General features: G+C 44.0%; 6 protein-coding genes across 6 annotated transcripts; 2 read left to right on the top strand and 4 right to left on the bottom strand.

The window, feature by feature from the left end:
* Positions 1–3,463: 3,463 nt before the first annotated feature.
* LOC128719562 (uncharacterized) lies at positions 3,464–10,225 on the bottom strand. Its single transcript, XM_053813191.1, has 3 exons — positions 6,119–10,225; positions 5,823–6,025; positions 3,464–5,351 (listed from the first exon to the last, which is right to left on the bottom strand). The coding sequence occupies exons 1-3, from the start codon at positions 10,223–10,225 to the stop codon at positions 3,464–3,466; spliced, it is 6,198 nt and encodes a 2,065-aa protein (XP_053669166.1).
* A 2,766-nt stretch (positions 10,226–12,991) lies between these two features.
* On the top strand, positions 12,992–18,486 carry LOC128716305 (WD repeat-containing protein 44). The gene is made up of 9 exons (XM_053811262.1): positions 12,992–13,113; positions 13,240–13,480; positions 14,045–14,134; positions 14,657–14,804; positions 14,874–14,957; positions 15,392–17,707; positions 17,777–17,991; positions 18,143–18,271; positions 18,334–18,486. The coding sequence occupies exons 1-9, from the start codon at positions 12,992–12,994 to the stop codon at positions 18,484–18,486; spliced, it is 3,498 nt and encodes a 1,165-aa protein (XP_053667237.1).
* A 2,243-nt stretch (positions 18,487–20,729) lies between these two features.
* On the bottom strand, positions 20,730–24,162 carry LOC128718226 (beta-mannosidase). The gene is made up of 7 exons (XM_053811894.1): positions 24,027–24,162; positions 23,815–23,964; positions 23,600–23,736; positions 23,141–23,508; positions 22,667–23,058; positions 22,103–22,576; positions 20,730–21,850 (listed from the first exon to the last, which is right to left on the bottom strand). The coding sequence occupies exons 1-7, from the start codon at positions 24,160–24,162 to the stop codon at positions 20,730–20,732; spliced, it is 2,778 nt and encodes a 925-aa protein (XP_053667869.1).
* A 6,461-nt stretch (positions 24,163–30,623) lies between these two features.
* Positions 30,624–43,754, bottom strand: LOC128709975 (progestin and adipoQ receptor family member 3). The gene is made up of 5 exons (XM_053805017.1): positions 43,581–43,754; positions 32,008–32,502; positions 31,740–31,928; positions 31,279–31,450; positions 30,624–30,712 (listed from the first exon to the last, which is right to left on the bottom strand). The coding sequence occupies exons 1-5, from the start codon at positions 43,752–43,754 to the stop codon at positions 30,624–30,626; spliced, it is 1,119 nt and encodes a 372-aa protein (XP_053660992.1).
* Positions 43,755–53,456: 9,702 nt separating this feature from the next.
* LOC128708967 (ubiquitin-conjugating enzyme E2-17 kDa) lies at positions 53,457–61,057 on the bottom strand. The gene is made up of 5 exons (XM_053803952.1): positions 61,034–61,057; positions 56,663–56,726; positions 54,846–54,877; positions 53,904–54,087; positions 53,457–53,750 (listed from the first exon to the last, which is right to left on the bottom strand). The coding sequence occupies exons 1-5, from the start codon at positions 61,055–61,057 to the stop codon at positions 53,611–53,613; spliced, it is 444 nt and encodes a 147-aa protein (XP_053659927.1). The 3' UTR covers positions 53,457–53,610.
* A 7,942-nt stretch (positions 61,058–68,999) lies between these two features.
* On the top strand, positions 69,000–142,813 carry LOC128716575 (uncharacterized). Its single transcript, XM_053811406.1, has 10 exons — positions 69,000–69,374; positions 100,187–100,234; positions 126,179–126,292; positions 129,234–129,376; positions 129,489–129,924; positions 130,010–130,734; positions 130,818–131,166; positions 134,910–135,008; positions 135,083–136,369; positions 141,557–142,813. Exons 1-10 carry the CDS (start codon positions 69,000–69,002, stop codon positions 142,811–142,813), a joined length of 4,833 nt encoding a protein of 1,610 aa, XP_053667381.1.
* Positions 142,814–144,179: the final 1,366 nt, after the last annotated feature.

Below are 144,179 nucleotides of genomic sequence, written 5' to 3'. Positions count from 1 at the left end.
ATTTAAAAAAGGAGGTAAAAGATGGGAATGATAAAATTCACCTAGCACAAGCGATTGTAACAGAGATGGAAACGAATCGTAAATTTCAAAAGGTGCAACTCGACCAACTGGAGCGTTATTTTCGAGAAACGGAAGAAAGGGTTTACAGCGCCTGTCGGGATAATGCTTACGAGCAAGTGTTGGCCCAGCTGAACGAAAAAATAGTCAAAAACAGTTAGGAACGTGGAGAATCGCGGTGATGCTGCCCAGAACTACCGCACAAGTTTGCACGAGACGATAGTGCTGCAGAAAGTAATGAACGATCGCAAAAAATACAGGAATTGCACATGGAGAAGATGCAAGCGGTCAATCGTGCGACTTTATTGTTGTGGCGCAACATCTATCGCGGAAACGATATTGATTACAACCGCATCGAAACCATGGACGAAAGCGTGGAACCGACGGAGCGGCGGCGTTTATACACGTACGGCAGGCAAAGAACGGCGAAGACATCGAAATGCGTGGTCGCTGCAGTGCCGACCAGAGGATATTGGCTTCGCTTATCATACGCTTGGCGCTAGTTCAAACATTTAGCGACCAATGCAGCGTCCTGGACGAACCAATAAAATTTCACGTAACATCGCAGGCAAGCCGGTGTCAACATTACGACATCTTTTCTATATATTTGCCTTCTGTTGTGGACACGCTGACCGTCACGCAGCTTCGTTGTCTGGGTCGCTCGTGGCAAACTGTTTCCGGTTTGGAGTATTTCTTTGGATAATGCGCGTGCATACGTACATCCGCGGATCACAAGGACAAGGGAGTAGGGCTGGGTGTTGATGCGAAGATGCTGTGAGTAGGAAAAAGCAGGACGGACAACAATGATGGGCAAAAACGTGATAGATAAATAAAGGATAGCAGTTTTTTAAAGATATTTCATTTCTTTACCATACTTTTTTTTCGTTAAACCATCTTTTTAAGTGAGTTTTCCACCAAAAATGTTCACACCACACCGACAGATCTCCATTGGCATACGCACAAACGCACGGCTTGCTTTTCTTTTCCAATAATTGTTTTACTGATCTACTAGCAGTTCGCACCCAGGCCAAGGAACAAAACCATTTATGTACATACGATTGATCTGCTAATTGCATTAACACCTCACCCAGTGAATCGAATTGAATGAACGTGGAAAGTTTCTCGTTTTTCGCTTAATCAAAAAAATAGCAGACTTATATTAATAATAATAATCGATAGATATTTCACAATTATCTGTGCACTAGGCTTAGTAGTGCTGGTCCTTCTTTGCTTCCTTTTGTGCAAAAGTGGACCTTTTCAACTTTCATAAAAAAACAAAACAAAAGACATATTCTCAGCAAACAGGTCACACACACACATCAAACTATTTATCACACAGTTATCTGCTGCTATTTGCTGCGTTCAAAATCCTGGTCAGGCGCGACTATCTGTGGTTTGAATAAGGATAATTGTTTTTTTCCTATTTATTTGATTAACCTGTCAGCAGGAACGGAAACCGCGATTCACTGTCCGTTTGCATATCTATCATTTAATTCATTCCTATCATACAATATTCGATCTATCTTATTTGCCACACTTACTTGGATGTTTGCTGAAACTTTCACTTTCTCTCTATATATATCTCTCTCCCTCTCTCATGCGGTGAGCATCGCGTCGAGTGATCTTGTTTCGATCGGTGGCCAATTAAGGTTACACATATTTCTTACGACTAACTCTTTCACAAACATTACTGGAGTGGGTTACAATCTAGCGTGGTGTAGGTTTATTTCGATTAGTCTAGATGCGCACGGTGTCGCAAAGTTCTTCAAATATTCATCTAGCTTTTTTGTTACTTAAGAATAGTTTTGAGGAGTAAATTAATTCACCTGTGTATGTGTGTGTTTGTTTTTTTAGCAATGATATGGCATACTGTATCGTTTATGTGTTATCCTCCTTTTTTTTTGTTTTATGTTTAAATTTTTGTTACATTTTATGTGTTTTATAACGACCATTTCAATGTAATTCGTTTTTCTCTCTTAACGAAGTGACATTTATGCAAAGTGGTTAGATTTTAAAAATGCAAAAAGAAAAAAATCATTAAAGTAACCTAGAACGGCAATCAATGTTCTAAAGTAAAAGTCGCCGCGTGGGAAGCGATTAGTCGGGTGGAGAAGATTAGCCACCGGGATAATTTTCGTCTAATGTGCAGCTAGGCACTCGCTTGGCTAATCCAAGGCACCAACCTAGCAGGACGCCTATTGCTTGCGGCAGAAAAACATACATCAAGATAAATTCTCTTCCAAATTTTGCGTTACATACAGAAGGTGCACCGCATACGGTTAGGCTGTAATATTAGCATTAGAAGACCCCAAAAAATGCACGTTGAATCGATGTTACATCCACATTGCAAATGCAACAAAGCAATGCAGAATGGAAAATATAATTAACCGATTCGAAACATTTCTATCCGCAATCGCAATACGATATGAACGGATTTGCCTAAGCTATTACACTAAGAGCAGAACGCAAACATCAAGAAACGCGACGCAATAAACTTAACTTTCTTTTCCCTGTTTTGCCTGTACAGTCATTTCCCCGGGATACGCGCATAATGCAGAGAAATTTCTGAAAACGTTCGAAACCATCTACAAAATTATTCGAACTTTAGTGTGTCGCAAAACTCGCGAAAAAGACTGTGACTGTAACCATTCGTCTGCGAGCAGAATAAATTAAACGACCCCCATGTGATAGGGCTTCAAACGGCTCTGCCTGTGTCACATGTATTTTTTATCCTTACGCTCTAATGGTGATGTGTTGTTGCACACACGTTAACGATTTTTTAAGGTCTCTTTGGATGGAAAACAATAAAAGAACCACCCAAGAATGGCCCCGGTCTTCTCACGACAGGACCGGTCCAAAATCCCATCCGGATCAATCCCCCGGCACATCCGGCTACGTGGTAAAACAATTCCAGTAAAAATTGGCAGACAAAAGTGGCTCAGTATCTCACGCGATCAACTCGGCTGTCTTCGATTGAGAAGGAAAGTAAAGCAAACAGAAACGCAATTATTTTACAATGACAACGCAATTAACACATTGACTGCCATGGCTCATCATTTTTAGATAGCCACAAGTTCCAGATTTGAATGCTATCCTACCACGTGCATCCAAGAATAGGCGCGACAGTCATGTTAACGTGTTAATCTGGTGCTTCGTTTCAGGAAATTTATTCTATTACCGTTAAGGAAACGCAAAAACGTTATGTAAAATCTAAGTAGACTAAAAGGTGACACATGTTCGAAAAGCTGTGTAAGTTTTATGTCTGGTCGTTTTGGGGTAAAATATATGTATATATGTATGTATAAATATATAAACTTAACCCACACGCCGACGGGTTGTACATAAATCTTAAACCCTAATCACGATTTTACACGCTTAAAACAAACAAATACCAAGCAAACACACCTTATCCTTCCGCCGTGAGCGGATCGCGCGCATGATGTATCCGCACGTGCTTGTTATGGTTCGTTTTGGTGGCGGACGTTTTGCCACAGATGTTGCACGCAAACGGTCGCTCACCGGTGTGGATGCGCTTGTGCTCCGTCAGGTAGTACTTCCGATGGAACTGACGGCCGCACACATCGCACCGGTGGCCCTTGTCGCTCTCGTGCTCGCGCGTATGCCTTATCCAGTTGTACTTTCGTATGAATTGACTCCCGCAATGGTTGCACGTGTACGGCCGTATCGAACGGTGTGCGTTCACATGCGTCACAAAGTCGGACTCGCGCACGAACGCGCTCGGACAGTGCGTGCACTGGAACGGTTTCATCGTCGGGTTCGCGTGCGTCCATTTGTGCTGCTTCAGGTTCCAGTTCGTGGTGAAGCGCTTGTTGCAGATGCCGCACGCATACGCCATCCGCTCCTTCGTGTGCGTTTCCATGTGCCGGCGCATACTCGTCTTCGTGTACGGCTGCTGGCAGATGCTGCACGGTTCGGTTTTGTTCTCCAGCTTCGCATACTTGTCCGTGTGCGATAGCCGTATGTGACGCGTCAGACTGTTGCGGTGTATGAACTTTTCGCGACAGTACGGGCAGGATTTGGGCTTCTTCTCGTGTGTCTCCTTGTGCCACTCCATCTTGGCCTGCGTGTGAAACACCTCCCCGCACAGCTGACACACATAGTCCTCCTTCGTTACCGTTCGGTTCAGGTGGTAGCGTTTCCGGTGCTGGGCCAGGTTGGAGAACCGCTTAAACGTACGATTGCACAACTTGCACTTGATCGGTGCGTGCCCGGTATGGACCCGCATATGCTCGATCAGCTTCTGCTTGACGACGAACTGCTTGCCACAGCTCCGACACTGGTGCTCCTTGATGCCTAGATGGCGCTTGATGTGGAGCGAAAAGTTACGCCACTGCTTAAAGTGTCGCCCGCACGCAAAACATTCCACCGGATGCTCGAGCAGATGTTCGTTGAATAGATTAAACCGATCGAACTTCTGGTGGCATGTGCTGCACACGTACGAACGGTTCCGGGCCGTGACGGAACACGCGGTTTGCACCAGGCCCATCGATCCGTCCGCCACCGTCCCGTCGGCCTGCAGCTGGGCCACTAATAGCTGTTGCTGCATATCCTCACCACTCGTGCCGGGTATGGCGGTAGTGCTGGTGCTGCAACCACCCGACATCAGCATGCGACTACTCTTCAGTGTAGCTTCACTTTTACGCTGAATCTCCTGCTTCATCCAGTCGTAATTCATTACAACCGGTATCGGTTGCTTCTTGTACACCTGCTGTTGATGATGCGGCCGTCCTTCACCGCTCCGTTCATCGCCGTTCTCTTGCTGGGTGTGGGACGCCAGCGACAACAGCTCGTTCGGATGTTCGCGTTGCTGATGCAGCCTCCGTTGCTTGATCGTGTCGAACACTTTCGGGCAGAGCGTGCAGCGGAAGGTGCGTGGTACACCGCTACCGGACGGTTTTGGATGGTTCGCCAACACCGGTTCCATTTCCGCCGACATGGAACAGGTGGCAGCAGCCACGCCGAAGTACGATGTCGTACCGACCGCATCGTCGTACTTCGCTTCGCACGATTGTTGTTGTTGCTGGTGATGGTGTGTGACCACCTCATCGTACGCACCCGGTGGCTCATGCATCCGAGCTACCATCATGTCAGCGAACGGCATTTTCGGTATCGCATTTTTCAATCGGTGTCCCTCCGCTTGCTCATCCACATCGTCACTATCGTTATCGTCGTCCTGTTGCGGCTCCACTTTCCCCGCCATAATACCACCACCGAACGGCAGTTCCGCCGGTCCATGCTGCTGCAGATGCTGGTGTGATGTGGACGAAAATTGGCTGCATGTGTGCATTGAAGAGGGAAGAAAACAATGATAAAGTAATATAAATAATAATAATACCACATTTAAGACAACCGGATAACTATTCTTTTAACTAATGTTTCTACCAACAATTGTACAACTATATGAATTTGTTATGAATTACTTGCATTCAATAGAAATTGTATAGCGTGTCTTTTTGTAATAGAAACTTTTAGGAAAACAAAACTCTATGAACCAAATAAACGGTTGATACTAGAAGTCAAAATTGAACTGTTTTGTAAAATAAAAGTGGCTTTGATGGCATCAAAACCTCAAGCGGGTTAATGCCTGCTATTTCTGACTCGCTTTGACATTATTTATCCGAAGCTATGATGGGATTTCGTGGCTGTCCTAACGTTTGGAACCGGCTACCAAATACACCGTCGGGCCAAACAAATAACAAAATATTAATGTAATAACTTATTGAAAAAAAACATAATATACATACAATGCAACGCGCGAAGTCATGTATTGGTTGCTGACTGTGGTGGTATGTGTATTGTTACCACCACTGTGTTGCTGCTGGTGGTAGAAGTGATCCGTTACGGGAAACATGCCCTGATTTCGGCTGCTCAGATTCCAACACTCTTGTGCCGTCGATAAATCGTATGAGCTCGGATATATAGGCACATTCTCACCGACTGCGTACATCTGCCGAAAGAAATGAGTGGGGATTGAGTACCAAATTTGTTAAAACATCGTATTGGAACAGAAACGACTAGCCAAGCGGCAGGTATACGTTACCCGATGGTTCCAGGAAGTTACGTCCATATCGCCGTTGCTTTCCTGTTCAGATATTTCACCCTTCGCCGGCATCTTCTCGTCGGTGCGTATGTTGAGGCTTTCGGTCGACGGTGCCCGCTCCATACTGGTGGACGCAATTGATGAGCCGGACGGTAGCAGGGATCGTGTTCCACCGCTTAGTGCGCTCCCTTCACCACTGTCCTTGCCAAGACCAGCACTGCTGTGGCTGCTGCTATGGCTGGTGATGCTTGCCGTATCGTTCGTCATACCGTCGAGACTGTTTTTCGGTATCGTGCTCAGATCAAGGAACGATGAGGTGGTAGTATCCTGCTCATCTTCAACGTACGGTTCCGTTTTGGCCTTTTTTAACCCGCAGTCACCCGATTCCGGAGATATCTGTTCGTCGGCGATGGTAGTGGCAGTGATGGGATTGTTAAAACTATTGTGCCCCAAACAGTCACCCTCCTCCTCGTACACGGAACCAGATGCAAAGCGATGGGATGATGAGGACGACGAAGATGAAGGGCCCGCCTCGAGGAAATCCTTACCGCACCTTCGTTTTGCGGATCCAGATTTTCTTCGTTCGTCCTTTTCAGCCTTTCTAGCGCCCGCACGGCTAGAAGCATGGAATCCGTCAGCGTTCGTGACACGTATCTTAGGCCGTGGCACCCCAACCTGAACAATGGTACGCGATGACGGTCCCGCCTCGAGAAGATCTTTTTCATCAACCGTCGCCAGTATCCCCGAATGGAACCGTTTCATTACGTGACCGTCGGACAAATTGATCGATTTATCCGATTTACTGTACGATAAACCTTGCTCCCCGGAAATGCATTCACTTTCGCTAACATGCTGCATGCGTTCCTTCGTATCCACATCGGGTTCTGTTTCCACTGTTTCAGTTGCGTTCGTTGGGTCTGTATTCTGCTCAGCTGTATCGGGTGGTGTATTGTTGTTCACCTTAGTTAGCAACATTAGCAACCGTTGACGTTTGGAAGGTTGCTGTTCAGGCGACAGTGGTGACGTGGAAGGGTTCTGTTGGTGAGCTATTGGTTCCACTTCGAACACATCATCGTACTCATCTTCATCGCTGTCTAATCGCTCCTCGTACACCACATCCGCTTCCTGTTCTATTTCGTCGGTTGGTTCTCTCTCGTCTTCATCCGCCTCGATCATCTCATCATCATCTAATTCCTTTACATCCTCATCTTCATCGTCATCGTCCTCTTCGTCTCCCTGTAATGTTGCACTCTCTTTCACATCCTCCACTATAAGCTCATCCCTTTCCATCACACGACTATCGGTGTACTCCGTGCCCATAGTTTCCCCATTCGGCCTCACGATTGCACACTCGCTCTCGCTCCTGGGCGTACCGATCGTTCTGTTCCCTTTCTTTGGCAGCGGATGGTAGATCGTTTCCCCCGTTTCGCTGACGTAGGAAATGTTGTACGCACCGACGTCGATCTCGTCCTTCGGTTGGGATGGTTTGTGGCCACCCGGTGGGGCAGCACCACCGGTGCCCGGTGTTACGTATGTGTACGGCGCACGGACATCAAACATTTGGTTCGGCTTGCTCGACGGTTTGGACGAAACGTCAGATGCCGAATGGGGATTATCTGCCATGCGTGCATGCTCTTGCTTGATAGGAGTCATCAGCAGTTGCTGGGTGCGTAACACATTTTCCACACACACATAACCTTTCGGTGTGCTTGATGCTTGAGGATTATCTATCGTATTGCGTTCCACGCACTGGTACGGTTGGCTACTGTTGGTAATTCCGCTGCTAGTGTCAGTCTTTTGTATTACGGCAGTAATGCCATTGAACGACGTGGAAGAAAACGATTCCGTGGTCGGCTGTTGGGTCGCATTCGTGCACACGACTTCCGCCAGTGTGGTAAGCGCGGTTGCCAACGCTATCGTCGTCGAGGGTGTACCGGTCCACGTGTCCGAATGCGTCCCCGTCATCTCATCATCGTCACGCTGCACATCACCGTCAACCGAACGTTGGGTCGGGAATTTGAATCCACCCTCCGTATGTGTACGCTTTGGCTTAATTGCTAACTTTTTTGGTGGCCGAAAGCGTTGCTTCTGCTTAGCGGCATAATCACGCCCAGCTAAGGCAGACGATGCGCAAGACATTGGTTTGCCCATGTCTTCTTCGGCCGGTATCGTTACAGAGGTGGTGGTAGTGTTACTGGTTATGCTCGAACCGTCCGGTGAGCATTCCACCTTAATACCCTGCCAGGCGCGTACGATTTTCGGCGAAGCTGACGGTCCGGCTGGCGAAATCGTAACGGTGGTCGGTGTAGAATTACCTGCCACCCTGAATACGAGCCGTTTTATTTGCGACTTTGCTTCCTGATGTATGGGCGATAGTGCACACGGCAGTGGTTGTGGCGTCTTCCTTATAACACTTGTTACCATTGCGTTACTGCTACCCGTACTGTTCGTACAAACGCTGCTGGAAGCAATTGAAACGGATGCTGGTTTTTCCTCTGTAACGGACTGTGCCGGAAGCAGTTCACCTTGTTCGTCACTGGTAGAAAAACGCTTCGCTCCCGTATCGTCTTCCCATTGCTCCCGAATTTCATCGTCCACATAATTATCGTCATCCTGCCAAGCGTCACTGTATTCCTCTTCGTGATCGTAATCGGCTGCCATGTGTTCTACAACACCCTCATCCTGCTCCTCGGACACCTCCATCATGCTGCTGCCGGACATACGAATCTGCTGTTGCTCGCCGGAGGAACATTCCGCCTTGGCTGGCGATATCGCCAGCAACGATCGGCCGGAAGCGCTCGAGGCAAATGCTGAAGCACGGCGTTCGGTTGTGGGTGGTATTAGCGTCGTCTTATCACCGACGATCGACATTTGTCCGGCATTCAACTGCAGTATAATTTCCTGAATATCCTTCAGTTTACTCTGCACCTTTACATTGCTTATCACTTTTACTACGTTTGCCTTCGATGGGTTCGGCACAGTGGATTTGGGTGAGGGCGTTGTAGCCGACGTCGTCGTAGCTTGTGATGCGCTCGTTGGCGATGGCTGTTCGGGGGAAGTATTCAAGGAACTAGCGCTGCTGGTAGTGGTGACAGCTGTCGTCGCGACTACTCTCGTAGCGATTGTTGTTGCGGTCGCACTGTAGGAGGGTTTCGGTACTGATGATGCGGGTGGTGAGTTTGCCGTCACAGCCGACTCATCTAGGCCTCGTTCGGATGCTGCCTGCCCGGAAGGATACTGTTTGAACGCGGAATTCGATGTTTCTGTGTGCAACTTGGGCAGGAGTTGAATTTGCTGCCCAATAACACCGTTAACATTGCTTTTGGGTAGATTCAATTGCACCGTTTGCTGTTGCATTGGTGTGATGTGTGTATTGGTAGCTACTGTTGACGATATGGCTCGACTATACGGTGGCGGTGGCCCGGAATACAGCTCATTTGTGTATCGGGGATATACGGTGGTAGAGGCAACGGTTTGTCCTACCACACGAGATGAAGAACCTGCCTCACCCGTTCCGTTTCCACCCGACTCTAGATAATCTTCACCCATCGGACCGACGCCGGACAGATCGGCTTGCACTGTTCCGATAGTAGCCGGTTGTGTTGCTGCTGTTGCTGCTACTGTGGTTATCGTCGACAATCCTGACACCGCCGCGACCGGCTGTACCATTTCCCGCTTAATAAGCGTTACATTGTTTAGCTGAAAGCTGGGAATACCGTGCGCATCGATCGCTTTTACCACCGTAAACTGTGACGGTTGGCTGACTGTGGCTTGTACAGCGTTACTGGTCGCAGCCAGTATCGCATTGTCCATGTACATCGGTTGCGTCTCGTAAATGCCTAGTGAGGTTGTCCGTTCGTTCGTCCGGATGGTGAGCGCATTGCTAGCAGTGGCGGCAGTACCAATGCTGGACGTGTTGCCATCGACTGGCATGATTTCCTCCCGGCCCAGCTCTTCCAACGCACCGGGATAGTAGCCCAGAGCATCGTGCTTTACTCTGTTAACCAACGCCTTTATCACGTTCTCCTTCGGATGGGTGTCTAAATGCTCGGCCAGCGTCATGCCGGACCGTAGGAACAGCGTGCAGACGGGACATTCGATAGCCATGTTGGCAGGCCGAATTTGGTCTTCTTTCCCGTTTCAATGCTGCTCACAGCTCAATTGTTTCGTCGCCGGGTGCGGTTATGCAGCTAAAACGATTTAAAAACAAACAACTAGATATTAACTTTTAATTTCTACTTACAACTTTGACCATGAATACCATGAATACTTTCGAGATTCGCTTTATGTTTGGAAATCTATTTCGTAGAGCGTATTCTATCTTGTTGTACACTCTCAATAATGTTCACTAATCAATACATAATGTATTCTTGACCTTGATATAAAAAAATAATCGAAAATTAGAAAAAACTTGTATGAGAAGTTGCCGAAGGTGTGTACTATCTTGATAGTATGAACAATTTATATTTTTATAAAAAGTCCTGGGGATATTTTCTTTGAGCGTTTTCTTCGCGAAGTTTCTCTACTTAAATCTCTTACTGTTGTTAGCTTCGTCGGTTGATCGTTAACAGTTTATAATGATGGTTCACAAACCATGTCTAATCGCTTTACACTGACCATATGTAGTTTTTGGTGGAATTTGTTTAGGGACTTTAGAAATAAATACTTGCAATGTACTGTGTTTTTGCTATTTCGTTAGCAGCTTAATAGTTAACAATATACGGACCCTGTACCGTTTATCTAAAATCATACATATAAACGCATCTCAATCTCCTTTACTCTCTGGACTCAGTTGCTGGTTCCAGGGAAACAGTAACGGTCCCGTTGTGGATCAATATTCATCAATAGAATTTGAGCGGTGTGCCTGCACACATACAACTTCGGCACCCAACCGAGCAGGTTCACATATTTTTTACACTCACTGTGTGCAAGAACAATGTATAGAGAGACACCACCTTTGGGGGTTTGAAAATGGAACGATTTGTGTGACGTTTTTTTTCGTGTTGTGTGTCTCGCGCGGCTGATTTAATTTTTCTTCGATGTACAACTTACCCGTGACCATGTAGCAACGCACACATAGATTCACAGTCGGGACTTGAACTCTCGTTTGAGCATTCTTTCGATTAACGCGAAGATGCGTTTGCGTGGATGCTTCGCCCTATTGGCCACTGCTGGGAAAGAAAGGGATTTGGGCAAGTGTTTGACAGTTGCCTACTAGGGAGGGAATGGGTGGTTGATACCGGTGGTTGCGTTGTACGGAATTGATTGCTGTTCTGCTTTTCGGAGTTTCTTTTTTCATTTAAAACTCAGTCACCAACCGCAACCAATCATTCACGAGCTGATTTCATACATGGAAAGGAAGTTTTGTTATTGGGACAAAAGGTTCACAAGGCAGCCATCTTTTGACGGTGCAAATACAGGAAAAACCTTTTACACTGAGGAACAAGTATTCTTTCGAGAGTACATTTCTAAAGGTTCTTACTCTACCGAAGCAATCACATACTTTACTAGCGAAAATAGCAAAATATGTAGAGTTACACCAACGATATGGCCTCCGACCGAGTCGACCAAAAAAAAAAAGATAACTATCATGGCCGTATGTATTGACTTTTTTAACAATCTCACACACACCTGCTCTTAGTCTCTTTCTCCCTTTCTCACGTTCGTAGACACCACACTTTTATCGCACTCACACAAATATTCTTCATTTTCTTCTCTGTCATACACATTACGCCATACCATCCCACATACGCACTCCCTTGCGCTCGTACTCATTCGGCTTGGGTCTCAATCTCTTTCGCTCTCACGCAAAACTACGTATACGCCATTAGCAGCAAAAAGGGCAAAAGCTTAAACAAAATCGATTCGAAAATCATTCTGACGTAGAATCGACAAAGGAAATTTTCACCCACACACCCTATCAATGCAGGGCTGTGTTGAAGCCCATTATTATAATTTGTTTTAAAAAACGAGTAAACGCTATTCACCTGCAGCACCACACCACGGACGAGACCAAAATTAACTACTAAACTATTCGTTTTCACTGTAAAACTCTCACTGACGGTCTTGGCACAAGCAGGCTAAACTCACTATCGTTCCACACCATGTAGAGAAGACACACGCATACACCCAAGGTGAGCTTGCATACACAAATGCTTTCCGTTTTCACACCGTTTACGGCTCCGGCTCGAAGAGTTTACAATCAGGGATCGGTAAAATTGAGCTGAATGGGGGTAAACTCGATGTGCAGCAAGTTTACAAAACTGTTTCATATTTAATATATCTTAAATACTTTACACCCAAATTGAGACCAAAATCAGATTTTGGAAGAAAAAATAACTGTTTACATCTTATTGCAATTATCAATATTTTACAATAACATCATATCTTTTTGTTCTAAAAATTTTACAATAACATCATATCTTTTTGTTCTAAATCACATTTTGGCTTAAATTCTTGTCATGAATTAACTAGTTAACCAATTTAGTTGGAATTAGAAGAAACGTAAACTTAAAAAAAGATACGAGATTAATTTCTAATTTTATTCTATCTGAAATTCTTAAGAAGCTTGCCGATACCTGACCGAAATTATGTCATTGATTGTGGCGAAAAGCCGGAGCGAAAAATTGCTATTTTTTGTGATGATCGGGCGAAACACACAGCTGTCAAAAGAGTAATGCAAAAAAAATTTTCGACTACAGCCTGATGGCAGGCGTTTCGTGCAAAGCAATCGCAGTAAAAAAGCAACAATTCGGAACGGTGAGCTGGTGAAAATCGGCACGACAGTGAGGTCGGTTTCGGAACGTTTTGCACTGACATTCACATCCCATTTGGCCACGATTTTGTTGCGCTCTTCGTGTAGATCTTTCCAGTATGGCCAGCGGAAGTGAGAGCTCGGACGAGTTTTACGATGCACTGGACGAGAGTATAGTGGCTAGATCTTCACTCGAAGGCGAAGGTGGAAGGGCCCCAAGCGGTGGTGGCAGTGCCAGCAAGTATGAAAACAACTTCACCCCTTCGTTTGAGAAGGGTTTTTTTTTTCTTATTGCTTTATTCCTACTTCGTTCTTACCGTTTTGATTGGCTCATAATAAACCACCACCTTTATCTATAATGACTCAGAAGACGTTCCGCGAATCGTACCGAAACGACTCATACTACGGAGCACGTAACGAACAGAGAGCATTATGCAGCACCGTACACGGAAATTTTGCCATCCGTACAGCAGGACCGGATCGGGCAGCTTGAACCAATCGCGGACAGCACCACGAAAAGGAGTCCCCTCAAACCGGTCGCAAAAGGGCTCGCGGGAAGTGTGGCCTCCTCTGCCTTTGGTGACAAACCATTCAAGGAACCGAAATCGGTAAGTAACCGTAGTGGCCGTCTCTGATATGCCATCGCTTTGTACCGTCTGTTTTCTTCTTTTTTGGTTCTGTATCTTGTTTCTTTTTTCTTGTGGAGAAGCATGAACATCAGTTTTGCATTGTTGTGTTTCTGCGTTTTTGTTTTTTTTTGTGAAAGTAATCCTTCCGTTAGCGTGTTAGTGATTGGGGCTACCTCCAACATATATTTGCAAGGCTCTTCCTTCCTGTGCGTGCCGTTCACAACGCGGTTGTCTGTCCGGTAGTGAAAGAGCATTTTTGTAACTTAAAGTTTTAGCAATTTTAACGACATCCGAAAAGTCAAACCTGCGATGGAATCAACCAGGCTAAATATCGCAATGGAACCATCAACTACATCAATACATCGATCAACAACTGCAGCAAGCAATCTGTAATCGTAACTGCAAATAAGGGCATAACATACTCGCTTGTATATATCTTTGTATATTTAGTACATTTTAGACTCTAATCTGCTCGCATTCTCTTACTACATCTTTGTTATCCGTCACCGTTTCTATTTGTTTTTCCGTTTTTCTTTACCGTAGCTTCGTAGTCAGCGATTTCACGAGTTGCGCCAAAGCATGCAAAACGACGAAGACGAGAATCCTGGCAATATTCTGACGCCTGACTCACAGGTACTTTAAGCACACACTGTTTCTGGCACCCCAAAATGAAGCAAGAGACAGCGTGTGTCCCTACAACTTCCCTTTTTTGTCCTCCCACGGAGCAGATCAAACGATAGTAAAGCTTACGTCCTACGATGCACACCTGTGGAGAGTTTTGTTTTCCAATAATGTTCAACGCTCCTGAAATCTGATCTAGTTTTGTATTTAATTTTGTTATATTTTTGTAAATTATCCGTACCGTAGCGTAAGGGTGTTGTAAATTAGTTTCCAATATATGTTTCTGTTTATGTCTGCCCATTCTCTTCCAGTTCTAATTTATTAGTTTGTATTTGATTAAAGTTATGATTCGTTAGAGCCTTAGAACCGTAGTGTATTAGTGCTTTAGTTTTGTATATTTGTGCGATACTTCACATCATTCTATACGCGTTTAGTTTTCCGACCGGTTGCACGAACGCTGCACACGACGATGTTATGTCATTCGCCATTTATTTCAAGTGAACTAACAATCTTTCACCTTTTTCGTACTTGCAGAATAGTTCGGTAGAGGGTGTGTACGTGACTAGTAGCCGATCGAACTATCCATTTCGCGTGATTGAAAGTGATGTTGCCAGCATCCATAGCATTTCCTCGCTCGGTATTGTCGGACGCATAATGGCGGGTGGTAGCATAGATGCGAGCGGTAAGGTGACAGCGCGTGCATAATCTGCGATGATGTGGTTGTTAATGTTCACCTTCTCGTTCCCAACAGCACACAGCGCAGGTTCATCCAGTATGAAGCAGATGCAAGCAACAGGCAAACAACAAACCAGTAAAAAAGGCAGCAGTGGATCAGGTACGTGTGTTGGGAGCGAAATCTAGGTTATTCGTTTTTCATATTCACAATCAGGAATGTTTGCTAATATGTGTCTTAATTTCATTTTGGAAAATTATTTCTTTCTTTGAATGGTTTTGTCTTAGTTGTCGTTGATATCCCTTTGATTAACAAATTTGAGAAAATTTGAATAACATTGTGATGTAAATGTACAGTCCCAAAAATATCAGTTCTTTGCATTTGTGAAAGGGTTAAATGCATTTCAAAAAGCTAAAACTAACGTTTCAGATAGATAAAACCGTTAGAGCTTAATTTTAAGTTTATCTAGTTCGACTTATCGGGAGCAACTAAAAACGTATAGAGATTTTTTTGTCCATACAATTTTGACTCTGTCTATACAATTGAAATCGATTGAGTGCTGCGTTGTTAATCGTTTTTTCGTTCTTCCTTTCCAGCTAATACAGAGGTTACCAACAGCACAAAGCACCTAGCTAACACGAAAACCACCGATGCAGCGGTATTCGCGGTCCCTACCACTACCACCACTAGTAACACCTCTTCCGTACCAGAGCGCCCTGTGGCACCGCCCCGTCGAAAGAAGAAAACGCGCAAACTGTCGAGCAGCTCGTCCGAACAGTGTAATATGAACGAAGGCCTTAAACTACCACCGGCAGACAGCTCATCGAGCGAGTTACTCGTGGTGAAGCTACCACCGTCTGCTGGTGATACTGGCAGCCGGGGCGTTGGTATTGAACCGGCCAACATCATCACTACCAAGCACAGCAGCAGCACCGGCAGCAACGGGGTGAGCAGTGCGAGCGGGTCCGATGTTACCACCACCGGCGGTGACAGCAATAGTGGCCAAACGCTTCCATCTCCTGCCACGCTCGAATCAATCACGCGGGAAATTGAAAACTCGTTCGAAGAGGCGGCAAGTGCGGTGGTAGCATCGGTCGGAACTGTTGGCGCATCCACTGCCGGTCTATCCTCCCTCACAAACGGTGGCAGCGGTGGTGCTGGTGGTGGTGAGGGATCGTTGAAGCGCATTGCGCACCAATCGTCCACAGCAATGGCGCTCGGCGGAAGTCAATCCAAGTGTAGCCATATCAGCCCAACGGGCAGCATCAAGAGCATTTCCGGCCCTTCGTCCCACGTCAGCTGGACGGATAATGCGCAGGGACTGAACATTTACAAGGCGACCAAGGGCCAGTACGTGGTGAAGCCGACCGATGGTGCATTCAACAAGGCGGAAGGACCGTCCCGGGACGAGATTGCAAGGGTTGAGCGTATCCGGCGGGAATTCTTTCGTAATGTGGGTAGCATCGGTGCGGCTGGTAGTGGTACTGGTGGTAGCGTTGGTGGTGTCCCCGGTCTCGGTGTGGGTGGAATGAGTAATCATCGTAAGAACTACTCCTTTACCGGGACGAACAGTCTCGAAGGTGGCATGCGGCATGGTAGCCAAACCGGCAAGCAGTTGCATTTGCGCGAACGCCGAAAATCTGCCGGCGACGAGGAACAGTTTAAGCAGATGAACATGTATGTGCGAACGCGCACCAACTCCGGCAAGCAGCTGACGGACATGGAGATACTCGAGCAGGTGCCGGTGAAGAACCTGGATACGGGTGAAAATTTCCCGCTGTCGGCGGTAGAGGAAAAATTGCCACACTGCATCAATCCACTTTCGTTACACATCATGCGGCTGACGAGCCACATCCCGGAAACGGACGAAGAGTCGGTCGGACCGCAACCAGACTCGGACTCTATACAGCCCGGTTACGAGGAGGAGCTGGAGTCGGAAGGACTCGAAGGTGGCCGACTGAAACGACGAACGGCCAGGTTGAAACGATTCTTCCGCTCGACCGCAAAGAAAACGGTCAACAAGGCGAAATCAATCGCGTCGGAAGTGTCGCACGCCCGGCACAAGGAGGACGTTGCCGACATCCAGGACGTGGGCAATCCGGAACAGAACATCAAAATCAAGGCATCCAGCACCAACAAGGGACCGTACGATTTTGCCAAGTTGCAGCACGTGCAGGATCTGTCCGGTGAGCACACCGTGGCGGTATGGTGCATGAAGTTTAGCAGCTGCGGCCGTCTGCTGGCAACGGCAGGGCAGGACCGTGTCCTCTGCATCTGGGTGCTGAAGGATGCATACCCATTCTTCCAAACGATGCGCACGAAGTACAATGCGTACCAGAAGTCATCGCCCTCACCGTCGGAGGAGGCACTAAACACGACGTTCGTTACGTGTGAATCGTTCACTGCGGAACCGTCCGACGACCCATCGCCCGGACCGTTTATGTCGCGTGCGTTCTGCACGTACACCGGCCATACGTCCGACCTGCTCGATGTATCCTGGTCGAAGAATTACTTCATCCTGTCCAGCTCGATGGACAAAACGGTTCGGCTGTGGCATATCTCCCGGCGCGAATGTCTCTGCTGCTTCCAGCACATTGACTTCGTGACGGCGATCGCGTTCCATCCGCGGGACGATCGTTACTTTCTCAGCGGCAGCCTGGACGGTAAGCTGCGGCTGTGGAACATACCGGAAAAGAAGGTCGCGCTGTGGAACGAGGTGGACGGCCAGACGAAACTCATCACGGCGGCAAACTTTTGTGCGAACGGTAAATTTGCGGTGGTCGGTACGTACGATGGGCGGTGCATCTTCTACAACACGGATCAGCTGAAGTACCACACACAGATCCATGTACGGTCCACGCGGGGTCGCAATGCTATCGGGCGCAAAATCAGCGGCATCGAACCGATGCCAGGTAGGGAGTGATGTGGTTTTCTACGCATTTTCTACGAGCATTACAACAAGTCATCTCAATTTCTTCCAGGTGAGGACAAAATTCTGGTCACATCAAACGATAGCCGCATCCGGTTGTACGATTTGCGGGATTTAAACCTTAGCTGCAAGTACAAGGGTTACCTAAACTCATCGTCCCAAATCAAGGCGTCTTTCAGCCATGACGGCAAGTACATCATATCCGGGTCGGAAAACCAGTGCATCTACATCTGGAAGACGCACCACGAATACACCAAGCTAAGCTCGGTAAGGTAGCGGAACGCGCAAACCTGATTTATTGCTTTAACTGCATAAATTGTGCGTCAAACAAAAATGTGTTCTTTCGTTCATATTTCGCGTTGGTGATAGTACTCTCGTTGTCCTTTTTCCCTACTGATCCAACTTCATTCAATTGTAGGTGAGGCGTGATCGGAGCGATTTCTGGGAAGGTATTAAGGCGCACAATGCCACCGTAACGTGTGCAATATTCGCACCCAAACCGGAGGCAATTATCATGCCCGATTTGGATGAGTTCAACCGCAACGACGTAAGTCGGACGCGTTAATCGTCTGTTGCGATTTTGCTAATCACTGCCTATTTTACAAACAGATCACCCTCAACCAATCGCTCGTGGAGCAAAGCGTCAAAGCGTGCGGTGGGTATGTGATGGTGAGCGCTGACTTTAGCGGTTGCATCAAGGTGTTCATCAACAAAACGAAACCGAAGCACAGCAGCCTTCCGTACACGGCAATAGCGGATTAAGCGGCGAAGCAGCAGCAAAATTATTGTTCATTTGTTATTTTTTTAGTTCGTTTTATCATTTAAACATTTTGGCTGGTGCGGTATGGATGTTGGAATGCCGTTAGTGATGAGATTAGAAGAAAGTGAGAGAGAGAAGGAAAAAACGGACAATAGAAGGTAGGAGTTTGGTGCACAGCGCAAGGGTATGCAACGTATAGAGAGAGGTGGGAGGAAATTACAGAAAAAAAACATGTAAAGAAATGTAAAAGAAAAGAATTGTTCAAACAAAGCAAGTGGCTTAACGACAATACATCCGTTGCATACTGCCCACTATATGTTTGCGAATGCTTTTCGTCTTTTGTGAACGATATCAGCCTTACATTCTTTAATTTTCTCTTATTTTCCTCCCTCGCTGGTCCAAACAGCTTCATTTTGTTTTTGCAACAAAACACACACACACACCGTAGTGAGGTGGAAAGGCTTTAGAACTAAAAAGGAGAGAAGAAGCGGAAATATAGCAAGCAGTTAACTTATTGTAATCATTAAATGTTGCGCTCGCAATACTTTGACGGCCACACACAGATACACGCGCGCGCTTCAGCTGTTTGGGTGGTTGAGGTTTTTTTTGGCAAAAATTGTTGGCAGTGCAGCGCCTGCAGAATAACACCAAATATTTGATATAGGATTAATATGTGTAGCTTTTAGTAGCAGAAGCCGCGAAACAGTAGGAAGATGCAGGAAAACAGCAACTTTCTGGATGTTCGCGAATGGGGAATGGTGTGGGTTTTGTGCGTGAGATACAGATAGGGAAATTTGGCAAAACCAAAACATACGTGATCTAGCGTTACACAAAGGATGTGTGAATGTGAGTTAGAGATTTGTTGTTATCCCTATCTTACAAGAAACAAAAAAACACACATACACAGCGTTTATCATAAACTTTACACCCACCCAATCACACACACCCACACTTATGGTATCACGATGGGTGTTTAAGATATTTTTTAAACTCCTTGACAAACAAAAACACACACACACTCGAATGCTTGCGTTTGCACAAAACGAATGTTAGGTACCTTTTTGGCGGAAGGATTATCATTTTTAGGAATAACACGACTGTTGTGCGTTAAAGGACTATTTTATGTTTGCTTGTTTCGCTTATTGGTGTGCTTTTGTTTATTGCTTCACCATACGCAATGATACGGTATTAATCTAACACTCGAGCGCATTTGCAACTACCACACCGCCAGGAAGTTGAGTAGAGTGCGTGAGACAGAGTAAAGTTGGAACGGGAGAAGTCAGAACACACTGCATATCCGTGTATTGGTTGAAATGCAAAATTACAGTCAGTCGGCAACATAAGAAGAGTTCATGTTAAAACGAAGGGCAGCTAGCTAGGAACCGCTATCAGTGATGTCAGGTTTAGCTGTTGCGTTAGCAAGCGGAGTTAAATAAGCAAATCAGTACTGCACACCAGGTAACAGATGTAGAGTATTTCAGGTCCGCGATAGTAGGGCAATAACTTATGTTCCATTTAGTATCTTAGCGAAAACAAAAAATAGCAAAACCCCCACTAGTCTCGTTGATCGATTTATACATTTATTTTGTTTCGTTTTATGCTCTTATTCCACGTTTGCACACACCAGCGATGTTGCTTATGTTAGTAGATACCATTACCATGTACGTGTAGATGCGAAAGTACCTAGTGCTTCTTACACCAGGCGTGTGTTGCAAACACCATTGGTTAAACCGTACCGGAGGGCATGGCAGACAAAAGGGGGGGGGGGGGGGGGGGAAAGGGGGCACATATGTGTATATTTATATGTTTTGTTTCTTTTAACATGAATGCCTCCGCGATCGTACACCGTTCGCGGGATGTATTAAGGGATTGCAAAAGGAATATATCTTCAGAGCAAAAAACACACACTCCTGCAGGAAGCAAACGGTTCAATAGATATGCAATCGGGAAGGTGGTTAAGTTTTGCTTGCATGAAGTACAGCAATGAATGGGGATCGACGCGTGCAATGCAAAAGAAGTTGTAAATTAACGGAAACGAACACGCATAATTAACTATAAACTTTGTTGGTTTAGATGTAGCTAATATATAGAAATATAAATATAATAATTCGTTTCTTTTTTTAAAAATGGCCACGTTGTGTGTAAATCGTACTGCCCGCTTCCGGGTCCGTGGGTGCGGTTTTGTAGTGTAGCAGCAGGCACCGAAAATGTAAAACCTACGCTCGCAAATATGACGGTAAGCGTTTCAGCGCACCAGCAGCTCATTCACCGTTCGGACTGTTATGTCCCGCGACTGGATCTTATTGCGGCAGCCCGGGTCGACACACGTCAACTTCACCGTGCGTATTGGCTGAAACTGTAAGAAACCATTGTGCGAAAACTGACACTGCTTGAGCGTGCTGTTTTCCGGCGTCAGCTGCAGGTAGACGAACAGTGCCGGCACACTGACCGACACCTCCAGGCTAACGCTCGTCCGATTGTTCCCTTCGTTGCACACTGACGACACGACCGTCACCGCGATCGTCGGCCGCACCCGCTGCTCCTTCCGCATGTTCTTCAGCTTATCGAGCAGGGCAAAGTTTTCCGCGATCGGTTTCGGTATCGTCGGCTGCTGGTGGCTGCCCGGCTGGCCCGTTACGTTACGGTACGCGTACAGCAGCACGAGATGGTCGGCGGGATGTAGACCGCGCTTGGCAAGATACCCGTACACGTCCCACCGGGTAACGAGCGCGACCGAGTTTGCCGGTACACGGACACTCTCGTAATGGCGGTCGACTGGCCGGAAGCTGCCGTACCGATGGATGCGCATCTCCACATCCCACTGCTCGGCGGCGGGCGCTAGTGTATCCCGGACGGCGACCACCTCCAGCAAGCGGCGCTCGTTCACGAACGCGATCAGATGCACCGGTGCGAAGATGTCCCGGAGCCACACGTGCAGCAGCTTAAACGTGCCGCCGTACTCGATCGACGACCAGGACGGTGCAATCCAGACGTCGTTCAGCTGCCAGTAGAGCGCACCCATCGTGCCGTGTTCGAGCCGGCGCGCACGGTACACCTCCGTTTCCGTCTTCACGATCATCGCCTGGGACAGCTGGCTGAGGTAGATCAGTTCCGGCCAGTACTCTCCGGTGGACGTATCGGTTGGCAGCGGTAAATTGTACCGGATCATCTCGAGAATTGGCAGGTTACCGTTCGGGCTATGCTGGCGATGGTTGATCAGCTTTGACAGCTCGGCAGGGCCGTAACTGCGCGCTTCTGGCCAGCTGGTGAAGGCGGGAAACGATTGAAAGCCGTACTCCGATACGAACCGTCCGCCCCGATACTGTGCCGCATTCCAACCATCCAGGAAGTAATTGTAGTAATGCACTGTAAGAACGTGTTTACGTAAAGTTGAAATTGGTGCTTAAAACAAAATAGGAATTTGCTCCAAATACACTGAAGAAGAAGAAGACTCCTAAATGGAGTCCATTACATTACATTACATTACATGAATGTTTCTTACATTGATGTGGCATTTAGACGAAAAATAGCTGCCAAAAGCTTCAGACTGAGGCTAGGACGTTACTCTATAATTCTCGGTAGGAATTCCTTGGAATTGCGTAAAAAGACATCACTCACCATCGCCATACAGTGGGTCCTGTGGGTTTTCGGCGATGTATGGCTCCTTCATCGACTGTTTACCGTTCGACGGTGAAGAAAGCAGCACCGTGCGCCATCGATCGTTCTGCTCTACCGTCGGCAAAACCGTACGCACGTACAGCTCGACGTACTGGTCTAAGTAGGCGGAGTAGTTGGCTTTCGTTTTGTACCAGTCCTGCCGCAGCGCGACCTCGTTCTCGTTGTTCGTTGCCCACACCGCAACGCTCGGATGGTGCTGGATGCGGCGCACGTTCTGCCGCACCTCGTCCTTGACCGTGCGCAGAAAGTCTGCATCGGTCGGGTACATCGAGCAGGCGAACATGAGATCGTGCCAGATGAGTATACCAAGCTCGTCCGCCATCCGGTAGAAGTGGTCACTCTCGTACAGTCCACCGCCCCATACGCGCAGCATATTCATGTGTGCGTCCCGAGCGGCGTACAGCAGGAACTTCACTGTGTACCAGACCAAACAAATGTAATTGGATTACGACACCATCCATTTATTCCGCTTCAACATTCCCTTAGTTTTCGCGCGTAACTCACCATAGTTGACGTCGTACGAACGCTCCGGTAGCACCGAGGAGGGAATCCAGTTCGAACCCTTGGCAAAGATCGGCACATTGTTAACCTTGAAGTAGAACATCAATCCGTCGGATTTTATATCCTGCATTAGCTCCACCGTCCGGAACCCGATACGGATCACCTTTTCCGAGATCATTGTGTCCGGGTTCAGTGCCTTCACACCATTCACGGTCTTATCCTCCCAGCGCACGTACAGGCTGTACAGTGCCTGTTTGCCGAACCCGTTCGGCCACCAACGTTCCACCGCATCCTTGCGCACGGTTAACTGATGCAACACCAGCAGCTCTCCATGTTCGTCGGTTTGCTGTATAACCGCCAACGTTTCCTCACCTTCATTTACCAGCGGTACACCACTACGAATAGAGAGTGAGAGTGTGTGTATAAGTATTGCACAGCACCGTCCATTAGTTCACTCTGGCAACGATACCCCGGTACATGATCTTGAACGACAGCAGACCGTTGAGTTGAACGCTGCTGAGTCCCGTCTCGATATGCACACCTACTTCCACCGTCCAATCCGTATTCGGATGTTCGCTGATGTTCACCGTTAAATCGCGGATCAGTGCCGAGCTGTAGTACTCCAGACGGACCGGCTTCCAAATACCCATCGATGGTGCCGCCAGACCCCAGTCCCAAGCGAAACTGGCTTGCATCTTGCGGATCAGATTCACGTGACATTGGCCATGGTACATGCTCGGTGGACAGGTCGGTAGAATCGGCAGTGCACGACCCTTGGCACGTTCACGCGCTTCAACGACCGGCGACCGGAACTGAAGCCGTAGTTCCTTCGTTTCTCCGTCACACTATAAGCAGTCGACGCGCAGGAAAGCATGGACAAAAAGAAAAGAGAGTATTAACATCCTCACAGAGTTTAGATTTGCTGGTGGTACCTACTAGATCCTTCACGTCGTACCGGTACCGGACGAACATGTTCTCGGTAGTGCCGAGAAGTCTTTCACCAAGGTACACACTAGCGAATGTGTCCACGCCGTGAAACGTTAGCAAAACGTACTGATACTCCTCTGCGAGACCTGCCGAGTACGCGAATGCCACGGTGGACGGTTAAACGAATGAACGATATTGGTGATCTTTGCGCAAAAAACACTCACACGATAGGTTTGTCCGGTAGATCCAATCCTCCTCGCCTACCCAGCTCGTGTTGACATCGTTGTACTCCTCCAACAGTGAACCTATCACCATGCTCTGCTCCAGCGCCGTATACACGCCGGACGGCAACGTTTGATTCGGTACGACGTACACTAACGGAAAATGTTTAATACTCTCGCCGAGCTCGTCTACCTGCCAGATGTGCCGTACTTACATGCCTTCGTATCCTGTATCTGCCACAGCAGCTCGAGATCAAGCTCGGCGGAACGTTTGGACGTGACGTGTTGATTGAGCATGATTGTCACCAGCAGTAGGATGACGAACAGGAAGAACTTGAGTGCATCGAGCATGGTGATTGTGTTTGTTCGCCTGTTGAGTGTTGGTGGGTCTGTTCGCTTTCTCCCGCAGCTACTGCATGCGCACACGGGATAAATCGTTTTTGTGCGAGGTAAAAGCAGGTCAACGAGTAACACAAATGCACTTTATCGTGCTACGTACACGTACACAGTGGAGTATGATCACAACCGATTCTCTCGCAAGCGTCACAATGGAAAAAGGTGACCTTTCCTTTCAGCACCAAACTATTGCACTCTTTGGTTCGCTTATCATTTACACGTTTAATACCCGCCGGGTAGTTCGGTTTGGTTGACCACTCGACGGAATTACTGGCTACTGATAGTGAAGAACACAACCGACAGTGCGAGGATCAACGCGTTTGATTATCTGCTTCCAGAAGTGTGTTTACCATTGTTCTGTGTGTAACTCTCTATCTATCTCTCTCTCCTCTCTTACTCTCGTTTATTCCTTCAACCGTTTGTTAACGATGTACTTTAGTTGTTCATATCACACTGTCTCGATTGAGTCCAATCATAGTGTTCGCCGTACTTAACCTCACTTTCAGTATGAACCGGCGTAGTTGAACGATCCCCATTAGGTGATGGCAGATTCCCGGTGCATACTTACAGCCAGAGATGATCACCGACAATTCCGATACGCGAAGTACGCACCGCGTTCGCAAAACAGAACCACTGACGAGCACAAACAGCCGTCGACTGGCAACGGTCGGACCGGTTCATACCTACGGTAGTTGGATGATTCGCGCATACGTTGCACATTTACCGGTCTGTCGCATTGTCTGTAACACGTTGCCCACCGGCGGAGGTACCCTTATCGACCCTCCGCGTCTAATCATGATCCTACGGATTTAACCTCTCTTAAAAGAACAGTGATCGTAATTGTGGTAAACATTTGTACATTGTCATCACATTTCTTAATAAATTAATTTTAATTTAAGATATAATTAACAAAATTTTCATTAAACTTAGTTAGTTAAAAAAAGTTAGACACCCCTGTGCCGAAGTGATATTTTTATTTCGCGTTCTTAGGTATTTTGAACAATATTACTACACCTGCAACAACAGTTGCACTGGGTGGATATAAAATAAAGTTGTACTTATTGTAATTGCGCGCACTGTTTGCTGAAATCCCAACCACTTGAATCGGCCGAGGGATTAAGCTTAACAGCGTCGGAACGTTCGGTTCCGACCTTTCCACCGAATGGGCAGATTAATTGGGGATCCTATGCGTGCAGTTGCTCTGAAATACGGTACGGTTTGCAGCCATCCAGGCGCAAAAAGGTAAAACATCTCCCCCGTCACAAGCGCAACGTCATTTGAATGGCTTCACTGGCCCGTGTGTATGGGTGCCTTTCTGCAAAAAATGTGTGTCGGTAGGCCCTTTTGGTATATTGACACTTACAACCCCTGTGCGTATGCTATTCTACCGCCACGGTAGCAATCGATAATGTGCAAAGAATCCTGCAGTAACGAAGCGGGCAAACTAATTATCGCCACTCACTGTTTCCCACAACCGTGGGCTAGATTTGCGTGTAGTAAAAGCAAGTGGAAACGCACACCTACCAACGTTCTCCCTATGACCAACCGGACGGACACACTACGATACGATAGGCGCTCAATATGTCGAAGGTAAATATGCCGTTAAATGTTTCATTATCCGCACTAAAACCGACACCGGCAATCCGTAGAGAAAATGTCTTTCGGATATTTGGAATTCAAAATGGTGGTTAAGAGTAGGAAGCAGGGCTTCATCAAATAAATAACCAATGAGTTACCATTGCAAACATCAATGTGCAGCTAATCGAGGGCTGTCTTAAGGCAGTGTCTTTAACAATATCTTGTTGTGAATATGGCACCACATTACATTAAGACAACAAGACAAAATGTATCTACCATTTCTTACAGTTCTAATTTCTCTGTCGACTGCCACTGAGATATTCTTAAACCGTCTCAGGCTTTGCAAATGTCACACAAATGCACCTAAGCTCCTTTGAATGATTCAGTGCTGTATCAAACTTCAACAGTCTAGACAGGTTTGTATTTGTGCGCTTATGCGGTAACATAACCTGCGCTCTTTTGTAGTACTCTTCGAAGAATTGCCCTCACGTTTAACCCACAATCTAAAGGATGTCGGAGGTTTTAGTAATCCCCCCAAGAAATTCTTTGCAGTGCGGATTGCCACTGAAGCTAGAAGTATAGATTTCCTTTGATCTTCGAGCATTACTGACATCCAGTACACCACGGGCTAGCTAGGGAGTGAGCTAGTATTAAACAGTAACAAATGATACAGTTGTCTCTTTTTCGCATATTATAATTTTTGTTCATTATTGCCAATCAGGGAATCAGAAAGGAAAGGGAAAGGTCAACAGTCACATGAGTGAAGAAGGAAGTATCTTTCATCTTCTACCAACCGTTGAATTAGTACAGTGTGTAACTTAACTATAGCAACGCTTGTTTACTTGGCCAACAGTAATCATCGCTCTCCAAAAAACAGTCTGTCCTCTAGGTGTCCTCCATTTGTAACTTTCACCTAGTCCCAGCACATTCCATTCAAGCGAAAATCCATTTAAAACACTCTGTTCCTGCTGTTTTTGGGGAGGAAATTCGGCGTTAAGTAATTTGAGCAGTACACACTGCTCTCTACGTGCCTAAAGTGGCTATAACTACCAACCCCCAAAGGCATTTTAAGCTAGTACGTACCATTGCATTGCCACTGTTACGTGGCAGTTCCCGCTCATCGGGACGGATCAGGTGTAGTGTGTTCATTCTCGAAGACCATTACATATCGGTTCCGGTTCCAATTATACGCCACACTGGTTGACGGTTCGGGGCCAGGTGTTTCCAGGAACGTAAGCGATCAGACTATTCGGTGGTGCACGGTACTTCAGCACAATTTGTCACAGGTTATGTAGCTGGCGAGTGGAAATCGTTGCTGTCATCGATATCGCGGTAAGAAGATACCATTTTGCTATGGTTTGATGCTTTGATAGGTTTATAGAGCAAGTGAGCTTCTTATATAATGACAGGCTTTTTTGGGGTTTTTGTGTCTGAAATTGATTGACCTATAGAGATGAGTTCTTGCTATACATACCCCGTCAGATATTCAACGTTGCAGATGACCAACAGCTTTCGGCAGAGTCCATCCATCCCAAAAACGTATCAGAGTACTACAATAGCACCATGAACAGTAAAAAAGTCAACAAGATAATTGCCCAACAACAGAAAACTTGTCTAAATTTCGGATCAATGCGAAATACCTACTCCCAAGGTTTCGTCACAACATTTTTAAACTTTTAATTTCTCATTCTAGCTTTTGTTTTGCAGTATAAAAGCTATAACACTGTGTACATATTGTTAAGAACGAGACTAAAAACAGAATCCAGAATGGTGGTCACTTATTCCCTCAGAACATACACCCATTTCCGCTGCTTTCTAATTCTTGCTCATAGCCTCACGTGTGTATATACTTGACATTTCTCGTCTCCTGGAACCTTGCGTCATACTAAGATAATTGAGCAATCCTGTTAAGCCACCTGACTTTGGCATACTTGTGTGCGCGTTTGTGTGTTCTTTGTGAATCATTAAAAAAAAAAAAAGATCGTTAGTTTTTGCATGTACAGTTGTGTTTGCCGTTGCTCTTACATACTAACCTACTAAGACTCTAAAAATGTACAATTAAAAACTACCCCCTTGCGCACCTCCGAACTGATTTCGGCAGTATGCCCTCCCACGCTTATTTCCACTGTAATTAGTTATTAAATTTCGTTCCGTTTGGTTTACATGCTCTTTACTGCGTTCATATCACGATGTTGCTTTTCTGTCTCACTTTCGCTTTTTTGTACACCCATCTTCAATGTCTCCACGGTGATACGTTCCGCACAATGGAATGCAGATGGTTGTTGCGTGCTTAGCCTTTCGCAGAAAGGCAACGATCCTTCTGTGTTTGCTTATTGTCCTCTGCTCAGTCTCTACTAATGTGCGTTAGAAGGGTTGGTCTACAACAACTAAACATCCTAGAGTCTCCGCAGAGCCTGTGCGTAGTACATACCTTTACCATCGTCAAGACACTTTACCGAGACACTTTACCGGCCATCGTCAAGACACTTCACTATTCAATACGGCTTCCACCACGAATTCACATTCAGACGCATTGTTGGGAAAAAGGTTCTCCATGGAGCATTAGCTTCATTCACACCCTGCCGGTAATCCGTTTCACACCTGTTTTGTCCCTCTTTGTTGCTTCCCTTCCAGCGGTGCTTCGGAGGAGGTTGAACAGCTACACGAAGCCCCGGTGAGGTGATGCAACCCGTTCGATGCTAGGAATTAGAGGATCGTTGGGACGTAGCGCAACTGCTAGTAGTGCTGCAAGCCATGGTGTGGTGCGGCGACCGTGGAGAAGGGGCAGGATAGCCTCGGTTAGCTCGTTGAACTAGATGCGATCACTCTAGAGCGTCCTCTAGAGCAGCCTAGTCGATTAAAAACATATCGGTCTGCGCCTTCTCCTCTGCGAACTGTTGGAATACCGTCTGACTGCGATGGTTGCTAGATGTTAGCTGCTCACTACCGCAGAGCATCTTCTACATTGCCGTACTGCTTGCCCCATTCTAGATCGGTACTGTATGGTGTGCGCCTTCAGTACACTCTCGCAGTCCGCGAAGCGCATCAAGACACGGATATCGACCAGCTGCACTCCACTACGCGTACTGGACGCCGGCAGAGCATCCATGTGTCATCCGGAACTCTACATACTTCATGCCTGCGGTTCGATGCGGCAATCGCGGCCAGTTGTCGGTGCGGCGAGATGGAATGGGGCGGAGGATCGAAAGGGGAGTGTGCGTGTGTGTGGGTGGAAGGTTCCGGAGGTTTTTAACGGCGGAAAGACATGGTAAAGGAAATAACAAAACGGATGCGTTGTAGTGGCAAACGAATTTTTCACAAATTACAAGATTGAACAGCTCCACGGGGACAGGGGTTAGAAGGTATAGGGAAGATGGACAGGAGGGAGGAAGAGGGACGCGAGGTGGCGGAAGAGTTGGGAGAGGGAGTTGGTTACAATGGTTGTTGTTCCGCAAAGCTCACCCAAATCATTCCCATTTCCGCTGTTCCCGTCTATCCCCGTTAGGAGGCATACATGCGCATTTTGTATGGTTAGTAAAATCACAATACAACTAATGTACAAATGCTTGGGTTTGTTTTTAGGTTTAAAATTTTGGGTTTGTTTTTTTTTGTTGGAAAAATAAAACGTAACATGCAAATGTGTGTGATGCAATTACTTTTGTCTCGAGATGGATCGTGTGATGATCGCTTGCGCAACAATAGAAAACGATGCAGAACGCACAAAAAATAACACAAAAGAATGAATCTGTTTTTGCAAACTAATATTTTCGACAGAATCTTAGCATTCATCTTATCCCATATAGATACTTCTTCTTCAGGCAGATTATAAACAGATTTTAGTTATTTTTCCTAAGAACGCCTAAAAGTATGCAGTTGCCCATTTATTATATGTTAAAAAGGAATAAAAGAGAAGAAATAATATAGAAAAGCCTTGACAACTGTATCGACTGTGAATTCCCGAGCATCCTCACCACTGTTTCTACGCAAGTAGACATTACTAATCCTCATTTTAGCCCTTGAAGTAGCAGCACTTTTTTTTCGCAAGTAATGTTCAAAACGCTCATGCTGTTATCAGCGATTAGTATTAAATGCTATCAAAGAGAGTAAATTATCGCGAGAAAAAAAAGATGAGTGAATGTAAAGTTATGCTACGCACTGTACTGACCGAACGGGTGTATGAGATGAAGGATATTTCAGATCTACACACCAACAAACGTGTTGGTGTTATCGATCACTCTTTAATGTGTGTGTGTGTCTCTTCTGCTTGGCGTAACGATTTACTAATACATAATCGGTGGTAGACTGAAAGTCGAATAGATAGTTAATGCTACGAGGGGAACACTTTGAATGGGATGCTGTACCGGGCACCCATGTTAGATACAAAAAAATCAGTAGTGACAGATCTTCATAAACGATCATGTGTGAAAAAGAGAAAAATGTATATAGCGATAGCGAGTCATCATCTTGCCACAAAGTTCACTTAATGTCGGAAATGATAAAATTATAAATTATTTCATATCTCCAGGCGCAACTAATATCTGTCGGAGTGCCGTCAGGTAAAGTGATAAAGCCTTCCTTTTTTCCTGTTAATAACGCAGAACAGCGGAAAAAAAAACAAAATAAAACAAAAGCAATCTTTGGGACGGTACGGATCACAAACATGGGCCATTGCAACGTAATGCTTTCCTTTCCCAAGTTCAGAGGGGTTTTTGATGGGAGGATTATAGGGGTAGTTTTTTTTTTTTCGTGTGTAATAGGAAAAATTGGACAGCCATTCCGCGTTCCGACAAATGAATCGGCACGATTCACCCATTGTCAGAGCTGCCGTATCCGGTTCACTAGTGCCCATCGCTTACGGTCAGTGCGTAACATTTGGCTCTATCATTAACGCAACCATTTTCGATGAGGAAGTTAGCAAAATCAAGACCTGTTGAAAATGTACGGTGATGGAAGGAGAGTGTTCTGATTTGCTTTTAAAACACGAACGTATTTACCGTCTATGAGAGCTACTGATCATATGCGCAGGTACACAACACTTTACGGGAGCAGGGTTACTTAATGCTGGGGTGTTGGAGGTGTTAGTATCTAAACATTGCTTTCAAACCATACTTCGGGGAGGATGGGAAACACGATAAACCATCACAGTGTGTTAGAAATCTAAAGCGGGAAATATCGAAACATCTTTTTCACAACGGAAAGGTAACAGGCTATAAGCGAATCAAGCGAAAACCATGCTGCATGAGATGATAGCAAGACAACAAGCAACTTAAACAAACAAAAATCAACCGCATGCATGAGCTTGATGTAAAACAAAATTAATCTGTCATACTAGATCTTCGCTTGGTTAAGGAAAACAAAACGAAACACTGCTTGTGATGGGTTATTATTGGTTTGGGTTGAGAAAACACACTAGCACACACCGAAACAGTACGCTCGAAAAGATGTAAGCGGGAGGAGGCAATGACGTGCAGATATAGCGAAGAAATGACTTACCGCTGTTGTGCCAGTAGCACAGTGCCGCCAGCACGATTAAATGCCACAAGTTGTGCGAGTGTCCAATGCAGTCAAACCAACCGATGCACCAACGTTCCGGAATTTTGGCCACGTATATCAAAAAGGCGAATCCAGACAACGCGTACATCACGGCAACACGCGGGATAAAGATCTAAAACAAAGTGGAAAGCAATGACGTATAATTGATCGTCTAATGTGCATCTGATTGCATACTGTTAGGCGCTGTATGTGGCTTGGCTAATAAAGTGTGGCAACGTGCCACCTAACGTAGTAGTTTGCTAAACATGACATTGATCGTTGCGCACCAAGTGTCTGCACGAATTTGACTGTCTGTTTGCCACTAGCTCAAGGTATTTGTTTTACTATGCATCGACCAAGCACTGCACGTGTTCGCGGACGGGCACGTACTGCTCACATTGCCGAATATTGAATACACTCACCTTCACCATCGTACTCTCGGTCCCACCCATGACGAAGTACCAGTGCAGCGTGGGCACGACACCGTACGCGGCCCAGGCAACAAAGGCCAACATTTTCACGTTCGAGTGCACGTTCAGCTGGGGGATCTGCAGGGCCATGGCCGCGGCAAAGATGACCCCGATCGTGATCATGTAGAAGTCGCGCAAAGGCTGCAATACAAGATGGGAAAGAGAACAGGGTAGTCGATTTTTTGACAGTTCTTAGGCTGTTGTGTTCGTCTTGCTATACCTGATTGCACCAGAAGGCGTAGTAGATGCCGCTCATGAAGATGGCCAGCAGTGAGAGGGCGATGCCGAAGAGGTCGAACGCGAGCAACCGGTCGTAGCTGTCCGCCGAGTGGCACGAGAACGTGTGATAGATCGACGAGAAGATCATGCAGAGCTGGAAGCTGAGCAGCAGCATACCGACGATCACCTTATCAACCGTGGTTGCCTGTATCTGCAGCATGGCGGTATCATAGTACGCGAGTATCAGGAACACGCACAGCCCGAGTATGTGACTCCAGATGTTGACCGTCTCGTTCGTCCACCAGAACATACTCTCCAGACATAGGCGCGCGGACAGATAGGTACGGTAGCCGGTACGGATGAATGGGTTGAACCGCAAATGCTCCGGTGCGTCATCGTAGGCGACTACCTTCTCCCGCCATCCGACTGGTGTCAGTTCCGAGGAGGAACCGTGCTTTTCCGTGGCATCCTCCAGTACCGGTGGGTTGGCAATGCCCTGTAAGGGAAACAAGGGCATAGAATGGTTGTAGATGTAAGTTTTTAAGCGATATCTGGTAGAACTCTTGCACTGGAACTACTGTGGTGTCTAATGCATCTTTTCAAAAGTATCTTTCATGTACATCTGCAAGGCAACTTTAAAAATGCTCATAAATTCTTCATGAGATTCAAGAATCCTCGAAGAGTCCGCAAGAGTCCTCAAATATTCAGAAATCCTGAAATAATCTGTTGTTTGTAAGTCGTAGATTAACGTAGATAGGGAATCATGGATCTTTGAGAATTCTTCAGAATAGAGATTCATAGAGTTCGGAGTACAAAGACTCATTTAGATCCTTGAATCTGAATGACGTCCATGCTAGCTAGAGTTACTGAATTATGTATTAGACCAGTCACTGTCTGATTCCTTCGAATCAGACTAATTTTTGAGGTTAAGTAATTCTACTATAGTTGTTGCATGACTTTTACACGTCTATTCTGTAACACGCTATATCTATTCTATAACACGAACCAAATATAAAACAAAGTCCCGTTCTTGAAAACAGAATATTTTGAAGGCAAACGAAAGGAGTTACGAATCAAAGGATCAGATAAAGAACGAGTAGGAACGAACCTGTTCCATTATTTAAAAAAAAAACCTGTTCTGTTCCGTTTGGATCTGTCCAAACTCTTTCCCCACCATCAATTCCCGATGTCATTGTACTCGAACGATGTAAACAAAGGGCCCAGAAGAAAGGCCCCAAACACTGAGAACCTATAACGAAATTATTCATTCCGGTTTGCTGAATCATCAGTACTGAACACCCTAGGTACGCGTTGCACTTATGCCACATATGCCACCGGTTCGCTCGGTAAGTGTCGCCCGGCACCTCAGCTTTCCACAGGTGGTGCAAAATTCAGCGACACCGTAGCTACGCGGAAGCATTACCGTCTACTGCTTATGGAAGCAGGTTTCGGCAGGCTGTCCATTAGAGTGCTAGGGGTGTGAAATGTGAAGCTATTTAAACACCCAGTTATTGCTTTAATGTCCGGTCAACACTTGTTGTTGATGTTGCGGTCGTGCGAGTTATCTCTTTTTTCACTTAAGGGGTTTTTTTTGCCGCAACAGGTCATGTTGATAGTTTTCATTCCCATCGCTCAATCAACTCCAACTACAAAACACCGCCCGGGCAGTGTGCTCCACATTAACCAAAGCATTCCCAGAGATGGGATTTCATCATACGAGACTCGCGGCTGTTGCTAATGCTGGTTGCGCTACTGGATGTTGCTGGTCGCGGTCAATCTGCATGGCGGACGGCACTGATCGGATGATGTCGCACGTGTAGCAACCATTGCACGTGATGTGTTTGGTTGGTTATTGTGAAATAATTGGGATTCTTTTGATGGTAGTGGAGTTGCCGTTTCGTTTCATCTGCATCTCCAGCAGCAGACTATGGCAGAATGAGGCAAGATGAAGATATCCATCTGAGTAGGATGACACACATGCCAGTGTATTCTTTCAGCCAGTTCTTTCTTCATGTTGTTGTGCTGTAAGATTAAGGAGTTCCAGGATCTCAGGGATCTCTTTCAACTCTCTTTCTTCATGTGACGCTTTATCAGGACACTTTACATCTTCGCAAGCACGTTTCGCACTCATTAACGCATCACTACTTCTGCAACACCTTGGAATGAAACATTCCGGTGAAAGGATGGAAAGAAAAAGCCAACTTACACTAAAGAACTTCTCCATGGACGGCATCGAATCCAATTTCTTCACATGCAAACACCGAAATCCACAGCACAAACACAATTCGTAACTAGCGATTTTTTGGCAAAGTTAACCTCAATACAAAAAAACAACAAGACAAGGCGAATCTGCAAGGCACAGCTTCTTGTTGCACACGCACGGTACGCCACCAAACCGAAGCAGCAGACGGAACCGTAGACCGACACGCAGACCCGACGTTACCTGACCAGCACGCCAACAGCAAATGGCTGGGAAATGGTGATGAAAACCGCCATCACACACAAAAACCAGCCGAACGGCAGACGCATGCAAACAGCGGCCGAAGCAACGACTAAAGTGCTGTGAGAGGGGGTACGCAGAGCCCGCAAAATCTACCCCGGGAACGGTGGGGGAGGCGGGGGGGGGGGGGGGTCAGTTGGCAAGCTTTTGTAAGGAAGGGATATTGACCGCAAGCGTCGTTGGTTCGGCGAGAAGTGGTCCGAGATACTTTATCGGGGATTCACTGATCGGGCGATGGAGTTGTTTAGTTCCAAAACTTGGTCCAACAAATGTCACTTTTTGTACTGAAATTATTAAATGTAATGTGAGTTTTTTTGCGTATCTTTACGTATTGTTGTATGTTAAACGTAAGGAAATTGTTGTCAACAGTGGAGTACAGATATTACCTCCAAATAAAGCAAAAAAAAAAATGTTTTGGTAAGCTTTGCTCACTTTGTGTATTAATATCTTGTTGTTATTGTTATGGCTTAGTTGTTACACTAAGTAAGAATTAAATCATTCTTAACGGCTCCGGTACGCATGCTGCATACAACAAACACCCTGCGGAGCTAAAATATGCCAACCAACCCTGCACACACCGTTTCCCATCCGGCAATATAACAGGTAACGCATGTTTGATTGCGTATCGTCGCCATTGATTACGACACCCACCAATACACGCCTGTGCGGGGCCCTACGCGAAGAAAGGCGTCGAACGTTCGGGCGGCAAGGTCACGCGCTCACTTTCAACGACTTGCGCCGTGTCTCGGTCCTGCTCCTCGGATGACGCGGAAACGACCAGCACGCTTTCCAAAAAAAAAACCGGGTGAAGGCCAATGAATGTTTAAACCGAAAACAGTTTCAGGTCAAGCAGTAACGCATAACGGCTGGTGGAGGAGCGGTCGCTTGATTACAGAGGATCGCAACAATTTGGCGATACTAAAGATCGTTCCGCGCTCGGGTTTTTTGCACAACCTCATCAGCTTACTCGACGCAAACAGTTGTTGTTTATAAGTTTTATGTTTAATTTTCAGCAGCGCATGTTGTCGATAGTAAATGAAACTATGACGGCGTCTTTCGAAGCGAAAGACCCGGCGGCTGTGGGTTGATAACCATAGGACTTGTTCAGCCTGATGCAATAGAAGTTATTACAGAGACATAGTTTTAAACCAATTTTGATAATTTTATTTGTTAATGTACACAACAGTTGGTATATCGAGGATCAACAATCTAAATGATGGTCTTGGACTCCCATGCTAGGTAGTATATGTCAAGCATTGGAGCTATACCCTTAGCCAGTTAGTCAGTCTGGAGTATTTGTCCTGGAAAGTCGAGATTACTATGTGATCATGAGCCTCCTATTTAAAGGATAACATTCGCAGTACCCCAACAAACAGAGCAGATAGAAAGAAATTCGGAATAGCTTTTCAAGTAAATTTTCGTTCTGCTCCAGAAGCTCAGAATGATGTGCCTCCTCTCTTATCAATAATTCATCTCGGCTCCGGCAGCTTGGGCAATCAAACAACCCTTTACAATCACTCACAGCTTAGAGTGGATACGCCTCCTATGTACTTGGCCTTGATTGGGTCGTTGACTAGCCCGCTGCCGTTGATTGCAGCAGGCCCTCGAAGGACGAAAAGCATTGGATCTCATATCTGTCACAAGCGTTGCATCACTTTAGGATACGGTTCACGTCTCAGTACGCTAGAAGTGTTCGTGCACTGTTGGGCGTTATCGACTCTGACTCTGAAAACCGGTTCTCTTTAAGGTTCAATCACCTATCTGTATTAGGTGGGTTTGCCGCTGCGTTTACTGTGCAATATATCTAGACAGACAGATGAATGCCCCGGAGGTTCTTCCGTGTCTCAGTCTATAAACTCAAGAAGTCTCTTTAGCAATAAAATAACATATAGCAAATAAATTACAGCACGTGAATAGATAGATCGCAGTGTAGTACAACTTCAAGAACTCAACGATTGTTATAAATGAATCTGACTATATCAACAGACCCATGTCTAGGTCCTCCAAAGCTGTTTTTTTTTCTGGATCTGTTTTGAATGCTCACATCCAGTAGCCCTGGGTTAATTACTACTGTTGCTGTGTGTGCTAACTTCTTGACGTCAGCACACGATCAGGAACCGGTCTTAAACCTGAAGAATGGAGAGCCTACTCTGGGTAGGGGACGTCTCCGTAAGTCAGTATACTAACATCACTTCACAATAGCGGAAGAATGCTAGCACCGGCCAAACAACAAAAATCACACACATCGAAGCGCCATACAAAATGGTGGTAAACGGTAACACAACATCTACATCAAACCCGCGGTCCATTTGCAATATGTGCAAAGTCTGTATAGGTGCCCATTTGTTCGTGGCGTGTTAGGCACTGTTAGTGCCGGTAGCACATCGTGGCACACGTTATTGCAACCATCCATTGAGCCTGTAAGTACGTTTGGAACAAACAAAAAAAAAAAAACAAGCCTCAGGACGTTGCAGCGCGTGGCAGAGGTGTGTGAATGGAACAGGCGGTAGACGATTGTTGTGTGCGGTGTGCGCCACCACCATTTCCATGGCGCTAATTGCAAAAATCTCCAACCGTCCATTTATGCTTATGATGTTGCAATCGATATACAGCTTCGGTGGGCAAATCGCTTTCTTTGTGCGGTATTGTGTGGCCGTTGGGTTTCTGGCGCTGTCAGTGTGGTCTGTTCCACTCACATTGCGGTGATGCTTTTGCCACACGGTGTTGGAGCTGGAAAAAGAAGCTGCCGCTGACGAGAGATGTCGTCATAGTTGGATGAGTTTGTGTTTGCTTCTTAGCTACTCGCGTCAAACCGTTTCGCCCATCGCAGTTTGGACGGTGGTGTTAGTACGGTTTGCAAAAGATGCTATCAGGTGCGTGAGACGGGCAAAGCGTACTACTCACCGTAGTGAGAGGCGCGATCGGTGCATAGTGAGTGCACGGTGAGAGAGTAAAATGTACTCGTATGAGAGAACGCCGCGATCACGCCAAACTATACGTTTGTATTCGGCTCGGATGCGATTGCGTAACAGCTCGGTCCCACGCACTCCGTCAGTTGTTTTTGGGGGCTCGATCGACCGGTCGTGCGTCCTGCAGTTCTCTCGCACAACCCGACACAGCAGTGTCACAATAGGGGAACGCAATCTATATGCGCCCAATATGTTAGTCCGAGGTATAGGCCTGTTATCTCACTCGCTGATGTGACACAGATGCATTTAAAAGCACCGAAGTCGTGAAGGAAACCTCGGGGCAGGGGCATGTTTTGCAAAAAGAGTTCCACAGACTCCAATTCCCCCTCTTGCAAGCAATCTGACGCTTTTCTGTCATGGCTGGTAGGGTAGCATTTTTTGGATTTGTTTCTTGCTGTGAGTAAGCTGTACAGGAATTGGGTCACACTGTAGTGGTGTAGCACGGTGTTAAAGTAGGCCAGATGCAAAGGTTGGTGACTTCGCAAAGTGTTTCGCCTGTCGCTTCTCTTTCTCTTTAATATCGATCATTTCGTTTCAGGTATATCGAGATCCATCATGATGGCTGCAGCATAAACACAGTAAAAAGGTCAACTTTAATACGCCGCTTCGTTTTGATTGCGCCAGTACATTCAGGAAGGAATGCTTTCGTCAGCTGCAATTAATAACAACAAACCACGATGTAAAACAAGACATTTACAACATTTTCTGCAAACCCAAAACAATGCGCCTAACCGTTGCGAGTAAAGGGAGAAAAGTCAGCCGTCCGTCGTTTTTTTTGCCGATTGGTACAGCACATATCTGCCTGTGTGTGTTGCGGATCGCTGATCAACGATTTCGGCGTTTCCGCCATTTCGCCGGCCGCCGTTTGGATTGAGAAAACATTTTCGGTGGCAAAAACAGCCACCTTACGCACACCAGGAAGGATAGCTGTGTACGTGCATAGAGCAACCTAGTATGTCGTGCTGCGTGCCACTGGATCACGCAACGTTTGCCGCAAACCAATAAGTCCGACCTTGATGGCGATGATTGCGATCGTGACGTGCTGCATATGTGGTGGCCCGTACTCTTTCAACCGTAGGATTGGTTATTGTTTCGGGATAAACACATACACCCGCTGTATTTCTGCAATATCCTGCGTGCGTGCCTGATGTCCTAAAGCCGGCCAAACAAATAGTAGCTGCTGAAATGCTTTCTTCATCGAATAAGTAAATTTACTGTACGTCTGCACAAGGATGCCGTTCAACTGAATTTCGCCACAGTGTATTCTCTACTAAGTGTCTACTGAGACGATAACAACATACACGCCCAGATAACACACATTATGATGAGGGGGGGGGGGAAAACCAAAACAAAACCCTCATTCCAGTTCGTTTCGTTTCATAATCGGCGATAATTATGCAACCGAAATACATCGACGACATAGAAAGGTGACCTCATTCGGGTAGAAAACGAAGGAAGCTGTGAGAATGGAGGGTATATACCGGTTTTTTCACCAAAATCATCACGACCTGTCGCAGCAACGGGAATGGGATAAGGAATGGAACGTACGATTGCTGTGACCCACTTGTGCATTTCTTCATTTCGCATCGCGCAGCTCGTAACCGTCCCGATTGCAATGGTTTTTCGGGCAGTGAAAATAGCTTCCTCTCAAGCAACATAGGCTTAGAACAGAAATGGTCACATACATTTGTTTGACACCTTTATCTTCTTCGTCTTTATCGGCACAACAACCTCAAGAGGTCTAAGGTCTGCCATTTCTGGCTTTCTGTGACTTTATTTACCCGTAGTTGGAATTTGGATGGGAGTCAGTATGGGATTTTGGAGCGGGCCTGTGCGTGTGGAGACCGGCACTGCTACCATCATGCCACCGGCCCGCCCCAACACCTACACCTTAGTATTGATGTATTATTATGCCGCAAAGCTAGTGACTTCATCATGCAAGACAACGAACTTATCGAGGGAACGAAAAAACCTAGAATTGCGACATAAACATTCTAAGTAATGGTAACTATTCTACAAGAATTTGTCCCATGATCTTCTTCGTGACTTGATGTTCCGAGGTTGATGCTTTTTGGAGAATGAAGCGAATCAGATATGAGATACGCTCCACAATTTTCGTGAAGAATTTGGTACTCTAAATATGTTGGAAAGTACTCCGGGTGGGAACTTGGAAAGATGTCTAGAAATGTCCACACGACACGACAATGATCTGCGATTAAAAAACCATCTTCAACAATACCTCTATATGAGAAATCTTAACTCACTTCTAGCATGTTCTTCTGAGGTTCCTGACAAACATGACCAAAGAAGCTAACCAACATTGTGCCAAATGCTACTCAGCAATTATTTCGATACAGGTCGAACACACCTGCTTCTCAATGTCCCCGATTTACCATCGATAAAACCAAACAGTACGCGTTAATTTCGCTTCACACTAGCCAGTTGACGGAAAACATACCCGGCACATCCAATTGGCAAACGTAAGCTCTTTAAAGCGGGTGTCAAACAATCCTCTGCCCAAAAGAAAACTATTGACCGAAATTGGTGACATTAATGTGCAAACTCATGGCATAAAACTGTGCGTTATAGATATATATAAACATACATTTCGTCGAGCGTTCCAAATAGAATGTTTAACATAGCGGCAAAAGACAGTTGCCGGTGCCGCTCTTGTGGTGGCGATAAATAATTCGGACAAACCGACATGCAACACTCTTGCACGAAAAACGGTTAACCAAGTTGCCATTTAATTCTTATTTAATTCAGCTGAATAAATTAACCCTCTCAATCTAGCCTTCCGGCACACTTTGCTGCACATGTGGCCCGTAAGTGCTCCACGCAAAGGAGTGAGGGCAAATTTGCAAACTTATAAAATGGCGCTCAGCGAATGTGCAACGTCATCCAGACACGTTGCCTTAATGAGGGTGGTCAGGGGAGCTGGGATGGTGTAAGTGTACAGCGCATGGCGACAGGAATTGGCAACAGTAAAAACACCCTTAAATTGAGAGTGGGCATGGTCGGGATATTGTCATGTTTAGCGTACTTATCTGTCTAACAACATTTAACGAGTTGGACTGTTGGGTGCCGTTCTCATGACGTGTTCTACCTCCCGTAACTTGGAAAGTCTTATCTAATATTATGCAAAGCATTAACGATTTGATTGAGGATCAATGCGATTAAGACGAAGTATCTGTTTGGCAGCAGCTCTAACCCGTCTGAGGAGCGGTTTCTTAGCATATTCAGAGTATCAAGAGTAGGAAGAGAATATCTCGTGGTAGGTTGAGGAATTCTGCCACCTTTGTACGATCGCATCGTCGATTAACAGCCTAAGCAGCGAAATCTGGGGGCGCATTGTTATGGGGAATCGCATGTACTGTGAACACCACTCCATCAAGACAAGACTCCATCAAGATACAAACTGCTTGAATTAATTGTACTAAATTGTTCTAAAAACATGTTCGTAGTAGCGGTACTAAGGGAGAAAAAAACAGATAAGTAGTCAATTACAGATACAAATTACCTTAATAGGACATCAATTTTCGGAAGGCACCTGACCAAGGTAGTTTCGTTTACATGGACGTTACTATAATCAATGCGCGATCGAAGCACAACAAAGCGACGCTCGACGTTCAAATGAAATCGATACCGGATATAAAAAGTTGACAGTGGAGTTGACACGTGAGTCACGAAACAGACTCATCAGTTCAAATTAGAAATGGTATTTTTGTTGGTTGTGGGGCGATATGTTCTGCGCTGATGTGCATACGCGGTGGCTTAACTAGCTACAAAAGAAGCAAACTTCGCGGCACGTGCCCCACCGGTTTGCAGCCGAAAGAAATGGAGAGAAATTATTTCCACACTTCCTGTCCCATTCTTCTGCCTTACGTTGCGTGCTGTTCACCACACCACGATGTGTGCCCTTCTGTGCATGAGGCAGCAACACGGCGCGAGATGTAGATGGGGAAACGGAGCGTCAAAACGACTCCATCTTGTTTTTTTTTTTTCTGTGCGCAAATCGGTAAGCACAAGGCATGCGATTGATGGCAGATTTCGCAACACGTGAGCGAGCGCACGTTTTTTTGTTGTTGTTGTTTGGCTTTGCTGTTGAAGGAGAGGCTCCAGGTGGATGTACGGTTTCTTTAGCTTTCGCGGGAAGACGAGAGAAATCGCAACAATACACAAAACAAAAACCCGCCCCGTGATGGACATTCCTACTGCGGGCAGGCTCACCCCGGTTCTGCACGAAGGGGTGCAAAAATCCCAGCCGCGGTATGCTATTTTAACGAACGGTTTCTCCACCCTTACGCACGTAAATCAATACCGTAACTCATATACGCAGCTCCACATCGATGAAAAAGAGTGGGAGATGTCCATCTTTTGCAGCTAGCACCACTGCACTTTTCAACTTTTAAAAGACATCCTGCAACATTATTTGCCTTTTGCGCTACATCCGAACAAACAATCGTTCCAACGACCAAAGGTCTTGGAGCGTTGTGCATGCAGCGGGAAGATACGCTGGGCGGTCTCAACCCGATAATGCCATACCAATTGATGCCAATCAGCATGGCGCATCGGTCAGTAAATTACTCAACAATGGATGTTAAGAGGAGGCGCGCACGTCAGGCACCCTTTTGCTCGTGGTGTCTTGCTTTGATTGAGTATGTCGCTTCTTGAGGTTTCTTAAACGTTGCAAAGCACGCCTTCACCTTCATGCTCAGACGGGCTCACCCAAATACATCATTGATTTTTTCTATTAGTAGTAAAGATCAGTAGTCTCTTCCGTCTACTGTCTGTGGCTATATTTCTTAGACTGATTGTTGAAAATATTGGAGAATAGGAAATCTAGTGTTGAGTGAATCTGATTTAAATTTGATGTTCAAATACGCGCTAGAGTGCTGGCTCCCAACCTGTCATACTGCTAGTCTGAGGAAACTTCTCCACTCAAAATACCTGTCGCGACGAACGATGCTGGGATTATATAGAACTTATGTAGTTCCAGTACTCACAAACGCCTTTGAGACGTGGACTCTGTCCATAACTGACAAACGCTCTAAGACGCGTTCGGGAGGAAGATGCTCAGAAGGATTTTTCGTATGTGTAGAAGGACAATGGTGGAGTCACTATAATGACCTCTACGATCTGTACGGCTTACTGTCGTACAGCGGATTAGATTCGCCATGCTCCGATGGGCTGGTCAAGTCATGGGATTGACACCGGACAACCCAGTCCTTTTTTTTAGGTCGTCTACATAGACAGAGGCGTTAGTAGATCCAAATTAAGATGGAGTGATGGCGTTGGTGCAATTGGATGGCGAAGGCGCTCGGATGTGCACGGTTTGGAGGACTCCTACAGCAGCCCAAGATCACGAAACGGTTGTTGCGCCGGATAAGTAAGTGAGTAAGTACTAAATGTATGAGTCTGTAACTCTATTATGAAGATGCATTTGAATTTCTGAAGATGCATAGCCAGAAACACCGTGCATCTTTGGAACTTATAAAGCATCGAGCATTTCTTTCAAGGTTTAAGCATCTTTAAAGATCTATGAAGCTTCAGAGATTCATGAACCTTTCATAATATAAAAATCTTCAGAGCCTTGGCGATTTTCAGAAATTCTTGACTCTTCAGAGATCTTCAGCCTGAAATGATTCTGAAGATTACTAATTAAGTGACTCATCTTAAAAGTTTCATTATACACAACACCAGAGCGCACCGTGTATATCTCCAGTGGACTTCTTTATGGTATTCTATTTAATAGTGACACTTATGATAAGAACCCTGAGCTTCTAATTGAACTTTCTAAGAACAGTGTAGCCATCATAACTTGCAGTCTATCTCTAGACCAATAGAAATGTAATAAATCAGTAAAATTGCGTACAACTCCAATATCTGTCAGCATCTTGCCAGGAAGTGCTGGATGTGTGTCACCAACACGCTTTCGCTGTCCAAAAAATGTCGAACCATTGCCATCCCGATTCATCACGCGACACTGCAATGCGCCACTTAAAAACGTGATCTGCAATTACTTCCCATCAGCAAACAACACCACACCACGTTCGTTAGGCCGTCTAATTCAATCAGAGCGTACGATGCCTGATAGGTGCTTACCTTCTGCGGGTGCCGATGGTAGAGCCCGTGATCGTCCGGTGGCTGTGCGAAGGAGGAAGCAACAGCTGACCGCAGCAGGCCACACTTCATGCTGCCCGGTCCGTCGACATCCGCCCGGTAGCTGCCGGACGGTGGCAACAGTTCCGCCTTCAGCAGCTCGTTCCACTCGTTCATGCTGCTAACCACAAGAAAGGGGTGGCTGGTTGATCACGCAGATGACAATGTTTTTTGTTTTTTTGTTGGTTTTGATTGACGCAGGACGGTGCTTAGGCAGCCGATTATTTGCGCTGTGCGCGGCACTTTACCGTACCGGGTATCTGCAAAAAATCAATACAAAGGGACGTTAATGGGACCCGTACGTACCGAAATTGGGGGGAGAAAACCCCAAGGGAAAACAGAAAAACACTTTCTCCGGCTAGTGCAACCGACTTCTTCGTCTCTGCGAAACAGATCCTCGATTGAAGGGGTCCTGGAGGATGGATGCCGTTGATGGTACTGTGGTCAGCTCGAAGTTTCGGCACAGTCGCAGAAGAGAAAGCGTCGGGCAACCCTCCAAAACCCTGCCCGCACCTGTCAAGAAGGGCTTTGCAAAGCGGAAGTTTTGCACTTGGAGTAGCATTTTACCAACAGTGCACACAACCGACCCCTCCGGTGTACGCTGAAGTTCAGCCGGTCAACACTCCACGGAACTTAACCATTTTAATTGCCGGGGGGCGTTTTTTTGTTGTTGTTGTTGGTGCTTTCACCTACCGAATAAAGCAACAGCCAATGGACGGCAGACACACAAAACGTCCGCAAACAAAAGGGAAATCTTCTGCGCGTGCAAATTTGCTTCCGGCCTTCGATTCAACCCGAGGCGGCGGGCAGCCACAATCGTTGGTGCAATTCAAAACTGCATCATCCGCCGCAGCGGAGAGTGTGAGAGCGCGAGTGACGTTAACGGGCAGCTGGATGCTGAACCGTGATGTTTGATTTTCGAATCATAGCAGAAAGACAACGCGTGATGCCGCCACACAACGGTTGTGTAAGCCCGAGAGGCTAACCCGGACATCGGGTTCGACCGAATCGTCCTTATCACGATCAGTAACTGCAACGTATCGGGTTGATACTTATCAGCGGTTAGCTACTGGGGGTTTACTGGACGATGTGCGGAAGACATCGGCTTTCGGCAGAAGCAAGCCACGACCTTCGTTAACCCTCGCGCACAAGCAGGAAATTAGGGAATTTATGGTAAACCTTTCACGATTCGGTGGATGACAGCTTCATATCTTTAGCGTTCTGCGGGTTTCTTCTGGAGATGTACAAGATCTCAAAGCCTAGCGGATTATACACGCATAGCACCTAACACAGGTGCAATCGTCACTGCTCTACGATGTTCTATTCGCTGCAAGGCTTCAGCATTCCGCTCGTATTGGTGTAGTGTCTCTCTCGTTTGTGTGAGAACTTCTCCGCTACGAAGAACCCAAAGCTCTCTACCGGCAATGTTTATCCGCATTGCATACGAGGTTGTTGTTGGGGGTTTTTTTTATGTTGTGCGTCTGTTTTTATTCCATTAGAATAATAACAACAGCCATTCGGAACTTCCAGCACTATTTTTAGACGAGTTTTCATCTTTGCGGTTTTGTGCCTCACACGAACGAGTTTAATATTTCACTGTTTAGCAAAAGCAGACACCGCACGATTCGTTACACCGCCGCAAAGGAACTCCACAAATCGGTCAGTTGTTACTTTTATATTCAATTGTTTCGCATTGCTTCGGTTCTGAGCTTCCAGTTTCCATGTCGCGTCGTCAACCTGCAGACTTACCTTGGACGTTACACGGTACGCGGACCGTCAATGCTCCCGGACGGGATGAACCGGTCTCGGACGAGAGGTAACACACAACCACTGTAACCACCGACGTGTATGAACAGCACACCGTACGCACCGCACTGCTTCACACGACGCTATAACGCTAAGTGTGTGATGCTCGGTAACCAGTCCCGGTACCAGTTTCGGTGAGCGATGCACCAAAATCCTCTACGCTCGCTGCTCCTATACTCGAATAGGGGGGAGGTTGAGCGAGTTACAGTAGCTTCCAAAACAACCGCAAGGCCGCAGCGGAGTCTCATTTATCTCCAATTTTCTAACGAAACATCGAAGCCATTCGTATGAAGCTGCAGTAGGGGGTCGTGAGCTAAATCATGAGCTAATCTCTCAAAAAATTCATCAAACCGAACCGTACCGAAACCGAGGTTAATCAATCGAACAATTGCTGTTTGCAAGTTATTTCACCTGTATACAATTTTTCGTATTTCAGAAGCAAAACAAGAACACTGATTACTAGAAGATTCATGAATCTTTGAGGACTTGTGAAAGTTAAGGATCAAATATTTTTAAATCTTCAGAAAAGAGTTTCGGAGACATCCAAATAAATCCAAAGGTTCATTCACATTCATACCGAAGTGGAAATAACAGTACGTCTAATGTCAAGTTAAAAACTAGATAAAATAATTTCTGATCAATTTACCAGCAAGGCTAAATATCACTCTTTAAGAACATGGATAGCATGCAATCGTTTCATGCTAATTTGTACTTGTGTTTGTAAAAGTGAGTGAAAATAATTATTAAAAGCATCTTAGCAGTTTGTAGTAATAAATCATTAAAAATAACTGAATGAATTCAAAAATAAAAAAAAATAATTTAGTTTTTGGATAACGCCAACCGCAACGAAACCGCACACTACTGTTGCCCAGAGAGTGGGGCACTGTATCCAAAGCGATCCACTGAGAGCAGCGAGCAAAGAGAGAGAGTTCTGTGTAGAAATTGGCGGTTTCTTGCTGGGGATTTGAAAAAATCACACACAATCTTGCGGTTGGTCAGGTGAAACTAGTTAAAATTTGTTGTAAACATATTGTTGCTGATTTCCACCCCCCTATCGCTGTGTCTTTTAGTGTTTATAGAGCATATTGTGACGCATAACACAACTGCACAGGCACTGTGAGCAATAAATGCAATCGCACAATTTATACACCTCACTTTCGGATTTGCTATACTTTTGAATGCAGAAAAACTGTAAGCTATTTTTAGCGAAGCAAGAATAATAAACAAACATGGTAATATGAATTATAGTTAACTAATCAACAAAGAAACAAAGAGAGTTATACCGCTTCTGGTCGGGTTTCCTTTCTGTTTATTTTAATTTAAATTCAATTTGACTTATAGAAAAAAAAACACGATTCATATCATTTTTCTGATTTTGTTCGAGCCCTTTCTTCCCTTTTCTTTTTCACTCTTTCTCCCTCTCTTTCTCTCTCGCTCTCTCGCTCTATCTATTTCACTTGCTTTCACCTTCCGTTACTCGTTCTCGTTACGCATCTTGTATTTTGCCTGTTTTTTTTTTTGTTTGTTAGTTTTGTTTTGCCTCCTGTTGTTCCTGGCATTAACCCTTACACACGTGCCCTTACACTTATAAGAGACGTACAGCGTACACACCATCCTGCACACCACTATCCCAGCTTATCAATACCGCCGAGCCCTGTTTGACGTATTGTTTTTTTTTTTTATTGTTTGCAGAAGATAATCTAGCGGGAAGGTTGACAGGGGAGAATGGGGGTGATTTGAGGGGATTAGCAGGGGTGCATCACTTTTTTCGACAGCTGGTTGTTGTTCCCTGACGGATGCTCTACCCCGGATCCCTTCAGTACTTTGTGTGTTTTTTTTTGTTTTGCAACTGCCCACATTAAATTATGCAGCATTTTTGTTGCAGATGCCACCACCCCCACCTCCTTCCCACGACCCTCCCACCCATACCCTTCCTCCAGCGTATGGTAGCAGCAGCCCTTAAGGTTTCCTTCGCAGCAGTATCAGTAGTTTGTAGCATAAGTTCATCATCATCCCACCAATCGCGGTTGTTTGCGCTGGGTTGGTTCTATTGCATGCACGCGCCTGAAGGTATGCAATACTCGCTTCAATTCGTCCCAATCACCTCCAACGGACCAATGGGCTGGGTGGGTCTGCCGGGCAGCCGTAAATGGCACGGCCAACAAGTGGGGCAGTGTCTTTTGCAACACTTTCATTCCGGTCGGCAATCAACACACAGGATCGTTGGAAGCTAAGTGATTGCATACTTTCGGGCGTAGCTAACCCTAGCCACATAACAGCGCATTAGTGTCAAGAGGAGTTTGTAATAAATACACTTACATGTCGATTGAGTTTTGTTCTTTTGTTTTTTTTTTGTTTGCTATGAGTTGTTAATTGTATTTATATAGCTTGTTTGATTACTTAACCTTCTTATACTTCCATGGTAGCATCCTCTCCTCTGCTAGACGTCTTCATGTGCAACAATAGAGTGTATCTTTAGTTTTTATCTTCTTCTCTCTTCTTGTTCTCGTTTGCACCATAGCAGCATCATCGTTTGTTCGCAGCACTGTATCACACAATTATGCTTTTTTTTTCGTTTTGTTTTCTTGTTTGCAGCAAATTGGGTTGGAAATCTGGTTTGTTTATCTGGTGGTTTTATCTGGTTTTTTTTTTTTGCTCTGCTTGGCTCTAATGCGATAAGTAAAGCGCACTCAATTTAGTTGTTATCCCGTTAATATGTTTCGATTTTTTGTATTTTTTATTGAAGGAGATTTCCATTCTTCCATCCTAGGCGTCCACAACGACCTTCCACTTTGCAACCACATCCTGTCCGATAGCTAGGTTTATTTGTTTGCTAAAAGATTAAACGTTTAGTATGTGATTTGTATTACTTTTTGTTGTTGTTGTTTTTGCTTGTTTTATGTTTGCCGTATCGTCGTATGTTTGTTGCATGTTTCTTTTTTTATGTTTTTGTATTTGCCATTTTGCTCTACTACTCCAGGTATATATGGTTTATAACGTTACTAGGCGCAAAAGTAGTAGCTCACCAGTGCTCAGCTTAGATAAGGAACGTAAACTACAAATGGGACTAACACAATCAAATATAAAAAAAAAAACAAAAACTTCGAAAGTTGCCTTGCACGTACACATGTTTTACACAAGGAGTTCGATAAACAGTTGTTGATGGTCACAGGTTCAAATTCTTGGTTAAGGAAAACGAGTGTAAATTTGAATCACGGACTTTAAAGGCCATTCAAGTCCAATCAATGTGTAATATTAGTTTATTGTAGGTATAACTTTAAATCAAGTCTCTCGGTCGCTTTGTAAGTCTGTGTTGCTTGTTTCGAACGCCACCACCATCCCCCCAAAACATGTAGAAAAACGGAAAGCATTCGTAGCACGTACTGCTCCAAAGTGCGTTCAGCGTGAATGTAAGGCTCACATTTACTAACAGCAATCGGTCTGTATCGGCAACTTTGGCATTGGAACAAAAAATGTAGCACATCATGTGAACACTGCCCCGACATACACACCGTTTGCAATAGTGAAAACTATTATAAAGTTTATTGGAAAATGCGAATTCCTGGATTACTTCCATTCGGGATGAACGAAACATTGTCGAACGTACTTCGGAATTTTATGAAAAATTCCAGTTATATATAGTCTGCTGGATAATCACCATCCAACTGGATGTTGTGTCCAGCAAAACAAAATTATATTAGTGTCACTACTACAGTTATCGACAATGTTTGATTACCTTAATTTAAGTACAAATTTCGTCTTCAAATTTAAACAAAGTACAAAACGTCTTCCTCAAACGATGCAAAGCAACGTCACGGTAAAGTTTCTTACATTGAATGACAACCAAAGCGTGTTTCAAACACGGAAAAACACAATGCAATTGCATTAAAAGAGTTGCTCTTGTAGATAACCACCCTCAAAAAAAAAACTATATCTTGCTTTCGATCATTTATCAAAGTCGACTGGCAAATGCATTTCATTCTTCTCACTGCTCACACACATACCTCCTTTTCCCCCTGAATCACATCCACGCTCCACAAGTCTTTGCTTAGCAGAGGCTTGCACACGGAGATGACCGACTAAGTGTCGCTTTAGCAGCAGTAGCTTCAGCTGCGAACCGAAATGGTTGGGCCAATCAACCGTCCGAACAGACTTTTAATTTTTGCCGATAAAATGTATTTGCTAGCATAAATATGATTGTTATTGACCTATTTCACGTGCTGTTGTCCATATTATTACTTACTTACATCTAAAGGATTGGGGAACCGGGGGGTTGCTTGATTTTAATTATGTTCGATAATAAAATAAATAATTTTACGCGGAGGGACGGGCGTGTTGGTCTATATGTCATACACTCCAAACACATCATATGTTTACTCAAAGGGGCTTTGTTCTTCGTTTAGAAAACTTTGTTCACCGTGGAGTTCACACGCTTCTAGCTAGTAAAGAATAAACAAAAACAAACAATGTATAAAACACTCAAGAACAATCAATTAATGAAGAACAGCATTCAGCAAAAAAAAACAAACAAACAAAAAGAGCTAACAAGCTTATCCGTCCGTCGATTATCTGAAGATGATGCTGAAGGCAGTGTGAAACGATTCTTTCTTGCGCGCGTAACGCGTAGTAACGTAAGCTTTCGCGGTCGCGTAAAGCATTACACGCGTACGCACGTCCTCCCGCAATGCAACTCGATCGACGTGTTACGCAGGGGTGTAGAAAGGCCTAGAAAAGGGAGGGATTTGGAAAAAAACAAAAGCAAAGTCACATGCTTGTGAAGTAAGACGAGTCACATACACGAAAACATAAAATCGTAGAAATAATAAAAAAAAAACCGGATACGCGCAACTGCTTGCTTGTGGATGTCGATTTGAGTAAACGAAAACGAAAACACACCATTGATTTACGTGTAATATATATGTAATTACTCCTTTCCTTGCATTTGTATTTATCCTGCACTAGTATTTTCTTCTGCGCGTCTCGTGAATCTTTCTAACTGATTTTTGTTTTTCAATTTTTTCTTCATCTTGTTTTTGCGTGCTAACGCCAGTAACGCAGTTTCTTATTATCTCACAATAAAACGTTTCACATTCTGCGCCTTTCGTTTATTTTTTTTTCGTCTCTCTTTCTCTCTCTCTCTCTCTCTCTCTCTCACCCTCTATCCCAGTGATTTCAAACTATTTTTTTGGGGGCCTACGGGACTGCTCACATGTCAAATCATAGCTCGCGGGCCCCCTGTATGGTTGATAGGGTCTGTTCGTATTCCAATCATTCATTAATAATTCTACTTGGCTGTTATTTTACCCCTTATTCTTCTGTGTTATGCGCACACATACATCAGGAGCGGAATATTATACGTTGTGTGGTATTTTTGATGTTGTAGAAGTAGTAGTGGGGCGGCCCGGTGACATGATGGTAGCGGCGCCGGTCTTCATACGAACCAAAATCCCATCCGGACTAATCCCCCGTACGGACTCCAGGACTAATCCAGGACTAAAACTAGTAGTCCAAGGACTATCCAGCTACGGGTAAATAAAGTCACAGAAATGGCAGGCCTAGACTTCTTGAGGTTGTTGTACCGATAAAGAAGAAGAAGTAGTAGTAGTATGTAACAGATCACCTTTCCATCTCTCTCTCTCTCTACCCCCGGTTCATACACGCGCACCCTTCTGTGTTGTCCCGAAAGCGGGTCGGTATCAGTGCGATCTTTGCAATTCGTGCGCACCGGGTGCTCATGAGCACTCAATTTTGTTCGTCTGAAAAGCAATTCACGACCTTCTAAAAGCTGCGGATGCGAGAAAAAAAAATCGTAATGTTTCATATTTTTGCCTGCCGTGTGTATTTTCCCGCCGCCCCAAATTTCCCCGGGCCCGGTAATCAAAACATTGATCCACCATTTGTCGTATATTATTTCCTGACTATCAAACCTCCATTTTAAAACTAGCAAAGCTCTAGCCAAAAGTTATAAACCATGATTTTGGATTTCAAAAAGTTTCTTCTTCGTTCATTTTCATTTGAACATCAAAAGCCCCTCGGAGTTACTAACGAGTTACGTGATCGCACTGAATATCTTGACGGTCTTTTGTCTCACACAGGCGGGCTACTTTACTAGCCAAATTCATTGCTTATTGCTCACCGGAGAATGGAAAGCTAATCGATGCACACAAGATAAAAACACACTAGCGCATCCAGCATCGGTTGCAGTAGGGGTCTTTTTTGCAAATGCTTCTCTTCTCGGCATTTAATGCGTGCATCAAACGCATGCATACATACATACATACATACATACATACATACATACATACACACACACATCCAAGATTGGGGCCAGAAATGGGAGAACGAGAGCAGGGTATCTATCCAAGAGCGATCATCCTGTTTAATGGTAGAGCAGCTCCCCGCTTTACGCTAATGTTTGGGACCGAACACTTTAGCTTATATCGAATTTCTTCAGAAAAATCGTTTATACTTCATGATGAAGAGTTGAAATATAGACGCGACGCAAATTGTTTGCAATAAAATTGCGTGGAAGAGGAATTTGCATGTTTATCATATTTTTTGTAATGTGAACGCATGTAAATTTTCCATTTGCTCTATTTTTTCAGTGCGTATCCATGTTTTTAGAACTGTCGTCTGCAGAATTCCTTTGATTTTCTTTGAGCTGTCCTTTTTTCCAAAACATTGTGTATTGCGAGTATAGCTTACTGCGGGGATTTGATATATTTATTTTTGTTGCTGTAATCATTGCATAGTGGATTTAGATTGCCATCGACCGAAACAAACACAATAGATTTTTCTGTCGCCCCATAAACGAGTTTTCTTTTTGCCGAAAGTGTTTTTAGCGTCTTTTGCGTGAACGAGCCATAGTGTGTGTGGGTGCCTGGACGGGTCGAGGGTGTCTTTGATGTTTTCTCGACAGACACAACCGGCATGGGAGAAATAATGCTGAGTTGGGGTGGGAGGGGGATTGTAATGCGTTTCAAATCTAGCCTGTTGGTATCTCTAGCAGGGTAAACGTAATGCAGACAACAATTATTGAATAAATAAATTATAAAGATCTGCCACTATACACGACTGTTACCCGCCTGGCTCCTCTCCTCCTGCTATTTTCGCTTTCTCCTCCCAAAGTCCTTAAACCATCCGCTGTGTTAACCCTTTCGCGCTTATGCTCAGCATTATTCTATTATGTAGCCCGACACTCCAAACTAAACACGGTGTACTAATTTAGTTTGAATTGCGTATCGTTTCGTGTGAAAGCTTGTTATGCTTGCTCGTTTATGTCGTTTGAGCGACGTAAATATGGCGCGACGGGGGGAATATGGAGAGGGGGGATCAAAAAAATATGCCTTTCATCTCGATTCCGCGTGATACTAAACAGGCGTTCTATGTTCACAATAAAAGTCTAAATAAACTGAAAAGCAGTAGCGGTTGATGCGAAATTGTGACAGCAAAGATTGTGGGTGCTGCCACCGCAGCAGCAGCAACCGTAGTCGCCATTGTTCGGTGGTGGTTGAGCAAAACCACCGTGCTGCTGGACGATGATCTGCCAGAAGCATCTAGCCAACGGCATACCGACGCCTGTGTAACGGTAATAAGGGATAGTAATATTATTGCTGTCGTTACTGTGGATGGTGTTGTGAAATTGGTCAGTCATAGTAAAGTCGCTTTTAGCGACCTGCCTGTTTGCCTCGCTGTCGGTTCTATTGCGTTGATGATTATAGTACGGAAGTATGCTGTCTAGTTGTTGGTTCAGCATACAAAGAGTGCGACGTTGTTGCTGCACCAGATTGCAGCACTGTTCATGGCGATGCTTAAAGGATCCACCGCCAGTCGAGCTGCCGCTCGCATAGCGACAGTAATCCATAACCGTGTTATGCACCGTTGTAAATTTCCTTTCCCGTTGTTTCTTGTTCTGCTGCTGCTGCTGTTGCAGTTTGTGGTACTGCAAGCACACAATGCTGCTGCTATTATTGCAAATTTTGATGATGCTACCTCTATCGATACCGTCCCAGGACTGCTTCTGCTTCTGCCTACAACCATACTGGCTGATGTTTATGCTGCTGGTGTTGTTGCGCGGATAGTGGATGGTAAACTGCACGCTGCTGCTCTTACGTTTGTCGTTCGTGTAGGTGTAGGGTTTACGTAGCAATGTTTCGTCTGGAACGCATCACATAGCATACTTTCTTGTCCATTCCCGGGCAAGTTCATTATATTTTTCCCGATCGGTTTTATATATTCTGGCGATCTCCGGCACCAGTGGGTCGTCGGGGTTGGGATCACACAACAGAGAGCAGATGGACAACAACACTATAATATGTGCAGAAAAGGGCGTGTGGTTGGTAGGATGGATGAGTTGGAAAGCGGGGAAAATATATAGAAAACGTAAGCGATCATTCTGCAGAAGCTAAAAGATAGATAGACTGGTGTCTTATATAGATCGTTGCGAAAGATCATACATACCCTTTGAAATTGTCAGGGCGGGAGACCATTGAGATCTTAATATATCCAGACAGATCGACCCGTTGCTGTTGATGTTTGGATGATATATACGTGTCGTAAAAGCCACTTTTGGTGGTTTGAATGGGTAGTCTGTTGGGAAATGTATTGTAAGGAAAAATACGCCTCCCTGGTACGGACTGTCTGGCTGAAAGTTTGCAAGAAGAAAAGATGTGTCAATTAGTACGATGAATTTGTATTAAGGCGATATGTGTATTGCAACCCATTGTACTCCATATGACTTTGCCGACGTTTTTTTTTTTCAAAACGATTTGAACAGAAAATTGTAAAATGCAGTAACACTTTCCTATTCATTTTACATTGTAACATTATATGCTATATCTTCTTTAATAGTTTAACAACCAAAATATATTAATGTTATTGCTTGAAGTTTAATATAAATATAGCACAAGTAATTACGATTTTAAAAAAAAATCTTTGATTGTTTTTTCCCACAACTGCAAATGAGAATACTACCGCACTATCGCTTTGGGTAGATAAAGAGAAAAAAGCATCCCAACATTCAGCAAATAAAACAGCAAACAATCACAATTGCACAAAGGAGTCGATGCCGTATCGATTGTCCTATAAATAGCATGCACGATCACACGATAGGAAGATCTACTACATTCGCCCGTATCTTTCCACGTGGGTGCACACACCATATACCGTGTGTTTCGCAACGATAATGCACAAAAGCCCGTAACACTCATACAAGAGCTCGCTGCAAAAATAAACTGCATAGTGCGATGGTGACCCGATGTACCCTACAGTAGTGATTGCTTGCACGTGTGCTGTGTGTGTGCTTAGCGGAAGCGGAAATGCGAACAGATGCGGTTTTAGTAGTCGTGGGGTCTTGAAGTTTCTTTTGATCAGCAAACATTTGCTTCGCGTTGACTGACTTACCGGGCCCATGATCGTTGCCTGCCAGTGGAACACTAGAATAGTAGAGAGAACGGAAATAAGTTAATGTTTAATGCGTTTTAGAGAAACGAAAGACACTAAATTCACACTTTGCCGGTATGCCTTCTCATCGTGATATGCTACAACGAAAGGAAAGTAATAACTGATGTGGTTTGTTTGGTTTATCCTCCCCCACACACGTACATACACGTAATTAGTACTGTGCATAAACGTGATTGATTTTTGCTTTCTCTTTTCTAAGTAAACTATATGTCCATACTCAATATTGTAAACATTCTAATATTACATATCTATAACTGTAAACATTCTCACATATCTAAAACTATTTTGATCCGTAACTTTTAATAGGAGCTGTAAGGAAGGACAATTTAGATTTCTCTCACTCTCTCTCTCTCCCTCTCACATTTAAATTTCTACATTCTCAACGACTCAAATACACACACACAACCAACACCAGGCTAGAGACAAAAATGCCTATGCTCGGTTGGGTCGTGTTAGGTCAGGGCCGCTAGAACGAGAGAAGGCTGACGGCTGACGCTTGGGTGCTCATTTTTATAGCCATCTTTTAGCACCTTTCCTGCTGGCAGTGGCAAAGAAAGGGAAGTAGTATGTTTTCGGCCTGTATGCGCAGACGCATCTAAACTAGTCATTGCTGGTGAAAGAAGATATGAGACGATATAAAATGGGAACGTCATAAGTTGCCACGAGACATGTAGGATTAAACACCGCTACACACCGAAGGATTTCAACGGACAGAACCACCATATAAGCGAGAAATAACCATACGTGGGGTGTTGTTTACTGCACGCTACCCAACCTCATCTAAAGAAGCGACAAACGGTTAGAAAATTCTTCATCGGCACAACAAACCGCAAGCGTTCTAGGTTTTCCATTTCTGGCTTTCTTTGACTTTATTTACCCGTAGCTGGATAGCCAAGTCCTGCGTACGGGAGATTGGTAAGGATGAATGTTTGGACCGGTCCTGTCGCTATCAATACACCACACCGGGCCAGTTAGAAAATTAGCATCAATAGGAGCATCCAAAAATCCTTTCCTATTAACTTTTACTTCTGCGTTTGTCACCTTGAAGGCAGTGCGGCAAGTGGTCTTGTGTTATCAAACTTCTCGATCAAGCTCATTATAAACCACGAGAGCGTATATGGGAAATAAATTTCCAACTAAATTCGTATAAGATAAGATAAAGCCGATATAGATTTGCCTTGACTTGTGGCGTTAAATACTCGCTCGCACCAATATGACTTCGTTTCGATTTTCTCACTATTCAAAGCCGCCGTTTTGTGGTGAGGTTCCCGCTGGGGTGAAAACCACAACATTTTGACCGTCCCGAAGACCTGCCTGGTTTGCATGCAAGAGCTTACTGGAACAACAAAGAAGAAACCCTTTTCTACGCGCCCGTTGAAAGAAAGCGATAACAAATTAAGCAAATAATTTGCACATTCCTCAAGAGGCTTTTCTTAACCCTTTTTATGTGCTGCCTTTTCTTGGTTTTCTATTTGTGCAAACACTAGTTTGCAAATGCAAGTTTTGCAACATGCAAATATTAGTGTATAAAAGGTTTTGCCTACTCTCTCTTATGCCTTAAAATGGATTCTTTCTTTTCTTGTGTTGAATATTCTACAGTTTTGCGGGTTTTCAGCTTCAACTTCACTCTCGGTGGTGCAGCACACATCACCCCACCACACATGTCTAATCCTTTCCTTCCGATGATCCACACGTGAGAGTATACCGGACGCAAAATGTGACCGTTTCGGGGTGATAGGGATGGCATTTTTACTTACAGTCATCGCCGACTGGACCGGCTGAACATTGTGCTGGTGGGTCCCTTCCCAAGTCTTGTAATTCCTGCGTACAGAGTTGGCGGCATACACGAGCCACGGTGTGGGAGAACGCATGAAAAGAGATATAGAGAAAGTTCACATTAGTTATATTTGTACAGAAACATTCCTGTTTACGCCTGTGTGAGAACGAAAGTTTATAAACCGTAAGAGCGTTAGAGTATTCGCCTTGTTTTTTCTTCCATTTTCCTCCAACAAACACGGCTTAGCTTTCAATCCTTCGGTAGTTCATCCTGTTCTCAAACCTTTCCAACAAGCCGATGCTTGATGGTGGCATAACTCGCCAGACCCAACTTAAAGAGTTCTGTCACCGTTGCCATCGCTGTCAATTGACTTTTTACATTTCAGTTGCTTAAACTGTTTGATCTGAACTGGTTACAGTTTCGTTCATTTACATCACCTAGAAAAAAAAACCCCCGACAGTAAAGTCTACACACCGGTGCTCATACGCCCACAATTACGCTGCGTTTACGGAAAACGCGAACGCACACTCGACGATTTCGGGTGATGAGAGTGGGGTGGGAGGGGACCGGCAAAATATCGTTGGTAAGCCAACGCGCAAGATGATGAAAATGCGCCGCTCTGTGGTCCGCTTTTCCTGGGGCTAAAAATAATATTCCTTTTGGCCTTTCTACCATGTGCGTGTGGTGCGCGCGTCACCACGATTCGGCGGGGTAGGGTGAGGTAGTTTTTCCTTTGCCTATTTAGCGACGTAAGTTTACAGGAGATGTGTGCTGTATCGCATTCACATGCCAAACAGGAGGAATAAATTCAAAAAGTTCCTTGAAGGCTACTTGCAGATATCCTGAGCCTTGGAAGATGAGGCTCTCTACCTTACGCATTAGAATTAATGATTAACAATTCAAAAACATTCCCTCGTATTTCTGCGAAAAGAAATAGCGAACATAAAACGTTGCGTGATAGAAAGATATGTTTCCTTTTATTCCCTGTTGGAATCGGTTGATCGCTAAAATAGACCACCACACTAATTGCGATAAATGTGTTTCTACTCAAAAGCCACCTACGCTGTTGTTTGCGGAAGTTGCTAGACAAAAATGGTTGTGATGAGATCAGGCTTTTCGCTAATCGCTACGAGGAATTCGGTACAAGAGCAAATGTAATGTTTTTGTAGCTCCTACCCTTGAGGCTATCGGTTGTTTTCCGCAATCGGAATTGACAACACGATCAAAAATCTTCAAAATTTATATATATCTATCAAATATCTATGTTCTAGCTTCAAGGGTGTTTTGTGTCATTTTCCTCTGACTCTCTTAGAGATGTATGAATACGTAACTCTCAAATAAGCATTCCAATTCCGATTCTTTCCTAATTCGATTTTCTTTTTTAAGGCTAAACAATTCTACTGTAGTCGAAGCAGGACTTCTCTCCGTACAGCTGAACTTTTTTGCAATCATTTAAACTAAAACATGGCCTTTTCGAATGATCGAAGTAAAATCAATTTACAAAATAGGTTCTACTTTTTTGCTTTCCGTTATCCTAGATAAAACTATAAATTAGGATAGTTCCTCTTTCATTTCTTATCCAAATCTAAACGTAGGATTATTTTCTTTTGCATCCGGTGGAATTACTTTAATGAACAAGATAAAATAGTTCAAAGTTGAGTTTGCTTAGACCATTTACACACCTTCAGGGGAATACAATTTGTCTTGAAAATGTAAAAGATGCCCAGACCAGTACGTTACATATATCTGGTACCTCTTTTGCTTATTGAGCGGCAATGACAGCACGATGATGTGAAGGCGTCAATAAAATGCTTTTTGCTGCTGCATACATACAATCCATCTTCATACGTGTCGCGTGCGAAACGACACACACACACACACATACAAAACACTCTATACATCCCCAATCTGCTCGGTACTCCATAAGGGCTCGATAGGAAACCACACCGTTGGAGTCATAAGCAAACGGATGGGATAGAATGGATGCCATATGATACGGACAACAGTGTGTGCAAATTCCCACATTTTCTCTCTGGCCGCTGCTATTGCTTCAGTCGCTCTCTTGCATCTAGTCGCGAAGTTGGATCTTGGTTTGTCGTTATGCTCTCTCCCTTTCAGGGTACAGACAAATGGCATTCGCAGAAAGGAAATGTATAAAGGCGTGATGGGAGATGGGGGGAGGGAAAGGGGACGAGTTCATGGTCCATGGTCGCCCCGGCACCCTTAATACCCTGCTAATGCGAAGATGCTTCCTCAAAGGATATACAGCCGGTTGTGAGTACAACATTTACACGTTCACATGATCATGCATGGATGTTTACCACACGATGGGGAGAAAAGTCAGAAGAAAATGCATCAAAATAAAATAACCCTCTAAAGAAAAATTCACACACACACACATGGTGGGCGACAATAGGGCACAACAGGGCAAATGAAAGCCTCGCGCGAATCGAGCCGCGACGGTATGTCGTTGCTCTCGCCCGTATTTATCCGTCCTGCTCGCTCTTTCTCGACCGCGTTCTCGAACATACATCTTTCCTTCTCTGTCTCATCTTTTTGGACGGGGTGTCTCGCTTTGTCGCGTCGTTTGGAGCTTCGATTTTTCATGCTCGATGTGGGCTCCGCCAGTGCTCAAGAGTGTATGCACGTAACGTAGAGCTCGCTCCTTCAACGGGATGCCGTTACGCGTACACCAATTCAGTCGCGGTCATGGTGTATGGATGTAAAAAAAAGAAAGTACACGGCCTCGGCTTTCTAGCTCTTCACGACGCTAAACAATTGGCAGGTGTCTCTCCCTCCCCATTATGACGACCGTTTTTCATACATCCGTTTTCTTTTTCCAACCCCTCATCCATAGAGACCTACGACGGATGAAAACTTAAAAAAGCAATCCCCGCAACACTGTGCGTGTGTGCATGAGCGTCAGAGACCAGCAGAATTGAAAAATTGACCACATGGGTACATATTTTAGCATAAAACACATACACACAGACACAAATTCCGCTTATCCATATCGCACACATTAGTTGAGCTATGACAAGACCCGGAAAAATGTCCTTCCGACGTACCGGAAAATGGTTCACATAGTTTAACCACGTACGCACACACACACATGCACATATTGTCTTATCTCGCAACACTATTCACGAACGCGGTAAGTTTTAGCAGCGTGTGGGACACATGACCCGGACATTTTCCTTCCTAACCTAACCTCAACACCACCTTACACTGATCGCACTGCGAAGCGGCACAAAACAACAAAGCAAATGCTTCTTTTGCATCTTTTTGTGTTATTATTATGATGGTAAGCGAGGGGGAACACCTCTCATGGCCGTCAGCATCAAGGCTTTCCCTGTTGCTTTGTGTTGTGTCAACATTTTTAAAAGCTTAAACCAATTCATCAAAACTGGATTGTTTTCTATCGCTTTTGTACAGCTGCATATACACATATGGCTACCAGAACAATCTACGTAAGAATATGAGCGAAATCTTATTCGAAACATGCGACCAGAGCGCCCTCTAGGAATAAGTATGCGTAACTAAAAAAGTGCTAATTAAGTAGGACAAGACAGGACAAGAACATTTCATTGTTTCAGGTAGGTCAGGACAAGACAACAAGGGACAATACCGATGATAGGAACAATATTTTGAGGCATGATAAAAAAAAAAGGATAGGAAGGTTCGAAACACGTCCGAAAGTATTATGAAAGCGTTGGCAGGTCCGTACCATATCAGTTGTTGCTCCAACACAACGAGTTGCGTTAACTCACGTCAACGTTAAGCTCAGAGTCTGACGTGGAATTCCGTTTCATCTGTGACGAGAACCAACGCAGTGGTCCAGGTATTGTACCAGTACACAGCAAGAGAAAGGAAAATTAAAGTAGTATCCAACCCTGGTTGAATTTCCTAAACACAAATTAGTGCAAAAAATAGTTTTCTCATTTGCAGCGAGCTAGGCTCACAACTGTTCCCAAGCATATGGATACAATATCCTTATGAGGCAAAGTATCTACCATGCTTTAATAATCTTCCTTCACACGATCGCATTGATTTGATTGATGGTCACAAGATTTATCATTGACATTAATAGATTACGCACAAAATATGCTTCCATACTTCCATATTCTTCCTCTTCTCATACTGCTAGCATATTTTAATGTACAAAATTTGCTTAACAAAACTAATTTTTCTATGTCCACACAATGGATCGAACTAAGTTGCACATGAACTGAAACTGAACGTTATAGTTGCATTGGATGGAAGCAATACTATTGCAGTAAGGCTCAGAGTGAAATATATTATACATCCTGAATGTAGTAATCAAACCCTTCCGCGATATCGCATTACGTACCTTGTTAATTCTTTTTAATGCCATCCTTGCTTTTTCTTATCCACTCGCCGTACACACGTTCCGAGATGGGGATATCCACCGAACCAAACAAAGGATCTTTCGCTCGCCTACGAGAGTGTTGTGGAGGAGAGGGGGATTATATTGTTTGATTGACGGTCAGCGCACCGGGGGACAATCGGGCTTTCTAATTTGTTGATTGGTGATCACCACTAGGAGCTGGGTTCTTTTTGTCTATATCTGGCAGCGCCCCCACTGTCCTTACGGCTATAGCGCGCCGGAAAAGAGATGCTCTTTCCGCGTTTTTGTACGCGTATGAAGCACACACCAACCCGGGAGAAATGTTTTCCGCTATGTGCTGCTGCGATAAAACTGTGTTTGTTGTTGTTTTGCCAAAGGAAATAGCTCAACACCTTGGCGTACGCGCGCGGCTGTGTAGAGTTTGTGTTCTCACACCAAAACCAGCGGTTCACTTCAATTTAAAAGGTCACTAAAACGACGAAACGATTGGGCGACGAAGTTCGCACGGTGCCAGCCAGCCAGCAGGGATCAGAAGGGCGACATAGCAAATCACAATGCCATGGGCGGTTGTTGTAGTAGGGTTGATGATCATGTGCCGTTGTTTTCGGTTGGTAGTGTTGGTTGGAAACCGGAAAAGATAAAGATAATGAAATAAATTATTAGTAATGTTTAGCAACGAATGCGATAATGAAAATTGATAATATTTAGGTTGCAACTATTACATATACTTTGCTACTCTTGCAACTAATCACGAATTGGAAAATTATATGCTTCCTATGATGTGATGCTGAAGAGATTCTTTTCAAGACCCAATTTTACAGTCTCCATGGCGACGAAACAGAACGTCACGGAACGCAACATAACCTTACTCTTTGACCAGTGCCAGAATCCTTCGTTTCCGGGCGTTTCTTTTTCGCTGACCACAAGGCACATACATTATAAAAATCGTGTACACGCATGTTGCTTTGATTTGCGGGACATTTAGAGATCTTCGCATAATCGGATTATTCTTTTTCCTTATCGGTACAACTACCTCAAAAGGCCTAGGTCTGCCATTTTTGGCTTTCTTTTGGCGTAGGCGTAGCTGGAGTGAGCCTTCTACGTACGATGAATTGACCCAGCGGGGATTTTAGACTGGTCCTGTCGTGTGACGACCGATGCCGCTACCCAATACCCAACCGGGCCAGACCACAGGAATAACTCGTTATATTTCTTCAAAGATCGAAGATTTGCTTGAAACGAACAATCGAATTCATATAAAATCAATTCGAAAAGTAAACAAATCGGTGCGCTGACAGATAAATGCGACGCCTAAAAAGCATATCGGAATCGGAGATGCTCGATTCCGATTTTCAAATTGGCTTCTATTTTTCAAACGCAATTTGGCGGATAGACGACAAAATCGCTTGACAGAAAAAGCAGTATAACGAAATTTATTGATGCGTTTCGAGGCATTATTACACTAGCGGACGGCATTTATCCGTCAGTCGCCCTGCCAGAACCCGGTTTGGTAGATAGACGACAAAATTGTTTGGCAGAATCGGTCAAGTCTAATAACCCCATTGGAGGAGAAAAACCCGTCGACGGAATCTCTGCCTCGCATGTGTGGTATACGTAATTTGGATGAATTTTCTCATCCGATTCCAAGAGTTAAAAAAGCCGGAGAGCTTACAATGGCTGAGGGCGTCATACAAATGGCTGATACGCGTATTTTTCTTCTCCCTTGGTAGAATCCCCACAAGCCTTTTTCTCTGTAATGATTATACCAACCTATGTGCATATATGCGTGTGATTTGCGGAAAGAAACAAATAATAGTCGCTAACAGAAAAATTGGACTTTTAGTAGCAAACAGAAAAACGTTGACACATCACACCACTCTTCTACTTCTTTCTCTCTCGTGTCAATTTCTCTCTCTTTCTCGCTACCTACTTCCCTGTGGACGCTTGAATTTCCTAAAAGATTCCTTTAAGTCCATCACAGCCCATTAGCACAACTGTAGCCTACAAATACGATACATCCCTTCCCCCCCACACTCTCTTCACTTCCTGTTACCCTGCGCTTTTCACCGTTTCGGTACAGGAGCTCCTATAAAACAGCACGGAAAATTACGGTTTTCTACTTCACTCTGAACCCAAACTTGATGCTACTGTGGTTAAAATTCCACTCTTCTTAAGGGCGGTGTAAGCGGCCATAAAGGGAAATGAAAAGATAAAAAAGAAGACTGCTGCAATCGTTCTTAATTTACACACCTCTACAGCTTTTCGGCCCAGTGTTACAACGCGACGACAAAATATTCCTACTGCTCTGTTGCGGATACGGATATTAGTGGGTGCCCCCCGAAATGCGGGAATGGTGCAACCCTCCTTGCACAAATTCGACGAAAATGGTGCCTTTTCGGGATAACTACACCACTAGGTGGGACTGAAGATATTTAATGAACAAACTTCACTAGCAAAAGCTCAAGGAACGAACTGAGAAAACGATTTTTTCCCGTAAGCGCTTCTACACTGCTGAACGTCTCAAAAGAGATTATCAAGATGGCTGCGCGCACTCAATGGCGACGATGACTGGGCTTGAAAGAGGGCAGAGAAACGCACACACACGCTAGCGCGCATACAGTTGGGTAGGATTACACACACCACGAAATGAAAGACGAGTTAAAGAGAGAGAGAGAGCCGCGGTACGGAGAAAAATATATCCAACTGCTTTACACACCAACACACTCACACTGTCCGCAGAACATGTCAAAAAAAACGAGCACTTTTGCTCGAAAATGGCACATTTACACTACTGGGCGAGCGGTTTATATGCTTTTACCATCAAAACCTCCACATTTTCCGGCAGCTCCACACAAAGCCGACACAGTTGCGAAACGTGCTTGATGGCTTCTTACCCGAATACGGCAATTGCACAAATAGTTAGAAATTGCGAAATTTTCGAGCAGTAGGGACGCGCCTATACCAACACACTACATGGAAACAATTATGGAACCAATTCGATGCAGTGGAAGAGAGAGCGAGATGTTAAACGCATATGAAAAAGCAATAAACGTCAAAGTTTTCTCTCTTCGCCAGCGACATGTTCAATGCTGACCGTGTCGAGTATGGATTTATAACGTTATGCTCAATACTTGAATGAGTTCTTTGTGCAAAAGATTGCATTATAGAATTAGTTAGATAAATGAACTCGATTCATTGTGACCAATGAATCACAATTCCGAAACGAGTTTGGCAGACTGGTGTGAATTTGACTCACATCCGGTTTGACGGACTTACGACCGGAGAGACTCACGAAGAATTTTATCTACAGAAAGTCTTGTAGCTTTTGACAGATACCTAGAGCGGTTTACAAGCGCTTCCACATATGATTCCGATTTCTTGGCAAACGAACCATTCTGAACAATAGAAACTCGCCATACCGGCTAACAACTTTTAGATAATATTCGTTCTCAGAACATAGGTTCGTTCTGTTTGGCAAATTATTCCCCAACATTTTGCGACATATCCCGTCGAAAAGGTGGGAGAGAAAGGTATGACGCTTTGTGAGCCGGAACAGCCGGAAAAGAATAGGTGCATTTTTTTCCTAGCTACTCAATATCTAACTAAACAGGTACAAAAGACACTAGAGATGCAGAATTGGTTGAGATGTTTGCGCCTGAATTCCACGATGGGATTAAAATTTAATGTCAGACACTTTCTTCTGTAGGTATTAACCTTAGCTAAACAGGAAACTAGCCAGGCACCAATGGCTTGGAAAGAAAGCGAGTCAAGGTAAACACGTTTCACCGTTTCAAGCACTGCCCTTTTTGCCGAAAGAACTTAGAGGTAACTTTTAGCACTGACGATGATGATTGACGAAAGAGTTCACGTCGGTGGACTGTAGCAGAGAAAAATGTTATTTAATTTGTCACACACCGCCAAACGCTAAAATAGCGAAAAAAAGAGCAGGAAAGCACATCTACCTTCAACCAGCTGGCAAAACTGATAGACGAAATGGTAACGCAAAGACGTGACTTTCCCACAGAGTGCGCTTTCATTCGAAATTTACGCACACATTCGCACACAAACACACATTATACATGTATCTATACTCATTCGCGCATACTCACACGCCGAAACGAAATCCGGTCGAAGCATGAAGAAAAAAAAACTGTGCAGATAGAGTACGGGAGAGCGAGAGCGAAAGAAACCCCTTTCGGCGGCGATGAAAATTTTATCTATTCGCTTCCCTTTTACCGGATGTTCTTTTTCACCTTTTTGGATTGATTTTCACCCCAAACTGCACCGCACAATATTTTACACGAAACAAAATGGCAAACGAATAAATAGAACAAGGTAATGGTTTGTCTATTCTACAAATTGAAATGTTTAATATAATGTCGCAGTACCTTCAACGTTAAGCTGCCCTTCCGTTATGAGATCATCACAACCTCTCGACTGTTCGGCACGTTTCTTGAATTTCTTGCAAAAGGCAGCGAGCACCATATCCCGTTGGCATTTCCACTGCACGGACTATGTAAACGTGCGTCCAGCTCGATTGTCAACGGTTGATAGGTTGTCTGGTGTGAGTTGATTTTGTTGAGATTGCGGTTCTGTCAAAACAAGAACTTCTCACACCAGGCATATTAGTATGGAGACGTTTGCTGCCAGCGAGTGTTTAGCGGGATCCATCACTTCGTGGAAACAGAATTCACCCACACACTCATATGAAACTGCTCGAATTGGTCGATGGTTTAGGCATTGGTCCAACTTGGTTGCGGTCAACATGTTGTTGGCGAAATGTATGAAATTTAACAGCTTCGGCAACATGTTTCAAAGAAATTCAATTCAGTCAATGGTCTAACTAGGTTGCGGGCAACATGTTGTTGGCGAAATTTATGGAATTTGATAGATTTGGCAACATGCAAATAAATTCAATTCAATTTGTCTTTTCCTGTCATACCATCGCAACATTTTTCTGTTCATCATAGATTTAGTCACTAAATTTAAACAATTATACGCAATTCCTGCAAATTTTGGTTAAACAGGTCCAAGACAAACAGAAAAATGTTGCCGATGGTATGATAGGAAAAAACAAATTGAATTGAATTTCTTCGTAACATGTTGCCGAAGCTGTCAAATTCCATACATTTCGCCAACAACATGTTGCTCGCAACCAAGTTAGACCACTTCCTTAGCTTCGAAATTTGCTGCCCAAATAGGACCGAAGCTTCGTAAAAATCGTTCAAAATCTTTTAACATTCAGCAAAAAATGTGATAAAATTTTTGTTATTCTTTATACACATATGAATGTCTATTTGTCGAAGACATTTCTCTGAAGTTAGAGTCCAAATCATCCTCAAAACGCTCCTTTAACCCTCCTAATATACAGTCGATACCCGAGATATACGGATAAGGCATTCCAAAGAAATCCACGCATCTCGAATATCCACGCATCTCGAGTTTCCTCTATAACAGGGATCTCCAAACTACGGCCCGCATCCGCATGTGGCCCTCGAGGGTCTCCAATGCGGCCCGCGACACTTTTGCTAATGTTATTATCTTAAGGAATTGTGAAGTTATAATATTTTATTTTAATCCAAATATTAATTACTGTTATAGTTAGCAACATTAAACACTAGAAATTGAGGTAAGAAAACATCTTCAGCAAAATATCTTTGTGAACGACCCGTAGTTTAATGTGTAGCCCCCACGTTGAGGTAGTTTCAACCAATGCGGCCCGCGTGCTGAAAAGTTTGGAGACCCCTGTTCTATAACAACGTTTATATGTTGAATTACGTTGAATTACGTATTGAATTACGAATTATGTTGAATTACGTATTCCCACGTTCCGAAGCACATTGAAAATTAATATTTTTTACGTGAATTTAAAAAATTACTGGAAAATTTTGTGATACATAATTTTTATAATGATGAAATGTAATGCATTTTTGAAGTTTAAAAAATTTAAAATTGAATTCTGCATGCAAAAGTCCGTGGGGTGTCAAATTTTTAAAATCCGCGTATCTTTGAATCCCCGTAAGTCGAGAACAGCGTAACTCGGGTATTGACTGTATTTCGGATACGCGATACTCAGGGACTGGTCACAGCTCTGCCGCAGCCGCATCTGCGGCATGCCTTTGTATGGAATTTGACGTTCATGCCCTCAAGTTGCCGTACGGCAATATCAAACAAGTTTGATATAAGCCGCATCCGGCATATGCGGATGCGGCAGAGCTTTGACCAGTCCCTGAAGTGTCGCGTAATTCGGGAAATGATTGTAAACCAATGAATTAATGCTTATTGGGATATTGTTAGTTGGGAATAAAAAAATATATTCAAAAATTTTAGAAAATCACAGCAGGAGGCTCATTGTTTGAAATACACATTATTTTTACGGATTTAGTTAATACATTAAATATTTATTTTTGTTGAATAGGCATTTATTCGCGTGGGCGGTGGGGAACAAGATCTGCTTTATCCGGATTTTGACAGTTGTCATTTCTGTACAACTGACAGCACACGGATAACCGAGAACCAGCCGTTAGAAATGGTGCCACAAGAGCCAACAGTTGAGTTGCTAGAGACCGATAAATCTTGAATTTTCTTTTGATTGCTCGCCGTTTTCACGGCTGCAGTAAACGCAGGTGGTACAGTGGCAACTCACGGAGGATCAGGTTTAACGAAAAATTGAAAACAGCTAGTAAGATATCGGGATCAGATTTGAGATTGGGCGCCGCGTCTGAACAACTGAGTAGTTAATAAGAGTGTAAATGAAAATAAACCAGAATCGACACAGGCAGGTGCCCATCATCGGTTTGTGCATACGAGTGTTCGCTCTCCTCGCCGCCACATAATCATCCCAGTCTCCCATTCCCTCCACCGGGCTAGGCCCGTACACCGGATAGTGGAAACACCAGACAATTTGGATAGGGGTAAATCGTCGTAGCAATCACATTCACTTTATGCTGCGGCTGCTAGATATCGACAACCTTTGCGTTACAGGTAAGTATCTGGCGTACCCAGAGAAAAGCACCTGTCCCTGTTTGGGAGGTATACTGGAGGGAAATATGACCGTATGAGAAATCTCCTGGAAGTGGAACAGATATGCCCCAAGCCCCACGGCATGTGTGTATTTGTGCGCCCCTTGTACTTCCCTTTGGCCTCCCTTAAACCGAAGCGGCTAACGGAGTCAAGGATTTTCCAATTTCATTTTTCATCCAAAATTTCCACCACAACCATATCGACCTTCCCGTGCTGCACCGTATACGAATGTTGATCTAGTTTTTGTTTTTTCATTGTTTTCTTCTTTTCCACTGCTGTCTGCATTACTACGGCTGAAACTGAACCCTCTGTACTACTACATACATATGTACATGCACAGATCCACACATACGCATAAACAGGCGGTGGCAGCTGACAGTCCCAAGAAGAGAGATGGTAGGAGGGCAAAAAAGGAAATCACTAACCCGATAAACCGAACTGAACAAATCGTCGAATACAAAGCAAACGTACAGCAGGCAACACAAGAAGAGCCAAAACAACAAAACCAAAAAAAAAACGGCCCAGCTTGGTGTGTGGTAAGGCCCCGAAGATAATTGGACATCAACATGGCCAGTGCGACCAGTGGAGCGTGTAGTGCATAGTGTGTTGCTGTTTTGTGGCTGTGAAGTGTGAGTGTGCTTGTGTGAACAATACGGGAAATAGCTATATTTTTGGGGCACGGACAGTCAATAATCCCCCAAAACGTAACTCACCCCCTCCGTGCTACAATTCGCAATCAAACACCCACCTCGTCGCTTCAATCATCCTAACCCATCAGCGTGTTGAGTGGTCCGCACCGAACGAACCGTTTGGCTGTTCTGGCTGGTTTGGCCAAACGATGCAGCCGACCGTCTGTACCGTCATCGTTAGTTGGATGAACCGTGTGCAGCATGCCACCGGTCAATAGGGTCAAGCCGGAGGAAACATGTCCGATAACGAGCTCGACCGAACGCTCGTACCCCAGGAGCAATCGCTTGACTCCATCCCCTATTCGACCCCGCCGCTGGTACCACCCGGCGCCGGAACCGGTCCTGATTCGTCCATCTCGACCATCGTCCAACCCCAGTCCCGTCACCACCGACTGGATCGGTCGGACGGCACGGAAACGGCCGGGTCGGTGGCGGCGACGACGGAGACGGTGGTGGTACCAGGGTTCGTGCAACCGCTTTCCGCACCGCAGCATCGGTTGCAGCTGTTCCGATATCCCAACGCATTCGCCCGACATCACCACCCGCCCACCACAATCAACAAGCATGAGCCCAAGCGCGCCTGTACATCGCTACCGCTCTATCTCAGCAAGGTAAGTTCCGGTTTGTTTGTGAACAAGCGATCCTAACGCCTATATCTCGTTTTCATTGCAGTAGTAAATGACTTGAAATGGTTTAAAGCGATTGTACGATTGTTGAACTGAAGTTTTTCAACATTAGAAGATCGATACAGATCCGGGTTGAGAAAGGTGTGAGAGGAATTGCTGAAACGGAAACTGATCCGAGATTCAAGCTGTTATGACAGGGTTGCTATTCGTCACCCGTCGAATGTCACACACCGCCAGTATCGACCGCAACCTTCGGCTGTGGTTTTGCAAAAGATTGTAACCCGATTAGTACACCTGGGGGATTAGCATCTTGCCATTGGTAGAAGCTTCTTGAAAGCGACCTGGCTGACATTGGTAAAACGCCGTAAAGTAATATAATAATTGTTTTTAACTTCATTTTAGCTCCTTGCTTCTGTTTCAATTGGAAACCTATCAGGTGATTGTCGCTGCAATACGCTAGTCTAGTAAACCGTTCCTCCTATTTATTACTGGGTCATTTCCCATCCAAAATGATGGACACGATCGATGAGTGGGCGAAACGCAACTTGCACTATCACTTGGATGGTTTCGATAATCTTTAATCCAGCCGTCTTTCGATACCCGACCGTGAAACGAGCGGAGTGCATCCTTTTTTCTTGTTGCGATGATATCGGTATCGGCCATTGTAATATTAGCTTCACACGCTGGTTTTTCTAGTGTCTTACGTGCACTGTCCCCGATGCAGAGCAGGGCCACATTGGTTCGACAATCGATCGATATGAAGTGATAGTTGTGCTGAAGTACATTCTCAGGGGTTCCCTCGTATAACGATGCCTGGGCATTTCTGCATTACTATCGTTAACATAACCCAGCAGGTGGATAGTGAATTTTTGCAACGGGGAAACGAAATCCGGATGGGTTGTTGGTATCCAATAAGATGCAAATTTATAACATTTTATTTTTAATAAAGTTCTTCTAGTTTTCTTCATACATTGCCGCATTGCTAGTAATACGCCGCAGCTTTAATTTGTTTTGCTAGTTCTGCCCCCTCCCTCATCCCAGCATACGTTAATTAGACCATACATTCGTTTTGGAGACGAAAGGTGTGGTGGGTTTGTAATAATGGACATTATTCAATGTTGCAACGTTATTATTGCGTCCCGTTTAATGCGTCGACTCATCAATCAGCGGGGTTGCGTCTTGGCAGATTTCGTGGGCACACACCGCGTACTGTGTAGCAGTACGCTCCATCGTCCAATCGATAGCCGTACGTACGCCCGACCGGCCGTACGGTTCGCGCAACGATTTGGCTATTTTAATTGGATTTCAATGGCAGCCACCGGTCGACGGTGTGAAATTTTGTTTTTGTGTGTGCCACCCCGATGTATGCGGGGGGATATACAGGCAGCGGGGTTGTTGGCGGTAGAGGGGGCTGGGGAGAAGGAAGGGTTTCTCCTACCTCCTCACATTGGCCGCACATTGAAGCGCATTTGGATTTGCAAACTGGCAAAGGATTACACACTCGGTAACAGTGTGCTGCGTGGATGTAGCCAAGACACAAACCATCCGATGCAGTTGGTGCAGTTTCGCTGTTTAACTGTTTGGGTTGGGGGGTTGCTAAGTTTAGTTAAAATTTAACCATTTTTAATTCGTCGTGTCTTAAGGGTACAATGATGGGTTGGATGCGATATCTACACAATTCATTTTATTCTACACAGCATAAGGTGTGGTGTATATATTCAAACAACTTTAGAGCCAATTTTTGCAGATGTATATTAGGTGTACAAGCTAAGCTTCCAATGTTTACTTTCCTCCAAAGATCTGAAGAAAAAAGAATCAACCTTTGTTAAAAAATGTTATATTGTTTTTCTCCAGGCTTGTCAAACTTCTTCGCACAAACGCTTGATGGATGCCATCACCAGCTATTCTAAAGGCATCTATTAACTATCTCGGTAATTTATTTATTTTTATCACTTTGGCTATTGTTGCGTCGGTGTCTTGTTCGTCTTGGGCTAAGATTTGCTCAGTAAGTTGATTGGAAATCTTCGCAATTCCAGAACACTCAAAGAATTGACATTCACATTTACTTCTGACTCACATTCACATTTTTTGTTGGATAACGTTATAGTTTGTTGTACAACTTGTCAATATTGTTATCGAATCGTTTAAATATTGTTTTAAATGCGTTAAACTCTTCTAATGGTTTGACTTCCCCGTACCGCTAGGCTATGGTTTTGCAGGTAGTTGGCGAATTTGTCGAGCAATGCTTGATGATGCGTCCCCCACTCCAATTGATCATAACATCACGATTCGTACCACGATTGTATCGTTTTCTAATGTTTTGATGTTAATTTGAGCATTTCGTTGTTGCCTCATGTTAATCGCTTTACACCGATCGTGCACCGCAACACAACGATCATTACTCCATCTCTCCCGGTATCTCTCTTGCTTTCTGTTTCGTATGCTCTCTGCTCAGTATGTGTGTGTGGTTAAGGATTTGCCGCGGTGTTGTATCGTTAATGCGTAGGGTTATTAGGGTTTATGTTTCGGTCCTATCCACCAACCTACCCCACCCCGGGTGGTCAGCCCACGAAGATTGGTAGCAAATTTTCCACGGAGTTTTCCGATACATTAATGGCTGCTTTCTGCACATTATTCCATCATCATCAATGGTTGCCCCGGTACGCTAGGATCGTCTTACACAATCGGATCGCCACGGTGATTTAATAAGCCACCGTAGTGGTAAAGGTCTTAAATTTGCCCAACTCCCCAACACACCGCGTGTTTTCCCCGCCCTGTTTTATGCGTTACAATGCTCAATGCATGGATGGATCGAGTGTAATTTGGTTGGACGATGTGGCACTGCGGCCTGGCAAAACAACAAACCGCCGTTACATTGCGCTGGGGGTTTTGGGCGTCTTTGGACGCCCAGCTGCAGTTGCAGTGATACCGCGATGGAGGGAAAGATATGCTGTTTCCAAAGCGCGTCGTGCAAACAAATCATATCAAAGCTGGTCAAGCTGGTCAAGGATTAGTGATCCTTGAAGTTTGGTCCTTCAAATTGGATTTCACTTTGTGTTTGCATTATTCGCTATCAGTTGGCTTTTTTTCTGCATAAAAAGGAAATCATGCGGAGAAGCAGGCAATTATTGCAATATCTTTAAATTCGGTAACAGATGAGGGAAATTCCATGTTCATTAGTGGCATGCATGACTTGGATTCTCTCCTCCTTCTTAGTGGACTAGGTTTAACAAACTTTATTTGATTTTTGTTGAGGTGTTGAAGATGTTTTATAAAATGTTTATAAAAAAAACCTAATAAGTGCGCGGAAATTCTATACCGCATACATTAGTGCAGATAGTCCCGAGACGCACTATTATAGCGAACCGTGGAGATCTGTAGGGATTCGCGTATCGCGAAGGATCACCAATCGATGTAGTACGTAATTAAAAAAAAACATCGAAATGATTTATAATTCATCTACCGAATATTATTAACTAAAAAGAAAAATTTCAAAAATTAAAATTAAATTAAAAGTTACCTGCCCAAAATTTCCCTGCTGACGGTCGTAAAAAGAAAAATAGCAAATAAATGACAACCTGTCAGTTCAGCGTGAGTGACTCTCGAGGCCATATTAAGAAATGTTTTTAATTATCCAAACAATACCAACTATCAAGTGTCGCTTTTTAATGTTAGTTTCGATCATTCGAGGTCAAGTGGTCCAAAAAGATACAGGGAGAAAGTAGGAAGAACCAGACAGGCAGCAAATGCTAGCTTTCCCTCGGTGTAATTATTTGATAACCGGTGTAACTCATTTGGCTGGATTGTAATGTTTTATTGATTCGGAAGTAAATAATCCTCGTGTATGCGGCAGAAACAGAGGGGAGAGGTTACAATATGACGAATGGAAACGATTGTTTGTGTATACATCATCTGTGTTGCTGTTAGAAGATATTTACGATGGCGAATCAAGTTCTACCCGCATTTTTACTGCTTTGTTTACCTTATTGCAGTGTACTGAAGACCTCTCTAAAACATAAATAATCATACTGCACAGCCGACATTAAACATCTTTGTACCCATTGGTATCGGAACAGATTAAAAAGCGCAAGATCTAAGCGTGTCTGTGCATCATGCACGCTCAGACACGGAGCTGATGACTCAGCCGCGTTGCTCCGTATGTTCCGGTACAGCCTTGCAGCTAGATAACACAAAAAAACGGCAATATTTGAGTGCATATGCAGGTCCGGTGAACCCACGCACTCGTGAGATACCGCCACGGTTTGATGCGTGCGTGGGATACACGCGCAACGCGCGCTGTGAGCGGCGAGTGCCCGTATTGCTCCCCGTTTGCAGCGACCGATCGTTTCGCTCTGAGGGCCGTTACGGTAGTGATGGGAATGGGGCCACTAGACGGAGGAAAGATCCGGAACGGATTCGATAATGTGGATTCGATCCGTCGGATTTGATGGACGATAATTCTGATAATCCTTTCTTTTTTTTTTATTTCATAAGGAACGGCCAGGCCGACAATTAAGTCTTAACCCAAGGTACAATTCACACCAGTTTGGATATATTTTCTTCTCCAAACAGTGAAAGAACCCCTCATGCTGGGTGTATTAGTGTGGGTCAAACCGTACTTTTATGCTAAATAGTAACAAAAATTGCATAATTTAAAATGGCTGGTCCGGTAGTTCTATTCAGCTATTTAAACTGACTGTATTTTTATTTAGTTCTCTATTGTGATGGAATTTGTCTTTTTTCATAAATTACCGGTAATTTAAATATAATTAATATATTAATCTGGTTTGCATAGCTCACGGTCTGTAAATCATAATTACACACTTTCGGGCGTAAGAAATCCTTGACATAAATTCTTCATACACTAGTAGAGATGGTTTTCAAAAATTTAACAACTCAGTTCCGGATGGTAGATGCAATTAGAACCGTTGGAACCGCCTGTGATCGCCCGGAACCATTGGAACCGTCCGGAATCGATGGAACCGTTCTGTAACCCATCGAATTCGTCCGGAATCGGTCGGAATCATTGAAACCGCTGGATTCGACTTAAAGTGAATATTCTTCTACAGATTTTCGATCGATTTCGATGTTTTCTACGACTCTATAAGCTTGCAAAGGTTCTAACGGTTCCGGACGATTCCAAGCGATTCAGACGGTCCCGGATGGTTTCGACGATTCTGGACGGTTCCGGACTATTCCAGACGATTCCAAATGGTGCCAGACACAACTGGCGGTTCGTTTTCTCCGGAATCGGAACCGGCATCACGCTAGCTGGAACCGGATCGGAACCACAGGTGCGCTCCGGAGATCCCATCATTATAAGCCAGATATCGTTTTTTTTCGGGTCTTAAAGGTTGCGCTATGCAGTTAGTTAGAACAATCAATTGGTTTGCTTGCCTTTTTCATATAAACAGATACAAGAATATATTTGCCCAATGAAATCAACAATGCTGGTCGCCTTAGTAACAAAAATATCCACGCATAAAAAAACAACGAATCGTTGCCATCACTAGTTTTCTGCGAGGTCCATGAACGCCTTTCCTCTCCGAGCACGGTTTTGTTGCGCGGTGAGAGCTGAGTGCCGGCTCGGTTTGGCCGCACGGTGTTGATGTGCTGCGGGAACCCGCGCTCAGAAGCTCGCCAACCGTCAGTTGAGTAATACGCGTCTACGTGAGGTACGTGCGCGCGCGCTCGTGTGTGCCGTCCCGTATCTTCCTTTCACTAGCCCACATCTCGCCCCTCCAGGCCCGGTGTTTGCCCCGTGTATTTACCCTTTGCTCCCGGGGTAGGCTGATGCTTTTTGGGCAGGCTTTGTGACAGCGTCGCGTATCGGCAGAATCATCCGATTGCAATATTGTTTCCGCGTTCTCACTCCGTGCGTGTCATTGCACCGGCGTGTCGTGTGCCTGCGGGCTATGTGCTGATCGTGTGTGCGTGTTTGTGAGTGTGGCGTGGTTTGTGCAGTGCGTTTGGCTATTGGTTCCACGATCATCGTCTCGAATGGTACGGTGATGTAGCGGGAAGAGTAGAAAAGTTCAAATCTCCCATCTCGTCCGATCGTTCGTCGAGTTTATTCTTTTCTGTGCTGTGCTGTTTGTGCGTTGCGTTTGCGATATGTAGGTACAGTCGAAGGACGAAACCATAAGGAAAATAAAGCATCCACAAGGCAAAGATCGTCGAGTCGCTCCACACATCCGCACGTGTACAAACATTCAGATAGTTTGACTCATCACTTCCTCGATCACGATCAACCCTTATCTTCGTAAGGAGTGCAGACAAAACCGACCCAATCGCCCTATACTCTGCCGAAATATAATTATTTGCGGGGGTCGCAAGCTGTTTGTAGCATTCCGAGCCCCAAAACTGTGGGCTCCCTTGGCTCTCCTTCCCTCCTCTTCCTACTGCTATCCTTCGTTTATCTTTCTCTAACTTCCGCCACCCGTGAAGGCCACGGTTCGTAGCGTTTTTCCCGTTTTGTTTTCCGTTAGCAAAATTTCCATTTGCTGCCTACCACATATCTATATCATACATGTGTATGTGCGTGTGTGGGTATGCATATATCCATTTGGGCACCTTTTTTCTTCCTCCTTTTTCCATTCTTGGTGAAAAGGGGGGAGGCTTTTTTTTGCGTTATTACTGTGCGCCTCTTCGTGTCACAACCCCTCCCTTCCCCCAGTTCCCTCAACACCCAAATCTAGTCGATCCTTCGTATGCATTGCAATTCTGGTGCAGTAATGCTAATATCCCCCGATAAATGTGAAGAACACGAACAGAAAAAAACAAGCAGGCAAATAAAATAACTCGAACTACTTCCGTTTTATTTTGGTGTGCCTGTGTGGGTGTGTGTGTGGGCCTTCATTACCTTTCTTTTCTCCGCTTGGCGGATGATAGCTCACCGGTGCCGATGTGTGCACGGGACGGATAAGTTCCCTTATCCTCCCGTTTCAACGTTCGCCCCTCCCGACCCGACCGCTGCCATGGTGATGATGTGGGTGCTTTTTCCCTCTCGTTTCGCAGCACAATACCCCCCCCCAAATACCCCTCCCCACTCCCAGCTGTGCTTAACTGACTCGTGTCCGTTCCGGCTCGATCGGTTTGTGAAGAGCTTCTTCAGGCGTGCGGCAGCGGTCTTCCTTCCGCTTTTCCGCACTTAAATTTCCATCCCATTACTTCCCATCCTCCCCGCAACCCCTTCCCCCTCCCGCAGGGAAAGGGGTGTATGCGTTTGTGACTTATGCAACGTTCATTATTCCCTTTACATCCCCCCGTTGCATTATTTGTTCTCGCTCGCTTAATTAGCGATTATCATATTGCCGCGTGTCGGTGGAGGTGATTTTTTGTCCTCCGGTGTGCAATTGTTCGTGATCTTGCGTGTGTTTGTATGCGTGTGTGTGTGTGCCGTGCTAAAGTGGAAGGATTGTTTCATTACAATGATCGCTTTCCAACTGCAAGCAGAACATTTTTCGACTGGTTTTCGATTAGTCGATGGTGGTGACCAGGGCAGATAGGGAGGGAGGTGGCGCAACATAGTATCCGACGTCAATCAACAGTTTGTTTTTGTATTCTACGATCAAACAGCAACAATCAACCCCCAAACATAAATGTCGTGTGGTGTATCTGTTTTTTTTGCCTATCAAACTGACGATGTAGTGCCTTTCGAGCCGTGTTGGTGTTTGTTTAGTTGTATTTTTGTTTTATTTATTCGAGATGATCTAAGCGCTCTGTCATGCTGTTTTTATGTTTTAAGTGGTTATGTTTTTATTCCCTAAGATTTTAATATATTTATTGCCTAATTCTCATGCTTGGTAATAAACAAAAAAGGCAAATTTTTACTTCAGCAGAGAAAGATCTCAGTACTTTTTTGGTTTGAGAAGATAGTAGAGTCCGACAGCTTGTAAAAAGCTATTTTTTTTAGTTTATTTTTAAAGATTAATGTAAAATGTTGTACAAAAAATGGAATCTGTACATTTATTCTGCTTTTTTTTCTTGGCTATAGAAAATAATTGTTTAATTTACACTGGAGCAACTCCTTCATCAGGTCATCAGCATGACATTTCTGATGGCAAATTGCAAAAAGGCGAACTTAAAAGAATATTTCCCCTCAATTGTCAATAAATAATCGATCGTCGTGCGTGGAATTTTTGAAGTGTTTTCAATAATGAAACATTGATAAACGTTTTAAAATATCAAACGTACAAAACCGGTTTAGCGTACACAGCACTGTGGACATCTCTGGTGATGTTTTTATGTTCAAAGAGCTTTTTTTTGTAGATAACGAAAAACAGCTACGTACGATGATAGTAAAACGATGTGGAAAAATAAGTTCAAACCACGTCCAAGTTGAACGAACCGTTTTTAAGCTATAATGTCCGCCAGTTGTGAAAATATGGTTTTCAATACTGGTTTTTTGCTATCGGTTTGCTTCTTTTTTTTCTCTAGTTTTGCACTAAAAAAAAAAAACAAACAAACAACGGAACAACGAAGTGCGAAGTGTAAGGCAGAAGAAAACTAAGCCAAGCTATTGATGCCAAACTTAGGATGAAGCCGTCAATTTTTTTTTTCCTTTCTACCATAATTCAACCTCACACCTTCTGCGACTGCAACACTGACTACTGTCCGTGTTTGGCGCTTCGCGAGGAACAAAAAAAAACCGATGCGGAATTTTTGTGCGAGGCTAATTCACTCGTCAAAAAGGTAGAAGCAACAACAAAAAAAATCCTCGCTATCGGAAGGGGGGGAAATTATTCCGAAAGTAAGCCATTTTCCAAAGGTTAATGGGTTGAAGACGACCCGCTCGACTCGGGCCTTAATAACAAGGCAGACGGGTAATAATGGTACTGCAATAGAAGTAACAATGATCATAACGATAGCAAAACAGCTAAAGGAAAGGTCGGTGAGTGATTAAAATTTTCCCTTGGCCGAGAAATGGCAAAAGAAGGATTGTGTAGTAGTCCACCCCCTCCCTCTAAAAGAGTAGCAGCATTAGTGGGAAAAGAAAAGGCAGGCAGAGAAAATAAGCAGATTTGTAAAATAAAACCATCGAACTATAGGTGGGAAATTTTTCGAACAGCAGAAAACTTTATTAACTTGCCAGAGAATGGTAACACACGTTAGAAGAATTTCGGAATCCTTCAGTATGCTAATATTTTAAAAAATAATTTCCTCTTCAAAGTGCGTAATTTTCACGCTATATAGCATTTAGCGTGGGAAAACTTCGCAACATTCCACTTGCAATAATACCTGCGGTGCAAAAGACATCCACACGGTGGCGCCATGACGGTATGATGACGCGGAACGATCGTGCGCAGGACGGGGCGCACCGTAAGCAAACCTGCGTCCGGGTGTTGTCGGTCGCATTGGTGCGAGTATTTAGTGCGACAGTGTAAACGCAAAGCCAAACGTTAAGTTGGCGGTAGCAAAAAGAGCTAGAAAAGAAAAATCATTATCAAATCGACATAAAGAGCAGTGCCGCGTCGGTGAGAGTGAGTGTACAGCTGTTTCTTTTTTGCGGGGGCCGGATAAACTAACGCGCTTGTGCCCAAAAAATAAACAGGATCCAGCCCTCATCAATACACCCGCTACCGGTATCGAACGATCGTCCGGAAAAGGATAGCATAAATTGCACCGTTTGCTAAGACTACCTTGAGGTCTGGTTCACTGTTGAGTTCAAGTTCCCGTAGAGCTGCTTCGCTCCCGGTGGATGGAGCGGGAGGCAGAATACGCAACAGAGAAAAGGTAAACATAATTTTCTTCCTTCCTAGTCGCGGCACCAAACAATCCTGGTCACGGCACCAAATAATCCTGGACACGGCACCAAACAATCCTGGTCACGGCACCAGCAGCCCTCGTATGGTTTTGGTTCGAGTTGAATGAAATTTTATAGCTACTGGGTTCTATAATGTCAAACGCTGATTATTCCTACCTATAGGTACTCGACCCTGGCCGGATAATATAATTGATAATATTAGTGAATTTTTAAGGATACGGTTTTTATTAACTTTGTGGTTTATTGTTGCACAACGAAGCTGTAATTTTTGTTTAGAACTTAAGTTTATTTTATTATTTTATTAATTTAGTGATTTAGTAGTGACCACCCGTCATATGCCGGATAATACGTGGGTAATAGGAGTTCCACTGCAGTTTAATGAAGTTTTATTTGCGGATTAGTCTTCTCTAGCAAAGGCATTGTTGTTATTTACAATTTTTTGTTATTTATATTGTCTAAAAGCTGAGAAATGCAATTTTCTTCAGGGGTGGCATTTATGCTGATGGTATTTGCATGTACACCGTTGCATATGACAAACATTGTTCGGTAAATACCCATTTTAAACGCTCTTTGTTCTATGTTTTTCACACTTTTCTTTCCTATTTGCCCTCCCCTGTTCCCTTTCTTCATCGCGCTGTGTGCACGGGAGAACATCTTTCGCCTATCTTTCGTCACCTTTCGGGCTTGGTGAACCAATATCCGTTCCGATTGAATGATAAATTACCGGATGAGAAACGTTGCCTTTCGGTCGTGGAAAAAAAAGGTGTGTGCGTCTGTGTTTTACAGCATTCTAAACATCAACAAACGCTACTTTAGAACCCCTATTGCAGAAGGTGTTAAATTTCACACCGGCGGGCCCACCACACGCACTGTGGTCCGCTTTCTCCCAGAATAAAAAAAAAAAACGGCGGTCCACCACGGTTGGTTGTTGACGGCTTCATTAGAGCGCACGTAAAGTTCTATGTCCGCACGGGCATCAATGGCGCCCGGAGCAGCAAGGGCGATGCACCTCGAACGGGCCAGAATTAGATCCGTCCACCGTATCGCACGGTTCGTTCTGCCGGGGGATGATGTTGTTTTGGAAAATGAAGTTGTTGCTTGGCAGCTTCCGGACGGATGGGAGGCGGTTTGCGGGTGGTGATGCATTAGGGAATATGGGTTGTCACGGGGTCAGCAAAGGTCAGACTTCACTCGGACCTCGAAGAAACTCGGAGATCTCCAAAATCCATGGCAAATTCCCGGATGCTGCCAGGCGCATTAGTGGTGGCCGATTATTATTACCATTACGCTAGCGGGAAATGTGATTTTCCCGCAACATCCGGAACCCTTTCCGGCGTGCCAGATGATTTGGACTTCCAGCCGTTTGTTCGGGGTCGAGCACTAGAACCCGGACAGGGTGCCAAAAGCGAGGCTTAAGAAAGTAAAAGAAACGAATGATAAAAAAAGCTACACGCGAAAGATAATGCTCACGGTTTGTTGAATGCAGGCAAGGCGTACAGAGCAACGCACACCCTAACCAGCTGGCAATGGTGTTTAACGAAAACCGTACCGATGGTATGGGTGTAGTGCTCTCGTTTGAACAGGACACACTGCTGATGAGGCATCCAGCAGGAAACCGTGGGAGGGCTTTTTGATTGATTTTGGGCTGGTTTTTTGTTTGTTTGTTTCTTTCCATGGTGAAAATCTAACGGAGAATAATGTGCTAGTAAAACTGTAAATGCTACATGTACAGCGAACGGAATTGGCGATACACCCAATTCTGTTTTGTTTGGTTGGGTGGTTTTCGGTGTGTGTGCAAATGTGTTTAGACGCAATCAATCAGGCTGAAATATTGTCAGTATGTTGGGCTGTAAAGAGCTGTAAAACCTGCCGAAGCATGTTGTTTCATGTCATCCTTGCTGAAAAAGATGCTTGGTGAATACGTCTTCGAATGGCAGTTCTCTTTTGAAACTCCTTTATATTTGATAAAAACCATGTGATAATAAAAGGTGTTCAGTGTAAATCTTAGGTCTATATAAATTGCATCGTACAATTTTCAATTAGTTTTATTTAAACTTATTATAACAGATTATGCTGTAAGAATGTATCCTTTTTATTATACTATTATTATCTTAATTGCTAACAGCTCATAATATACAACGCTAAACAAGTCCCACCAGAAAAATAAAGACATTGGGTCAGTTCATACCATTAGTTAGAAAGCTTCAGCATTTAGCATGTATCTGTCAAATAATACAGGTACCGGATTGTATCATTCAGCACAGATTCATAAACGACATATTATTTTGACATAACGAATGACATAAGGGATCATTTTTGTGGAATCGGATTTTTGAGAAAAATCGATTGGATATTTAGCTTAAAATTCGTTTCATTTGAAACAATTTTTAAATCTGGTTATGAAAATAATTCCTTTTTTTGTTGTTTTCATTAGTATTGTTTATTTACATTTTTAGCACACGGGAAACGTGGCCTAACCTTGGTTCAGACCAGCCAGCAACAGAAACTTTCATTAGGGAAACAATCTAATCCTTTGTTTTCTAGGCATTTGTTTGGCGAACTAAGAGTAGATTAGTCGAAACGCGTGTGGAAACGTCAAAACTTATACAAAAAAATTGGCTTAGAGTATGATCCCGGCCATTTGCAGGTGTTTCTATGTGACACATCTCTGGCGTTTGTGTCTGAGAATTGTCTATTTATTAAAGGAAGCTATTTTGACGTATAAAAATGGCTAACAGTAACTGACAGCGTGTAAAGACCGTGCACAATATGTTCTTCTGTCGAAAAAAAATACGCACCTTCCACAGTGCCAGCCACCTTGAGAAAATGGTGGCGTTGGAAGGGGCATCCTTTTTATTTTCCCAACCGTAGGTGAGGATTGTGCTCGGGGTCGGATTCGGTTGATGCGTTTTGTGGCCGTTTGCGATACCCCTGATAAGGGTTGATTCGGTACTGTGGCGATGGCCTCTTCCTCCCCTCCCCCCCTTCTCACCACCCCCCTCTTTGTCGGTTGTTCCAGTTGATCGACCAACCGGAGCGAACCGCATAGAAAACGCATTCCATCAATGAGGGAACCGCATGTGTGTACGTTTTGGTAGCTATTTGTGTGAAGGGTGTTTTTAAAGCAGACGAATTTTAGATAAATGGTTCATAATTTTCAAGATGACGACGTTGTTTTTTTTTGTTTTTTTTTTTTGCTGTCAATGCACATCACTACTATTTACTATTACTTATCTTGTGAAGCAATAAAAAAGCAACCAAGAAAAAAGAAAAAAACCCTCTCGCGAAGGTTGTCTTCACCTCACATGCGGTTACAGCTCCGCAGCCGCTGGTGCTGCTGTGGAAACCTCACCTCAATTATGTCACTCTCTGTCTCTTTTTTGCTTTCCTGCGTTCGTAGCAGTTTGTGCCGAAGCGCAGCGCTTTTTGAATGTCCTTGTAAGGTGAAGTTTCTTGAAAAACATCAAGAAATAAAAAAAAAACCGTGGCTTTTATACGAAGTGTGTGTCTTCTGCCTACTCGCACACAACACGGTATCAGTGACCTCCAAATAGTAATAACATCATCTTTCGAATTAAAAGATTCAAAGATCTTGTTTTTTGTTGTTGTTGTGATTGCAAATACATTATTTTAATTTTAAATTATAGTTTTTTTTTAAATGACACAAAGGTTATTATGATACCGATCACCCTTCAGTCACGTACGGCATACATCCTCTTCAACTAGCTCTCGCTCGCTTTATCACCCCTACATTTTTTTTATCACTCCTTCGATCGTGTTTCGTGAAAAATGGAGTGAAGATGGCAAATAGTTATCGAATATCTGCAAAAATGGATGGATCGCCTTTGCTCATTCGCTTCTCCACGTTAGTCCTCGCAAGAGAATTTCCTCACGCCCGACTCAGGGTTTCCTTCTTAACTTTTTTTTCTTCTAACAACCCCCCCTACCCCCTCTCAATGGCACAGCCCCTTTCCATCGCCATTTTCTTTGTGGAATCATTTGCACGATGTCACAATGTTCCGTGTGACGTGCGGTGTGTGGCGCGTGCCTTTTAATCGATCGAAACACACTACACAACACCTCTTCGTGCAAGCCACCCCCACCCCCCCCCCCCCCCCCCCCCTCTTCTCCCACCTTCCTTTCCCCTTGCTCCACCTACACACACGTAAGGGATGTGGGTGGTTTTGCTGGGCAATTATTACTTAAAAATCCACCTTCAAACCACCCCTCATTCCCACCCCCACCGAACGCCCGGGGGGGTTGCAACGTCGTGTTTCTGTGTGTGCGTGCATCGCCGCGTTGTCCGAGGATATGCCTGGATGTGTGGCCTCTGAAGCGCTCGTCTTTCGAATCGTTTCGTTGCGCTCCGTCTTCGGGTGGCAAGGTTTGGTCAAGTTTAAAGTCTTTTTCCTTCACGAAACACCACACGAATGGCACGAAATGAAAGTGTGTGTGTGTGTGTGCGATGGGTAACAAGACCCGTTCCGTTCGGTTTCGGTTCACCCATATGCTAGGGGCGACAATTTGAACGCGCATTTTGTCGAGTGCACTCGCGTTTTTTGTTTTGTCGTTCGCAAAATTCTGGCCGTTTTTGTTTTGTTTTGGAGTTCAAATAAGTGATTAATATATTTTGCTGTGCGTTTTTTTTTTCTTCTAAATATACGTCTCAATATATTTATACCAAAATCAATCATCCTTCGATCAACCTGGGTGTTTGTGCTATGTGTGTGCTGGTGGTGCGAGTGGAGTTTCGAAACCGTTGATTCACGTTATTTGCCTCACTCCCTGGATAGAGGTTGCACCTTGTGCTCGGTCCCTTTTAGAGTTTCCAGTGCGTAAGAGGAAGATCCGCTATAATTTTTCGAGCGACCGCCGCGTTTATACGTGCCTAACGTTGTCTCACACATTGTCCTGATGTGGTGCCCACGAGCCGTGCGAGCGGTGGTGGTTGGGCATCGTAGGCTAGCGGGAGTGCGGGGAGGCGTTGGTGGCAGAGGAGGAGGAGGCAGAGTTGCGCGGCCCTTTCGTGGTGGGCGGCGGTACTTTCGCCGTGCGGCCCGGTAGCCGCGCAACGATCCTGCGCCGGGGCAGCGCAACCATCGGCCGACGGCACCTTCGACCATACGCGGTGCCAATGGTGCTGGTACCCGCGTTCTTCGTGGCAGTGCAATGTTTCGCCTCCAACATTGGCACACTGCTGAGACACATTGTAGGTATATCGGTCTGGGTTGCATGGTTTAGGTACTATTACATAAGGGTCGCTCGAGTCATTTGTTTTGGACCGCGATAGCGTAAAAATGGAACACTTTAGCAGTTGAAATCTGGAGATATATCTGGAATTGCTAGTAGGATATTTAATTACTCAAGTGCCGAAATTTTCGTTAACTTATAAAATATCGTCCTCCTAGACGTAGACTAATTACCAAGAATTGCTCCAAGAAATCTAAAAGTAAGTTCCCCGAAGTTCTATGAAGTTCCAAGCATTAAATTAATTGGAAAACTGAGGAGATCTAAGAATTAAAGTATTCAAGTTCGCCTTTAATCGGTTGACATTGAAGATTTCGGTTCCCCGGAATTTGCTCCTCTCCTAGTGATGTGCATTATATCTAATCTACAATGCGTTAACTTACGACATAACATCTTCCTATACCCAGAATAATTACCAAGAATTGCTCCAAGAATTTCTAAGAAGCTCCCAACATTAGAATCAATTAGAAGATCAGGGACATCTAGGCATCATGGAATTATATGTCCTTTAATCTATACATATTGAAGAATTTAGCTCCTCAGAGCTGCTCCTTTCCTAGTGATATGCATTACATCTTATCCGCAAGATACAAAATTTGAGTGGAATGTCAGCATTGGGGAACAGAAGGAGATGCAAGGGAGTTGGCTTCATACTTGCCTATGCACCGAGTCTTTGTGATTTCTCAAGGTCACGCTAGTCAATGGGTCTTGTCTCTAGAGTAATCCACATGCATCACACAGCGATGCAAGCCTTTGTTTGCATTTGTTGGGTTGCAGAACGTAATAATTAACCGGCCTTTAATTAATATAGAGGAATAATAGAGCCCCGATTCATCCGTCCACAGCTTAGATGAGGCTGGGGGCGGGATTAGGGCATATCATTCCTGGATATATCATCAAAGTATCCACAGGAACCCCAATGAATGGGGAATCTATTGTTCCTTTTTACCCAATCAAGCAGATTCAATGAGGTGGAATCTGTTCCGTTAATTGGGGTTTTGTAATTGAAGAAAAACGAGTGTCACGAGAGCACCTTTAGGGCTGGTTACCAAACTTCAAGAGTTAATATTTATCTGAAATCTGAAATCCAACGTTATCCATACATAATTAAAAAAAGGTCCTTCAGTTTTTTGAAAAATTTAATTTCTCCAAATCCAAGCAGCCTCAACGCTTAAAATGTTCCCCCTTCTTCCTGCGACCAGTGATGCCGGATAGCGAAATTTGATCCCCAAAGTCGAAATTAGTGTGTAACATGCGTGATATTCCCCCCCCCCCCCCCCCCGGGCAAGGCATTAGCACACCAGCGTGTTCTCCACTGGGGGGATGTTGTTGCATTTTTTTTACACATTGTTCTATTATTAGCGGTTCCGTCACAATTGTCGCCAGCATTTCGCTTCGCGCGACGGCCATACGTGCGATAGCGAACGGAATGAAAGAGTGCCCACAACTCAAACGTTACTGGGGAGGAGAGAGAAAAGAAAACGATTCACCACGGCTGGAGATGAATTAGACTGCGAAATACCGAAGAAGGGAAGCAAAACAAAAAAAAACCACATACAGGGGTAACATTAAACGGGGCCACAGTAAATTGCTGGCGACAAATTCTCCGCTCCAGCTACTCGCATCGCGTTCTTTTCTGTGCCGTTGAAATGGATTTGCTGCTTTGTTTTTGTCGCTTCTGTCGATGTTTCGTCATCGGAATCTGTGCTGCTGCGTGCTCTACATTATGATGTTGGGGTGGACAGAAGAAGAAACAAAAAAAAAACAACGGTGAAAAATATATCAAACCCCTTATCTGCTAAAAGCATTATTGAAAAAAAGGCAATTTAAAATAGCGTCTTAAATGGGCACCTTCAACTGCGCTGGAAAGAGCTTAATAGGGCGACTAATCGAACGGTCCCCAGCCGATAAGAAGATGGGTACTGGGTTGTGTGTTTTCGTAGGGAATGAAGGAAATGCAGTCGATAGAAAAAATACGTATGTTACACATTGTGTCGCAACCTGATAGGCTGGTCGGGGGTCACACATTCTGCTGCCGTTGTTCGGTTGCGGTTTTATTCGTGTAGATGAATGTTATTCCGTTTTTTTTTTCGCCTTCTTCATCGAAGCAATCGCCCCGAGCCAAAAACCGTCGTACACGCTTGGCAGTGCACATAATTCGTGCCAAGACGCGAGACGCCCCCCAGCTCCCCCACCACCCCACACGCCCCATGCAGTAAGCTTGAAATCGTGCCATCCGTGGTCGGTGCCTATCGCAATCGCAAATCGCGTACCCCGGTCACGGTGCTGCTGTGTGCGGTGACAGACCGTTTTTTTTTTTGGTTTTCTTTCTTTGCTATTAGTTACCTTCCCTTTGCGAAAGCTTCAAAAAATTGATAAGCGCGGTTGAACGCGGTGTGTTGGCACCAATAAAAACCATGCCGCTTGATGCGATTTGTTTGTCTGCCTTAGTATTCGTTTCCAGCTTTGATCCCATTTATGTCGTACGCGGGGACGTGCGGGCTTATCGCAAACTGAAACAGCAGCGGTAAAGACAAAACACCATCGCTCAGCAAACAAATGAACCCGCCCAGTTGCCTGGGCTCGGAACGCTCGTTTATCAAATTCTTTCCGCTGCATTTGCAGAAGTTGCAGTGCATAAAAGCGGTGCCCATCAGCAGCACATTACAGATCGTGATCGCTAAATATTCGCGTCACGGTGATGCGTGATGGAGGTGGCGGTTGTTGGATAGAGCAGTAACGAAACCAAAACGGGGTTCGTCGCTTACCGTACAGTACCGCGCCGTTGAAGTCTTTTGTTCGATTTTCGAAGTAGTAGTTTGATTGTCGTTCTTTCCCAGGACAAATGGGACAGGGGGAAGGCAAAGGGGGGTTGGAAATGAGGAAGAAGAAAAATAATAAAGCACACACACACACACGCACAAGTTGGAACGGGAAATACATTTTGAATGATAGTAATGGTGTGTACTGCACATCCGCAACCATCACCAATCGGCGCACTATGGCCACCCGTAGCCTTTATTGTTCTTGATGGTGTGCCTTCTTCATGGTTTTTTTTTCTCCCCTTTTGGAGGCCTATGCTTCCCTTCCCCCTTCCCTCCACCTGCAAATGGCCGTTCAGCTAGCCTCGTTTTTACGGAACTAATTAAAATCTCATTTCCAATGCCCGGGCGCATGGTTTGTTGCGCTGTTTCGCCTTCCTTCTATACACCGGGTCGGTGTTTATGTCGGATTTATCTGAACGGTTCTGCATATGCTGCTGTGTGTGTGTGTCTGGCCATCCGGTAACGTACCGTGGGGGAGGTTTTTTGCTATTTTGTTCGCTCGTATTTCGAAGCTCGAGCATTTGCAAACAGTCGCACCGACCAAATGCATGCAATCGAAACGGGCGGCCATCGTTGATTGCGCACCACGTTGAACGGTGTGTCTGTGGCACCATCCCCCCCCCACCCTTTTTCCACGTGGGCAACGCGTTTGATACATGTAGGCGATTTGAACCGTGCAGTTTGCGTGCGCCTGTATGTGTGTGTGTGTGTATATGATTCGCTGTTGTTTTTTTTTTGCTTTTTGTTCGTTAACTTGTTCGCATTACATCAAAAACCATCATGTGCGCGCCACTGCACCGTGTACCGTGGGCCCTGTGCCGTGTGTGCAACAGTTTTAGGACGGGCTCAACCTTCGGTAGTGTTCGGCCGAGAACCGTGACGTCGGGTCCCACATTAGTGCTTTGCGGCCGGCAAGGCTTCGCACGATCACTTTTTTTTAATTGATCGATTTGGGCGTGTTCTCAAGGGTGTGTGTATGTGTGCGCGAGAAAAAGAATAAAATGCCCGCCTGGCTGTGACGAGATGCCAGCCTCAAATGCAGTGCTGTTTGGGAGATTTTTTTGTTGTTTCGATACGTTACGAAATTTATCGTAAAACTCATAAAAAATAGTAACTTACGTGTTATTTTTCTTTGTTATAGAAAATTTACTAAATCACACTAAATAAACAATAATTTCGCATCGTGTATAAAGACCTTAAGCGCTTGAAATGTACATTTGGTGTCAATGGATGAATTGATTGCCCTTTCCTATTCTTTCGATTTTTCCCAAATATTATCACCAAAGTATGGTCATTTCCGAATATCCACGACCAGCTAGCCAGAAAAACGGTATTCCCCTTTTTTTGTCTTTCCTTTAAATGGAGTCGAAAAATTAATCAATCCGGTTCGAGATGGCAATTTGAGACCAGAAGTGAACCGTAGCAACCTTTGGGGCCTTGCTTTCACTTGCTTGGCTCCGCGGACACGGTGTTGCCTGTTATCTGCACGTACACACGCACGTACGGTTCGATGCTTAGCAAGTGTGATGATGAACGAGTACGGTTCGTCTTCCTGGAAGCTCCTCTTGACCGAGTTTTACCTTGGCAAAGTTAATTTTTTTTTTATTCCAAATCCGTCTCGTTCATGGGTTTTTTTTTCTCGCTCTGCCGTTCCGTTGGTTGCGGTTTGATTAATGTCTTTACCATTCCTTCACCATTTTTCATCTTGTGACGTGGTAACACGCTTCGGCTGCCGTTAATGAGACTGCAGCAGCAAGTGCCATCGATGTGGCAGACAGGTGAGGTTAATATTAACCTTCCCCCATCCGCCATCCGAAAACCAACCAGTTGCAATTAATCGCGAACTGATTTGCGATGCATTATGAGTGCCCGCTGCTGTGCGTCTGGCTGCTTTCCTGCCACCAATGGATCGCCATCCCATGTTTAATCCTACCCTTTCCGGTCGTGTCGGGTTTTTTTTTCCTGCCAGCCCGGCAGGACAGTTTCTAGCGTTTTTATCTTATTTTTCTTTTAATTTTACACTTTCTCCCCACGGACACACACTCCATCGGAACACGGACGGTTCGGATGCGGGTTTTGATTTGATGCGCGTTTGCCTGTTTTTTTTTCCTCCTTCTCTCCACGCTTAGTGTGTCACTAAAGCAGAGCGAGTCCGGCCTCCCTTCAGGTCGCCAATCATCATCATCATCTTTATTATCAGTGGCGGGTTGCATCCTCCGTGTTGGTGCTGCTATCCGAACCGGTTTCGGGACTCTGGCAGGTACCGGTTTATGCTCCGCTCTTGTTTTCACTCCGGCGGCTGCGTTGGAAACTGTTCTTCTTAATGTACCAAAAATGAAGTGAAGCCAACGCACGCACAACGTTGACGTTAATGAGTAGGGAAATCGGAGGCATATCAAACATATTGCCTCGATAGTAGGTCAAGTTCATTCAGCAGGACGAACGATTTGCGGAGAAAATACACTGTTTACTCACTTGTTCATACAAGCTCAACGTACCCAGTCACTCATTAATTCATTCTTATTCACCGTGCACATCTCTAGTTCATTTGCTATAATTCACGTAAATAATTCAGTTTATTCTATCGGGTTCACTGCCTGTTGATCATAAATAATTAAATGTAATCAAACTCCAGCAAAAATATTTTATATTATTTTTCGTCGATATTCGTTCGAGGTGCATAGTATACGTTCGATTTGTTGCACGCGTTTGTTCGCGGTAACTGTGTTTTTTTTTCTGTTGAACCAAATCGGAAGGGAAACGTTTGTGACCCTGGCGCGTGGCTCACCTTTTAAAATAAACCTTGGCGCACTTCCTTTCCTCTATAGTTGGCCCTCAACCACATTTAAGGAGAAAAAAAAGCGAAGAAAAAATAAAAGGAAAACCAATAGCACAGCCACACGCAAACCTTCGCAATTTGAATCGCGCGCAAACACAGACAGCCGAATGTCATCCGAGTGGTTGGTTTTTTTTTTCTTTCAACCGCTCCGACATATTCTTCATTTGTGCGTTGATTTGTTTCCTTTTTGTTTTGTCTCCTGCCTTCCAAATCCGCTTGGCACTTTTAGGCGGTGAGTGTTGCAGTTCGATTTGTAACAAACGTCGCGAATAGCATTTAAAATTACTCACACACAGCCTCGAACAATCTAGTGCCCCAACGGGGACGAAGTATTGCTTTGCGAAGGCATTATCAAAATGGGATGATTCACGTTCAGCGTTCGATCATGATTGGGGCTTTTCGTGGTGTGGTATGCGTGTCTTTACGGTGGCAAAACGCATTAGCCTAATGGGCCGCTGAGACCCAAAGGAAAGGTTTCATTGCTTTTATTTTATACTTTTGTTTCCCGTTTTACAAATATGCGGCTAATCTGATGGTAGCATTTTTTGTCATTGTGCTAAAGGCGAGAGTCAAGAGGTGGACGATTCGTTGAGTTTTTTAATTATTATCAGACAGTTATGAAAATAATTCCTAAAACAATACGTGTTTATTTATTAGTATATCCAGTATTAATACAATTTTTCTTGTGTATGTTGAATGGTTGTGTAGATCCAGTCGTATATTAATTCTTTAACTGAATGCCTTACATATAGCTCTCAAACATTTTCAAAGAACATGCTGAGATCTAGTACTTGAAGTGCTGGAATATTAAAAATGTTGATGTCTGACGAATTCGCGAACATTTCAAGTTTAAAAAATTACCTTTGACAGAAGCTTTTTGCCCTATAAAACAAGAAGATATTGATTTGTACTTGTGTATTTTCGCCAAGTTGCAGTCAATTGCGCAAAGAGTTCCGGGTGGAAATTACAAATCAATCAGTACAAAGGTTTTTAAGCTTTACTAAGTTTTTTTTTATATTTCAATACCACATATTTCTGAAATATTCAATAATATCCTTCTTTTTTAATTTTGAACATATTGACAGTATTTCTCCTCCCACATCAATTTACAGTGTATGACATATAATTAAGTTTTTTTTTTCTATTTTTGTTTTCTCATAATGTTACTATTATAAATGTTTTAATTGCTTCACTAGTTGTTTGTGTTTTTATTTTATTCAATTCATCATTTAATTTAACAATTTTTTCCACATTCCAACAATTTGCTGCTTTGAAGTGACAGGTGAAATGTTGTTCTGTCTTCCTCATTCCGTTGCGTACGTGTGCATTGCGCGGCTTACTTTCATTTGGTTACCTTATTTCATTTTCCTTTACATTCGTCGGTAATACCCCGTTTCCCCGTGCAAGCGTGCGCATCCACTCGCATCCACGTTTCCACCGAAGGGGTTTTTTTTATTTTTTACTTCTTGTAGCGTGTAATTATTTTCCCGCTCTTTAACCTCCAGCGTGACAGTATGTTGGCAGGGGTCAGCTTTCTTGTGCCGCCAGTTTTAAGGTAGCAAAAAAAAAGAAAAGGGCACGCTATGGTACAGCGGACCAGGAAAAAAAATTAACTGAACCGGGTTTACTCGTCTTTTCGTGTCAGCTGTTGCGATGCGCTCCTCTTCAGCATAGCTTTGCATGCAGCTGGGAGTTGCAGGGAGGTGATTGATGTAGAGGGTAGAGGGAGGGATAGAAAGGAAAGAAAAACCAGTGAGAGTGATGCCGTGGTGTGAACATGGGAGAGACCCGTATTACATTTGATCTTGATGTGTCTTCCCCAGCGTGCGCGAGGTTAGTATGTTAATTATTCACCACCGTGTGGCGACCTTTGCAGCAGGGAAAAGGTTAGCAGCAGCCAGCACCGGTACCGTAGCACTGCTACTGCCCTGCTTCGGTTTGTTTTGCTTCACTCGAAAGTCACTGAAAACCGAGCCGGGCTGACGCTCGTTGCGTTTCGAATGTATTTCGCCTGGTGTGTGTGTGTGTGTGCGTGTGTACCGGATAATGTGAAAGTGTCGTGGTTGGCTTTCTGGTTTGCAATGCGATAAGTCATCTACACCTGGCCCGGTGGGGGGAGGGACCATGGGGATGGGTGAGTGGGCGTTCTTTTTTCTATTTTCTTCGGTGTGTTACTGTACCATCGTTGTGCGCTATCGGCATGTTGGGATTGTTTTGTGTCGCAGTGTTGTGCGACGGCGCGTTCCTTTATCACTAAGCGCGGAAGTAATGCGATACCCCTTTTGCTCTTTGTGCCCACATATGATGATTCAGCGAAATTGTGTTGCACTGCCTGAAGTGTTAATGAAACGCACCGGTGGACGGTTATTATTATACAACGCGCGAAACAAACAAAAAAACTGCCAAACCGCGCGCATGCTGCGTTTGTAAGATGACGTTTTCGCCTGTTGGCGATAAGTGCCCCGCACTAGATGAAGGTTTGAGTGTGAAGTATATTGTGCTACGTGCGGTGACGCAAGGGTTTAAATTAGGTTGCTCGCGCGTCATTCTAGTGGCGAGTGGGAGCTTTGTCTTGTTTATCGTGAAACCAATCAAATGAACAAAATCAATACTGTGGACGACTCTGAAATACAGAATTTGTTAACAAAATATATTTAAGGTTAGTTAATTTTTGATAGAAATTGGTACAGTCTTCTCGTGAGATACCCTTTGATTCATCGAGGCACTCAGTTATGGCCAATGAAGTGAGCCAAAATAGTGAGCTGCTTATTATGCTGCTACTCAAATATACTACAGTCCATTTCAAAACAATAGGGCTACTTTTCATTTTCCTGTATTTGAAGCTCATAATTGCTGTATTTCTAAAACTTATGCAATTTTTTTCATGTATTTTAATTTATATTTTTCCTTAGTCCATGAAGAACGGTCTTATTGCTTAAATCTGTTGGAATCTTAATCTAAAGTACAGTTCACTTAAGTTTGGAGCCATTTTCTTTTCCAAACAGTGAAGGAGGCACATTTTCTTTTAAAAAAAGTTAAATTAGTTTTATGTTTAAGACAAGAACTGTAAAATTTTGAGATTTATACTCCGAAATTTACAGCTTTTTTTTTGTAATTTATTTTTTAAATAATATGAATAAATTGTGCACAATTTGTTATCAAAATAACTTAAGCCTAATATAAAATTGTATAAATTTGTGAAAATCATCAACTTTTCAAATCATCTCGAGATTTTTTTTTAAATCACATGGTAATTTTTTTTACAGTAGTTTTTTTTTGTCAAATTTAACAATTGTTCATTTCTTTCACACAAAAAAAAACGTTAATTTGATTGAATAATGTCTCCGCATTACTCATTGTGCGTTGAAATTGCGCATATCCTTTCGCAAAGCGATGGTCGCTTAGGTTGCCGTTCATCGTTTTGCATCCAGCGAGCGTAATCGGGTGGCCTGCCCGTAGGAGAATTACATTATTTTCCTTCCCACTTTTCGGGTGCACCACGCAATGCCGTTGATGATCATTTTTCCACCCCATTTTCACACACATGTACGTGGAAAACATGAACAATAACATCGTGTTTTTGTGACAATAGTCGCAAAGGAGGAATGGCGAGAAGCAATCGTACAGTCAAACCTTAAACAGCCATAACCGGAAGCCGTCCATTCGGTGTTCGCTCTCTTGGAAGACGCAACGGCGGGCCCGCGCGTCATCGTTCGACGCCGCTGGTAATGTTAATTGCATCCGACGCCCCCAGCGCACCACCTCCCTCTGGACTGGTGCGCGCGAGCGAGATTGTTCTGGGCGGCCGTTCCGCGTTGCGCAATCGGGGCCCCGCGGCCGTTTCAGCATTGATGTTTGCAGGTTGTTTGGTAAAAATTGAGACAAACAGTGTACGGGGCAAAACAAATTGAAGAAGAAAAAAAAACACACACACACAATCCCCGAACCAACCAAGCGATATGACGATCCGGCGGGGATGCACGCGAACGGCGGTGGTCCGCCACGCGGCGATCGTTACGTGATAAGACGCGATTTGGAGGTTGTTGGTTTTGCGATTTGTGGTCCAAGGAGAGTTTCACGTAATGATGGTTTCATTTCCTTCCCTGCCGCACGATGCTTCAATCGCCTCAGTGGCGCATCAGTGGCGTCGATCTTCGGCGCAACGGTTGCAAGATACCAACACACACACTGGTCAAATTAATCGTTTACCGTAACATAAGCGAGAGCATGGATGCATATAAATAATTAACTCGCCGCAACACTTATGTTGACGCTTGTTTAGCCTTGCACGGTGAAGAGACGAGCAATAACAAAAAAAAAAACCCCTCACAAACCACAAATTTAATGTGTGTCTCGCATAAGCTTTTGCGCCCTGTTTATGTTACGCGCCCGCGAGCATTAATGTCGCCCTCTGTGTCACCACCCGATGATGTATCCGCGTGAAATCCAACCCATCCTCGTTCACCGTACCGAGTGGTCGGGTTTTTGCGTCAAAGTTTCCGCCAATGTTTCACTTTCCATTTCGTCACTGCGCTCTCTGTGTCAACTGTTGACGACGGCAGGAAAGTTTACTTAAGTAACATATTTACTGTGTGTGTGTGTGTGTATTTTTAGGGAAATAATTTTTACTTGTCTCATGTTTGGGGCCAGTAAACTACCGTCGTCTCCTAAAACTAATGTTATTTGATTTTTTTTATTTGGATATAAACAGTGACAGTTCTTTTAATTTATTTTAATTAAAAAAAAGCGTTTCCTCAACACAAAAAATAATATTTCAAGTCATGTTAACAATAGATAATTTAGCGCGATACAGTGGTTTTTAGTAATATTTACTGTACTTTCCATGAAATCCAGCATATTTAATTCGAAAAATGCAATAAAATTTCCTTTGATTCAAACCAAACATCGTTTGGTTGTCAAAATGCCTTACCAGAGCGCGTTTATACTGGTCGGATCGTACTTACGGCTGATAACGTCGTAAGAGTTTTCTGTTAAGATGCGCTGCCATTGTGATATCATGTGCTTGCATTGCATGCATGTGCTCCGCTTGTTATGATAGACGCTTGCGTTGTTCTGTCATCACAAAAACCCTGTAATAAATTATGTTATTAACTTTATACTTTTTAAAACAAAATTTTACAAAGTGCTCCATTTGTAAATGAACCATGCTTTAGTAGACTATTTGCATTTAAAGTATGGTCACTCAGTGAGCGCTTTCATACCTCGATGTAAACTTGAAACTCTCTTAACTTGAGAAAGTTTGAGATACCTTTTAAAGAAATTCATTTTAAGATACTTATTAATTATAATCATAATGTTTTAATATAGAATTTCAACATGTGCTTGTAACACATTTTGCTTTAGTGCTACATGTAGTAATATTGTTTGAAAGAGGAATGAATTGAAAGTTGCAATAGACAAAAGACAAAGTAGACAAATAGAATTGTCTACTATTTTGCAAATAATACTCAAGTTGACCCGCTCAAACTAATGTTGATGTCGCATGCTTTTAAGGTGACGGTTGTAAATTGCGTTGATGATGATGATCACGTTAATGTAACCGAGTCATCGGTTACAACCACCAGCGTGCCTGTTATATGATGCACTTTCCTGCTTTCTTTGAAGAAGATTGCCAACGTTCGTGTGATGTCGCTGTCCTTTAGCTGGAAAACAATTTCATGTTTGATGATGATGAATCGGGGGAAAAGCGGGTACGGGCAAAGAAAAGCCACCCCGAAACGTACGCAATATCGAAAATGAATCACGAATGCGTGGTGGCGAACTCAAAATTTCTAAGCGCGAAAAAAGGAGAAAAAAAGACACGTAAAATTTGACTTATGATTACGGTTTTGTGCCCATTCGTTGCGGCGCCGTTGTTTAATTTCCTTACACATTTGCATTGTGTGCATTTGGGGGTGAAACGGGGTGGGAGCTATGACGAAAGCAATGGAGCATTCGTGGCACGCTAAAGTAAAACTCGTGAATCTCACCCCGGAAATTGAAAAATACCGCCAAAATCGGTTTGATTTCGAGTTCTCCAAAAACCCAATTTCCCGAACGCGGACGGGTAAGGGGGGGGTGCTTTCTCCACTCGGAGAAAGAACACAAAAACAACTGTGGTTTGTTGTAGTTGTTTTTGTTTTGTTTATTAAATAAGCTCATAATTATTAAAGTTGTTTTTCTATCTTCTTTTTGCATCGGCTGTTATTCGCGTCGCGAAAGTAATGAAAACACTGAACACCTCAATCGCCGTAGTGTGGCTGAAAAATTAATCACTTTGCTCGTGTGTGTTGGGGTGCTATTGATTTGTTCACCCGTGTACCTTACCATCCGGGCGCGCACCCCGGTCGGATAAACATTTCTACCGTTCTTTTCCGTCATGGTCGCGTGGCGATGAGGAATGCGAAAATGGTTTTGCCGTCGATTAATTAATCAACTTTACGGATGGTCCTTCGCGGGTGCGTGCATCCGTTGGGGACATTGGGACGAGGGAGTTACCACACCTTTGCATTGGACATTCCTTTTTTTTACATTCGCACCCGGAGCAACGCAAGAGAGTGGAGAATCCGCGACGCTCTTTTTTTGTCAAGAATATTGAAGTTGTGCTGCGTGCGTATTTGGCGTGAAACCGGAAACCAATCGATGGCTAATTGGAATGTGATGTCAGTGTTTTTTGGTGTCGTTGTTGTAAAAATTGTATTACGCGTGACCCTCAAACGTCGCATCGAAATCATGATTTAAAATGTTTGCTTGTTTTATTTATCACTGCACATTTGCACAAGTTGGTTATTTATTTTATTTTGTTACATACTTTTATTTTGCTCATTTTACTCATTTACTTTATTAAATTTCCTTTTTTCAAATGATTGTTTGCTTATTTTTTATTACTATTTTATATATTTATTTATTTTACCTTTTGTATGGTTAGTACTTTTATAGCAATTTTAGTGAATACCTTTATTTTCACAATATTATTTTTATATTCCATTATTTTTTTAATTTTGTATGTTGTTTCATGCAACTAGTGCATTATTGCATTTGAGACTAGCTGCAAATCAACAACCTGCCGTTTTGCAGGTGCCAGATGTATTTCGTGACCTATTTATCGATCTGTTTTCAGCTCCCCGGTGCTTTCACGCCCATTTTTGGGATCGTCACGGCCTTCCGTTTTATTTATTTCCCCCTGTTGCTTGCCTTTCGGAGGGTAATTTTGTGGATGCCAACGTTTGCCGTGCTTTTGGGGGGAAAATATCAAAGGGTCAAGAACGCCAAATCGGTTTGTGGTGGGGGTGCGCCTGTTCCAGAACATATAGCTATGGTGGCAAGAAGCTTGTCCGGAAGTTCCCCTTTTTTCATCCCCGTTCCTGTTTTTTTTTTGTTATTATGGATTAATATTACACATGCACGCGATCAACAGAAACAGCGAAAAGAAGCTTCTCCAGCTCTTTACGGAATAGAATGAACCACACCCAACCGAAGGAAAATCAATTGGTGCAGTTTTTTTTTCGTAATACAAAACAAAATTGCATGTAAACTCACGGAATAACACACCACCAGAGTGATTTCTTGAGGTTTGGTGGATATTTGGAAGACATTTTTTTTTACCATCCCTACTGTATATGCTGTTAGTTGTGCGCGAAAGAAAGCGAATGACACACAGGAAAGCGAAAAATTTCCAAATTGGAAAAATGAAATAAGAAGGATAGCGCTGGCGTTCGTTTCGAGAGTTGCAAAGCGTGAAGAAAAGTTTGGAGTGGCTCAAAGCAGTAAAAAAAAGCACAAAATGAAAAAAGCGGGTCAACCTATTGAATGCTACCAGCGGTCGTTTTATGGCAGTGTGCAACATGCCACCCCCGTTTTTGCATCTACCCCCACCAAACGAGTGCCAGTCGGAGGTTAGAGGGCGTGTTGGAAAGTTCCGGACGGTGAAATATTGGTTGTTTTCAGTTTTTTTGTAGGGGTTCCCCGTCTACTTACTCGTGTGTGTCACTTGTTTTGTGGTACCCGGTTGAAATTTTGAGGCAAACCGTGTGGCGTTTGGGAAAGATTTGGTAGTTGGTCGGTGCAGTGGATAAAAAAGGGAAGGAAAAGTGCATGCTCTAAAAATTTTCTCACCGTGTGCCGTAAAAGCGTCGATGAAAGTCGTGCGATTGCGTTGGTTATTTCTGTGTATGTGTGTGTTTTTTTTTTCAAGGTTAGGATGCTACTCGTGGAGGAGGAATTGCTACCCTTAATGTAAAGTTTGATCGAGCACAATCGTGTCAAAAACGTGACATTTGGCCTTTAATGGTTTGGGGGAATAAAAAGAGGAGAGAAAATGACCAACAGTTGCCCACATTGCTACATTGTTACAAACGAGTTTCAGAACTAGAACTTTGGATTAGGTTGCTGTTGGTGTTGTCTTGCGAATGCAAGCACGTAATCGACTATTACGTTAAAGTAGGGTAAGGGCACGTCATGGAATTCTGAGTTAAATTAGATTATTAATGAAACAACTAAGTAGTGCTGCATGAATGTTACATCTATATTGGGGGATCTTCTCGAATCACTCGCAAATGTAATGCTTAATGCTAGATTATTTATTTATTTATTTATTTATTAGAGACATTTATTTATTTATTTATTATAGTGTTTTAACATATTTTGGCCTACATAATTATCCTTGTTTAACGAAATAGTATAAAACTAAAGAACTCGTAAAAGATCATAATTATGCGGGTTGTGTTGTAGTGTTGTGCACAATGATTCCGCATCCCGAATCGCGAAAGCCTGAAAACGCATACAAAATTACTGGCTTAGTGTATGAGCCCGGTCGACAATGGGAATTCCGTAAATCAAGATTCCGCAAGGGGTAATTTTTTGATAACTATAAAACGACCTTGGAAATACCCACAGACTAAATTTTAAAAGAAAGTCCAAAAAGATATCACTCGTTTATGCACCTTATCGGATGTCGTAAGAAGCATTTGGTGTTGGACAAAAAAAAAACCTTAAGACTATCTCAGCATTCTTTCCCACTGTTGTATCTTTTCTTTCGCCCCGGTGGTGAATGCTTTGCTTCTTGTACTTCCACAGAGTGACGAGCACTGCGGGGGGTTGATCGCGATCGCTTTACAATCGTGTGTCGATTGAAGTCTTCCGTCCCCATTAGGTGGTAGAGCTTTAGGCTTGCTCTCCATCCAGTGCACGTTCACTCGATGCAATAATACCCTTTTTTTCAGAGCTTAACCAGTAGCACCAGTGGAAAGCTTGAAATTTATTGTAAGTCCGGAATAAAATCCACCTTAATAATGGTGATCAATAACATGCGCTGGCGGGGGTGGTTCCGATTTTCGTTTAGAAATGTTAGCAAACGCCAATGGAAGCCAACTGCAAAAGAGAGAAAAAGAAAGAGATAGATAGAAAGAGAGAGAAAGAAGGAGAGAGGCAGGGGTGAAGTATTTCTTGCGCAATAAATAATCTCCCTGCAGGTGAAATTGATTCAAAATAAGAAACAAAATTAACTTCCACAAGCCAGCAAATTTTAGGGGTGGAAAAAGTGATTGAGCGGTTAAAAGGGTGCAAAAAATAAGAAAGAAAAATCACCCTTTCCAGCCTAATATTACGGGAGGGTTAGGAATTTGTGCAATATAAAATTGATTGTTAAGATTATTATTTTTCATCCCTGTTTATAAATTGTCCTTTCCCTCGTTTCCTTTCACTTCTTCATTTACCCCCCCTCCCCCTCTTCCTCCGTTTGGATCGATTAATCGATCATTAGCCTTGATCGATTCTGGATCAGCGTGTGGTACGCAGTACGTTACGACCAATTCCAACCGCCTTCCAGCCTCCCTTGCGCCAAAGCGATAGAATGGATAGATGGTGGGGGTAGATGCAAAACACGTCAGGGGGGGTCTTTCTTTCATCCCCCTTATGGTTGGCAAACGATTTCGGGGTGATTATGATTTCAGTTTGGTTCGCCAGTTTCGGATCGATCAGTTTTCAGATGTTTCTGTTTGTACATGCCGCTTCGGAAACGACAAAAGGAGAAGTGGGAGAAAAAAATCCTTCCCCAATACACGTGTGCATTCCTTTCTAATCACGTCTTGTTTTTCCCTTTCCTTTTTTTCTCTTTTAACAGGTGAGTGTACTGGATGTATTCGAGGTGCTGGAAGACGACCGCTCGCGGGTAAATACCGATCTAATCGAATTAATTTATGCCATACCTTGCGCATGGTAAAGGGATAGCAAAAACAAAAACCAAGGGAAGGCAAGGGAGGGCTTTAAAATTTTTGGGCTACGAACGTGTGCATGGTGCTTCCGTTTTAGGGGTTGGCTTTGTGTGTCTAACTTCGCCGTGTGTGAGGCGTAAGCTTGAACGTTGTTTCCGCTGTTGCCAAAAAAGAAAACAAGAAAAAGTCGGAAGCGAACGTTATTTATGGCCGTGCCCGTATACACTTTCACACAACATCGGGTTGATGGTTGGGCTGGTGTGGGTACGTGTCACGGTGGATGGGGAAAATTTTTCAGGTGCGGTATGAATATGTTTCAATTTTCACTATCAACTATTTACGGCGCTCGGGCTCTACTTTTGGCCTTTCTCCTTTGCTGGGAAGACTCAATCAGCCGAAAGTTTCTATGCCAGACGTTTTCACTGAGCACAGATTGACATTTTGAAAGAATTGCACTGATACATTTTAAATGTGCAGTGCTTCTCAACTATTTTAAAAAAAAAAAACCGACCGATCATTTGTTCATCATTTGCTTTGTACAATAAATCTGTGTACGATTGAAGGGTAAACCGGCCAAACACTCGCTTGGTATTTTTCTTAAAGTAATCACGATCGTTTCATCCACCAAACAGTTTCTTCTGCGGGCCACTTCTAGGTCCCGCATCTGCCACACCTGGTCTCTCTTTCTCCCGACCTAATCCTGGGTAACGTCCTGGGTGTCTAGGTCTTTCGCACTCACAGCGTAAATTCACGTTAATGAACGACCTAGTATACGAGGACGTTCTTGATTTCGAAGATTTTTTCAAATAATTTTCTTCCTGCATCATTTAATTCTCCACTGAAATGTGCCATTTGCTCGCTTATTGTATTTCGATCGGCACGAATAAGCAAAAAGAATGCGCTACTAACGTCGTAGGGTGAGCATTCGTCCAAAAATGCCACTAGGAAGAGGACGAGAAGATAGTATTTTGTTTTGTTTCGTCTGTCTACTGTCGCAAAAGTTGTTTTTTTTTTCTCCGTTTGTCTCACCATCCCGGAATTAAACCCCACCGGCACGACTATTGTGAAGTATAGCTTAACGTATACACATGAGCGCTGTTGATTGGTATAAAGCAAACATGATAACTTTCGAAACGTGCCGATGGAGTATTAAGTGATTTTAATTCGACCAAAAAATTGGAGGAAAAGAATCAAAAGAAGGAAGCGAGGAGGTGTTAAAAAAAAATCGGATTAAATAATATTTATTTTAATTTATTCCAGTTGTGAGATGATGATTTATAAAAACTTTGAATGCACTAATTTTTTTTTCAACCATTACACATTTTTGTTTAGTAATGTACACTGTAAAATGTTGTTTTTTTCTGTTCACTCTTAGGTGAAACAATCAGCATAGCACCCGCAACCAAACACCCCGGGGCTGGTTTTGTTTGCGTTCCATTGCGTTAAATTGTGTGCCACTAATTGAAAACACTTTACGACATGCGAGAGCAGATTCGTGCACACTCACATGCAGGCTGGGTAGAAAAAGATGATTTATTTAAGGGAAGTAGACGGGACACAACCCATCGTCACATCAGACGTCTGGACGGCCGTACAGAAGTACGATTCGGGTGACTCGGGTCGCGGGTGAGTGATGCGCTGCATTGATGCTGCGCACACTGTCACTCTTCCCGAATGGTGCAAGTCGGTTACCAATTGGGCGTTTATTATTGTTATGCCACTTCCTGACACAGTGATGGTTTATGTTTGCGGTACGACCTAACAAATTAGGGAGACAAAACCAACGACGGCTAGTGAATAGTTGAATGAAATTGGTTAAAATGTCTAAAAGTATTGAAATGGGATTTAAAACACGTACGAAACAGCTTACAAAAATAAAAATCTCGCGGTTCGTATATATAAATTATTTATCGTATAAAGTATAGCAACATGCGAGTCGTAGGAGTGAGCTACTCCAATAATAGTGAGGATACGAGTGAGTTACTAAATTACAAAATGAAAACCACTCATACAACTAATCTGAAAGCTAAACAAAGAGTTAGTAATTGAGCTACTGATTCACTACTAAGTGAGTAACTCAGGCGTGAGTTACTAATAGCAGTAATGATCTGCGCTTGTACAACAATTTACGAATGATATAAAAAGCCGATGACAAAGCAAATGGTAGCTCGTAAAATAAAATATTTTATTAGTAGCCAGTGCTAACGAATGCGCTGACACCATCAAGAACAGTGACGTCAACTTGTGCGCTCATTTTTTCCCCTTGTTTTGCTTCTTTGCTCAAAATCTCCACATGATTTGTCCCACTTAACGCTTAAAATACCCCGACCCCCAAAAGTCACACGTACGGTGTGTAATTGAATTCCTTCGTGCCGCCATTGCAAGATAACAGGCAGGAAAGTAATGAGAGATACAGCCACCCATCCCTTCGATTAGCGCCACACATTACATTTCGAAACTTTGCCGCTTTGCCGCCCAACACCGTGCCGCCCGAAATGAAAGATACAGCTGAGCTACACTTCACACGCCGTGCACTTGTTTTGTCCGTTGTTTGCTTCGGTTTTTGGGGCTAACCGAACCGTTCGGTGCATGCGGCGGTGCACGCGCAAACGTCACTTTCTCTTTCGTCCTCGGAAGTAAACCGTACATGCAGGAAAAAAAAACAAATGCTTCCACGAGATGGCATAGCGTTTGGGTTGTTGTTGTTGAAATTTTCGGTTACTGGCTTACGGGTCACCGTTTTGGTGGAACAGTTCGAACCGCAACGTGCAGTGCGTTGGTTTCGGTCTTGTTATTTCCTCCCGCTCGTTAACCACCAGCTCGTAAGATGCACTTCCCCGACGGTTTTCTTTTGCTCTCTCGCTTTATTCATACATCCATCATCCGATTTCCTTCTCTCGCGCACAAAAAGCGTACCAAGCGAAGCTTGATGATGTTATGGTTTATTTTTAAAACATAAATTTTCATGTAGCATTTTTTCGGCGTGCGTTAATTTGAGAGGCGAAGAAAAATTTGTATTATGAAAAAAAAACCCCCATACTAGTTCGTCAATGTGTGTAATGGGTGCTGGCGTGTACCGTATGCTACGCTGATTATGAAACGAGTGAAATCGACACTGTGGCGATGGGTTTGTTACACACTCATCCATCGTCCCATCCCGAATCATGGGTTGCTTTTCATGTTGGGCAGGAAGTAATGATGGGAAAATAAATAAATAAATACTCGCCGCCTATATGTGCATCATTAGGACTTTTTTTTTGTTGGTTGTTGCTGTTGGTTTATAGTACTTTCCCCATTTGGCCGGTTGGGTATTGGTGGCGTTCCGCCACTAGCAGGAAGTTAAAGTTGTCACTGATAAATGGCATGCACCGAACCATTTCCATATTCTACCTTTATATTTATCGGTTGTTGACCTGATACACCTTTGTTTTGGGTGCTCCCACAATATCAACAAATTATTACGGAGTTAAATCAAATATTTATCAAAATTCCCTGGATTTCTAGGTATTCTTCGCGATATAGTGGAAGGTGAGCTCTGTTAATATTCCGAATTGAGCTCAAAATTGCAAATGAGCTCTCTAAGTACTCTCTCATGAACAGTGGTAGTAGCAGAACTCCCTCATAAATACTAGTAGTAGTAGAACTCACTTATGCATGGTCACAAATTGCAGAATAAAACAGACAATGTGGCACTCACTTGCAGCAGTGCATTGAGCTTTAGCATGAGTGTCAGAGAAGTATTTTGCAACATAGAGCTACTTTCGTAGTAGTCACAGGTAGCTCTCAGAACATTTCTATGTGAGCAAATGGATGGATAAGATCACTCTTTTTTATCTGTTTTGTTTTCTTCGTGAAATTTTTCCTTTAAGTTTTGCTGATGTTTTCTTTTAATATTATATTTTTTTTCCCATCATTTCTATTATTTTTTTTTAGTATTGCTCATTCAAATGTCTCTTTTCTATTACTTTTTATTATGTTCTTTGCGAATTTTGCTTCCGGCTGCGTACAACGCAAACGTTGCTATTTTTCCTTCCCGTTTTCACGCCAAAGCACTCATTTGTGCCAGCAGTTTTGCATCTGTCAGGTAGTGTCCGGCCCCTCCTCACATTGCAAGGGGTTAATTGGAAACTCTGGAAGTAGAGTTTCTCCATCGGGAGTCACTTTTCATTTCATTTTGTGATGGATTTCTGTGTTGTTTTTTTTTTCTGCGTATTTTTGTGAACAAAGTCTACAAACTACGAGATATTCGCGGCATGTACTGGTGGTGTGCGTACAGCGGGACCCACCATTACCAAACGCACCTTCCAGCCGGTGAAGCAAAAGTGCATAATGCCAGTAATTGGCAAGTGGCACAAAAGCTTCTCACTCTCCGCCTGCCATTTTCTTGCTGTAAGCCCAAGCTTATATGCTTCCGGGGAAGGAAAAGTTCGGGAAAGGCGGTTTGGGAGGGATGAACACAGGCGTTTTGTGTCGCTGATGAGTTCGATCGTTTCGATCCGAGGGCGTCTATGTGGAGGAGAGTATTATTAAAAAAAAAAAAAACAGTAATAAAAAAGAAATGATGGAAACAAACGAAAGATCACCAACGCTGATAGAGAAAATATTTTTCAACAAAAAAAGCAAAAAATAATAGAAGAAAAATGAACGGAAATAAAATCACACACACACAGTGAGGGTTGCGTGGCTTACCGAGGAAGGGTGCAAGATATTATGCTGCACGCGGTAATGAGCTTGCAGATTTTGCTGCACCACCTCCCGTGTGCGCACACATTTCCCGCCCCCCCTCCAGTGAATACTTTCTCGCCCCAGCACACTACTCTAATCATTCAGCCCGCAATTTGCACCTTCGCCACTTCCGGTGATGATGGGTTACCTTCCTACCTTTTCTTTCCCTTTTTTTTTTTTTGGTTTTGTTGCTCACTCGCTTCCGTCCGTGCTGCGCTCTTTAATTTTTATTTGCTCGGCATACAACAAAAAGAAAAAGGGAGGAGGGGGGGGGGGAGCAAAATCTTAAACGGTACCGAACTCGCGCGCGCATTCGCACAAGATAAACGCAAATTATATCGTAGCCGAGCTGGTGAGCAAAACCACCGTACCACCGGTAGATAGTAAACCACAGCGTGCTGGTTAATTGGTGGGTTGAGGTAAGAAGTGTGAAGAGTGGGAGGAAAGGGGAAGGATTACAGGTGTGTTTATTTGCATTGCAAACGGGGGTTGATATACGGTTAACATTTTGCAATAATATTAAAATAATATCATCAAACACACATTACATACCTTAAAATCCAGGCTGTTTAAAGTTTAAAAAAAGATTATTGAGACTTAACATAAATGTACAAGATTGGTAAGACTGGAATGCACATGTTTATTTGCGCATGTTTATTCTGTAATGTCATGCGACCAAATCATCGCGTAACTGTGCCCCAAATAGCACAGGGTTGCTTCAAACCCTGCAACCGACAACCATCAAAAGTTTGTTTTGTTATGGATATTCTTAATTTTTGCACTCACGCTACAAGTTGTGCACGGCAAAATAATGTATGATGCATGCAGTCATAACAAAAACACGCCGAAATGTTTATTTTAGCATATGTTTGTGGTTTTGGATGCAAGCAACGGCAGATAGGTGCAGATTTGAACTGCCCGCTCCGATGAAGCACACAGCCGCGCGCTTCAACCATATGGTTCCAGGCTGGCAAAATTCTAAACACAAACCACGGGATCACGCGTTCCGCTTTTACCGCTCGTAACAGAGCGGCGCATGTTTATCCCATATGGTCGTGAAAACGGTTTTCGTTCCGTTTGGAGCGTATTGTCAAAGGCAGTTCGTGCCAACTGTGTTTAGTTTTTGCATATCTTTGCGTACATCACACAACACACTCTTAACCTCAAGCCGGCGAGTGCTCTGATTCCATCATGTTGCGTTCCTTCGAACCCTTCGAACACCCACCCGACAAATAAAAGGTTGACGAACTGCAATTATTCTCTAAAGCCGCCCCCCTAACCACTATTGGGTGGTTCTATTCAACGATTCCTTCTGTAAACTCGGTTTGTGTGACCATTTTGCCGACGTTGGGGTGGAGGTCTTCACCCAAATGTAAACATGTGTACGCAACCGAACGAGAAAATTGCCCCCGTTGGTAACCGGACATTCTATTAAAAGTGAAAACGGGCGGTGGGGTTATGTTCTTTTATGATTCTGCCGCGATAGAAGCCGCAATCGAGATATAGAACGGATCCGTTGGAATGCACACATAAAGACAGCACTTTCTCAAGATGGAAAAAAGGGGCAGCGAATGTGATGTGTATCGCTGTGCGTTTGTTTGTGCGTAATGCAATTGCATTGGCTGCATGGTGGTCTGCTGAATGGAATAATTGTGCTATTTTTAAAGTTATACTGCATTAAAACGCTTTTCGGTATTGAGATTTGCAAACATTGACATCCATTTCCTAACGCTTTCCAAACGTTTACTGGCTGTAAAATCTGCAAATAAGTAAGGCAAGACATACGTAGATTAACTCCCCTCCTGCCGTTAAGGGGATCCACCCCTTTGAGCGCTAGAAGAAACCTTCCAAACGAATATGGTCAATAATGGTGGATCGGGAAGCCCTGCAAATGTGATGCAACTTCCTGCACACTGTGCCTGCAGCGTTGCACTTGGCAGCATTGGGACGAACGTGAAACGCTCCCCCCAACTCCGTCCCCACTTTATTATCGGCTTTTGTTTTTGGTGTCTTACGCGAATGCCCAAAGGGTTGGTTTGCTTGGGAGGCTTCTATCTAGGGAGTGTGATGTTACAGCTGCTCTTTTTCTTTCCTTTCGTAAAGTTATTCTGTTAAAACATTTATTTAATTTCCAATAGTTGGGTTCGATATCATTAGAACCACTGATGGATTGACTGCTCGGAAACAATTCGTAATATTATGGCGCGCTTAATATTATGATGCGCCCATGTGGGAAGCATCATCTGGGAGTGAATATTTTTTTTTTTCAAAAAACCTCCCTTGTGAAAGATTGGGTTGAGTTTGAAGCACTTGTTTATTTGCAATATTGTTTGGTTTTTTAGTTACTTTATAATTTTTGTGCAAAATATATTTAATAAATTATAAGAAGATTTATAAAACATGTATTTATAAAACTAAAGTGTAAAACCCTGAATCTGTCAACAACGTAACAAGATTCTCAAGAAATCGTACGAACAATTCCGACAGTGGAACACTGGATTCCAAACTCTGTAAAATCCCAATTCGACTGTGGAAAGTTAGTTTTCGATTGGGATGTCAGACATGAAGTTTATACTGCGTGTTTTGATACTCCACTGTAATATTTGTACATACGTTGGTACATGATACATGACTGAAAAATTGGATGTGTGTGTGTGTTTCAAATTCATTGTTTCTTTACTTTATACACCTTTATTCAAAAACTTTGTATACTATTCATACAATATATAAAAATAGTGGTTCGATATGTTCCGGACACATGAAATATGTTCATTGTTTCCTTAGGTGTTTTGCAACAATTGGCAATTTACGCTATTAATATTTAAATTTTCAAACATCCCAAAATCTTTCTTTCGAATGCCACAAAATCACTCAACAACGTAAAGCACCTTAAGATTGCTCAAACCAACATGGTACAGGTCTAGTTTAATTTTAATTTGATTGTTTTTTTTTGTTTTGTTTCAAACGACGGGTTCTTCGCCTCACTGCGGCAGGTGTGGAAAATCTTCGTCCGGTAGGAACAGCGGATGAGTTGAAGAGTGTCCTCGTGCCCAAAAGCCCCATTACATGGAGGGAGATCCACCTAGTCGTGGTGTTGTTCGCGTGTCCGCACCCGTTGTGGAATGTTCCGTCACTGCCACGTGTCGAGTTCATTATTGAAGTAGCGTTGTGTGTTGCTTTTTTTTGCATTTTTGTTTTGTCTTAGTTTTTAGTGTGCCGAGCGTTCTTTTTATAAGCGTTCCAATACACGTGCAGGTGACATCATGTACCCAAAGGGAAGGTCCTTCTGAGTTCATCCATTTTTAATGGTCTTCTGTTCTTTTCACCATTAAAGCGTTTATCGGCTATTTAAGTGTTAAAAAAGTTTTATAAATATTTTTAAGGGCCCACTATACATTCACCACACAGAATTGAAAACTTCCTGTACCTTCCAGTCATTGTTGTTGTTTTTTTTATGTTTTCTTTTGATTTCAAATCTTTAATCCTAGCGTTTCGTTCCCTTTTTTTGCCTTCTATCCCTATCACCGAAAATAAAACCAGTAAAAAAATTAGTGTATAAAGTGCAAATTGATAACGGCTAAAATGAACCGGTTGGTGGGGGTAGTCTGAAGCAGTGCTGGAACTCCCCCCCCCCCCTGTAACGGTAGTCCGTTGCTCGAAAGGTTTCCCGTTTTTTGTTTTATTTCGTAGCCCCGATGATCGCCGCTATCAGGTCTGCTAGCACCGTGGGCCACCTTTGCCGCTGCTCTATCTTGCCGCTTAAGATCGGTCGTTTGGCGGCTTGTAATGCTCCCGCTGCCCGCAACGTTTTAGAGTCCGATTGATGTGCACTCCGTTGTGCCGTACCGACCGAAAAGGCCAATGTGCGCGGCTGGACAGAATAAAGCGTAAATAAATTATAAATTTACCACCAAACCTTTTTTTTTGTTGGTTGATGTTGCCTTCTCCAGTTATAATTGACTTCCACGGCCGGGTGTGAATGGTGCGTTTATTGTACGGCATTTGATTACCTGGACTGTTGCCGTAGCGGCATTTGTTCGCTGTTATCCGCTTTTCCCGGTTTGATTGTTGTACATCTTAGTCTCTGTTTTTTTTCTCTTCCCTTAATTATTTATCCACGTACGGTCGTTGTGCGTCTCATGACATTTGCTGCGGACAGTGCCGTACTAGTATGTTACTCTCCTTTTTTCTCGTGATTGTTTAATTATAGTTGCAAATTTGCTATAATTACGAAAAAAACTAACGTGTAATCTTGAGCGGGAAGTGATTTATTTTCATTTTAAAAAAAAACTGTTGCGTACAATTTCTGTTAGATATGACTGTTCATTATATGCAACTTGATGAAGTTTATTATCGTGTAACATCTACTAATTAGTGTTTATTAATATGAAACATTAGGATTTTATATAAAAAACGAATTTCCATTAACTGACCCCATAAGTGTTTTAATACCATTGTAAAAAACAAATCATCATCTAGAGTACAGAGTGGTTTCGTCGAGTTTCGATTGCCGCTGTATTCATTTTGCACTCACTAAGTGGAGTAATAATAATTTCGCACATTAGTTAATGTTTGCTTTCCGGATAAGTGAAGTCATTCAAACCATGTGCAGACAGTTCGCAAGATACACGAATTTGGAGATTCGCGGAGGGTTTTTAGAAATTTTGACAGCTGAGTTAGTTTATAGCACAAAATCTAAGCAAAAAGGGTGAAAATTTGGATCGAAAATATGTAAAATATTTGTTTTTAATTTAATTTAATGTTTTCTATCAAAAAATTTGCCTACTTTACTGAATAAATTAAGTGCCGAGAAGGAAGACAAGTCATACTTTGAAGTATAAACGATTTTAGTCTCGGATTCGATTTACGCGGATTTTTCCCGAGTTATGGCGGTCAGCTTTAATAGCATATCTCGGGTACTGTCTATACTAGTAACACTTGAATGACGTGCTATAAACGTATAAATAATCAATAGTTCATTCCTGAATGAATGAACTAAATCTTGGTATATGAAGTCCATGCTTCTAACTCACATCTAAAATTGTTAGAGCTGTCACTTACCCCCGTCTGCATCATTTAAAATCTTATAAATAAAGAAAATTGAAAGTACGATTTAGATAAGCACAAAAAAACTGATATACCCGTGATACATTGCACATTCAATAAAACGACACATTTACCGTCGTGTCCGGGCACTATACCGTAAGACAATAAGTACATAATTTTCGCAAAGGAAATAAACCCACCGTAGAGGCAATTGTTTGAAAAGCCAAACTATGATTCCCACAGTTGTCTTTTATTAATTTTTATCTTACGGAGCGGGGAACCACTTCCGTCTGGGTGTAACAATCGCACCAATACCCGCAACGCACACAGTGTGGAACGTTTCAAAGGTGACGCGAAGGTCACAATTTCTCAACTTCCACCGCTGTTTGCCATCGACCGGATGATGATGGTGCAGTGAAATATGACACGTAATACGCAAACTGTATCATAAACAGATAAATTGTTCCCAACCATCGACCGTAGGACGAGAACGTCGGGAATGGTGGGGAGGGGGGGGGGCGCGACACGCAGGACGCGCGTCTCCAGGCAATCGGTGGAATCGGTGGAGATTAGATTGTTTATTTTCATGCCAACCGGGTAGCAGAATGCGAAGCAACCGGGAAGACATACTGCTTAACCCATGCTTGCAAACTTCCCTTTGTTTGGTGTTGTAGCAAGTTCTTTTGCATCGCGTGGTGAGTTTTGCGTGTTTCTAAGCGAGGTTTTAGTTTTTCGTGAAGCCTCAGCCTCACCGTGAGTTGGGGGGGTTTCCAACAAAATTACGATTCTTTTGGGGGTATATATATTTTGGGAGACCAAGAAAAAAAAAAATAAACCGGGAGGGTTGGAAATAAATACAGTCAGCGGGCATGTGGCAGCTGCAGAACGTTCACCTAACCCGGAAGAAATCGGGCGGAGCGGGTTGGCCGCGTGTTCGTTTAGCTTTGTCCGATGAATGATTCCGATCCTGGCAGTTTGTTTGTTGCTAGCACAATTTGTATTTATGATCAACAACCTGAGTTATTTTTTTAAGTTCCCTCAGTGGTGCACACAAGTACGGTGTGGGGTGATTTATGCTGCACCTTGTTTACCTCCCTTGCTATCGTCCCCGTGTGCTCTAAATTTATGAACTTTTCCAAACAACGGTGGAATGACGCCACTTTACCGACCGCCTTAGTGCCACTAGGGGCTCGTGTGCGGAAATCGATCAAACACCAGCACGGAGGGCATGCGACGACGACACTGGTAATTGATGCTGCCGCCTCGCTGGTAGTCGTGCGAGCTCGTGTCAGCCAGAATGGCTGACGCTTCTTCCGCGGAAACGCGGATGTTTTTTTTTAGCGTTGCTCAGCGAGTAACGCTTGTCAGCGATAAAGTCTTCGCGGTCCAGCGGCAAAACATGATAAGCGATCGCGGCATAATAGCAAATGATCATCCGATCGCGAGTGAAAGAGAGTGTGTGTTTGATTGTTTTCAATGAATAGAAAAGTCTACCGATCGACATTACATGATATGAATCATTGACATCGTTCAGTTTTACAGTAGAAATTGTGAAATCTTGCCAAACAATAATTATTTTTCCTGAATAGTTTTCAAAAGATCTAAAAACGCAACTGTAGCTCGTAGTAGAGTATTTCGAGCTGGTCCCACCAAACGATTCTTTAAATAAAATTATGTCAACTTTCCCAGAGAATATATAAAAAAATATTTAGTGCATTTATGGAACTAAAATATGCTATATTTAATGAAAAATATAGTTAATGTTACTAACAATCATCGTCTGGCTTTGAAAATCCATCCGTGGAAACGTTTATACTCTTCGGATCTTACTTCACTTCAACCGGTGTTGTGGTAAGCTGCGCTGCGATTGTGATATCATGTGGTGGAATTATGGTGTCTTCTAAGTGCCGTTGAAATGTCATGCGTTGCGCATGTGGTGATTGTCACTTGCGTTGTTTTGTCATCTAAAAAACCCTGTTATGTAACTTATATGCACTGAGTATGAGAGATTCACTCAGTTCATTTGGAAAGTTCATTCAGTTAATTGAGAAAATTCAATCAATTTCAAGGTAGTAACCATGCAGCAGTCCTGCAGAAAAAGTTAAAATAAATATTGAACAAACGGTTCCTGCTTTCCAGTGCTGCATCGCTGCTCCACCGCAGGCACTTGTGATAGTTTGCTACGTTTACCGGCACAATTTTCGATTGCTGTAACAGATGCACCCATCCTTCCATAGAGCTGTCAGTCAAACCGAAACCAGACGGACGCCATCTAGTGACGCTGCCCAGTATGGGGCCTCACGTTTCATACCTCGACAAGACTCGATATAGCTCGTTTCCTCTTCCATCACCTTTTCGCCTCCCAGCAAAATGCACATATTTGTACATTTCTGTATGCAAACACGTTTGCATGCGTTTTCGCACGTGACTGGCGTAAGGTGAACGTGTTTGTTCCTCTCCGTTTCGCCATTACCCGGACGGTAATGCTGCTGTTCACAGTTTTAAAATGAAATAGTTCGCCGGGCGTTTCTGCTCGTGTGCGTCTTCTGGGTGCTTTCGTTCCCACACAAAGCGAAGACGTTCCCAGCGTCCATGTTCTGGCTAGAATTAGCCTTGTTTGCTATCGATTTTTTATTCCCGCTGTAGCGAAATACGAGTACGGGCGGCGAAGAAAGGAAGTCGTAAAAAAGCTTGAAAGCCACCAGTGCATGTCTGTTCGCTGTTTTGCGCAGAGCCGATGGGACGGTGCAGGGGGCACGGTGATCTATCTGTGCTTACTTCGGCTGCCGTTGTCTCGTCTCTCGCGCACCGTCTTGAAACGACAGCGGTTTGATCGATAATCGAGCACGCGGTGTGCTATTGGAGGTGAATTTTCGAGCCATTTAAACGACACGACCGTTTGCTTTGTTTCGAATTTCTTCCGGCACTCAACGGCCTGAAGTGCAACTCTGAGGTGGTGTAAATATGTGTTTTGTTGTTGTTGTACTTGGTTAAATAACTCACCATGTTTTAGAAACGTTTTACAACGTAAATTAGAGCAGTGACACTATGCCCAACCTGTGTTATCTGTTTTTGTTTGGTAAATCGCGTCCAGCACTCCGTACCGTTTTTGCGATGTTGTGACAGTCACCCCATATGCGTGAGAGTGAATGTTGTTGAACTTGAACTTCCGAGGACGACGCGAAAGCTTGGAGCATAATTTTATGTTGTTGCCCTGCTTGTTGTATTTCCTTCTTGTCTGTCTTCCAATCATTCCAATCGAGGAATGAAAAGGTGACCCGGTGACAGGCACCACATCCCGCAAAGCACCAACCATTGAAATGTTGGTCAAGAGCAATAAAAAATAAACACAAACCAGTTCCGCATGCACATGTACCCAGGAAACGTGACGCACGGGACGCGATCGGCCAGAGAGGTTTGTTTCAGTTTCATTCAACCGATCGATCGAACACTGATTCGCCGCCGGCGATTAACTGTCAAAAATTCGCATTTCGGGTTTTTTTTTTTTGGGATGCTTCAGCCACCATACCACGTTGGAAACGGGAACCGTTTGATTGGGTTGACCCATATTACGCGTTTGTTCGACCAGAAAAAAAAGAAATACGCACCGCTGCGTCGAGCTAATTTACTTCGTTTTTCGCTTTTCTGTATTGATTACGGATCCTTTCTGAGGAGAAGAATTGGTTAATTTGATACAAAAAAAAAACATCTCACAGAATGCAAAGCGTCTGACGGTAGAGAGAAAGTGTAAAGCGAAATGAAAAGTGGGGCCTGTTCCGCAGGAAGAAGATACGAGGCTTTGTGAGATCTTTTTTTTCCCACACCGGTTTGTCAGCCTTTTTTTTTTTGGAGTTCATTTTTCGTGTTTACAACTGTCAGTTTTATCGGTTTGCGTTGTTTAAAGCAGCTGAGTAGCTAAGTAGATTAAGCCCAAGGTACGTGAGTACTATGAATGAGTTACTGCAGGCAAGTTCACTGCATGAGTGTCCCCACATTCAGCGGGCCTATTTTAGGTAACTTTTTTATATTTACATTCTCTTACGAATAAAGCTGGGTAAAAAGAACTTTTATTTGATAGAAGTTCTGTAAGATAATCTTTTTGATATTGTAAAATGCTTTTTCCGGTAACTCAATGAACAATTCTTATACGGAACTCATTTAAGCTCAAGGACGAGCACACTTCATCACTTTGGCATATTTTTAGCAAAAACTTTGGCACAAAAAGTGTTACTACATTTATTTTTCCTACTTGTTCGATAAATAGCAGATGTCAACCATTACTAAAAATTAAAATTTAAAGTTTACATGAGTTTTTTCCCACCCTAAAAACTTTCTTCTTGTAGTATTTGCCTATCAAATGCATGTGGCTAGGGATTTTGTTGCAAATGTGCAAGCAACTTTATCACATCTCCGCACCCGGCTTACCGGCATGTTTTCTAACAACCCAATCCACCGTCCCTTCCCTTTCCGCCCTTTTACCGCCACCAAAAAACGAGTGCAATGGCCATCGAGACGCGAAAAGCAGTACGCGCCTCATATGCGGTTTTCCGCGCCTATTGTTTCGCTCGCCGTGTTTTGCTTCAAGTACGCAGCCGATTTTTTTTTGTTTCGTTTTCCATTGTTTCTCCTCCTCCCTCCTACCTTCCTCCCTCCCTCCCCATTCCTTCTTATTCGCCAACCTTTCCATTTGCTTGTGCTTCTATCACTGTTCGCCGCTGTTGCAATTGCTGTGTTTTCTGTGCCGGGCTGTGTATCTGTGTGTGTGTCTCGATGTTGCAGCACTTCTTCCAACCCTAGCGCTGTATGCTCGTATCGTTTTATTTCGATAAGTATGTTGCGTTTCGTATAGTTTTTTTTTCGTGTTTTTGAGGTCACAACTTTCTTCACTCTTGGCCTACCCATCTCCCCCCTTGCCTTCTCCCTCTTGGTTGGGCGTGTTGTGTGCGCTTTCGTTTGATTTTTCCGTCCACGCGGCCGAGGAATGCGAGAGTGTGTTTATCTGTGCAAGAGCGAACGAAGGAAGAAAAGACCAAATCATCTAAACTACCGAAAACAAAACAAAACAAAAAAAACGAAACCTTAACCACTCCATGGGGTTGTACTGAGGGGAGGGAAAATTCGTTTCGCATACCCCTGCGGTATGTGCAGGGTTGGGAGGGAGGGGCTGATAATGATGGACGAACCGGTTGCAAGCGAATTTGGTGAAATTACGATAATTCGGCACTCGGGTTCAATTAATGTGAGCACAAGCGGTGGCAGAAGGCTCTCTTTGTAGGGTGGGGGGGATCATCATACGTCAGATGGGAAGAGTTTATCAGCTCATCTCACTGCTTCGATGGCCCGGACTGAACTGGCACATCTTCGCACAATGGTTAATGGTTTATGCAAAACGAACACATTTCAATACTAGTGTAAAACGAAATGTGTAACGAAAAAGATAGATTACAGAACAACCCATAAATATATTTTTAATTTTAAACTAAAATTAATATCTATTTTTATTTGTTTTTATGTGTTACTTGAATTTCCTATTTCATTATCTTCTTTATTGTTGGTGTTGTTGTAACAATCGAGCTTTATAATTATTATTCTTTTGCTTACATTAATGTTGTTTTGTTTATTTTAATCATTTAGTTATAATATTTTAATAGTTTAGAGTTACTTAGGATAGTTAATACAGTCTTTGAATGTTTGTATGTTTTTTTTTTATTTTATCTTTTTGATATGTTTTGTTCATGAAAAAATTTAATAGATTTGTGAATGATGAAATTAATGGGATTTTTTTCGAAATTTTATAGCTATAAAACTGTAATATGGCAATAATAGGGTCTGTCAAATGTCAACTTGTGTTAAAAAAAAACTAGCTGACATAAATTAAGCTACTTTCCGTGTAATAATGTGTGCGCTGTTTGGCCCCCATTCTTCCCTTGAAATCAAGCTCCCTTTTTTTTACGATAAGCCACCAATGAAGGCAAAGGTCATTAGAGTGTTGTTGGAGTCATTTTCCTCAATCTCTTCCCTCACCTCCTGCCCCCGTCCACCCCAGGGGGGAAAGAAGTTTGCTAGAAAAGTAGGAAGCGCATGGACCAGTGCGCCCCCGTTCCAGTGTTTCAGAAGCTGTTCACTCAGCTGTTTTAGCCGTTACGACGCCGTTATCTGATCGGTGCACGGCATGGATGAGGCGACTGTTACGAGCAAACATTATCATACCAACACTCGCAACCTCTCGATCCCGCAAGTGAAAAGATAAAAAAGCCCCACATTTTAAGCATAGCGCCAGTCCAGCTGTGTACAGTGATCGAGAGTGTGTTAGGTGCGCAATGCAAACATTACGTTGTTTCAACCAAATAGAAATCACACACACACACACATACACATATATTTTTATATCTATATGTGCACACAAATGAGAAAGAGTAACCGGAAGGAATTGCACTATCTGTCGTTTGATTTAATTGTGCGCATCTTGTTATGGGTTTTGTTTAGCCTGTGTGCTGCAACGCTTACGAACCAGAGAGGGTGGCGTTTGCTTGAATTGTGATGGTACTAGCGTTGGTCTGTGTGTTTTGTTTAAGGTTATTATTATTTACGGCCTCATAGGCCCTGCACGGCCCTTAGCGCATTACGTCGTTTGTTACGCTTTTCCGTCGGTTCGGTTCGCTCTCACTGACGACTGCATCCGTTGCATCCGGATAGAAGCGCAAAAGAGGCAAACGCTAACGTAAAATGGATTTTAATGCTTTTTTTGACTGAAGTTCGCTCTTTTGCATTGTTTTCATAATTTTATTTTATTTCTTAATATTAAAAATATTTGTTTCCATAAAAAAAATATTTGAATGCTGACTCACAATATACAATCGCATAATAGTCCCACCAAAAACAAAATGTGTATTTATTAGTAAACGTTTAGCTATAAATAGTGTGCGTGTTCGGTTCCATCTGAGAAAAATGTGCTTGGGTTAAATTATACCATCAACCCACCACTCCCTCCCTCCCCTCCTATCTCCTTCCCTTTCTCCACCTTTACCTCTTTAATTTTGTTTGCAAACCAGGCGAAAGTGATCCCAGTTTACCTTCGTTCCAGCGGGAACTCACTTTCAACCCATCCATCATCGGTGCAAGTGCATATTAAGGACCGATCCCATTACTATCCGATTCTGGTTACGGGTGGTAAGAATAGTGCACGCGCTGAATGATGCAGATGGACGACATATTTCATCTGGCTGGCGTGTTTATTCTAGCATTTATCCTCCCATCGAGCCGTTTTATTTGCCAAGCTTTTGTACACCGCAAAGATCCGCATTTTAATGGCGCTGTTTGTGGGTTTTACCTTACCTCTTACTGCTTTATGTGGTGTGGTGTCTCCTTTTTTCTTTCACCTTAATTCAAGCTATCAATTTGCCGATTTCACTTTGCCCGCTCGTGGGCATTATTTTTGGCTATTTTTTCTTTCGTTGTTTTTATGTTTCTTGTTTTGTTTTTATTTTTCTTTCCTGCGGTGACTTTCGTCTGTGTGTTTATGTTTTCGGTTGTGTTCCGCCGGTGCAAACGCCCGGCGACCTGGGAGACTTTCATTTTAACCACCTGGTTCCCGGCCTGCCGCCAATTGAAATCGACACATTTGCATGCACTTTTTCGGTGGCTTCATTTTGATTTTGTTATTTTTGTTGTTGTTTGTTGCTAGTTAGTAGCACAGAGTTCGTTCGCCATCGACCTTGCCTCGCCAGTGCAGATCGTTGATCGTGGTTGCGGTCAATGGAAGAAAATGAACACATGCACGGTTTGCAACAGGCAAAAAAAAAACAACCGCGATAAAAAGGAAAATCAAGCCGTTTTGTGCGCAAAAATGCGCCCATTTCCTTGTTACACGTGGTCGCCCGCTAACAATTCGCAATATCGTAGCTTTCCATCAAATCTCTTTCGTTTTCCTTCGCTTGTCAGCCGATCCGGCCTGGCCACACGTTACCACCACACCCCTGCCGAAGCGTAGCTGGGCGTGTTAAAGAAAGAATCGAACAACAACAACAACGAGGTCAGTGCCATCAACAATGTGGATGTGTGTGGTTGTTGTTGTTGGTTTCTCTCGGTTTTCCCGCCCCAACACACGCCAGTTTCGTCCGTGGCGAGAGTAACAATTGTTCGACAAAAGTAAGCAACAACCACCCGAAAAAACAACCCCATTAGCGTTGTTGTCATTGGAAAATGGTGGAAATGAAAGGAAAAATGGAAGGGAAAGGTGATGTGCGTAAACAATCGGTAACTCAGTACCTTGCATGGGTACTATACACACGAGTTTTGCTAATTAAATTTAATTTAAATATTCATTTTAAACAAAAAAAACGTAAATTCGATAACATTATTGAGAGCCATTGCTTAATGGTGGAATATTCCACTATGCATTGTGGCTCAGTTATCTTCTGCTTCACTCTACAATTCTCGCTTTACAATGGTGCAGTGTCGTATAATTGCATCATGCTGCAATGTTTACCAACATGCCAACCACTCCAAATCCCTACCATATAGCCTCGCGCTCTTGATGACCCTGGCAGATGCAGTTTTTTGTTGTTGTTGTTGAAACAAACCTGGTGGGTGGACGAGCGAAAGAGATGCAGTACGGTTAATGCAGACGAACCCTTTTGCGCGCAAAAAACCTTGGACAAGTGAGCAGAAACTTGTACAGTGGCCCTAAATGGGTGTTTAAGAGCAAAAACCTAGCGTTCAAGGATATCGGGACGCTGGGTTTGAAAATAGTCGAGTGGCACAAATAGGGGTTTTCCTTAGGTAATCTGAATGTTTCACAATTCTATTCCATAAAAAAAAACACATTTAGTTGGTGGGACTAGTTTGGAGATCGTATACTATGAGCTACAAATATTAAAAGTTTAAGTTTAATTAAAGACAGTTTTTAATGTTTATTTGTTGATTATTTAGATCATATAAAGCATGAAAAGTGTCGTTCTATTTTGTGCTGATGGGCGCTGCCCAGTATGATGTAACACGAACTGCACAGAGGAAAATATGTTCAAAACTTCTTCTTCTTTTTTCTTCTTTTTTTTCTTCTCAACCCATTATTACTGCAAGCTCATTGCCACGACACGGTTGCGCGACGCCTGCGCTATTATTCTACAGTTTTTTCGGTACACGCCGATCATTTTGGCAAAATGGTCAATGTCATTACGGAGGTGGCGGATGTCCCTAAGAAAAAAAAACAAAACACCACCTCCCTGGCAACAATGGCAGGGTTCGCGCACCGGAGGTTTTTGACGCCCGCGCGTAGTGTTGGCTAATTGGAGAGAGGAATCCCATTTTTGGACAGATATTTCCTACCTTCCCCTCACAAACGCGTAATGCGTGCGTGTTTTTAGCAGTGTGGGATGATGTTTCATTTAAAAATGTATATACAAACAAAGGGAGGGGGGGGGGGCCACATTTGGGCGAACGAAACAAATAGTTAGAGCCGAATGGTTGCGATTTAATTTAACAGATCTCAACAATACGAAGGTAAAAAAAACCGGCACATCAGACGGAAACCATATTTGGGCATTTGCGTGTGTGTGTGTGTGCGCGCTCACGTACACAGGCATTGCCCAATACCGTAAATTATAGCTATTGGGCTGTTGTTGCTTTTAATTTGTTAATTTTGGCCTACTCCTTTTTTAAATTCGAAACCCAATTTATTTTGAAGCTCTCTTTGCTCTGGTGGTCGGTTTTATTTGGTTGTTGTTAGCAAAAAATGGCGCTTTTCGGGAAGATTGCTTATTTGCTGTTTGCGCCCAAACATAGGTTGCATCCAATCAAGGACATCGCCCCGTGAGACGTCACCGGTTTTTGCCGCATTATCGAGTTTTTTGCAACCTTTTAAGGAAAGCGCAACTTCTTTCCCTGTTCCGGTATAGGTTAATGTCGGAAAAAAGAAGACTTTAATCGGGTTTTGGTGATACTATAAATTTAAGGCGACGTTTCTACTGAGGGCAATGGTGGGATTTCCTAATGGGAATAAAAATGATCAAATGAAGGAGGTGATTCATTGATGTATTTTAGATTAGATCCAGTTCCATCAGAGATGATTACCGTACATGGGGAATTAATATAGAATAGTAAACTTGTTTAAAAAACATTGCAAATTATATGTTATCTCATGTAACATTTATTGTCTACGAGCTAAGGGTTCGAATTCGCAACAAATTATAGAATCAGATTAAAGTATGCAGTGCTCAAATGAAGTAAACCTCACGCCAGGCTAGACGAGCAATATACAGCGTGTATAAAAAAACCATGCCCATACAAGTCTTCTACCAAAGTAGTGCGAAATGAAGATGATGACAGATTTCCGTGGGACGTTTCCGATGGTTGCCTGGCGGCTGACTTGGCCATCGTTTTCTGGCGCTCTCGCCCTTGTTGGCCTTGTGCTTGCCTATTCAAGAACCAACGTTCACAACAAAAACAGATTAAAAAAAACGTAAGAAATTTGGTCGGTTTGCAACACAGCGCGACATCACCAGCGCGAACTTGTGCCGACTCAGCGCCGGGCTCCCAAGAAGGCACTGCTGATCCAGGAAATTGTCGCCGACCAACTCAACCATTCTCGCACCCAGTTTTCATGCCACACGCGGATGCCGGAGGGCGCGGGGTTTTTTTTTTTTTTTTTTGGGTGGTCTCGGGGTGGAACTTCCCTTTTACGGGGTATATTCGTACCTGGGTCTACACGCGGTAGCGCTTCGGACGTTGAGTCACTAGTGCGAGCTGGAAGGCCATCTTCCGCCGGCAGAGTAACGGACGCGGATGCGCTCGTCGGTTTCGTTGCGTGTGCAATTCTTATGAAATTGCGTTGGCGCGTGCTCGTTTCGCTTCTCGTTTCTAGCTTGAAGTGCTAGTAAAATTATTAGCTTCTAAGTGCACTTCTTTAGCTAACTTTCAATAAGCGGAGCAACTCTGGTCTACCTTCTGCAGGGTTACTTAAAGGGTGAAAATAGTCTATAAACATTATTGTACCTTTTTACACGCTTACGCTTACGTTTAAGTCTTTTTAAAAGCTGTTTTAGTTGAAGTTGTGGATTTCATGCAAGCATTAGCTAATTTTACGTATTTTATATTTTTACTTCTTTCCTTTATTAGTATATTTATTTTTTTTTATAATCTTGTCTTTTTCTTTAACGAAAATTGATTGAATATAAAAGTGTTTTTTTTTAATTCACTCAAGAACGGCCCATTTTGAAAGCATTTAATATTTCTTTCCATTCACCACCCTGTTTTGCTCTGTCTGCTTCTTGTTCATAATCGTTGCTCTAGTGTGTGTGTGTGTGTGTGCGCACGCCTAAGTCCATTAACCCGTTTGTCTGCCGATGATTCATTCTACCAGTGGGACTCCTTCCACCCACCAGCACAATGTCATGTCTGCTTGTATTTGGTTTATGCTGTTCGATGTCGCGCATTGCTTTGTGCACACTCTCGGAACTAGAACGAGTGAGTGCTGTGAGAGGCTGTGCGCTACAGCGCCCTAATGCACCCCCGGTAAGTGCACTTTCGGAAGAGGCAAATGAATTACTTTCTTTAGCGACAGCTAGGAATAGGGGAAGAGAGAAAAAAAAACTTGGAAAGGTTAGGTTTATCGTTCAATTGTGAAAAATCTATCTTTGCATCCTACTCCGGTTTGCATTGGAATGGGCCGCAATGCACGAGGGTGCTACAAACGAGGTGTGGGCATTGCGATATCTTGGCCAGTCGATCGAACCGTGGGGAATGAGAGAAGTGCACAGACGTCGGTGCAGCCCAGTGCATCTTGGCGGCGCTCGAGCAAGGTTCGTTGAACAGTGTTTAGCTGTGTGTTGTGTGTGAACGAGAGGAAAGATAGGCGAAAAAGATATTAAAAAAAAAAACGAAGCATTCAATTACATAGCTGTACCGATCGACAAACCAGTCGATTTTTTCCCTCCCCATTTTCGCTAAGGCGTGAACCCCTCATCTCATGGTCCGGGGCTCATCATCCTTTCCAGTGTGCGCGATTGCTTAACACGCTGCTCAAATTCACCGCTCACTCACACCCACGCACGTACACTTTCGCGTTGCCGTAGTTTCTTCTCCCATCTCCGTTGTGGAGTGAACCAGGAAGAAGGTCTCGCAATTGCTCCCTTCGCTGGCCGTTTAGGTTTTGTTTTTTTGCTTCTTCTTTCCATTACTCTTACGCGAACAAAAGGCCCGGCAGCTCGTTCGCATTATTTAATCGCATTAAAAATCATAATTCCGCATTAGTAAAATTGGTGACCGAGCGCCCAAAGATGCGCAATAATTTTCTGCAACCCCCCGGGGGGGAAATAGCAAGTGAAAGCATCACGGGTGTAACCGATTGTATTCGCTCCTTTATAAGTAGGGGCGTTTTGTTCGAGGAAAGATCAGAAGATATTTTTTATGTGCTTTTTTGATTATGTTCAAGGTAAAATAATTAAAATTAAGTGAATACATTAGATGGACGTTATGTCAGGTTTGATTTGCCATTTTGCCCTTAGATCTGAGCTGTTTGGCCACAAATCAAACTCGTCGCTGGAAGCAATTATCCAATTGATCAAGGAAGCAATTATTCTGGGCACCGCATAAAAGTATCACATTGGGAAGAATGAAGCTTAGACGCAAAAGATGAATGAGGTGATAGATTTTTATTTCTGTATTATAATTCAATTACTTTACAGCTTAGTGGTAGCCGGTGTGCACCACACGCTGCGGTACCCATTAAGCTTACCGGCATTGCAGAAGGTGTGATTATGGTTCGCTTTCCTTTCTTGCTTAATTTTTAGCGCAACTCTGTGCGAGAGAGAGAGAGGGAGAAAGGGAGCAAGATGTGGGTGAGAAAAGTGTTGGTACCAGAAGGAAGTTATTAGCCGCCGCGGCTGTTGATGATGATGACTGGTGCGATGCGTGTGAGTGAGAGTACCGATTAAATGCGATTAGAAAGTTTGATTGTTGTTCCGAAGAGGGGGAGGGGAATAGGTTGTTTAGGGGGGGTTAGTTTCACGAGGCGGAAAAGATGCCCTTTTTTTAGGACGTCGTTCTAGGAACTAGAAGCGACTACGCAAGACAAACTCAAATGAATTTGGGTTACTTTAATGTGCGAAAATGAAGCAAAAGAGTTCATCATGTAGAACAGTTTTTATAGTAAACAACGTATAAGTACAGTGGTTCATCCGCACTGAATAATGGTAGATGATAAACCAGACAGTCCACTTTAATTGACTATTTGACATCACACCAACCTCTCATTTAACTCATTTTAAGCAGCTCACCTTTAGTATCGTTACCTTGGTCGATCAATCTCAATCTTCATGTTTTGTAACGCACGATAACACAATCATACACGATCGCGTAAAGTGTTAGTGATCTGAAACGAATTTTAGTTTGGAACCTTGTCACTCATTTCGTGAAGGTCACCTTTAGTATCGTTACCTTGGTCGGCCGCTCACTCTTCATCCTCATGCACTTCTGCTCTGTAATTAAGGAAATGAAATCCTTTGTAACGCACGGTGTAACGGCGGAAGACAATCGTTCAGGCGGTCGCCACAAAATGTTACTGCCACGCAGAATCGTGTTAAGCGAAGAACCTGACGACACCGCCACGATTGCGGATGATGGCCCGATATGAATTGATCTGTTGTGGCGTTACGTGCGCGGGACGAAGCACGAAAAACGATGGGAAGGGAAAGCGAAGCCGTTATTAGCCAATGCGAGCCGCGTGGAGTAGTGCCGCTTAGGGTCCGCTACCAGCGGATGGAGGAGAAAAAAAAAATGGAATAGTTATTAGTGTCACGACACCGCCGCTTATTAAGGTATTGGCGGCAGTATCGAAAACCACAGCACCGCACCAGAATACCTTCGCCCCTTTCGTGCTTAATCAGTCCGCGCCCGAAGGCAAAGTTGACAAAGGGCGCCAGGGCCGTTGGGGGTTTTTTTTTTCTTGCGTTTTCACTGTACCTGGCTGTCGAGAGCGCGCGTTGGTTTTAAGCAATGCAACGCTGCCAGCGTGTGGCGCATGCCGGACCGCAAAAAAACAAAGAAAGCTTTGCTGCAGCCGCGGCCATCGGCGGAAAACTCGCAAACTTGCGTTACCGAATGACCTGGGCATGACGTGCATTGGGCCCAAGGGTTTTTCGTTCGGATGCAATCGAATCTCGAAAATCGAAAACCCATCGGTATCCGCGCCCCGGACGGTAGGTGGCGTGTGTACCCGCGATCCGGATGGAAAACACCCGATTACCTTCGGGGTTTCGAACGTTACGTTCGCAAGTGACAGTTGGGTGACGTGACCGACTATTAGACGTATGGAAGTAATTGGATCGGAAGGGGTGTAGTGATGCAAGGATTACATTGTATAAAGTTCATCATTTTCGTACGGTTACGCTTGCAAACCGCGCACCAGCTCGCCCCAGCAGCCTGAAGGTATGCAATTTTTTGTGTTGAAAAATCGTCAGTTACACTAGGCCAGAGCTTCAGAAGTTTCAGAAGTTTTCAATTGACTGGGTCCCAAACGATTCTATCTGTTGTTCTAAATTTATATAATAAGGATTATCAGAAATTGCATACTTTTTGGAGCCACGAACACCACATCTGGGAAGTTTACTACTAATAGTAATAATAGTAATAGTTTAAAAATTACATATCGCTTCGCCTTTCCCTTACTCTATACTGACATGGTTTAAACTTTATTAAAGCGCTAGGATATCACGTTTGCATTTCTTTCCACGCAGTTACGACGGCCATCAGTCTCTTTCTCCATTCAAAGATTTCCCGACGGCCTGTCAATCGGTTGTCGATGAACAATTTTCCGATTTCATCCACTGCAAACGTTTCCATCCGCCGGCCGCACCGCCTCACGTCACGACCGACCGTTTGAACAATCGAAACCGGGACTGGGTCGGATTAGCGCATACACCCAACCCCGCCGCCTGTGTCCAATAATTTAATGAGATATTTCCCACCTCACCCAGGCCGGTGCCGGTTGCATAGAACTGCTGGTCGAAGCTAATAGTTGGTATTAAAAAAAAGCAACGAGCACAACAACATTAAAAAAGAAAATCATCATACAGTGCTGGTAACGATTCCGCATTGGTTACGCTTGCGCTTGCTGCTCTGTGTGACGGGTTTGTAACAAAAAAACCGTGAAAGCAAAACGCGTAACCGCAACAGCGAAAGTCACCATCACCGATCGGATGTGACAAAAGCGATTTGCACCATTTTTCCTCCGCTTGCTACGTGCAGCACAGCCTTGCACTTCAAACTTCCACGTACACTCACATTTTGTTTTGCGGTTTTGTTCCCAACCCCAACCCCTAAACCCCTCAATTCCAACTCGTCCGCTATGCTCTCGTTTGATTGGAATCGGTTGTTTTTTTGTTTCTTATTTTGTTGTTAATTTTGTGTAAGTTTTTTGGTGCTGCTATTGTTGTTAGACTTTGACGACGTGTGCACACGCCGCCCCGCCTGTGAAGAGTGTGGTCGCGATGTAATGGCATTACCGCCGTCTGGTGGAGTGTACACGTTACGCAGATGATCCACTCACAAAAAAAAACCAGGCTAGTAGTAATAGTAGTTTGATACACCGAAAAGCGTTCGATGGATTTGACGAACACGGGTGAGGAAGAAGTGAAAATCAAAAAAAAAAAAACCATTCCACCACCCGTAAGTGGTCCATGTGTGTGTATTTGAAGAAAAACGAACCATCGAAAGTGAAGCCAGCTTTAGCCTGGTTGTCAGAAAAACGACAAAGATTTCGATTTAACAATCTATGATAGGGGAATAAACAACCATCCGTTTTTGCGATTGGCCACCTTTATGTCAGTAATTCACCACAAATAAAAGTTCACCTTAACTGACTACCATAAAGGTGATGTACCAGCACACACTTTACGTAATTCGCGCAAACTTCAAGACAACAAAACATTGCGTATATTTTTCATTAAGATTAAATTGTCTGAGCGTGTCATCTCCGAAGATGTCGCAATTAAGGCTATTGTGCTATTGAGGAAGGGAGGGAAGAAAGGAGAGAGGGGGATGGAAAAGCATTCCTCCGAAGGATCCTGCCATTATTAATCCAGCATCCATTTAACCTGGTTACTTACGTTTGCCCCTTTGCTTTCTCGTTTCAGAGTGACCTGTGCTCACTTGTTTCGCGACCTGGTATGGAGTATGTGCCATTGAGGACTCCAGCTGCCGAGACGTATCACTACCATCACGTCACCGATCAAACAAAGTCACTACAGGTAAGCATTGGGATCTTACTCAGCAAAAGTGCAGCCACCTTGTTCTAGACATATTTAGGAAATAGGCAGCAATTTAACAAATTTTAAATCTTGACAACGTTTTACATAACTCCAGACAGCTCGTAATCAACGACAGCTTCTTCGTCCCACCATATGCGCAATTATATAATTTTGCCATAAATTTTAGTTGGCTATAATAAAATGATATAGAGTTCTCCTAGAATATAAAATAATATGGAAATTACTCCAGACAACTCGTAATGAACGATAGCTTCTTCGTCCCACCATATGCACAATAATATAATTATGCCATAAAATTTAGTTGGCTATAATCAAATGATATAGAAAAGATGAAACGAAACTGCAAAACGAAGCGAAACGAAACAAAAAAAGAATGAATTTTGTTGGATATTTTATTAGCTTTAATGGATTGCTTGTACTATGCAAGCCTAGCATTTTATTTGGTTTAGTTGCTGTGTTGTTTTTTTTAGGACAAATATGGCTTTGCTTGATTTGGTAAAGCCTGATTTATGCAATGCATTATATTGCAGTTGTTCGGTTGTCTCGCGTTCGAAAACGTTAGTGACAATCGGCAAACCATCCCTACAAGGTGACATGGTAGTCACCTTCCCTCCGGAGGGGGAGCAGGCCTTTGAAAGCCTGCAGAACATTGGCGACGGGAAACCCCACGCAAAGATGAGCGATGGGATGAGTACCGTCGCTGACGGTCTGTATCGTCCAAAACCCGCACCTTCCGACATACGACCACCGGGAGACGGATGGTGTCCGCCGCAAGGTGGAGGATGATGCAACACACACCGTTGCCGGTGCTGACACAATGGCTTATCTACCGCATCTACCAATCACCTCCCCCCTCCACTCATGTCGGGTGCATCGGGTCGATCGGGGTGCAGTGTTTGCCAGTGCAACCGTATAATACCTTTAACGGGCAGATCCTTTCTACTCCTACGTACCGTTGCGATGCTTAACGTCCACCCTCGTAAATCCACACCCCAAACCACCCGATGCAGGGGAGTTTTTTTTTCAAGATGTGCGATGGCCATCGCTTCCATCGGTAATGCCGATGGGTTTGGAGATGGAATTGGAAAAGCGTAAATGACGGGGGTGATATTGTATTACCAATCGCTTTACCACGGTTCACTGTTGGTGGCTTCCATGGTGGCATTATGGTACGATACGCGAGCCTTTCTGTGTCACACCAAACTCTCCTCGTTTGGCTTCTCATTAGCTTTAAACGCGATTAGCGCCGCACAAATGAGAGGAAATGGCAACAAAAGCAGGAACACAACAGTTCTACTAACGGTAACGGTAGTCGAAAATCCCCGAAAAAGATGTTCGTAAAAAACACATACTTTATACTTAGAGAAGAAAGTGAGGTTATATAGATAGATTTTTTTTTAAAGTAATGAAAAAATTGAAAATATTTGAGTGTCCAATACTGCCAACATCGAATGAACTTTGAAAGAATTCCAAAGAATATCAACAAAACAAATCCTTCTGAGCATCTTCCTCTGGACGACTTCGAGAGTGCGCTCACCTATTTGTACGTCACTCCTGCGTAAGTTGGGATTTATTAGCGGGGTCGTTGCTGGTGTCACCATCAGCTTGCGTTTTGCCTCGTTAATCTCCAACCCGAGGTTTTCCACCACCTGCTCAATCCTTTGGTAAGCATCCGCTACGTAGGAGAGCCATAAACCAATGATGTCTATGTCATCCGCGTACGCCAGGATCTGGATTGACTTGTAGCAGATGGTCCCCAAAGTTTCCACATCCGAGTCGCCGATGGCCCTTTCTAGCGCTAGGTTGAAGAGTAGACAAGCAGGCCCATCTCCTTGGCGCAGACCCTTGGTGGTTGCAAAGAAGTCCTGAGAGTTTTCCATCCACCATCACCTGGCATCTGACGATGGTGATGGTCATTCGTCCACTTACCAGTCTGGTAAGTTTGGCCGGGATTCCAAAGGAGCTCATTTCGTCGGAAAGTTTTACCCTGTCTATGCTGTCGTATGCGGTCTTGAAGTCGTTGAAAAGATGGAAGGAGTGTATTGGCTGCTCCGCCATCTTCTCCAAGATCTTCCGCATGGTGAAGATCCCCTCTGATAGTTTCCAACTACCTTTTCTACGAATGGTACGATCTTGTAGTATAAGGGAGAATATGTTGAAGGCGCTAATCAACACCGTAATACGCCAGTAAATGCTGCACTCTAGCTTATCTAATCAGATAATTCTGCCACGATATTAAGTTGGAACAGCTTGAAAAACAGCTCACCTGACTTTAACTCAATGATACTGCTCTAATATTAGTCCATCACTGGCATATTGGACATTTAGCGCATATGATCGTTTTTCAAACAGTACATCAGAGATATTGGATAAACAGAGGGTAAGTTGGATGGCAAAAATAATCAACCCTAATGGGAAATTAATTCCAAAGACTTCCGCTTCCGTCTTCTGGATATACTGGGAACTGGAACGCTGCCTTTTTTTTGTAGACACCAATTCTATCCACTCATAAACAATCCAAAGGAAGTTAATCATGACTTTTAAGACACCTTCGCATCATTGTCTATTTTTTGCTTTGCGCTGCCTGACAAATGTAGGTTCCGTGTCCGGCTTACAGGCGCTCAGCTTTAGCACATTTCGTACGAACTGCCCAAAGTTAATAAACCACTAGAAACAAACGTTCGAGTCATCGAATGTTAATCAGCGTGAGAAATTTATCGGTTTTTTTTTTGGGGTAATTAAAGCTTTCCGTTCTTCATAATTATTACACCATATTGAACGAACGAAAGCAAAACGAAAGGCAGTGCACGAAGGACAAATGTTCTAGAATTTAGTCCACGTTTCGCCCATACACACCCACACACCGGGTGACGTCAACCATAAGAGCAATCTAATAACAATACCGTTTGTTTTTTCGCAGGATTTGCAGAATGAAGTCGCCGCTTTACTGGAGTTCCGTGATCTGGTTATTGAAACCTTTCCCGATCTTAAATCGAAGATGGCTTCCTCAGCGGCGAACAGTACCCTTACCGGTCTACCATCGACCTCATCCCTGGGGAGCCGGTGAGTATCCGTTCCTTTGAGTTAAAATGGGGAACAATCCCCTTGCACTGCAAAGGTACTTGTGTTTTTTACATTAATCTTACTGCTGTCGATTCTTCTCGCCGTACCGCAGGCGTGAGTGGGAGCCGGGAATACGGATTCGGCGCAAACTAACGCAGAAGGAAGTGGGCTGTGGAGATGTTGTTGGCGGCAGTAGTATAGGCAATGGTGGTAATACCAGCAGCACGACGATCATTCCCGGTACCGGTGACGGTGGCCCATCGACCAGCGCCGGCAGCGGTAGTGCGGTTACCTCGAACAACTCCAACACCTCCGCCAGCAATACCAATGCGTCCGATCTGAACCATCATCATCATGCGCATCATCAACAGCAACATTCGTCGTCCTCGCTGATCCGCAGCCGTAGCAACTCCCATAGCGGTAAGAAGGAACCAAAGAGCGGTGAAGGCAACAACGGCAGTGTGATACAGGATTCGGGTTTCTCCAACGAAACGTCCTCCTCGAAGGAGACGCACAGTGCGGCATCCTCCACGAGCGGTGCTGTGCAGGTAAGCAGCGGTTTCTCTTTTTCCCCCCCTTGGTGCGAAACATGGTGCAGTAGTTTAATCGATCAACCTGCTTGTTGCTTCACAGGGTACGCTCATCTTGCCGACGGCAACCAACCGACTGGGGACGGAAGCCGGCGGTGAACTGTGGAATCTGCTCGATGTGATACATAGGAAAAGTAGCCGGCTCCGGGAGGAGGTCGACCAGCATCTGGAGCGGGAGAGACCTAGGGCAACCAATTTAGCTATTAGTCATCATGCACCGGTCCACCATCATCCGCAGCATTTTCCACAGGGTGCTGGAACCGGTGACAACAATATCATCATACACCATAGCAATCCGGCAGCGGTCCCGACAGTGGCCACGGCAGGTGCAACCACGCTGGTGGCGAACGTACCGATCACACCGGTTACAACCACCAGCACTACCACGACCGTAGTGGTATCGGCCGGTCTGCCAGCTGCTGGCAAAACCTTCCAGAGACCTCATCATCTGACAGATGGGGAGCAGAATCGGCAGCAGCAACAGGGTGTTCGGTCGGGGAGTGGTACGCTAGCCGACGGTACCGATCACAATGTACAAATACTGCGTAAGGAGCGCGACCGTTTGCTGGACAAGCTGTCCGAGTACGAGGCAGAGATGATTGCTGGCCGGATCCAGACGGCCAAGATGCAGGATGAGGTGGAAAAGCTCACGCTAACGATGCGCGACCTGCAGAAGCAGCTCACGTTGGCAAACAATCAGAAGCAGGAGCTTAACAGCAAGCTACATGATCTCGCAAATACGCAAAATGTAAATAGAAGTGCGTCTAGGTATGTATATTGCGCTTTTATTAACTCACCCGCGCACATTCTACGAGCGGCACACTGATTTCTTCTTCCATTCCGGCATACAGTTCACCCGAGACAATTAAAGTTCGGCAGCAGCCGACCGTATCTCAACAGCAGCAAACGTCACCGCAGCTACTTAAGACCGGCGCACGGTACCGGAAAGGATCGTTCGGACAGGACGATACCGAAGCGTCCGGTGCCGAACCGCCGTACCCAATGATTCCGGGTGCCGACGCACTGACGGATGGTGCTGTGATTGGCCCGCGGGCGCTCGGCTGGTTGGATGGGTTCCTCGGTGCGCCGTGGGTGCAGAAGGTGCGCTCGCTCGACTCGCAGAAGATTGCCGCCATTCTGCTCGAGACAAATATTGTCGGGCTGCAGCGTCACTTGCTGACGGTGACCGTACAGAATCAGGTAAGTGTACCGTTTTGTTAAAGCACCCATACTCCAGAGTAGAGCAGGCTTATAAAGAGTTAGTAAAAGCGTTTTCAATTTTTACGAAAGTTAAGATACAGTATGCGGAAATGGAATTAACCATATCACAGGCCATTCTGTTAGTAGAAGTGCATTTATTTACCTATTTAACTACTGCTATTTCCTAACCGAACTATTATTTATGTCCCCTTAAGTTGAAGGAGATTTTTTAAAGGTACATTTGAAGTGTATCTGACTCGAATCTGGAAGACATTCTAGAAGTACGAGACGCACATTAAAGTTCAACGTGAAAGTAATCCAGATATATCTTGAGCTTTAACACTTGAACCTGAACACCATGTAGCTACTGTACATAGTGACTTGTTGTATTATTGTTTATGGGCTGCTTTCTTGTTTTCATCGCATGCGAGACAAGCGTATAATTTAATTCTATAAACTTCCCCTAATATACGTTAGAAAGCTGTTAAGTTCCAGTGCTGTTCGTTTGCGTTTGGTTGGGTGCTTTCGTCGGTTGAACAACTTTACCGCAACCCGTACGAACATTACCGCTAGAATCCGGCCTGATACAGCGAGCCGCAACGGCTACGCCGTAACAGTCGGGGAGGATCGACTCCCCAGCCCCAATTTTTTGCTCGTTGTGTTGTGCGCCCCGCCCGGATACTAACCGTTTCGGTACGCAGGTTAGCAACCTCGATTTTGGAATAATTTTCATACAAACACGCACACAGGCGGCCATCAGTAGCTGCTTCTCCCCCCCCCCCCCCCCCCCCCCCCCCCCCCCCCCCCCCCCCGTGCGCTTGATGGGTGTTCTTTGTTCGCGAATGGGTCTACCCAATCATGGCATACACCGTGTGCGGTACTGGTGCTCTTTCGGGCAGCAGGGCGTGTTGACTCTCTCAGCACCCTCAGGTGTGGCCGATTAGACCGCGGGAATCTAATGTCCAGTAGGGCACTGTATTGTGCTGTTGGTCTCGATAAAGCATTGGGCGCATACATTACTGGCTGATGAAGTTCCTGGAGCGGTTGACATACAAGTCCGCACGGCTGCATTGTAAGCAGGGCAGAGATCATCTATTATTCAATTCGATTCAATCACTTTACCCGGGTGTCGTGTGTGGTTGTGCTCCAATGGAGGTACTGTGCAGAGTTGAACATCCGATGAAAAGTAACTTCAAGCATTGTGATTTGCTTAATTTTGCATAACGCTTCAATACTCCTGTACAGACGTATAGATTCGAGTACAGAGAACGCTAGGTTGTTTTATCATTCTTACTTTTACGATTGATAGGGAAAAGTTCCAGCGTTGCAGAGTTCCAATTAGAACCTTGATGTCTGCATAGACGGCGGCCATTAAATTCAAATCCCACATGACGATCGCATCCACCTGGCGGATGCCACACTTTTGCAAGTATTTGCTGCGAGACCTGCTGTCACACCTTTCCAACATATAATTTCCCATTGCGCACTTCGTGCTTGTGCCGGGGGAGGAAAAGAAGCGTAATAGGATGTACCCACTACATTGTACATTGTTAAAAATGGATCCCATTAGGCCGTGACTCTACACGTGACCACACGCATCCGGTCTTCGATCGTGAGGTGTGTCTCACATGCGTTCCCACCCGTCTACGCGCCATTGTTAGCCACTGGAACTCCAAACTCTCCCGAACCATTAGCAGAAGATAAAAAAAAAGCTGTACCGCGTTTTTTTTTTCGTTGTTGTGTCGTGTCCCACAAAAATTATTGCTAACCAATGGAAATGCGTTGTCAAGAAGAAGAGCCGGTTGCACAGACAGACGGAGATCGTTCCATCGCACCCTCACCATCGGCAGGGTGTTAGAGATTATTTGATCGTTACTCGTGTTCTTCCTTCCTTTTTTTTTACTGGAGGGAGTGTTGTTAATGTCTTGCTACTTGTTTCTCCAATCAAGACCCCATTAGTCAATCTAATTTGATGGGTGCTATTTTACGACACAGTGACGAAGGCCACGCCAGACACCATGGCAGAGACGCTAACAGCAAGGAACGAATTGTAAATGATCGTCTTATAACCCTTTTTTTTTGTCCTTTCTTCGTTTCCTCGCGCGATGTCCAGCCTTTTTGTCGCGTTGTCGAAGGTGATAGCTGAGTCGGGGAACGTGGGCCTAAAGTGAATGGGTGAAATTTAACAAGACAATTTAGGCCGAACGAACGGCTGATTAATTGCTGATAGCTGGCAGCCGAATAGAGAGATGACTTTTTTCAAAGTTCCCCTGATGTCTGTTTTTTTCCAAGAGGTTAACATCTATCTCAGCAAAACACTATATGTTTGAAATATGACATTAAAATCTCGAGATAAGTAAATTGTATATTGGAGCTCTTTAATAAGGCGTAATATATTTAATAAGCCTCCTACTTTATAAACTATTTTGCTCTTTTTGGAATAAGTAACATTATAACGTTTACTTTTATTTGTGTTACAGTATATTATAAATTAATTATAAATTTTGCGTTCGCTATAAATTAACTTTTTAATTAATTACCTTATGATTTAATTTAAATAATGATGTTTTTTTACCATAATAATTTGGAATTTCTTTTTCATTTACTTCTACAATCATTACCAACTCATTTTCGGCATCCTAACTGTAGCCATCTCCTCTTCAGAATAGCTGTGTGAATAAAAGTTTTATCTAAGCTAGACACAACGCTTAGTATTGACCAACGCCAGCCCAGCACCACCTAATAACACCCGCTATTCCCAGTGTGTACTGGGCGCAACAAAACAAAAAAAGCCCAACACTATCGGGAATGGCAAAGGGGAGAATGAAACAAAAAACAAACGGCCGAAGCAAATGCGCGCACATGGTGCGAATTACCGTTCGATGCCGAACGAATCGACGCACCGGGGTTTTCTGCATGCTAACGGCGCAGTTAATCTCGTCTGGTTTTATTTTTTCACGCTTGCAGTCAAACCAAAATTTGCGTGCGAGAGCTGCTGAACGTTATTAGGCTTTTGCTATCATGTGTTCGCCTCCGTTTTGGCGGATGATTTTTCATATCTAGGGCGGTTTTGTTCGGCGTGGGGAAAGATAGTGGAGCTGTAGCTAGCAAGAAGCTTCTCCGGACAGTGAAAAGGTAGAATAAGATTCCCAATTTATGATATTATAGTTGAAATGGAATGCTACAATGTTTTCGGTTAGTATTCGTGTAATAATATCGATCAATAGCCAAAGAGATTAACAGAATCAATATTCTGTCTTTCTATCGAATTTTCCTCCCGCTGGGAGAGAATTAATGTTTCATCATCATTTTAGTGATGGTCATGTGCGCTTCCTTTTCCCTCGAATGCAACGAGCTGCTCAATCTCCCACGTGTCGTGTATTCGAGGGTTTCTTCGGCATCCATTAAGCTACTTATCAAAAGCCACCAATGGCGTGGGTGGCTTATATTTCCATCGAATCATTTTCGCCTTCACGTTTCCAGCCTTCCATCAAGGCGGAAAAGGCGCCAAACACGTTAGATGAAATAAAAATGACAATAATACTGCCAAGCGAATGGACTTGGCACCGACTGCTGTCGATCAACAGATGTTACGCTATCGCTACCATGCGGAGGAGTGGTAACATTTGACATAATGAAGCGTACAATTTATTGGAGAAAGTTTTTTTTTTCAAAAATAGCCACCAATGTGTTGTGATGTAATTGTAACGATTTGCTTTTTTTTCATCCCTTTCTCTTGATAGATATTACAGCAACGGTTGGATCAGGCAACAGGATCGCGCACTTTCCTGCAGGAAAAGCTGGAAAAGTCGAAGGAAGATGTGGACGATTTACGGTTTCAGGTAAGTTTGGAAGCAAATCTACTTAGCCCCGGAAGCACCATCTCTGAACCGTTTTGCTTTGTTTGTAATTGTAGCTGAAAGAGAAATCGATCGAACTCGAAGGTACAAAGGCTCAGCTGCGTGTGATCGAGTCAAAGACGTCGAGCAAGTCGGTACCATCGTCCGCCGTCGGTAGCCCGGAACGGGTGATTGGTCATCATCCGCCATCACCACCACCGCCAGTATCTACCATGGTAGGTGCGACCAGCGCGCATCTCCATCACCACCATCAGCATCTGGCGCAGCTAGCGATGCGACTGCAATCATCGCAGGTATCGACGCCCTCTATGAAGGCGATGACACCGGTCGTAATGGATGATATCGCACAGCATCAGCAGCACAGCAGCAGTACAGAATCGACGCAGGACCATCCCGAGCGCGACAGTATAGGTATTGGCAGTCGTTTGCCACATCAAAATCCTCCGCATCAGTCGCATCACCACCAGCAGCAACAGCAGCAACAACAACAGCAGCCCCCAGAGACGCCCCGCCGTCGGCCATCCAAGATACCGTTGCCGGGGGCGAAGGGTTCGGTTGCACCGAAGCCGCCAACGGGTCGCAACTTTTCCGTCACACCCACACCAACCACACCGACGGCACCGGCCCAACGGCCGCTCGGTGGCGGTGCATCGTCCGGGCCACCGTCGAACCGAAGCCTGACGAAAAGCACCGGAAGCCTGTACGTGAAGTCGTCCGATGCGAACTCTTTCGGTCAACAGTCTTCGCAACAGCCGACCCACCAACCACCGCAACCGATGGCACGCACGCGCGATACAACCAGCACCAGCAGTGGCAGCCTGTACCGGGCCGATTCCGCACTCAGTTGGCGCACCAGCAAGGACACACCGTCGCTGGAAAAGTCACGCTCCTCCTCGATACCGGTGTCGGCCGGTGGTAAGGTTGCGACCGTTGGGGCACCACCACCATCACCAACCGCATCCAGTACGAAGGCGTCCATTTTGATCTACGGTGGGGCCGTCTGTTCTTCGCCGCAACCACGCGCCAAGCGCGACAACCTCACCAGCAAGGTAAAGAACTGTGATTCGCTGTCCCGGTTGCAATCGGCCCAGGTGTCTACGCACGGGGCGACCGCCGGTCAGCTGAGCAAGTCCGGCTCCCGGAAGGAGCTTAGTTCCAGCCCGGGCAGCACCGGCCTGAGTAGCGGCGAGCGAAAGGCAAGTATCGGCGGTGGAGGTGGCGGCGTACTGCGGCACGCCTCGACCACCTCGATCGGATCCACCGGGCAATCGGACGAGTCGGCATCAACGACTGTAGCTGCGGCAACCGGCACTACTACTGCAACCGGCAACAGCAACGTCAAGGTACGCAACCGTGGCTGGCTGAATTGGCTGAAGATGTAAAACCTTTCGCAGCGTGCGCAGCAGCAGAGCAAGCAGGACAGCAGCGGGGAGGGGGTGCGGGTGGCGGCAACGGCGGCGACGGTGGCAGCAGCGACGGTGTCAACACCTCCATTACCACCATCATCACAAATACCACCACCAATACCACTACCACCACCTACACCATCACCACCACCACCCACCAACACCATCATCACCAACCGTCCTGTTTTATCCGTCGCGCCGGTGATCGTAGCAGAGTTGCCGAGAACTTCACTAATTCCGCGCACACTTTTGTTGCTCTACCTTTAATTTCTCCTTATTTACGTTTGACACTCGTTCTCTCTATTTCGGCTCAGTTTTCTGTTACATCTATGGGCCGGCCCGGGGGGGTTTGATTTTCATTATGATTTCATTGTGTTTTTGGGACTTGATTTGGACTTTAGAATGCGTTCGGTAGAAAGATTTGTACCAAATTACAGGTCTACCCGGTTTGCATCTGCTGTACCTTTCTGCCTTAAACGCTTTGCTCACTCACGATGGTTCGGGACAAGTTGTGTCCAAGTATATATAGTACTTCCATGAGTACACTCAGGGGTTTCTATGCATTCCATGCATTAAGCACAGACTTAGTACGCCTCCTCGGGATATGGGGGATGTTGGGGATTATTTCATTAGTTTAATGGAACATTCCAAAGCGCATATCTCTACAGAATTTGGCTACCCAAGAAAAATCCAGACATAGGGACACTCGCCCCAGTAGGGTTTGCAATGATATATGAGTATGAGAGAGCAGGCCTAATTAAATATTTGGCATTCACTTGGCATTCGCTCTTAGGGGGGTCTCTCTTAGATGGTATTCTCTTTTCGGTTGATTTCAATTTCACGCCAGTGCATATGCAAACTTTTTTCGTTAATGTACACTATAACCTCAAATGGTCTTGATAGAGTCCACTGTGGGACGAGATGTGTTATCGGTCTCCCGTTTCGTGACGACAAGGCACAAACACCTCCCACAAACAGAGGTTGTGCATATAATACACTTTAAAAGCAGCATAAGCAAACGTGGCCCGCAAAAACGTTACCGTGCCAAAGCAACAACAAAAAAACAAGAACGAAATGGACAATCTCTCAATGTTTGCTGTTTCTATCGTGTGTGTTTTTCCGTTGATATAGTCAAACTCCTTTCAGACTCTTTATTTCTTTTACTATTCCCTCCTAGTATACACTGAGCCCTCGAGATATACGATTTGAATGCGAAAATTGAAAACTATTAACCATATCTCATATTAGCCATGACTTCAAAAAGATCGCTCATAAAAGCGCTGCTAACGAAATCGAACTTTGAGATTGTGATTAGAATCGTCAAAATTGGCATAAACAGCATACAAGAAATGATATTAGGTTTACTGTTCCTCTGTTCCAACGTTCAGGTATTTTTTATTTTAGTTTTGATTACACTCTGACTAGACACAACTTCAGTGAATTGTATCTCGAGGGTCAGCAGCGCTCGGAAGTTCGGCTGAGATCTAATTTTACTTGCATTATAATCTTCCTTTTCGGTTTGCCACTATCCGTTGAAATGCAAGATACTGTATGTGTGTGTGTTTGTGTGTATGTATGTGTATGATGGTATGCGGAGGTGTGCGTATATCAGCGCAGTGTTCGAGGATGATCTCTCTGTGGTTAATTGTTTTCATTCTCTGTTGATTATGGCGGAGGGTGTTATGTCATTAAGCGCATGTTTTTTTTTTGTTACTGAGCCTGCAAATGTTGTGTTTGATCCTTGTAATAATCCAATGTTTGCCGAGTACGGTTATTGATGGGCAGAGAAAGTACCAGGGTGCTGGAACAGGTGGCCAACTGGTGGTCAGCAATACGAGCGTGTATGAGTCTATAAAGCAAAGCAATTATGATACACTAAGAAGGAAGGGAATATCTACAGGACGGAAGCGACTAAGATGTAAGGTGCTACTACTACAGTTAGGATATGCGGGCACGCAGATCAACAAAAACGTTCGACCCTGAAACGGGAACTGGCAACCGTACCATCTCTTCTGCGTGAAGTTTCGGTGATAGAACTTGGTAGTATTGCTAATGCTGCGAGACGGCGCAAAGGATATCGGCCACAAAAAATTACACCAGTAGGTAGGTGGCCATTCCAAATCATCAAAAACCATTCGGAGAACAATCCCGTAACAACACAGTACCAGTACCAACCAACGATATGGATGGATCGGCGCGATCGCAAGGATGTGGACGTTCAGTGGATCCAGTTTTGAGACGCACCGATGTCCCGGCAAGCCTCACAACCTGCTCGCCAACTGCTCACTACTTCCACTACCATTTTTACTACCCACTACTACTACCACTACTACCACTACTACTACTAGTGCTACTACCACAACATCCACTACTACTGCTACTCTAGCGCGTGTGTGGTACCTACCTGTTTCTTCTCGTTTCGTAAGTCCTGTTATTTTTTTTTTCGTTTAGTTTTGTTGTTGTTATTTCTTATCTTCTTATGCATTTCACCTTTATCCTTTCTATCACCATAATATTTTGTTTTACCATCACCAGTTCTCGATTTATACATTTTCTTATAAATATTCTCTTTTCTGTATCTCTCCTACTCTCTCTCTCTCTCTTTCTATAAATATTTATCTCTATTTTTATCACTCTTTGGCAAATTGGTGTACAGAGTTGTTAGTATTGCCTACTTTTACCATTTTTTCTGTTCCAATTTTTACTCTTCCACCCATTGTTCACTTCTGTGTACATTGTATTCTTAGGTCACCTTCGTACATTCTGTTGATATTCATGTGTATACATTCTTTTTTTTTTATCTCACCTCATTACCTTCATTTCATAGATGGTTTTAAATAATATGATTCCCTCCCCTACCTTTTTCACTCACGGTTCACGTTTTTCACGCCTATCGATTGCGATTTTAAGTTAATGGCCTAGCTTCGTACTACTTGTCATCCAGTAGAAGTAGATCCACTTTGGGTAACATTTCATTTCCCTTTCCAGCTTCTTGCGCCTTCAATCCCTTTGGTGATGCGTGACTGGTTGCGTATTGATAAGCTGCTTTGTCACCATACCCATCCCCCCATCCATTAGTTAACGTGAATGTGTTGTAACACTTTTTGTTTAAAGTAATTTATAACTTTTGTTTGGTTTTCAATTTGCCATTATGATCATCTCACCTGTATTGGTAGCTAGTGTTGTAGTGCTCCGTTTCATTCCATATTCACTCACATCATATTGAGGCTTTGCTTTCAGTATCTTCCATGCTGCAGTATAGAAACATTAGGCCTTTAACACTTTAACATGAGTATAAATACGAATAAACTAAATGAAGGAAGAGGACAGATACAATGTTTTCGTAGGGTAATAAACACATCGGTACACTAAAGTAAAGTTGCTAGTAGTCGCTACCACAGTAAAAAGAGCTAGTATAGCGAAATAAACATCCTTACCAACCAAAGATTGGAAACACATTAGGCTATTCGTTGTGTAAGAACGTTCCAGTATGTAGCATTTTTGCTACACACACACATCGAGAAGCTAGACACGTAACGTACAATTACAAACGAGCTAGATTAGACAACAAGAATTGGGTTAGCTATCCTTGCTGCAGCAGCACAAGTTCCATAGCTTCTTTCTAACCAACTTACCAAAGCCCTCATCACTACTCGTCCAACCTCCTTATCCTCACTAGTATGTTAGTATGATTGTGTGCGCGGTGTGTATGTTGTGTGGCTGTGTGTTAATGTGCGCGAGTGTTGAGTATAAAAATACACATTACTTTTCAAATATGTATGTATTTGTTAAAATTTTCCAAAGATCATAGAAAACAAACTAGCGCAATTTGTGTCATTCGTCGCCTATCGAACATCCTTTCATCAAACAGAACTATACATCCATTTTATCTATCTCTTTATTTGTTTTGGTATGATTTTTATTACTTTCATTATTTTCCTGTTTTTGATTATTTTAAGTTTGTCTATTTTTTTTTTGTCTTTCTGTGGCTGCTTTCGTTTTTTTTTTGTATTACTTTTACTCTGTTTGTAATTTTCCTTCTGTACTACCTTCGTTGTAAAGTGCGAAGAAAAGAGATCTATTTGCAAAGTGGTGTACTGTATGTTGTGTGCGCTGTGTGTAACATACGAATTTCCTGTTCCTACTGACCGATCTTACTTCGTAAATGCTACTTAACGTGATATGTTCCACCCCTATACTGTTGCTGGATGCTTCCTGCAGTCGTTATGCACGTGTTCCTGCTAGGTTCAGCTAGGTTTTGCGGTTATTTGGAATAATATCTAGTGGACATCAATTAACAGAAGAACTCAGAAAGACTCAGAATATCTGAGTCGTCAAGTTGCGGAGCAACGAAAAGCGTATAGTCTATTCTTGGTTACAGCGAAAGACCTGTTTGCTAGCTTCTGTGTTGGAATCCATGTCTCTAAAAACAATTTCCAATAGCAGGGTATCATAACTAAACTATAATAGAATACTTTTTTTTCTTTGGTGAAGGATATAACACATTGTACAACATAATACATCTACCAAGTTGTAGGTTAAGGGGGAATTCGGGGTCTGGTCTCATGTAATTCGTATATTGAACTTTGGGTGTTATATCTCATTGGTAACACAACACGGCTAACGTCATTTACATCATTTCATCACCGTAATCCCGTAATATGCAAACAAGATGGCAGACACGACACATACACTTACCTTCACAGCTTGCGCTCTCATCATGCACCTGTTGTACTCACCTGTATTGTTTTCTTGTCGGTTTTCTTTTCTCGGCAAATGGGGTGTGCTTCTTACTGCATCGGCTAATGGAAGTAGTAAAAAAAAAAACATCAAAACATTAAAATTAAAACATTATTTTAGAATAGAGAGAGAACTTTATCCTTTATCCTATTGCACCATCAACCATTCAGTTAGATCATATTATTTTTGCAGTAATTCCAATGCAAGTTTGATTATGTTAAGACATATTAAAATCACACAGTACCACCTGCCACGATCTGACAACAGTAACTCATTATTCTGTCTTTTCGCTTTTCCTTTCCTTCTATTTCTCTTTTTTCTCGACACTTCCATCCGCTTCAACCTTCCCCCTTTCTGCACGCTGGTTCTGGAACAACCGTGCAGGCACCACGAAGAAACAACACATTCCGATTGGTGAAACCAACACTCACACCGCTGACTGTCTTGGATCATCCGCCAACCATGGGGATCGTGTCACCGCCGCCTCTACCAGGTATAGCACCCTCGCCGGACACGTATGCGTCATCGCTCAAGGCTGTCGGGCGGGTACGGTCGCAGACGGCCACCGGCAGTGCCACACAGAGGACGCCCAACAGTGGCAGCAGTAGCACCGTGCGTCCATCCTGCTCTACCTCAGCGCTGTGCGATGCTACCGGACCGCGGGATCTCATTGGCGAGTACCTGGCGGCGAAGAATCGTGCCGCCTCCACGTACCAACAGCCTGCGATACCACCGCCCATCTTTCACGTCAGTCCAGACCGACAGCATCTGCTTGTGCTGCAGGATCAGGAGCAGCGACAGATCGACGAGCTCGCTTACAAACATCCGATCTTGCTGATGGACGCCTCGGAAGATGACGAAGAGGACGAGCGAGAGCAGCAGTCCGAGCAGCGGGAAGTTGTCGACACCAGTGAGGAAAGGAACGGTGGCGAGGAATCGTTAATAATCCCACGACCGAAGATGAACGCTTTCCAGTCGGCAAAGGAGCAGAACGATGATGGACCACCGGGTTGTCGGCTCGTCGGTAAGGTTAACCCGAACATACTGAAAACCTGGGAGCAGCTGTTTGGTGGTACAGGTAGTGCATGTGCCCATCAGCGTCGACCGGAGCGAACGCGTGCGGATGTGGATGGGGAGCACAGTACGACCGTTACCGGTACGACAACTGTGACCAGAACAACCACATCCGGCGGAAGCATTGAGCTGACCAGCAACGTCACGTCGGAAGCGGGCAGCGAAGCAGATGATCGGCAAAGCTGCATGCTGTACTGTCCCCAGCGGCAACCGTACCCCTACACGCTCGGGGAAGAGTTGTACGAGTTTAAGGTGAACCGGTTGCAGCATCCACCGGAGCAGCAGCCATCCTCGTCCCGACACGCACCGTCCCAGGTGTCGCCCTCGACCACGATCTGTACCACAGCGACGGCACGCAACTCATCTGATGGTGCTGATTTTTACGATAGTATTGATGCGGTCAGTACCTGCGTATCACAGGCGGCACTAGACACCTGTGCTGCTGGTGAGCAGCACGACGAGCACGGCGACGTTGGTAGCTACGTTGATGCGGCTGGTGGTGAAGCGTTGGCAGAGCTAACTTCGCTCGATCGGAAGCGGCTGCTGTGGTCGATTGCGATCGAGTAGCCCCCATTGTGGTGTCGCACGAAAGAATGGAGCGTGAGAGTGGTATTATCAGTATTTTTGATGAGAAACAAAAGAGAAATTTCTGTAAGAGAGTTTAGTATTCTTTGACACGGTGTACCGGTTGTAAGATAACGATTTGTGAAGATAGACAGCGATAGAGAGAGAGAGAGATAGAGAGAGAGAAAAGATAATATACTAGCGCCTAACGCCCAGGGGGGCTTTTTTTGTCGGTTAGATTGTAACTTACATTGGTGTTACGGCTCCATCCTTAACCTGGGTTTATTCGTTTGGTAGATGTTACATTGCTTTCTGTGTGTAGCAGTGTCCTACAAAATCTAGTCAGCGCTGCGCTTAGTCCGTTTCGTTCCATCGCACTCAAGGCAACCCATACACATGCATACAAACACACGCAGATTATCGATCAGTTATCAGATAATCAGTCGATCATAACACCTTGCAAAGATTGGTTGTTTGAAGCTGAAATTGGCCGAATATTATCCGTTTTTTTTGCACTGACGTGATAATAACACTGGTAAGTGATGTGATAACACTTCGGCAGTGATCATATTGTTAGCTTAACGATCAACTATTCCTGTTAACATCGACGGAGGGAATCGGATACGCAGCAGAACACTTTTCGGTAACCATTTTCTAGTTTCAACTTCAACCGCAGGTAAAACGCAAACACACATTCAAACGAAATCGAACGAGACTGGTGTGTCTTGTGCTGTATTGTATTGTTTGAAAATTTATAGAGATTTTGAAACGTTGGAGTTTCTTTCATCTCTGATTTGTCTTGTACTGATGGTTTTTTTTTTTTTTTGTACGTATGCTGTATTCACATTCCAGGGATTGATCGATTTATTGAAAGTATATGAAGCACGTAAGCTCTCTTTGAGGTACAGGAAAGAGAAAGCAACACAACGGATGGATTCTTACCTATTACAGCTACTTGCAGCAAGGAAAACTCATGAATCAGCAGAATGTTATGAACGCTAGGTTTTTGTAAAACAACTTCAGTAAAACGTTCTATGTTTAGTTTCCCTGATCCGAGACAAGTTCAAAAAAAAAAATGGTGCAAAACCTGCAACCAAACAAATTGATATTAATGAGTGCAGAGCAAGGCAATTTGAACTATGCCTACTTTCCATTTCTTTTCTCCCCAATCTGTTTTCTAAGCAATAGAAAAGCTTCACGTGTAGAACACAAATGAATTGTAAAAGTGTTGAGCAAAGTATTATGTTTTTCAAATGTTTTTTTTTTTTTTGTTATTATAGTTTTGTGCGTGTGGTCTATGTTTTACTAATCTTTGCGTGTTTTTTTTTTGTTCAGATTTTATTTTCTATTGGGGTTTCTTTTTACACGC

Source organism: Anopheles marshallii, chromosome X, assembly GCF_943734725.1.
Source record: "Anopheles marshallii chromosome X, idAnoMarsDA_429_01, whole genome shotgun sequence".
Classification (NCBI taxonomy): domain Eukaryota; kingdom Metazoa; phylum Arthropoda; class Insecta; order Diptera; family Culicidae; genus Anopheles; species Anopheles marshallii.
The sequence above is the reverse complement of the archived record's forward strand: the minus strand, read 5'-3'. Positions and strand labels throughout refer to the sequence as shown.

Bases quoted from the DNA above. Each gene is read 5' to 3' on its own strand.
- LOC128716575 (XM_053811406.1), top strand. From the start codon at position 69,000: ATGTCCGATAACGAGCTCGACCGAACGCTCGTACCCCAGGAGCAATCG. The intron at 100,235-126,178 runs GTAAATACCGAT...TTCTCGTTTCAG, and splicing joins TGGAAGACGACCGCTCGCGG to AGTGACCTGTGCTCACTTGT. The intron at 130,735-130,817 runs GTATGTATATTG...TCCGGCATACAG, and splicing joins GTAAATAGAAGTGCGTCTAG to TTCACCCGAGACAATTAAAG.
- LOC128716305 (XM_053811262.1), top strand. From the start codon at position 12,992: ATGGCCAGCGGAAGTGAGAGCTCGGACGAGTTTTACGATGCACTGGAC. The intron at 14,805-14,873 runs GTAAGGTGACAG...CGTTCCCAACAG, and splicing joins TGGTAGCATAGATGCGAGCG to CACACAGCGCAGGTTCATCC. The intron at 18,272-18,333 runs GTAAGTCGGACG...TTTTACAAACAG, and splicing joins ATGAGTTCAACCGCAACGAC to ATCACCCTCAACCAATCGCT.
- LOC128708967 (XM_053803952.1), bottom strand. From the start codon at position 61,057: ATGGCATTAAAAAGAATTAACAAG. The intron at 56,727-61,033 runs GTACGTAATGCG...CTCTGTACGCAG, and splicing joins CATTAAAAAGAATTAACAAG to GAATTACAAGACTTGGGAAG. The intron at 54,878-56,662 runs GTAAGTAAAAAT...CTACTATTCTAG, and splicing joins CGGTCCAGTCGGCGATGACT to TGTTCCACTGGCAGGCAACG.
- LOC128719562 (XM_053813191.1), bottom strand. From the start codon at position 10,225: ATGGCTATCGAATGTCCCGTCTGCACGCTGTTCCTACGGTCCGGCATG. The intron at 6,026-6,118 runs GTAACGTATACC...TTCTTTCGGCAG, and splicing joins TAACTTCCTGGAACCATCGG to ATGTACGCAGTCGGTGAGAA. The intron at 5,352-5,822 runs GTATGTATATTA...GCACACATGCAG, and splicing joins ATGACTTCGCGCGTTGCATT to CCAATTTTCGTCCACATCAC.
- LOC128709975 (XM_053805017.1), bottom strand. From the start codon at position 43,754: ATGAACGAGTGGAACGAGCTGCTGAAGGCGGAACTGTTGCCACCGTCC. The intron at 32,503-43,580 runs GTAAGCACCTAT...TTTCCCTTACAG, and splicing joins ACCATCGGCACCCGCAGAAG to GGCATTGCCAACCCACCGGT. The intron at 31,929-32,007 runs GTATAGCAAGAC...CTTGTATTGCAG, and splicing joins ACGCCTTCTGGTGCAATCAG to CCTTTGCGCGACTTCTACAT.
- LOC128718226 (XM_053811894.1), bottom strand. From the start codon at position 24,162: ATGCTCGATGCACTCAAGTTCTTCCTGTTCGTCATCCTACTGCTGGTG. The intron at 23,059-23,140 runs GTACCGGGGTAT...CTCTATTCGTAG, and splicing joins CTGCTGTCGTTCAAGATCAT to TGGTGTACCGCTGGTAAATG. The intron at 21,851-22,102 runs GTGAGTGATGTC...ACGTTCTTACAG, and splicing joins GGACCCACTGTATGGCGATG to TGCATTACTACAATTACTTC.